General features: G+C 38.8%; 4 protein-coding genes across 12 annotated transcripts; 1 reads left to right on the forward strand and 3 right to left on the reverse strand.

Annotated features, from left to right (window-relative positions):
* Positions 1-2,055: 2,055 nt before the first annotated feature.
* sntg1 (syntrophin, gamma 1) lies at positions 2,056-30,200 on the forward strand. The gene is made up of 19 exons (XM_079347455.1): positions 2,056-2,619; positions 10,634-10,890; positions 11,522-11,571; positions 14,065-14,199; positions 15,432-15,488; positions 15,683-15,740; positions 15,817-15,860; positions 16,877-16,918; positions 17,253-17,355; positions 17,926-18,008; positions 18,341-18,471; positions 20,107-20,236; positions 24,531-24,569; positions 25,813-25,929; positions 26,704-26,775; positions 27,362-27,514; positions 27,686-27,778; positions 29,179-29,289; positions 29,428-30,200. The coding sequence occupies exons 3-19, from the start codon at positions 11,545-11,547 to the stop codon at positions 29,608-29,610; spliced, it is 1,578 nt and encodes a 525-aa protein (XP_079203581.1). The 5' UTR covers positions 2,056-2,619; positions 10,634-10,890; positions 11,522-11,544; the 3' UTR covers positions 29,611-30,200.
* Positions 30,201-33,389: 3,189 nt separating this feature from the next.
* On the reverse strand, positions 33,390-48,944 carry pcmtd1 (protein-L-isoaspartate (D-aspartate) O-methyltransferase domain containing 1). Its single transcript, XM_079347443.1, has 6 exons — positions 48,698-48,944; positions 40,277-40,741; positions 39,731-39,833; positions 39,205-39,376; positions 36,465-36,588; positions 33,390-36,114 (listed from the first exon to the last, which is right to left on the reverse strand). Exons 2-6 carry the CDS (start codon positions 40,581-40,583, stop codon positions 35,741-35,743), a joined length of 1,080 nt encoding a protein of 359 aa, XP_079203569.1. The 5' UTR covers positions 40,584-40,741; positions 48,698-48,944; the 3' UTR covers positions 33,390-35,740.
* Positions 48,945-54,982: 6,038 nt separating this feature from the next.
* Positions 54,983-97,750, reverse strand: st18 (ST18 C2H2C-type zinc finger transcription factor). Of its 9 annotated transcripts, none has more exons than XM_079347864.1 (23): positions 97,667-97,750; positions 94,660-94,840; positions 76,158-76,273; positions 73,605-73,656; positions 72,794-72,824; positions 72,396-72,583; positions 68,186-68,893; positions 67,315-67,449; positions 66,390-66,480; positions 66,185-66,277; positions 65,383-65,591; positions 65,036-65,235; positions 62,896-63,135; positions 61,498-61,607; positions 60,820-60,882; positions 60,426-60,494; positions 60,084-60,146; positions 59,581-59,661; positions 58,014-58,235; positions 57,763-57,851; positions 57,545-57,648; positions 57,298-57,444; positions 54,983-57,165 (listed from the first exon to the last, which is right to left on the reverse strand). In XM_079347864.1, the coding sequence occupies exons 1-23, from the start codon at positions 97,667-97,669 to the stop codon at positions 57,025-57,027; spliced, it is 3,336 nt and encodes a 1,111-aa protein (XP_079203990.1). In that variant the 5' UTR covers positions 97,670-97,750; the 3' UTR covers positions 54,983-57,024. The 9 variants fall into 9 exon arrangements, with proteins under 9 accessions (XP_079203990.1, XP_079203989.1, XP_079203991.1 ...); XM_079347863.1 differs by lacking the exon at positions 97,667-97,750 and adding an exon at positions 96,936-96,980; XM_079347865.1 differs by lacking the exon at positions 97,667-97,750 and adding an exon at positions 96,901-96,970.
* A 4,930-nt stretch (positions 97,751-102,680) lies between these two features.
* Positions 102,681-117,089, reverse strand: rb1cc1 (RB1-inducible coiled-coil 1). Its single transcript, XM_079347678.1, has 23 exons — positions 116,522-117,089; positions 115,157-115,289; positions 114,950-115,076; positions 114,678-114,848; positions 114,278-114,480; positions 113,627-114,041; positions 113,351-113,521; positions 113,074-113,258; positions 112,741-112,927; positions 111,976-112,057; positions 111,792-111,856; positions 111,543-111,646; positions 110,680-110,806; positions 108,578-110,502; positions 108,174-108,360; positions 106,857-106,965; positions 106,407-106,698; positions 105,222-105,273; positions 105,077-105,124; positions 104,563-104,621; positions 104,198-104,325; positions 103,847-103,917; positions 102,681-103,588 (listed from the first exon to the last, which is right to left on the reverse strand). Exons 2-23 carry the CDS (start codon positions 115,225-115,227, stop codon positions 103,511-103,513), a joined length of 4,857 nt encoding a protein of 1,618 aa, XP_079203804.1. The 5' UTR covers positions 115,228-115,289; positions 116,522-117,089; the 3' UTR covers positions 102,681-103,510.
* Between the last annotated feature and the right edge of the window lie 4,157 nt (positions 117,090-121,246).

The following is a 121,246-nucleotide window of genomic DNA, read 5'->3' on the forward strand; positions in this document are numbered from 1 at the left end:
AACCACATCGGGAGAGGAGCATGAAGAGCATGTATGGCCAGGTGTAAAAATGCCTTCCTGCAGTTTTTATGCTTCAGTGCTGTTTGTCTGCATTCAGAGCATGTGGGTGCTATTCCACTGACAGCAATGAAGCACGGTGAGAAGACCTAATTCGTATCACTTCTTCTGAAAAGCAGAGCCTGGAGTTTACGAGCTTGAAATTAATTAAAAGAGAAAAAGCAGAGTATCCCTGGCCGCACATTGTGTCAAAGCAGCATGGTGTTACAGCAGCACAAATGTGCTCTCTTAAAACAGGTACAGTACATGTTTTTGATTTCTGGTTAAGCACAGGCAAAATGATCATAGTTTTTTTTTAGAAGAGGCAGCTTTTTGATACAACATCCAGGTGTTGGCAAAACAAAATCCTTATCTTCTTCCTTTTTATTTTTACAGCGGTGTGTTGACATTTTTCACCCAGTGTTTGATTTCATTAATCTCTTATGATCTCCTGAAAAAGACATCTAAAACAAACATTGGTAACATTATTAAAGTGACAACAGATCAAGAATGAGCAGCAATTGTTATATAAATGTTTTTTTTTCCTGTTTGCCTTTGTCTTTTTTAATTGCGTTTCCATCCCTCGTTTTTTTTTTATTTAAAGTAATCCTGCTTATCTTTTCTTTTGTTGGCTTTTAGCTTCCCACCTTCCTCATTTGCTTTTGTTTACTTTTAATCCACACAAGTAAGTTGCGTGTAATAATGCCATTAATGCTGTCAGTGTTGACAGGTTGTTGGTGTTGGCCCATTTTTTGATTGGGACATGGGAGTTGTTCATTTTAATCTTTAAAAAAATATGACTATGATGACGCCTGCCAACATTCCCTAGGTGAAAAAAAAGTCTTATCAAAAAGGAAATAGGCTACCTGATGTCACCTTTCCCTGATGGAGTTCCAACCATTTTAAACTAACAAGACATCCTCAAACATAACCAAAGAAGCATCTCAGGCAAAAAATGCTGATCCCACTGTGGGAGATCATTTTTGCAACATTGAACTCATTTGTCATAGAAAAAGGCTGAAAAAAGAATGGGGAGAAATATGTCATTGTGGTCAGCAGTGACATTGCATTTAGAGTGGATTTGCCACTTTATGCCTGACAATTGTTCCATTTAAAAGGATCAAATCTCCTGATCCAGTGTATTATCATCCAATATACTTGACTAGGCAGTTTGAGTGGTTAAAGGTTGTCAAATGTAGCACTTGTACCAGGCCTGAAGTGACACCTGAAGGCTTCGCAGGAGCCATAATCTCGGTGTGAATTAGCCTTGGTTTGCTAATGGATCACAGTTAAGCCATTAAAGGGACAAGGATGAGGAGCAGAGCAGTGGAGACAATGGTTAGTGTTGTAAAGTAGGAAGTCTCTCAGCAGATAACCGTGAGAGCAACTGCAGGATCATCATGATTCATTTAACTTTAATTAACAACCCTTTCAGAATAAGAGTCTTGACCTGAGTTGTAGTCATACACTTCACACGTGCTCTTCAGTTTATGATAAGGAGCTGTCTAGGACGCGAGAGGCGGACAACACGAGACGTCGGAGTAGTCAACTTGCATCATGTTGGGGGAAACAGCGGGAGTCTTCAGCTGGCATGATGACAGCATGGAAAATGAGGTGCACCTGGTCAGCATCGCGCAGCTGCTACTCACGCGAGGGCCTCGGGGAAGGAGTCTACCGAGACTGAACTCATACAGCATGTGTGAAGAGATGCAAGTGTGTTCATTCATTCATTGACAACACCAACTGAGTCATGACGGTCTGACTGAGACTATCCACCCATGCTTTTATTGTGTAGCCTATCTATCTATAGATGTGCCATGTTGGTGAGGAAAGTTGTAACACACATACATATACAGTGATGCGAAAATAAATATGGAACAAATCCTACATTGTATCTCAATGTGATGCAGATCTCAAACCTTAAATCTATTAATATTTGCACGCACGCGCACACACACATACACACGTAAACGCACACACACCCGCAGTGCACGAAAACATAAGAGCTTGGGGGGGTTGAATCGCTTTGTGAGATCTTCAAACGTCTTTAGCAGTGCTGTGATGTTGAAAACACGAACAAACGTCCCCTGTAACAGTCACAAAAGTAGAATCATGTAATATTTATGGAAGTGGAGTTGTGTGGCTGCTTTAGGTATTCCTACTGTATAAAACGAAGTGGATTGACGCGCGCGCTAAAGCAGCCTGCATGTGATTTCCAGCCTCAGTCATCTTGGCAGCACGATGCGAGGCAGAGCCCGACTCGGAGATATGAAACTGGACCCTCTGCCAGAGATGTCGACGGAGAGGTATCCCTGAAACCGCCCGCTTTTTTTCCAGGAAATATGTACAAATGTGGTTTTGTATGCGAGTGCGTGCTGTTTTTTTTTTTTGGTGTAATTTCTTGCATAAAGTGATAGTGGACCAGGATGCCGTGTGGGCGATGCTGCCACAAGGGATACATTGTGATTTCGCAGGGATGTTTTAGCAACCATTGCATAAATTAGAATAAGACGAGCCATCACAGAAGGGATTTGAGTCTAAAGGGATCTAATAAGACTTCACCACCTGTTACCAAAAGATCAGGTAAGCCACACAGACCTTTTATTACCTCTTTACATTTACACCACCTCATAATACGGAGCATGGCGAACGCAGGTAGTTCATAATTACGCCAAACAGCCATTAAACGTAACATTAATCCTGTTACAATGTACTTTTTAGAGATCCAGTTGCTTTAATGTTGTGCATGCACCCAAATTAAAGCCCCTATGTATATGATCCTATGAATGATAAAGCGCCACATGTTCTTATATACATAATGGTGTTCTGCACACAGTTCACTTCTGATGGACCGCATTACAAAAAAGGGTTTCATTATGGTCTGATTTGCAAGGAATATGTGGCAGAGAGCTTCACATTGCCTCAGTGCAGGTACACGAGCTGCACCCGCATTTCCTCCAGCCAGTGCAGAGGCAGCAGACCTCTTTTTATCCACAGTGCTGCTATTCAGCTGCGTTAAAGTACTCTCTCCCCCTCTACATATACCATGCCATTAATCCTCAGGATATACTTTAATAAAAAAAATAGGCTATTTTCACATCTCAATATACCAGTGTCTTCTTCAAGAAAGCTTCCTGGAAACGTCCAACTAAGATTCACCACAGGAATGTTTCAGCTCAGCCCTCTGATGCTGCTTGCCCTGTCAGTGTTTTATTAGCCTGGCACAAAGCTCCTGATTCCTCCTGTGTGTCACTAAATTTACACAGCTTCTTTAACTACAAACTGCTGCAGCCCTCATGCTCTGCAAAGTGACATACAATCAGAGAGGTTAGTACCCATGAATCCCACTGAAGTACACAGCAGTGATTTCTGGTTTTTGTCAATGTTTGAAACATTGTCAGGCTCACACACGCATGCTTAAATGAGCTGAGAGGAGCCAAGGCGAGCTGAGCCAGTCCAGTCCTTTGGTCAGAGGTCAGGAGCAATCTGTTTGATGTAGTGGAGGTCTCAGTTCCTACACAGGGGAAGACGCTGACATGTCGTTGACGATTTTATGCCCAGGCACACGCCCCCCCCCCCCCCCCCCCCATTTCAGCTTATGTCCTAAATCAAAGGGCAGTTTTTGGCCGAGTGACAGAGGTGGACGGGTAAGAAAATCCGGCGAGAGTAAAATGGTGTTAGGCCCGTCTGGTCAATATGTCAGAGAGAGAGAGAGAGAGGGGCAACTTGTTTGAATCCTCCATTCTGCATCAGCCTTTGACAGGAAAAGAGAATGTCACAAAGTTTTGCCCTATGTAATCCTGATCGGAAACATCGATCACGATCCAGAATAGGACATACGAGTTCCTCCTCACTTTGTCCCGTTTTTCTTTCAATCAATAACCTGCTTTTTCTCCTGCAACTCAATCCCATTGGGTCGTGTAACAATCTGAACTAGCTAAACGTCTTGAAAACGCACAAGTGGGACAGCTTGTCTTAAGGCATTACTAGAAGCAGTGAATGTACACATTGGCATTAATTATTTATGTAACATATTCAAAGTGTTATACTCCCCCAGCAGCCTGCATGCAGTGACTCTACATGTAATAGTTGTTGTGAATATTCAAGGGTTACACTTTCGCTGCACTCTGTGAAGCATCAGTTCCTCTTTTTGAATGCAGTGTGGCTTTATTCAGTGACCTATTTTGACCGTTAAGAAAGGAGTGCTGTCCTGGAAATAAGAAACACGACAAGGAGCCAGACATTAACGGAGAAGTAGCAACAGGAGTTTACCGATTTTTGAGCATCCAAATCAGAGAGTTTGGTATCTTGAAGCGGCGAAAGGTAGATTTCCCAGCAGAGGTTGTTAAAGGGCAGCTGAATTGGAGAGCATATACAATTTGTCACCATAAGGCCGGACATCTTCATTACAATCCAGCCCTACAGCTCAGCGACAGAGAGAGAAATGCATCACGCCCGCTCTGTCTTGTGGGGCTTTTATAGCAACTGTTTGGTCGACCATCCATACAAACAGCTCCAGATGTTGAAACCGCAGAGGAAAACAGGCCATATGCTTTTATTGTGGTGTGATGTATTGCACCAGCAACACCGATAAAATAAACTGCCTCAGAGTATAGAGAAGGAATATTAGAAGTCTGTGCCACAAAGACACTGTCATGCAACCAGAAAAGCATTAGTGTGGTTTAGTAGAGACCGATGGTTAATGAAGCGAGTGCACACCGAACTCTCGTGGTGGGGAAGACAGAAGACACAACTCATTTATATGCGCCTCATCTACCAGCCCATCTGATTTAGAGGTTCAGGACTGCAACACAGGCTATGCACTGAGAGCTACACTAAGTAAGGAGATCAGGGGTTAGATCATATATAATGATGCATGATAATAGAATGCTGCTTTCCATACTAGTGATACAACCCCTACAGATAACGTGTTTAAGAAGTCTTTCGTCTTTACTTTACAATGTGTAAGTACTGCACAGGCTGGACAATTTTAGGTCACATTTGATTAATGTGGTGACTCTGCTTATTTTTTAAGCACGGCTGCTTTGACAGCCACAGCACAGCAGCAGCTCAGCCTTGATGGAAAGAAGTCTTGTTCACTGTAAATTGCATGATTCTGCTTCCCTGGTACATTTACAATTCGTTCAACCTGTTTTTAGTTAAATAGCCCAGAGCAGCAATTAAAAAAAACAAAAAAAACAACACTTAACGATTTTTGCTTATGAAGGCAGAATAGACTGGAAGGACATCACTGTTTGTGTTTACTTACATAGTTGGGTAATTGTCCTTAACTGAAGTCTTTTTAAAGCATTTATTTAAGTGGAAAACAATTAGTCAATTGACAGAAACATAATTGCTGTGTATGATGATAATTGATTAGTCGTCAGGTAATTTAAGCCAAGCATTCAAGCGTTAAATAATGGCTTTTCACATTTAAATACAACATGTCTATTTGTTTTGAACCTGAGTTCCACCAAAAAGTGGATTTTTTAAAGACATAACTTCAGGCATTTTTCTTGCATTCCTTAGTCATCACAGCATAGTGAATAAGGATAGACTCATTACTTGTAGCTCTGCATGTATGTAGTCATATTCTGCATGCAGTTTCAAATGATTGGGCTATATTCTGCAGCTGGAAATGACTCAAAAGGAATCATGCAAATCTTCCAGGAAAGAGCTTCAACAAACATTGATCTAAACATCTTGATTTATCTCCCTAAAAATAGTAATTGGCGACATGTCACACATTTTGAATTCATAAATAATTTGGCAGAGCGTTTGAGAAATAGTTCTATATTTCCCTACTTTATATTTAGCAAGTGAGCAGATGTGTCCCTCGACTGTGCAGCGTCATTTAAATGTAGCCTTGCCTTCAGCAATATGCTGAGCTTTCTAATCCTTTCATGTACTCGACACACAGCGTGGTGCCATTTCCAGGCCTCCGAGCCATCCCCTGCAAGGCCTTAAATACAAAAATGTCTATATGCATGTGTATTTAGACATAAATAAAATAAAGAGAATGAATTATATTAATCAATTACGAGAGTGCATTGCATTATTCAGTGTGATATAAAGACTGAGTGCTCATCTGTTGAGCCTAATTAGGAGCCTCATGTAAGATATCATGCTTCACTAGCCCAATCCATTTGTCCACAGGCGTTGCATCATCATATCATATGCTAAAGCACAAAAAAAGATTACAGTGTCATTATGGAGCCTATCATAGCAACAATGCTGCAGGATCCCTTTCTCCCAGCCACAGTTTATTTTTCTGTGTATGTCTATTTCTGCTTCCTGATATCACACCATGTAACACGCAACCAGTTTGTGAAATGAATCCTGCTGATTTAAGTTGGCACCTATCAGATATCTGGTGGCTCCCTGATGCCAAAAACATAGATCATTGTCAGGAAGGTCAAGAGCTCAGTCTATAAATGTGTCCATCACTAATTTACTCCTGTGCCTATCAGTCATGTGCATCTGGCATTCAGAGCTCCGCTGGCTCTATCTCGCGCTCAGGTATTGACTTAAAAGGTAATGATAGACTTTTTCGTGACAAATGCTTCAAAAGGAATTGAAAACACGATGCGATACTGTTTCCGCCTTGCCTCAGTGATCCTTCTTAAACACAACAAGAAAGACGAGGAGGAGCAGCACCTCCAGCTACACACAAACAGGTCGTGTTCATCGCAAGATGTTCTATGTAGAAACAAAACTGTTCAAGCAGCTGCATCATGGCAACAGACTGAAGGCAGAGTTTATTAATGTGTCAGGGATTGTCAGGTGAGAATGAACCAGCACATCACACACATTTAAACACCTTTCAAACCATTCACACCTGAAATGATTTTTTTTGTACAGACTTGAATTTATAAGAATCAAAAGGGAAAGATTTATTGATTCAAAATCTTGGTTACTCTATGGACACTTCAGTGTCATTCTAAACAGACACAAAACATTGAGTCCCCCCCCCCTTTTTAAAGTTTGAGGTTCAGTTACCTCAATAAATGTTCAAAAACACTGTAATAGTGGATTTTTCACAACATGTCCCTTTTAAAAAGTGTCTTTTAAGCATCACTCTTAAAAGACCTTAGTGATCGGGTAAGTCTCAATACATTGACTAAAGACCGCACTTGACCACTTGTATGCACAATAAGAACTTGTTCAATAATATGATTAACTATCTTTGTGCACTTTGATCGCTGTATTTCTCTACACAAAATTTGCATTCCAGGAATGCTGGTAGCATAGTGGTTAACCACTTCTTCTTTCAGCTTTTTCCTATTATTCTTAGCTGCTATACACTGACAGTAATCCTCAGCAGTCCAGCACCAAGCAGGGTTTTGTTAAAAAAAAAAAAAGTGAAAACATGAAGTAAAAGACATTTAAGGAATTTCACCAAAAAGTATACATAAACTACATCATGTATCTTTGAAACCAAAAAAGTTCAACAAAGTTCACCAGAATTAGACACATTAAAAGGTTCTTATATCTCAAAATGTCCCACAGTTCTCTCTTTCGCAGGTTAATGTCTCTAGATGAAAATGGTATATATGATCAAGTACACTGTTAGTATTATTATAAGGAAGTTGTGAATTGCTGGAAGCGTGCAACCGGAAAAAAAAAGTGTCCAAACATGAACAGTGCCAATCCTGTAAAACCAGCCAGTGTAGTGCTACTGATGCCGAGCACCTCGCTTTAGGGATACCATAATATTTAAGCAACATAATATCCACTATCATCACTCTGCAAATTAAAAAAAAAAAAGCTGCACTCTCAGGCACCATATGTTCCAGGTCGCAGAACAAGTGCACATGCAGTAAGTGAAGCTGATATCAATTTTCAGGGAGTAAAACTATATTTGCTGGAGTGCTCTGCAGCCAGCTGCTGCACCTGCACGCACAAACGGCTATCCATCATCCTGTATGGGGCCCCAGCTGTCCTCAGCTTTAAGAGATGGAGATGTCACTTTACAATCTCCACATCATCCAGCCAATCTAACTCTGCTCCTCTCTCTCTGTTCTCTCTGCCATTGTGTCAAAGACAAGAGCTTTATTTGAAAAACACTGCTCGGCAAATTGGTGGGACCTGAAATATCTGATGGTCGTAAAAGAAAGGTATGCTGAGTCGGCTTAAATGCCACAAAAGGTTCTGCTTATTTAATCTTTTTGAGGAAAAAAACGGGATGTGCATGTGTCTGAAAGGATGTACAGGAGGGCATCTATTAGTGCTCGTCTCTGAGCTGCAGAAGCATCTTTTTTAGATTCTGACCACATGGAGAAATTAGTTTTTAAAGCAGCTCCACAGATGATGTCAGGAGTTCCCTCTTAGATACTGTATAAGAGAGCTGGCTCGTCTCTAACATAGACAGCTTCTCGTGAAGCGTGTAGGAGGCAGGTTGAAGACATAAACTGAGATATTGTATTTCAGATTGATTTTCTAAAGTCAAGGAAATTTACACACGTCAGTGAAAGAAATATATTTGAAAAACAATACCACCCTGGATTAGCAATACATCAGAGACTGATTTAATGATATGAATGAAAATACAGTATGACCGTGCATCATCTGTTTTTACTGTACATCTAAATACATAATTTATTCACTAAATAATAAAACGACAATTCCATTTACAATGTTTGGCTTAAGTGCCAGTTAATGATCTTTTCCTCATTTTGGAAAATGAAAAAAACATGTTGATTTGTTTGTTTTGTCTGCCACAAACGATAAATCAAGGCCAATGAGCAGTAGTCAGAGAGTTGGTCACGAGTGTAATATGACATTCCTCACTACATTGCTACTCATATTAAATGTACTTAAGTTAATGCAGTACATCTAAGCTCACCTATATGGATGAGTTGACGTGAAAAAGGTTAACAGCACCTTCCCCACAGTAGAAGTGCCTTATTATCTGCAGGTGCAACTCCACTGGTTGTGAAAAGTACTCAGAAAGTCTCAGAGAAAACGACTTAACCTCCCAAAACATTTTAATGATAAGCAAAGAATCTCACATATCTCTACATAAGTAAATTATTGTTTCATTTAGATTAATCTAGATGATAAAATAGGGAATTCTTTTGTGCCTAGCTAGCTTGTAATCGATCAGTTGCTATAAAAAGAGAGAAGATCGGAGCGCTTTATATTCCCTTTCATTAAAATATGGTGAAATGTGCTAATTGTTAGGAAGTAGTCCACAATTCAATGAGTGGCATAAAAATGGCGTTGCAAAGTATTTTTTATGCAGACTGTGACTTGTACCTCATACTTCTTTTGAATTCTAAGCAGGCCTATGTGTACCATGTTTTTTAACATGTCCGATCCACATTAAGATCTTCACTTAAATTAAGTGAAACTCAGTTGACAGTATGGTAAATTATTTACCAATCCTGTTTAATCTGACAGATATTCAAGACAACCCCAAAAAAGCAAATAAAAGCCACTACATTCTGTGTAGAAAGTGCAAAAAGTTTCACTTTAAAAGATACAAAACCACCTCTTTAAAACCCCCAACTTAAAAACAAGGGCGTCTGGGGCTAATAGAAGTTTGGGGGTTCAAACCCCATCCTGCTGCTGTCACATGTCCAATGTGTCCTTGGGTAAGATACTTAACCCCAAGTTTCTTATGCTGCTTCAAGGGTAGCGTAAAAATGTGTATGAATGGTATTAGTTTGTGCTGATGGACACTTTATAAACAGGTGTGTAATGTGTATGGGTAGGCGAGACCTGCGGTGTAAAAGCGCTTTGTGTTGATGATTTGAAAAGCGCTACTGTATACAAGCTCAAGTCCATTTACAGTTACCAATTTGAAGTCGCACATCAAAGAACAAACTTTTGTTGTGTTCAGGATATCTTTCTTTAAAGAAAAGCAAAGCTAACTATTTCATCTCATACAACCCCACAGACTTCTCCAGCTCTTCCATTGACTGTTTAACAAAAACAATAAATCATCGTCTCTCTTCCATCTCAGCGCTCAAACAAATTTGCACGTTTCACAATAGCTGCTCTTACTGCATAATCAGGAGACGATGATTTATGACTGAAACGTAACTTGGAATGCAGATACCATACATTTCTTTTCAACCCACAGAACAATGATCACAGTGGCAACGCTGCGTCTCAACAAAAAAGTGGCACAAAGCCAACAATGCATACTAACGAGGAGGGTTTCTCGAGGATTTGCTATTGGAACTTAATAAATCGTTTGAAAATCGTTTGTACAAAGATTCAAGAAAATGGAAGAATATGAGTTAATTGCATTTTGGCATTGATGCAAATGAAGCTACAGGTTTTTTTTTTTTTTTTAACAAGTGATGTCTTTTTAGAGGATCCTTCATCACAGACTTAGGAGTGATACTCAGTGTTTGCTTTTGAATAGATTGTGTTTATTTAGGAAATAAAAGCTTCCGATTCATATTCCCACATAAATGCAGACGATGTTTTGCTCTTATCTTTGTCGCTGCCAACTTAGAATGACATCTTTTTAGTCATTGTCAGAAGCTTTTAATCAACAATATCCAGCTCTGTCAATGAATCGAAGCTATCAGCTGTATGTACATTGATTTTTTTATCCGTGAACCACATCTTTCTGTTCCTGCAGCACGCAGACATCACCTGAAGTGAGCAGCCTCCCTACTCGGTAGCCTCATTCTGCTGTTCAGCGTCACCTCCTCCGGGAATAATCGTGAAACACCTACAACCAGCCAAGAGAGGTGACAGCATTTGCTCTCCCACCACCCCCAGTCTGACAGCCATGATTCGGGGAGGCCTTCTTCTACGACTGCTTGGATCAGGGGTCAAGTCACTGCTCGATGGCTAGATCTCACCGTACAAAGAGCTGGGGGCCTTTCTACTGAAGTAAGTCCCTCTGCAGCTCTGGTTCTGTTATTCAAGTATGCACCGTTTCTGTGATGCTCTCGTTTGTCGAGTCAAGTGGCAGTCATGTCTGATTAAAACTGAGTGGAACTGGTTTATGTAAATGAAGCTCTACTTGTTTGTCTACCTGCATTAAAGTCACATGATTTTAAAGCATGTGGAAGTCAATGGTAGTGTAAAATATACCACTCAGGTTGTGTTGTGGCATTTTCTCCTGCTGGGTTTCTTCCTGACAAGACATCAGATATGGTAACCGAGTCCATTCCTGGGAGCCCTGGATTGGATTTTGAAACATTTATTAGGATACCTGGGCTCTCACCTCTGCTAATGAATTATTCATTAAAGCTTAATGGTCTCTGGTTTTCTCCCCAGATTGCTCAGCGGGGATTTTTTTTTCACCATGCACAGTTGGGTTTAGATGAGGCACATTTCAATGAAAAATCTATTTCTCTCTATTGTCTATAACAGAAAAGGACAAACTATAATGGAAATATGTTTCCTGCTAACAATGCTATAGTGTGAGTCTGCTGTGCATGTTTTTGCTGCAGCGAGTCAGTCACATCATTAAGCGACGTTTTTCCTCCACAGTCTAACTGGCTGTTCTCTGTTGCAGTATCCCTCACTGCGTAGTAGCACATGGATTTCAAGACTTCAAATGAAGAGGTTGGTAGGATTCAATCAATGCAACGTTTTGACAGTGAATTGATTTTTATTGTGGAAACACCCTATGCATTTCTGAGCTCCTGAAAGCATGCAGCTAGAACAGCAGCACAAAGCACATCAATCTGCAGCCTCAGTGCCCCCCGCTCCCCCCCCCCCCCCCCCCCCACACACACACAAGCATATACCTTTCATGTTTGTGTAAACTGCAGCACATGAAACAATCCAAGGAAAAAAAAAACTTTCTGCCTCTGCTAAGCCCCTCCCACACTATAATGCACCGACCACGCATGCCAACTGTTGTCACTAAAAACCGTATCAATAAGCTGGATATGTTGAACTCAAAGGACTGACTTATTGACAGCCAGTGAATATACATCAAAATACAAGTTAGAAAGTAGCAGCATATGTGGAGCACAGCTGTGGCGCGCACCCCACCACTGAAGCGAGGAGAGAGCGAGACGAAGGCACATTTAGCCAGTTATGTGCAAGCTAATCCTGATTGGTTGTTACATTCAGACAAGATGATTTTGTTAAACTAAATTCATGCTCACAGACACAGATCAGACACACAGCCGTTTAAAGGTTCAATTAAAAAATATATTTCTTGCAAAGATCAGCATTTTTAATTTTAACCTAACAATCCTATGAATATTGTTTTATACTGTGGCTTTAAAATGACTTGTAGAATCCACTTTATGATCCTAACCTGTGTCATGTACTCAATACAACATGAAGATGGTGATGATGGATCTCCAGATAGAAACATAGAGACTGGAGTATGTAGATAAAGGATATGAATCGTCCGCAGGTTAGATCACATCCTGGGGACATAAAAAAAACTTCCCCTAATGCTACAATATTTGGTCTTTTTCTTTCTGTTGCCCCTTAACGTGCAGGTGCTGAAGTCATCAACAGAGAAAAGTGATCAGGAATTCCTTTTCATAATTAAAAGTAGCCTAATACTACTACCTTATAAATCATCAGATACTGTATGTTGTCTCTCTTCCATGGAAGCACATTAGCAGCTTTTACCACTAAATGTGTGAACCTGGCCTTTGTATTTTGTGTTATACGCTCAAAGCTAAATTTTGTGGTACCTCCCACCACTACTTCAAAGTTAACCCGAAGTCCTCAGCATGAGCTCAATAACTGTGCTTCTGTCCAATATTGGGCAGAAGTGGACTAAACCATTATCACTTTTTTTACGGGGGAATACAAGAAATAATCAACACAATTTAGTTCACGGTGAGAGTATACTTTTAATGCTTAAAACATAGAGTGCATTTTCATTTTAGAAGTTTTACATTTTCTTTATTAGTTTGAGGGCCCTCTTAATGTTGGGCTCCTTGTTCTTAGTTTCACTCCTCCCATTACTATAACACTGTTGGGTTAGAAAGAGATGTCCTTGTTGCATATCTGCTCTGATCATGATTTCAGATAATAATAGAGTGCTGATTGCAAGGGGGAGTAATAGAGAAACAGAATGAGACAGAAGGCTAATTATGTACAATGTGAGCACTACAACATGCCAAACAATACCCAACCGAGTGAGACACTGTGTGACCCATCTACGCACACTTCAGGCCCAACTGCCCTCATTCTGCTCGGCTAATGACTCTCACACACACACACACATTACTTCAAATAATGTGAATTAATATGTCGCCCATTTCATTTTTCATGCTGCAGCTGCCGGCAGGGGAACGCTTCTCCACGTTCCTCATTATGTGTGAAAGATAATATGCTCCACACTGACTTTGGTTCAAGTTTGACCTGCAGTTTAGAAACCCCTCTAAGAGCATCAACAGTGCTCGGCGAGCGTGTTAACTGTCAGGCAATGTATCTCCCGTGACGAAGATGCTGACATCAACGTCTGTTTTCTATTAGCAGTCTTGTCAGGTGAAGGTGGTTCTTTTATTTAGACCTTTTTAAGTCAAGGACAAGACAGGCATCGCAATTAGCCAGGAAGGAGGAGGGATACGCGGAATGCAAATTTATGCGGATTAGCATGTTTTAAACGGATCATTGGAAGCAGACGCAGTCCTCACAGCCGCTTGTGGAAATTTCAAATGTGGAGGGCGAGTTGGTTCCAGACTCTTAATTTCACAGGTTCCTAATTGTCATCATCACCATCAGCAGCAGAGAGAGAGTAAATGAGATGCTATCATGAATGGTGTTTTATCTCCTGGCATTGATGTAAACAAAGTATCTAGCAAGCATGTAAAAATCCTCACTGCACATAAACGCTGCTCTTCAAACTATTAATCAAAATGTTCTATTTATATTTGTGTGTGTATTAAATCCTGCTCCAACATTAGCATCAACAGTGAAATAAGATTAGGAAAAAAAAAGATTTTGACAAGGCTAAAGCTCTGAATCATAATTTCTATGTTCTATTCTGCATTGAGTAGTCTCAATAACTTTCAATTTCATGGCCAGTTAATTTAGTCATGGAGGCATGATGAATGATTTTATATTTCTGACTGTTCGCAGACAAAGACTGGGATTTATTTGATGCAGGAAGGTAATGAAGAGCCATTCAATATTCGACTACACTTGGCCAAAGATATTCTGACAATTCAAGAACAAGACGTCATCTGCGTGTCAGGAGAGCCTTTTTATTCAAGTGTAAGTAACACAGTCCCTTTACTCGATAATGACACTGCACTCGAAAATCTCCTGTGTTAATTTAAGGAACGTGAACTCCACAATAAATTAAGGTTACAGTGCTAAGATACAGAGAACACTCAGTCTTATAATCTGCACCTCATAAATCAAATGAAGCTGTGAAAAAGTATTTCACCGTCCGTTTTTACAGTTTTTCACTTTTTCTCATGAATACTCTTCACTGAGGCCAAGTCCCATAACCAAACAGGCATTATTATAAGGATAACATTTTGCAGGTGAACTTTTAAGAGACAAATACAAATCAGAATCAGAAATACTTTATTAGTCCCAGGGGGAAATTCAGTTGTTACCGTTGCTCAAAAACACAGAACAGAAGTAAAGAAATAATTTAAACTGTAAAAGAAAATGGAACAGAGATACTAAAATAAGCAATAATATAGCAATAAGTAAGGTCCTTTACCTGCTTTTTGTAAACATAACGATGAGCAGGGTCTTGTTACCTGCTCTTTTGTTAATGTTAACAGACAAAGAGTAAGGTCCTTTACCTGAGTCTCGAGATAACACCTGTTATGAATTCATGCTATACAAATAAAGATTGAAAAAAGCAACATAAAGATAATAACAGAGAGGATGACGGGGAAGAGTGAATGCTAATTCAACTTCAGCATGTCAGAAAGTCCTTGTGCAGACTAGTTTGCCTCAGTTATCTATCTATCTATCTATCTATCTATCTATCTATCTATCTATCTATCTATCTATCTATCTATCTATCTATCTATCTATCTATCTATCTATCTATCTATCTATCTATCTATCTATCTATCTATCTATCTATCTATCTATCTATCTATCTATCTATCTATTTATCTATCTATCTATCTATCTATCTATCTATCAATACATTTGAATCAAATTTACTTTAGCTATGTTCTTACAACATAAGCCATGCAAATTGTTCTCCAAGGGCTGAACATATGGCATCAACATATCTATTTAAGTCCTCGACACACATTAAAAAAATGTGCATTCAAAGTTTTCTCTTAAATATATCCACCCCCCCCCCCACACACACACACACACACACACATACACACACACACACACACTCCTCAGATTCTTCTTAGTTCTGAACAAAAGCAACCCCTCTCTTTGTTTCCTTGTGAATCAAGAGCTCCCTCATGTTCCTCATCAGTCTGAACTCGTTTCTTGTTTTTCAACTGAATCTTTTGCAGGAGAGGACTGTAACGATCAGGAGGCAGACTATTGGAGGGTTCGGCCTGAGCATCAAGGTAATTTAGATCCCCGCTGATTAGACTGCTCCTCCCAAATACTTTAAATTAACTGAAAAATTGATCGTTTCCCTCCAGAAACAGTGTTAGCTGTGGGACTTACAGAAAATTCTGTGTCTTTTTGAGTGCCGTTTGATTCACTCTGTGTTTGTGATACATTTCCTTATTCAACTGAACTTGATTTATCTCCTCAGGGTGGAGCTGAGCATAAAATCCCTGTTGTGATTTCAAAAATATCAAAGGAACAAAAAGGTAGTTATTTCTGGTAAAGATGTACATCTCATTCTATTTTACTCTTCAAGTAACTGCAGTGATGTTGTGTTTGCAGCTGAACTCTCCGGGCTTCTTTTCATTGGAGACGGCATCCTTCAGGTGAAATGCAAAAAAAAATATACCTTTCATGTTTGTGTAAACTGCAGCACATGAAACAATCCAAGGAAAAAAAAAACTTTCTGCCTCTGCTAAGCCCCTCCCACACTATAATGCACCGACCACGCATGCCAACTGTTGTCACTAAAAACCGTATCAATAAGCTGGATATGTTGAACTCAAAGGACTGACTTATTGACAGCCAGTGAATATACATCAAAATACAAGTTAGAAAGTAGCAGCATATGTGGAGCACAGCTGTGGCGCGCACCCCACCACTGAAGCGAGGAGAGAGCGAGACGAAGGCACATTTAGCCAGTTATGTGCAAGCTAATCCTGATTGGTTGTTACATTCAGACAAGATGATTTTGTTAAACTAAATTCATGCTCACAGACACAGATCAGACACACAGCCGTTTAAAGGTTCAATTAAAAAATATATTTCTTGCAAAGATCAGCATTTTTAATTTTAACCTAACAATCCTATGAATATTGTTTTATACTGTGGCTTTAAAATGACTTGTAGAATCCACTTTATGATCCTGCAAATGCAAAAATGCAAAAAAAAAAAATGCAAAAAAAAAAAAAAATGCAAAAAAAAAAAAAAAAAAAGAATCACATTGAGTCTGTTTACATACCTTATCCTTCTGCAAAAGAACCTGCAATGTATCTTTAATAATTCATGTTACATGTCCACAAAACTGCAAAAAAGTAAGCAACCCCTGTGTATGAATGCTACATCTGGGGTTCTTTATTTGCTTGAGTACTGATGGAAAAAAGAAGTCTTCCCAATCTCATTTCTCTCAGCTCATATGATGCAGAGGCAACATTTACAAGCCAGCCAAAGGCACTCTGTATTCATGGCAACTGTGGATGAGATTTGCTTGTTTACAGACTTCAGCACAGATGCCGTAACAGTTATTGTTGCTTGCCTCATTAATCATGTTGAAGATAGAGCTGGAGTAATATGATAGCAGCGGTGTTGTTTAGACTAACCCTTTTACTGCTGTTGTTTCTAGATAAATGGAATAAACGTTAGAAGTTATCGCCACGAGGAAGTGGTAAGCTGTCAGCTCATATCTCATCTTTTTTCATACACTGTAACAGCACTCTCAGCAGCTTATCTTGTCTCATTTTATGATTTCTATCTTTTTGACATGATGTTTCTTTCTCATCCTTCTTTTTTTTTAATGTAGTTGCAAAAATAAGCATGAAAGCAGGATAACTTCTGTGTCAGTGGAAATGTATCATGCTCTTCTTTTTTTATTGTTACTTAGACATTTGCACTCCCTGTTTTATCACAGCAAGCTATCTGCTAAAAAAATGATAATAATAATAATAAAAAAAGTTTACAGCTCCTTCTAAAGAAAAGTTTTCTGCATTTTGACCTCACAGGTCCAGGTTTTAAGAAATGCAGGTGAAGAGGTGACTCTTACTGTCTCTTTCCTGAAGAAGACTCCAGCCTTTCTGAAACTGCCCCTGTGTGAGGACTGCACTTGTAAGAAAACTCTTAAATTCAAGTATATACCGACCACAACAGCAGGGCAAAGTAATTAAGTGAGAGTATTTATAGCTGCTATTATTTTCTGTCAAGGATTGGTTGTCCTGGTGACGATTAACTTGAGCCTGAAGAGCCACTTAGAGTAAAAAAAAAAAAAGAATTCCGTCGCTTCACATTTTGGAGTCTTGACAAGCACTAAAATAAGCAGCTCAGTTAAAGGGAAGGGAGGAATAAAGGAAAAGGACACGTCCCAAGCTCCTCTAAGATGCTCGACTGAAAGAATTGACGTTTTTCATTGTGATTCAATTGATTGCTCTTGCATGGGAACGCTTGAGCCCGTCATCAGACATGAAAGCTTTTTATCAAATCCTTTCATACAGGTATATAGGCCAGGTTGACTGGCCATGAAACCACTAGGCTGAATACAAATTGGCACAGAGAGCAAACAATGTTAGAGAACAAAGTAACACACTTTTGTTGAAAGCGGTGATTCACTACTGTTGGAAACCTTGAAATAGATGGAGGTGTTACTTAATCTTATTGGCTTTTTTGTGTGTGCACTTTCAGGCATCCCAAGCGACCAGAGTAGTGGGACTTCCTCTCCTCTGTGTGATAGCGGCCTGCACTTGAACTACCATCCAAACAACACGGTACTTTTCTCATCAAACTTCTTTGACTTGCTGATTCTATTACTGTCAATCTGTAACTATGCAGCAGCTCGTTTCCTGGTGCCACAGAGTTGTTTCCATGCAACTGTCACTGCTGGCTGATAACCTGGATGCTCTATCTTTATCTTTTGAGGCGAGTGAATCAGCTTTTCCCTGCAGCTCTTGCTCGCTCAGCTTGCCTATGCACCTGCGGCAAAAAACATCAGCGGCGGCAGTGGCAGAAGCAGGACTGGAGCTCTTCACATGTCAACTGGTTGAAATGTGCAAGGTGTGAAACGACAAGCCTTTTTAAATTGTGTTTCACACTTCTACAGGACACGCTGTCCTGCTCGTCTTGGCCCACGTCCCCCGGGCTGCGCTGGGAGAAGAGATGGGTGGACCTGCGCCTTATTCCGCTTCTTCACTCGCATCTGTCGCAGTACATGCCAGGCTCTGACGCCTGTAGGTGAGCTGCGGGACCTCGTGGGGACGGTTCAGGTCGGTGGCAGTTCTCAGCTGCAGAGCTGCAAATCATCCTCTAATGCAATACAGGACAGGTGTGCTCAGATTGTACCCAATTCTTCAAAAAGGAGCAGATTGCCTTCATCCGTTCAAACACTGTTTTTATCTGCTATTGAGTATATATCCCTTTTACACACTTTATAATATATAAGCAAAACAGGCATGTGGCTCAGACATAGGGTAGACCTTCCGGAAAATTTGCAAAGTAATACATGATTTCTTGTTCAGAACATTGAACGTCATCGTTATTACCCCTGTGTTAGTCCATTAACTGTAAAGTTGCAAAAGAATAGCAATTGCCTGTGGCCTGCTTTGCTGTGTTAGCAGGCTAATGTGTTGCAGGCTAACGTGTTGTGTTAGCAGGCTAATGTTAGCTAATGTTAGCACTCGTAGCTTTATATTGCACATAAATAGACATGGAATGACAAAGATCTAAAGACACTTACGTGGCGTCCAAATAAGCAGTGAGTATGTTGTTCTTCTTTTCTTTAGCCTGAGACTAAAACAGCTTTTATACACAAGGCCGACCTGTCCACGTAAACATGATATAAACACAGCTCCAACAACATTACAGCTGGTGGGACTCACACTTCTCACTCATTGTAGACCGCCATTACTCAGAGACATTTACAGAGGTATACTCTCACTGTATTTATGTGTAACATGTTGCACATTCTTCCTTAAAGAAATTAAGATTAACTTGGTCAGTACAACACAATTTCTAAAATGGTGTCAATAATCTGCACTTCAAATACACAAATATATATTCAGAGGGCTACAAAAAAACCATTTTTATAATACCTATATCTCTAACAATAAATGACAGTGGAAAGGGTTTCCTGAAAGTGAAAAGGTTCAGACAATTATCTGGGCCATCTTCCAGCGACTCTCAGCTTCATGAAGCTTTACAATGAATTTAAGCATGCCATGGTTTTGTTTCACTCAGCTGTCCTAGAGTCATCATGTTAAGATGAATACCTGTTCAGCATAAAACAGCAGGCAGTTAGCAATGAGCTGGTAAACAAAGTGAGGCATTTGATGGCAGACGAGCCGGATGCTTTCTCAGGAGTTAGCAGAGACCAAACACAGAGCGGTATATTTAATTGCGTTCATCAGCTGAACACTAACATGATTATGTTTTCCAGGAACTGCTAGATGTGCAAACAGGCATTTTGTTTGTTAGAATTCTTGCCATATCAACTCAAAAGGTGTATATTGATGTACACAGCTTATTTCTGTTTCCCCAAAGTTGTTGTAGATGTAAAGGAATTGTTTTGAAATATGTGGCTTTTATTCAGCAGAGTTGAGTGAGAAGTGTTGCGTGTAAATTGTCTGGATGGAAATGAAAAACCTGCCTGGAGTGTTGCATGCTGGGTTAAAATGAAATGGGATACGTTGAGGACATATTGAGAGAAATGTTCTGGTCCTTACCAGTTTTTCATCTCCTACTTAGAATAAAAAAAACCAAAAAGCTTCCTTGAATGTTTTAAATCGATCTGAAGAATTATGGACTGAGTGTAAGTTGTGGTTAATAGGCTGGAAATTAATAATAGCCTTGTGTTCTTTTTGCGTCTCTCAGGAAAAATGCTTTCCAGGTCATAGCTGTGGATGGAGTTTGCAGTGGAGTTATCCAGTTTCCCATTTCTGAAGACTGCTTGGACTGGCTTCAGGCAATAGCAGGCAACATATCCGGACTCACCAAGCACAATGTGAGTATGAAACAATAACACTTGTTAGCTCTGCCCCCTCTCATAATCCCCTTTGTAAACCTGAAAGATATTGGGGAAAAGACTTTTCAATTTGTGGATAGTTCCTTTGCAAATGTCACGGCTTTAACTCCTACTACTAATGTCTTTTTTCACTCTGTGAGTAGAGTGCAAACTTTTTTTTTTTTTTTTAAAGCCTAAGGTCACAATAACAGCAACTGTGCTGTTCTTCATTTACTGCCCTTAGCGAAACCCATACACTTATCTATTATTTAGCATAATACATTATTTAATAATAACAAGAGGCAAAATGAAAAACAACAATAACAATGCTGTATACTTCTCTTATTGTGTCCATATTTTTCCAGCAGTAAAAAAAGCAAAGTGTGTTTCTGTCTTTTGAGGTTTGATTTTATACTCAGTGGGGGGGAGCAAATACAAATACAACTAACAAGCCCTGTGACTCATACAGGCATTTGTGTCTAATTTTAAACATTTATCAACATATGAAGGTGTGTTTGAACACCTTAAACTAAAAAGTAGATTTCCACAGTCTGCTTTCAGAAAATAGAAGCAGACAAACAGTGATTGCTGGGTCTTAACGCGACATGAGAGCGAGCAGCAGGGAAAAACAGGGTTTTTCTAATTATCCTGTGTCCATTGGCGTGGCTCAGTGTGTGTGTGTGTGTGTGTGTGTGTGTGTGTGTGTGTGTGTGTGTGTGTGTGTGTGTGTGTGTGTGTGTGTGTGTTGAGTGATGGCTGCCTGTGTGAGAGTCTCTGGGTAATAATAGAGTCCCGGTTAATTGGAGTGGACTAAGTGAGGGACATATTAAACATAACACTGATCACTCCCTGCCTGAATGCCCTCAACAGGAGAGAGTGTGTTTCTCGCTCGAGCATACGGAGAGAAGTGTGTGAATGTGATTAATGAAGGATACAAAGATTTGTGCTGAAGGAGTAGAAGTGTATGCTGGTTGTTAAGTGCATTGTGGTACACTACAAAAGAGAAAGTTCTGAGGTAGTCATTGTTGGCGGTAAGACGAGAACAGCATTGCATTGGGTAACAAGCTGCACAAGCTTGTATCGAACAACCTCATCCCTCGAAATCAATTCAAATCTCTTTTGGCTGACATAGAGCAGTGTGAATGCATGTTTTTTTTTAATTGATGTTTTCCCTCGTGTCTCGTGCTTGCTTTTTTTACACTCTAAAGTATTACTGAAACCTTTGTAAGAGGACTTGCTCTCGAGTCCCTTCTTGATTTAAAGGATGTTTTTTTTTTTTTTTATATTTAAAAAACAATTTTCAGATTAAAATTCTTAATTCTTTCAGTGATAGAAATCAACTGGAAACATCAAATGAAACATGAAGTTCCGGCCATGCTAGAAGCTTTGGGAGGCAACACTCAATGGTGCTTTGAGCTTAATGCTGATAACAAGCCCACAATGACTCATTGTGTTTAGCAGGTATAATGTCTACAGTACCAGGTTCATCATCTTTGTTTAGCTTTTGCTGTCTGGCACCAAACCCAAAGTAATGCTGAGGCTTAAAGTGATGTATTTAGATTTAGTGTAAAGTATTAAGCAAAAGACTAAATTATTAATCAGACATCCCAATCTTCTAATTGGTTTACACGAATAGTGAAAGTATCACTAAAGCAATTAGAAAGGATGAAAGGATATAATTGTCCAATACAGTACTGGGGTAATCCAGACTAAAGTTCCTCAAAAAGACGTTCTAGAGACAAGTGTTTCAAATTAGCATCCCCTATAAATACTATACTTGGATTAGATTGCTGCTTTCAGTTTGTCTATTTGTATATTGTATCTGTCATATCAAATGGAAAGTAAATAAACGTAAATACATTCAAAATGGCATTTAAAGAAAAATCTGAGAACATTGATGATCAGTGATCATTGATACAACAAGATCAAAAGGAAGACCGTTTTAAATAATAAGATATGAAACAAAACATTTTGCTTGTTTCTTTATAGTTCGACTTATTTTAGTCTTATGATTATATGTTTTCAGTTTCCATTTTGCTGTTGCACAGCTGGCTGCCCTTCAGGGACCAATAATGTGATTTATTGATTGTTAATCATGCTGAGGATCAGCTACAGTCCCACAAAAACCTTAACACAAACGATAAACGTCGAGGCTGGAGGATAGAAGCGCTTGTGTTACTGTATGAAATATTCTGTTGTTGAAAGTCAAAGTGAATATTCAAATAGAGCCTGACGAAGGCCACGATAATAAAGTTTATCTTCTTAGTGTTGCTGGAGCATTTTGACATCCATTCGAAGCCTTTCACTCTTTATGCACCTTGTGAGTTGGTGACGATTGGGCCAGAAAATCCTCTGCTTCTTCAAGAGCTTGTGTTGTAAAATATTCTGGTTTTGAAAGTCAAAATAAATATTCAAACAGAGACCTTTTTAAAGTAATGTAAATTGCAGGGCCCCACTTATTAAGACGGGAAACTTTGCAAATGAGAAGTACAAGCTGTCAAAAATAGCACAAACACCTAAAAATATATGAATATGAACAATCTAGTTCAGAGTAGGGTCACCTTTTACTTTCAGAGCAGCCTCAGCTCGTCACGGATCCCTGTGATACAAACGGTGCTTTATGTAGTCCAATATGAGGAATAATGCCTCCAATTCTCTGACTGATAATGCAGGAGGAAATCTGCTCGGCTTTGTGCAGTCAACTAAATATAAAATCAATAGATAAAATAAGGAATGTTCAGTATACCATGAAATAAAACTAATTATATATATTTATATGGGGCCTGCCTGGGCAAAAAGGTGCTAAAAAATACAACAGAAATGTGGAGTATATGAAGAGTTGCACAGATGAAAAACATGTAAATTTACTTTTTCACCTGGGAAAAAAAACCTTCATGCTTTTAAATCTTGCTTTGAGTAAAATGAAGTCTGTTTTCTAACCTTTTTAAAAACATATTGATAAATTACTTCATGTTCTATTTTGCATGTTTTTAAATTTCCATTGTCCCTCATCCTCTTGCAAGATTGAGAAGATGATCACGATGGGAAGAAAGATTCAATAACATGTGCATCCAGTGCAATTAGCAGATCTGATGGAATGCTAAATGAGGTGCTGCAGTGCATTACGTGCCATTTAGTCAAACAGCTATGACAGTGTGGATGGAGCTATAAATTGTTACAATAAGCTGCAGTTATCACTGATGTAGACGAGTGGAGGAAAGTTCACACACAAAACAATATGATAACTTTAAAGATCATTGGCACGGAAACACTGACAGCCAATCAAAATCTTCTTCTTCTAAAAAACGCGTACAGTTATGAAACACTAACTTCATGGAGGTCTACACTATGATTACTCAGCCCACAAAGGTTAACTTACATTTTTCCTCTGATTTAAATCCATGTAGACTTTGACTGGATGCATTTCAGAAGTTGTTATGGTCCTTCCTGATGTTCAATTTGGCAATTGCTACAACAACATGACATTGATGTTGAGTCATACCAAAGCATGAATAGATTATTATTATTTTTATTTTTTTTAATCTATTTTAATCTATATTAATGAAAAGTATGTACAGTGTGTATGCTTCAGTTTAGGCAGAGTTAGGTAGTTTTGCACTATATACCAGGTAAATAAAAAACCTCATCTGGATCCACACATGTTGTCCAAGGCAGGTTAGAGCCTCTGTCACTGCCTGCAGCCAGCTCACATCCTGACAGTTATCTGGTATTTTCCTCTCAGCCTCTGCTCTGAGAGAACATTGTGTTCTCTCCATCTGAAACAAACTCCAGTAACATTTCAAAGTAAACAGTTGTGACTTGTATTGCAGAGGATCAGGTCCAGACAGTTTAATTTGGGAATTCTTTTTCTAAGAACAACTTATTTTGATGGTATAGTGTGGATTAGGAGCCAGCGATACCTTGTGACGTGAGCACAATGTTTTAATTTAAAGCCTGGCTGCTCTCTCTGTAGTTTCCATTTGCTTTTATTATCACACACGCAGAATGGAGTCCTTTAAATGGATTTTTTAAAAGAAGAGCCCCAGGTCTTTGTTGAAAATGAGTCTATCCATCTCATTTTCTAATTTGCAGGCATTGAATGAAGTAACAATATTCCTTCTGTGCTGTGGTTAACGTGTTCGCGTGGATACTGGGATTCAGTTTATTCGTCCCTTGATGGATTGTCAGTGATTACCTACTGGATCAAACAATGATCGTAAAGTCTACAGTAATTATGTCATTGTTAGCAGGAGAAACTTTAACGAGGTATTGATGTTCTCGTTAAATTTAACAGGTTAAGAAGATTAACCGGAACTTCCCAGTTAACCAGCAGGTAATTTTCTTTTTACTTTGACTATTATTCTTGAATCTTGTGGCTATCTTAAAAATCAAAAGGTAAGTGCAACCAGGTCAGTCAGTCAGAGAAAGGACACGTAAATGTCTTACCAACTATTGCAACACGAGTATGATTTTTTGCATCATTAAAGTCCACTGAGAAATGATCAGAAAAATAACTTCAGTCATTAAACTGGCTGTGTCATCTTTCAGTCTAAACATGTGAAGCTAATGTGACTGCAGGGTTTCCTTTTTTCTTACATATTTATCTGGGTTTCTACTTGCCCCGAATCTTTCACTTGCTATTTTTTGCCGTCAGTCAAAAAACTGAAAAACAAGTGAACATTTTAGTTTGGCTACAATCACCCCTGAGTTTAATGAGAGCTGATGTTGAGATTCAGTTGATGTCTTAAATCTCAGAGCATTTGAAGTTGACGCTTTCCCTTCTTTCTATTCACCTCCCTGCTGGCTTAGTCTCTTTTTTCCTCCTGAATACTGAACAGCCAAAATGTTAATACAGTGTGACTTTGTGTAGGGGATGGAAACATTTCTATAATTATTGGGAAACAACAAGATTTTGCATGATGTTTTTTCTACATGTAACTCTGTTTACAGGAGACCATCATGGGCAATTTTACAAATCAATGAACAGAGCTGACTGATAAAACTGGATTTTTGCATCGGTGTAATAATCTAGCATAGTTGGTGAACCCAAAACAGACTCACATGCATACTTAACCTTTAAAACCTCCTCACTGCTTATTTTACATTTCAAAAATGTAGTCTGGACTAAATAGGCAACCATTAAACTTCATATCGGGGAAAAGAAAAACTTGGACGTTTTTTGGTTAAACTGGGCTGACGTGCTTTGGAATGTAAGCTAACAACCCCGAACATTTAGCACAACTTCTTTATACAGAGACTATTTTTCACTTTTTCCAAATGAGCATTGCCAAGAAAAAAATGCAGAAAAACAGGATGGTAAATATTGCAAAATCTGGTTTCAATGTCGTGCAGACGAGTAAGAGCGCTAGAATCCTCGATACACAGCCTTTACTGTTGACTTCCCAGCTGTTATAGAGTCACTTCACAATTCACCAGTCAATCACAGGGAAATAGCCCAACATTGACTGAATATCACATTTTTCAATATCTATCCCCACTGTCTCCCATGATCCCTGCTCTCTGCTCTTACGGACCACATGCCTCATGTTTACATCTGTCTGTCCGCTCTTCGATAGATTATCTATATGGGCTGGGTCGATGAGAAGGAGCAGGACTCCGTTCAGGACCGAATGTATTCACCAAAGTTCCTCGCTTTGAGGGGTTCATCACTCTTCAAGTTTTCAGCACCTCCTGTAAGTTTGGATTCAGTTTTCGTACTTCTCTGAACCATTGAACTTCTGTGTTTGAGCTGTCATTCAACTCCGCGGGAGATTTTTCATCTGATGTTAATGTTTTATCTCGGGATAAAATGCTTTCCTGTTGGAAAAAAAAAGGACGCAGCTCACTCATAATCATTTGTGCTGCATTGATCTTCCTCTTGATTGATGATGATCATTAAATCTGTTTACATTCTGCCAGCCACTTAAGTGATTATGACTAGAGGGATATGCTGTCGATGGTACTTGGGATGAGAAAAGATTGATAGATAACTGAAATTGCCCGCTCAACTTGAATATGCTGATATAAATGGAATATGCTAATTAGAGTGGATGGTGTAATATCGCAGCCTGCTTGTTCAGACGACGTGACAAACCTCTTCATCACTGAAGACTACAGTTCCCTACAAGACATATTCTTTCTCATGCGGCAAGACGACAGTTTTGAACTCAACAGCCATTCATCAATACTTGACTGTGAGCTAAACCTCAAACTATTGTCCACTTACAGCGTCGCAAAAGTTGCTATTAATGACAAGCACTGGAATTTGATTTTTCCATATGCTGATTCGATTCAATTCATAAAACTTTATTTGTCCCCCGGGGGGGGAATTCAACTATCATGTGTTAGCACAATTGTATATAGTGTATTTTTTATTTCCTTTTATAGCCTGAAAACAACCTGAGAATCAAAGTTTGAAGACAATATCAGCGTTTTTATCTGCACTAAAAACAATGAAACATTTTCAGGTGACAACATGGGACTGGACCAGGGCAGAGAAAAGCTTTACTGTGTATGAGATAATGTGCAAGATCTTAAAGGTAAGGCAGCCTTTCCTATATCAATACCTTCTTACATTTGAATAAGAAACCCTCACTCTGGCTACATGGGGAGAATATAAAGAGAAAAACAACTAAGGGAATATACTTAATCTATATAAATCACTGATTCGTTTGAATTGGTTCTCCTTTATTCCCACTGACATACTCAGGGTTCAGATTGTGTTGTTGCCGTTTCTGCAGGGTCGAGATCACTTGGAATTGGATGATGGGAATCTATCTGCAATTCATTATCTTGAAACTCATTTTGTTGAACTTATTCATACAGATTCATGTACTGAATTAGACATAAGCTGACCTGCACTGCCATACCTATTACACAGGTTCCATAAAGCGAGATAAAAAAAACATCAGGGCTTTGGGGTTCAGCTAATGTAAAGGTTGAGGAAACACAGAAGAAGAATTCAGAATGCTCTTAAAGCCGCAGTAATCAGTCTTGGCTAGATGTCAAAGTAAGTAAAGCTTGCTTTAGCTTCAAGAAAGTGCATTGCTGTTGCTTCTTGTTATCTCTCTGTCACTCTGCCAATCTGTACCTGATCGGCATGCCAGCGTCACTGTCTTATCTTAGGATAATGACCTTCTGGACAAGAGAAAGCACTGCTTCAGCGTCCAGACGGAGACAGGGGAGGACCTGTTCTTCAGCGTGGAACTGGACAGCGAGCTGTTGACCTGGGAAAAGGCTTTTCAGATGGCTACGTTCCTGGAGGTGGAGCGGATACAGGTCTGCGTCTTAACAATGTGCAGGAAAACAGTGACGATTCTAATCTAGCACACTGTTCCGGCTCAGTTGTTTCAGTACAGAGATTGATAATGCTCATATGACTTTTCCAGCTGAGCAAAAGTGGCTTTTGTGTCCTTGGGGGGGGTAACATCTTGTTCTCACATTCTGCAGTGTAAAACATACGCCTGTATCATGGAGAGCCACCTCATGGGACTTACCGTTGACTTCAGTATGGGCTTTGTGTGCTTTGATGCAGCTTCAAAGGTGAGTGTGCGACTTCCTCATCAATATGAGTATGGAAAAACCGTCCTCTCAGTGGGAGATTTCAGACAATTCCTTTGCACATAGTGAGAGGACTTCAATCACAATGCCTCAGCCTCACTTATTCTATTTTCTGCTGCTGCTAACTTATTCTGCACTGTATGCATTTTGAGAGAATGAGCACATTTGTTTTGACGGCTCCCCCCCCCCCCCCCCCCCAGTACAAACCTCTCACTCCGGCCTGCAGTACATTTTGGCCTTTCCCCAAGTCTGCGAGCCATGCAGACAACTCCGCTGGTGCACATTATGTGGATGAGCAGGACACAAGCGCTGCCATATTGTTCTCTAAGATTTTGGCCCTAATTCCTGCAATGTGAAGCAGCAATGTCCCACAAGGACGGTAAAAATGTTGCCAGCGTATTGTTTACAGAACAAGATCCATATGTACACTGAAATCAAACACAATACACTGGGCAGGATAACTCTGTAATTAAAATCTGCTATTGGGAAATAAAAAAAACAAACAAAAAAAACGTGTTGATACCACAATGCACAACTCGTATGAATATGAATAATGTAAGATTTTATTATGTGCATTTTGCTAAAGTCTTAATCCTGTATCTGCATGGAGGGAATCTAACTAGTTTATGAATGCCATTTTTAAATGAATTATAAGTTGCAAAGTAATTATATCTCCGTTAAATTATCATACAATTATCACGTTCAAATTTAACCTCACAAAGAAGCAAAATTGACTTTTAACTTTTTTTCCCCCATTAAGTTTAAATAACCTTTCTGAAATGAGGTGCTTATGATTGACAGGAGAGCGATTGTGATGTCATCACCTCTATAATGAGGAACAGAGTCTGATAAGAGAGGCTGACACTCGTGAATATCGACTTTACTATTTGTCTCCCATATCACCATGAGATGTCATATGCATGGTATGTTGAACATGACTTCCTGAGGTATTATTAATGAGACTGCTGTTGGCGTAATGATTACAGGTACAGTATTGCAGCATATCAAACAGATCCATATTCATGGCGGCCAGCTGTCTACCTGAGGAGTCCGTCTGGAAGCTGGCTGTCGTTTGGCTCAGCATGCAGCTTTTGTTTATTCACTTCGACACTAATTGAATCACTGAAGCTCTGCTATTTCTGGTGAAATTGCTGTGGCTTGTTAAATTTCCCATAACATGTTCACATCTCAGAAGGACTGCTATCTGCTGACGTTCTCCATTTCTCACTGGATCCATGTGGACGTAGACATGATTTATTCATGGGAAAAATGACAAAAAGGAATTCACATATTAGATTAAAGTAAATAAAGATTCATAGTTGCACTGTGGTGTTTCACAGTTCAAATTCAGCCTCACAATATCTGTTATTTCTACATTTCAGGCGGTGCTGTGGAGATACAAGTTCTCCCAGCTGAAAGGATCGTCGGATGATGGAAAAAGCAAGATCAAGTTTTTATTCCAAAACCAAGACTCCAAATCAATTGAAGCAAAGGTAAAGCACTTTGAGGGATATGTAATGCTGGATGTCAAGAGAAAAGTTACTCAACAAGAATTTCAAAGCAGCAAGGTCAAAGAAAATGAATTGCTCATGTATGACTTGCGTATTGATTTCTCTCTCTCTTTCTTTCAGGAGCTGGAGTTTTCAAACCTCTTTGCCGTCCTTCATTGTATTCACGCTTTCTTTGCTGCCAAAGTTGCGTGCCTGGACCCCATGTTTGTGGAAAGCCAAGGCACTGCGACTACCACTGGGTTTCCTTCTCTTTCCACTATCTCATGTAATTCACAGACACCTAAACTCAAATACGCCACTTGACAAGCACTGCTCTACCCCCTCTGATGGGATGCTGCACTTAGCCGAGACTGTGGCCTAAAATGGGTGGACAGGAGAAGTGGAAAATGTTCAAAATATGACACTGTGGAGGACAACTGTAGACCATAGTGAAATAAGAGAGCTCCCTCGGAGCGACATACTTGATATCTTAAGATTCCTTGAATAACTGTGGACCTAAAGAAGTACCTCGACTTGGAGAAACTTCCTGAAAAAGACTGTATGGACACAAAATGTGCCAATCAGCAAATGTTTTTAAGTGATTTTGTTCTTCTCTTGATCCTCAGACATCCCTATAACCAACACAACTCAAAGAAACGTGAAGCTCTTGTCCCTTTTTAAGAAATTCTAGTCAAGACTTTCAACAGAGCAGATTTTCACCTTTTTGTGCCACATCAACAGTTTATCACTTGAACATCTGCAAAGACTTATCCAGACGCTGGTTATGACGACGAGATGTGAGGAGGCTTTCTATATTTCCAGTTTTATGTGTGTTCATAAGGTGGAATTTTTAACTACGTTCAAATAGTATTGAATTAATTCTTTTTCACTTTAGTCAAACTTAAAAGAAATGTCAACACCACATGGGTGGACGGTTAAACAGAGTGACCTCATATTTTTCTCAATATATTCTTAACACCCATGTCATAGGAACTATTTATTGTTACTGGACAGAAAAGCTGAATGAAAGTGTCGTTTTAACTGTATGATGGGAAGAGAGGGACACTTTAATAATCAGTTTCACCACACGATTAGAAAACACCTTCATCATGTTTATAGCATTTTCTCCCAAACTTGATTATGTAAATAAACAGTGACATTCAAATGAACTCAAAGAAGGATTAATTATGGCGATTACTTGAGGGATTACTTGTAGGGATTATTGCATTTGTTAATTTGAAGTGCAACAGAGATGACTAGCTAGATAGCTCATAACCTTGTGCTCTTTTCAACATTTACTATATGGACCAATTTAGAAGGAAACAAAATAAATCTATTATGGTGTATCGTTTGGAATATTTTATTTGTTTTGACTTCAACTTGTAAATATGGAGAATATCTTTTCATTGATGGGGAAAAAACAAACCATGAGGAGGGAATAGAAATATGTAGCGTCATGTCCTCTTAAAGTTTGAGGTGACTCTTTAAAATGCACTCTCTGTTAAATAGTTGGCATATGCAGCGGGGTGACAACTAAACTATCATTTTCAAATAGAGTTCAGGTCAATTAGTGTAATTAGTCATGCTCTTACCTTCCATTTACATAGTAGAATCCAAACACAAGTGGCCCATGGGTAAGTAAACTCCAGAGGACAGTAAATTAAATGAGGCCAGTTTCGTTCTTGGTACTGTGTGGGGCTTGTTGAGCTGATGTGTGTGTCTGGGAGAGACTAATGGTGGTGCAGTCTATGCAAAGAGGGTCTGAGTGAAGCTTTTGTGATTTAAAATGATCACGATTCCATACCCTTGTAACACAGGATCTAAAGAGTGAGGTTTATTTTATTTTTAGCAGATGTTTTATTAACAATATGCTGTGTCATAAATTAATAAATGAGACCTTTTATAACATGGCTCACTTGTGGTCAGTTGTATTTTTTATGTGTGGGCACTGAATGTTCTGAAAATGATTCTTGGTAAGCCTGCATTCAAAGTGTGTAATGTTTCTGCACTGAAAGTTGCATAAAATGAACTGAGCTGGAAATTGCTTTTGCCAACATTTAAAAGAACTGTTTTTTTTCTGATAAATACTCATTGCTTTCTAATTTAGGGTTATAGTAGATGAGGAGAAGTCACTCTTATGTTTGTGCCTTGAATATGAAGCTGGAACCAGGAATGACCTTAACTAAACACAATGATACTGGGGGAAAGTAAGCTCTGCACCAAAAAAAACATCTTCAAGCTCCCATTAGAAGAATTCCTTGAAATGCATCAAATACACCGAGGTGTACCTTTTTTAAAACACCATTTAAATATACAAATATGTTTGTGGCAACAAACAATTCCGAACATATGAGTATCCTTCGTATCACTGTATTGGCTTACCATGTCATTAGCCATAATGTAGGATTAATTCTGTACAATGTTAGCAATTTAAATATGTACAAAAGTATTAAATACAGAAAGCAATTCAATATAAAAGTCAACAAGTTAAAACTTTATCTCAGACAACAAAACAAGTGTAGGCTAGTAAAAACTATATTAGATGGAAACGGAACAACTCCTGGGAGGCTAGCAAAAGCTAACGTTTGCCGAAAGCAAAGAAGAAGTTAAAAAAGTTTTAAACTCATGACGCTGTAACTTACATTATTAATGCAGCGTGGTCTGAAAGTCCTTTGATCCTCCTCGCGGTCCTCGTTATCCCTCATCTGGGGAAACACCCTAAACCGTAAATAATTATACAGTCTATGGGAAACATCAACAAGTCTCCAGTACGGTATTGCATCCTTATTGTTCAACTCTTCACCCGTCTCTTAAATTAAACTGAAGTAACGCAGCCCACAACTACCAGCAGCTTATTGTATTTTACCCAACTGAGGGTTTATGTTGTCACACATGCAAACAGGCAAGTACAGAAATGTACCCACAATTCAAACTGCCGAGACAGGTCACATTTACTTGCGTCACTAAAACGTCATGCAAGCTTTATTTTCTTAGTTTACTAAATGCATCACAAAAGTTTTAACTAAGACTTTGTATGAGTGGTAAAATCCATAATTATTCCAAAAAAGTGTTTTGTGGTGCAAGTTATGGTTTTATAATAGTATAGTTAAATCTGGTGAAGTATATCTTTCGTGAGTTTCATTATATATCATTCTAGATTTTGTAATGAATGCACGGTTCACAAAACCCATCAAACATTTTTCAGCCATTACCTCTGTTTTCTGTCGGCAAAGCAGGGGGAGTTTTACATCAGTAATATCCTCTTTACAAGCAGTGGTTGAATGGCCGGTCACTCATTACAAACTCATTCTGTGTAGTCAAATAAAGTTTAAACTCTCAAGACCATACTTCAACTAGAACCACTGATTCCTTGCTTAATTTAGGGAATATTCGAGTCAAATGGTAGACAGAGCAGCAAAAATAATTTTACCAGATTAAATGCTGAAATAAAGTCAGAATAAAAGAGTGTTGGACTGGAATAGTTCACTCTTTAAAGTGTTTAAAATGATGGACATAATATCCAACTATAAAAATATGGTCAACCTGTTTCTGGTGGTCGAACACATGCAACATCTAATTGCTGTGTCTTAGGTGGTTGACCTGCTATTTCTTGCCACAAATTCTTGTTGTATCTTTTTATGGGATGTATCAACACAAGCTCAAAGTTTTGTCAATTCCTTTTGACAAAGTTTAGCTTCAACATTTCATATTTTCTCAAAAAGTCAGGTTGAGCAGTTAGTGTTAAAAGTAAAATTCACAGCAGCTTCTGTTTCCATCAAAGGATGTTTATATTTCCTTCCTGTTTGATGAGCATCTAAGTGCTGGAAAGAAACATGTAAGTAATGTGCTTTTAAGCATTACGCTCACATTGCCTGTCGATATATTTATTCATTGATTGATATTAACTTTAAAAAAGGCTCCAGGCATATAAAAAATGGGCTTCTCTGTGTGATCAATATAAAACACAGGTGACAAAAACAAGAAAGGTCATTGCAAGCCTTGCAGAGATAGCAGAGTGGCACTTCATGTGACACTTGGGCCACATCAGACCTACTCTGGGAACCAAATAAAATATTACACATAGCAGTTACAAAGAAAAGGCATAATGTGATTGTGACCTTTATTTTTGTGCCAAACATTTATGAAGAACAACACATTTTCAAAATGAACAGCACACTATGAGAAATGAACCTATAAGCCTGATAAACAGTGACAGATCTGTTCATGCTCTTGACAAATAACCTAATATAAAGCCGAGATTGGATATGACTTGGTCTGTGCTGGGTGCCAATTTTTTTTGGAGTTGACTCTTGTGCGCATTATAACGCAATCACAGCAGTCCCGCTAACTTTGGTGCAAGGAAAGACCTGAGAGTCCAGGTGGCTGACCCCTTGCTTTCAAGGCTTCATGTGCTCTCTAATTAGCTATTACATTTAAAGGATGGTGCACAAACTGCTGCATGCCTGTAATTGGTCATTTGAAATTTAATGGATGCTACACAAGTTAAATGGGGCTATTTTCTTATGGGTAATGACAAGAGAAATTGTTCCATTATTGCTTACTTGGAAAGCCTTTTGATGGATGTAAAAAAAAAAAGAAAGAAAATGAAACAGGACAGAAAAACATATTCACACAAAATTACTAATATAATAATCCCTCTCATTTTCAAACAAAGTATTTTTTCATTACACCAGAACAAAAAAAAAGTCTTATCTATTGAACATACAGCAGTGAAGTTTTGATCTACAGAGTTCCCAGTGTCAAAATACAGTACAAGAGGGCGCTACAACAAACCAAATGCAACTTAAACAGTATGCAGAATCATACGACAACAATACATCTATATCATCACTTCTTATATTGAATAGAATTAATATCAACAACATTCAACTCAGCTTTTGGAATACTAAAATATGCATTCAAAGTAAGATGAAGGAAATTTCCAAGTCTGTGATGTTAACGCACGAAGAAAAAAGTGTGTCATCTATCGTTGATGTGCTATTTTCTTTCTCAATGTGGAATGTTTTCTTTCTTTTTGTACATAATTTTTAGGAAGGTACATGTACTGTGCCAGGGAACTCACAGAAGTCCTAAAGTGATGGGGTTTGTTGGCACTTAAAGGCCATCACTATCAGGGAAGTTGTGCAAGCAAATTGAACTTTGATTTAACAGCATGAACATGACAAGAAGTCCAGTCCACAATAAAAATAAAATAAAAAAAGAGCCAAAATGGCACCTATTTTCTTTTGTCTTTTTTCACTTGAGGACTGCATGATAAGGTGCTTTATCGGACACTTCTTCAGTCCAGGATACAAAAAGGCTTCAAAATCCTCAGTGATTCTGATTTGCATTGTTGTCTAATAGAAAACGGATGCAGTACTATACACAATTATAGATGTGTCTCGAGACCTTCAAATTGATAAGATTTTTTTTCCTCATCCTTTTTTTTTTTTTTTTTTTTCCAAAGCATTTTCAAACTTGATCACCTGGGACATCACCTCCAGTGACCAATCATATAAAGTGAAGCAAAGTCAGGAACACCCAACACATACACAGTATATTCATGCATGGACTCATTATAGACGAACATCTCCTCTTCAGACAGAATCCCCTCAAAAGAAAAGACCCTCATTGACTATCAATTCCTTGAACCTCCGGCACAATTTATTTTCCCATTTTACAATTTGAATCAACACTGGAAAGAGAAGAGGGTTTAAAATACCGTATCATATATCGACCAGGATATCAGTTAGTCATATTCAAAGTGTGAAAACACAATACGTCAGCACCCTGTAGAAAAAGTGACTTTGAAAGGTGCCCTGTAGAAAAAATGATGAACCACTCTGGTCTCTGATTTTTTTCTTTTTTTTTTTTTGTAAGAGGAAGGTACAAACGTTTTCTACTGAAAGTGAAGTATCAAGATAAGTGATGACCTAAGAGTCCCAGTCATGACAGATGCAAGACCATCTTACTTTAAAACTCAAGATGGGACGACTGGTCCAAATTTGCCTCTCGGTGTCTCTTGCTCTTTAGTAACTTAAAGCTTTTTTTCCTTTTTCTTTTTTAGAAGCCGCAATAAAAGTCTTTATCTTAGCATGATCATATTTTAACAAATATAGTAAGATCTTTATTTTTGTACATTTTTTTTTTATCTGCACACTTCTGCAGAAAACCTGACATTGGGAAAAAAAGCTGATTTGCGAAACAGATTTCCGAAGCGAAGAGAATACTTCTTTACAGTTTTCTGATGTACAAATCAAAAGAAAAAAAGTCAACAAAATCAAAGAACTCATAACAACCATAACATTATAATCCAATATCTATGACATATTTTTCCATTACAGATTTGAACATTAAGATTTAATGGAAATAATGCAACATTTGTACTGAAAAGGGTGAAAAAAACATTTCAGCCGAAGCTGCACCCATTAAGAGTGTATATTAAGCGACTCAGTCATTTCTCTCTGAAGTACAGCAAATATGCTTTCAATGACTCAGGCAGCGGCAGAGCCATTATTTGGTCTCTCAACATGTTCACTTGCTTGAGGATTTCAATATCGCCAATGTCTCTTTCCTCCTCCTCCTCCACTTCCTTGTGCTCTTCCTCATTGTGCTCCTCCTCCTCGCTCTCCACCATTTGGGGGATCAGCTGATTACCTACGAATACATAGGTGTTGATGCGTCGTCGCCGGCAGCGCCTGCGTTTGCGCTTCTGGGGAACCCGTTGTACCGTCTCCTTCCCCTGACTGTCCTCGTTGGCCAGGTTCCTGAGCGTGCGGCGGATGTAGATCCGAGACAGATCCTGAAGGCTGCGGACAGTCACCGGCGCTGAGGACAAAGAGAGATGACACAGTCCTTCAGGGAGATGCGCCACAAAAACAAAAAAAATAATCCATGCAACTGCGCCGCTTCTTAAACTAGGTCAGCATAAACAAGTGAGACTGTTCAAGAGAAGAGTGGCTCTCGGTTTTTCATACAAACAAAAGATGTGGCTCTATGAGGCCACTTCAAGGTGAGCTTCTTATTTCAGACTAAATATTGCTTCAGGAAACATCTCCACACGTCACATTAAATGTACTGTGTGACTGTAAAATATTGCCTGCTCTATACTTGCAGGCCCCTTGAAACAATAAAACACAACAGAAGCCTTTCGTTGAGAACAGAGGCTGGAAACTTACGCAGCTGCACAGTGTCGGGCTTCTCTCCATCCGCTCTGCTCTGCTGGACCAAAGGGGCAAAGGACACGGCCAAGATGTTTTTGCTCTCCCATGTGCACTGCCCAGTCCTGGTTATCTGGGTCAGCTGGATTAAGAGACAAAACCTGAACTCAGCACTGAGCACTTATAAATATAGAAGACAGTATAACAGCACCGTTTTGTTTTTTTTATTGTACATTGCGTTTTACTTTTTAGCATTGTGGACTGAAATCTTGGTCATGTGTATATTTTACCCATCTGTTATTTTCTGATGTATTTCTATTTCATTCAGCACAGTTACCAGTGACATGCTGTTTGAGCAGACTATTTGCTAGTTCATTCATTCAAGACTTGTGATCATCCTGTTAGATATGAAAGGTGCTCATTAGGGCCGGCAGATAAACATACTGTGTAACCAGAGACATATGAACCCCTGGAGGAGGAATGGGGCCTCCTTGACATTTGCATATATACTCTGCTATATCAAATAGGTGCATGAAATATTAACTCCATTTCTACACTTGCCTTTCTGTGAGAATAAATTACTGCCAATGGCCATGGTGTACAACAAAAATATCCAGACTCCAGGGAGGGTAAAACTCCTTTATCAAAGCTCTTTAAAATGAATATTTCAGAACTGTGATGCCTAATCATTGCTTTAAATCTGGAAATCAATAGATACATGGTCGCAAGTTTAGAAATCTGTTTTCTTATCTGGTCAGTCTGAATAGAGCAAATGTGATACTATGAGGTCAAATGTTCACAAAAGAGAGTTCAGAGGAAACCAGAACTAGGGTAACACATACAAAACACACACGTTCATTATCTCCGTGATGACAAAGAATTAGTAAAGTTTATTATCACTTCGATTTCATTTAACTCTAAAGATATTCAATCCTCTGCAGTTCAGCTCATAATTATAGAATAAAAAAAAAAATATGTGCAATAATTTCCATCAAGTTAATAGATCAGTAAATCTCTGAATGGTAACAAAAACTCTTGATTAATTTCATACTTTTTTGATCGTTCAAAAAAAAAAAAAGTAGGTTTATAGGAAAAAGTTTCTGGGTTACTATGGTTACAGAAAAGTTGTGTGCTCAATGGCCTGGGACCAAGTAATGTTTGTCTTGAGCAAAGACTTATTTGTTTATTTACAGGACAGGCAATCAATTTTGTGGATTGTCTCAGGAATGATTCAGCCAGTCGTTGCAGTGATATTACACAGATCACACACCACTAGCAGACACATGCTCTACATATCTGCTGGTGTGAGGAGTCAGATATGTCACAAATGGTTTTCAGGGTATGTGAGTGATAACTGGGTGCTCCGGCCATAACATGTAATTATCCTTCCAAAGTCATCAAAACACAAATAAAGCACATAAGGCTTGTGACTCACCATGTGTGTAATATGGTGTGTGTAAATCTAGTAGGGGGAGGGTTAATGGTTTAGGGTCATTGAAGTGGCACACAACAGGTCCATTAATACCAGCAGGGACTGAATCTTTTTCTTTTACAGCTCAATAGGTCAGTACTGCCTGAATTTTAAATGTTTGTTTAGTAAAAATGTCATAGTGGTGTTAAAAGTAGAATATATCTCTCTGAAAATGCAGTGGAGTAGAGATGCAAAGTGACAGGAAATGGAAAAACTACTTGATATTTCTTAATGTTGCAGCTTCACATTTATGAAAAGCTCAGTCTTCGAGGATCGCCAATTACACAGCATGTCAGCGTTTTCAAGAGTCTGTCTTCTCCCGACACAACATTGGTATTTTGCATGCAATTCCACTCCTGGAAGACATTTCAAAAAGCCTTTTTGGTTTTTGTTGTTCTGGTAAACACAGGCTTGGTGCCGATGAAATGCCACAACAAAGAGACTAAAAAGATGTGGTTTGGAAATCGCTCACTTTGGTGTTTCCATGAGCTGAGTGGATATGGGATGTGTTGTTTTGACACAAATAAAATTATCTGATGGAGATGATATTAATTATCTGCTTGATCATGATTCATTAGTTTACAGACCGTTTTGTTCTTACTAATGACTTTTACTGTCTTTAGAAACACAGCTGAACTTCCCCTAATAAGAAGGATGACAGTGAGGAACCCTCACAGCATTGCCAACTTGAACAGACCCAAGCTCTGTACATGCAGGATTTAAACGTGCAGTTTAATTTTAAGGTAAAATTGTCAGAAAGTTATGGTTCTAGTTCTCTTGAGACATCACTTTGGTTAATAGCTTTCACGATCCCCAACCTAGTATCTCAATCTTCTTTATTTACCTCAACTTCTATCGCCTTCTTAGATTATTTTAGGATTATCTAGGTTTGAAATGCTTTTTGTGCCAGTGTGAAGCACTTTGAATTGCCAGCTGTCTGAAAGGTGTTATATGAATAAACTTGCCTAGCCTAGTTGCTGGTTAAGCTTCCTGTCAACCATTTTCCCCACCAACTCCCCAGAATATTCTAGATGCCCTTTGCATGCCCAGTGGCCAACTCACATTCACAAATCTACATTTTTAAATAACAAATGTATTTCTACAGCCCTGTGTTCTCCTTACACGGCCCCTTAAATCCAGGGCCAGTCGTGTCTTAATAATGCATGTGACAGTTGCATAACCAGTCAAAGTTTGGTTTTTTGTCACGTTTTCCCTCATGTGTTAGCATCTCGAGTAGCAGTCAAGATGTGTTTAATTCGTAGTCTTGTGGCTACTTGTAGCACTTACCTGATCCTCTATGGGCATCACCAGAATGCCTCCGATCTTGAGCAGCACTTTCATGTAATTTTCGTGGTCTTTCTGCACTCCTGCGCCGCAATAAATGCGATCGTATTGATGACTGTCTGTTGAGATTTCAAGGCAATTCCCCACCACAAAGACGGGTTCACAGAACTCAAACCTGTGAAAACATCATGAATGAATGATACAGTACATTAAACAATGAGGGAAAAGATGTTTGTGCCTCTGAATTGAAGGCGTCACGTTTGTGTCAAAGAAAAGGTGATCTTACTTAAAAGCTGGCTTTAAAACCTGAAACTTAGCATAGCTAACACCTAGCTATGTTGTGATAATGAAAAGACTGAGCGTCTTAAACGTGAATGGTGGCAGCTATTGTTTATGTCCCTAAGCTAACCAGCTGCAGGTTCATTTGTAAAAGATACATTTGGAGGCGGTATCAAGGCTGTTCTTCTAAGTCTCAACAATTAAATGAAAGTAGCATCTTTTCTAAAATTCCTCACAAGCGTGTACTTACTTATCAAAGGTTTCACTGTTCTTAATAAAATCATCCAGTTTCTCTCTGGCATACTCAATTACATCCTTATGAAGTTCAACTCCATGGTTCACACCAAACGGTCCTAAAAAAAAAAAAAAAAAAAAAAAAATGTTTACAGCATCACTTAATACCTGATTGGGTTTCATAAGAGCTGAAATAGCCGAGTGTCAAATGATAGATTTGATTTGCTTCATGAATTTGTTCTTTGAATGTTTAGTGAAACGGGCAAACAAAAAAAAAGCTATTTGCAGATGGTCCCCTGAGCTTTAGGAAATTGAGATGGGCATCTTTCACTAAATATTTTCTTAAATTATATTGACCAAAAAAGTATCAAGACATTAATCAGCAATCAATTGAAAAATGTGTATTTATATTTACATTTGCATTGAAAAGATTGAGGGTTCTGAATTGTTGTGACAAATGGTGCACTTCTGTGTTCAGACTGGATTTTATGATGTTACTGTGAACTTCTGACAACTAAAAAAAAAATCAAAGCCGAGTCAAAAGATTGTCATGCATGCTTACCTATGATGAGCCCAACCATTGTGCTCAGGTAGCCAGTCCCACTGCCCAGGTTGAGGAAAGACAGTCCTGGCTGCAGTCTGAGGGCCTCCATCACCTCCGAGTATATACACGGAGCAGACAGGTGTATGTTGCCATGCTTCCAGGCCAAGTCTTTGTAGGCACTGTCCCGATAGCCGTCCAGGTAGTAGTCGCCGCGGTCTATGGCCCGAAAAGCCTGTTCAACTTTCTCTGTGCGGATATACTGAGCCTCCTTCAGGTTATCAATGAGGTCGTCATTGTCCTCCCCGGCGCTCACCGCTCCCCCCATGGCCAAAAGAGAAGACTAACACAAGGACAGAACTTTTACTCAGGATGAGTGATTCCTCGTCCTCCTCAGAGTGGCATGGAGATGAACGGGTGGCTGAAGGATGCTGTGACTCCTCGAGTGTCAGCTCAGATAACCGTCATGTCCAGGTAGGGAGTAACCTGTGAAAAATTATAGAGGTTACGTCAATGCAATATGGCTGCAAAGGAACATAATGGACTTTGTAAAAGTCAAATGCAAAGTTTCTATTCTGATTGAAGCAGAGTTTTATGTATCTTTAACAAACCCTTTGTATTGAATGTACAATATAAAATTTTTTGGGGGTTTTGCAACGCCATTGTTGAGAACTGCTTTTTTGTTTAATACTTTCTACTTAATAACACTGTATATCTATCATAATGGCATCTTTGACTACATAATACATGGCCTCATTTAGACAAAGAACAAATGACGCTTTCTATTCCAGTTGTTGGTGTTTATTTTGAACTTTTTTCATCCCAGACATTTTGACATTGTAATGCAGAACGAGCACAGCTGTAATTAATAACCTTGATGATGGGGGACATTCATTTAATGTGCAAAGGCCTTGATTTAATACATGCAAGCTCACGAGCTGCATGGATCAGAGCTTTCACTGATGTCATTTATTACACCTCGGATTTTCCTGTAAACATATTAAAAACCGTCCGTTGTGAAGAAGCTCTCTATTCCTCGTGTTTTAGAGGTGAAATGAAGTATGAGTCACAACAGAGCTAACAGAGACCGATGGCCTTCACGTGTAGTTCCCCGGGCTGTATATTTAGAGCTGAATCAATTACCTTATTGAATTCGTCACAAGACAGAACATTAATCCACTACTTCAAGAAAACTGACAGCAACTCAATGCTTCCAGCTTTTTAAAAGTCAAAGTTATTTGTTTCTATATTAGTGGACTAAGTGTCTACATATTTAAGTTAAGACTGTTGGAAGGACAATCCAGGGGATTTGAAAGGTCAACAGGCCCTCCAGGACATTTTTTCAACTACTATGACGACAGCCCTTTTTTTTGTTTTTTTGTTTTTTGCGCAAATTACTTTAGAAGAGAATTTAATTCACTTATTCGAGTCTTGCTCGTAGTGTCGCAACATAAACCTGGAGTAAGCCATCTGTGGCTGACACTGTGCTTACGTCTGTACAGTCTCCTCTGTCCAGAGGGAGGGTTCCAGGTTAGCTGATAAATATCTGACATTAGGAGAGGCCAATAATTGGAACATTTAAAAAAATAAAAATAATAAATAAAAAAAAAAGGTTAAGAAAACCCGATCATGGCACAATTATTGTTTTAGTACACAATCAGTGTTAATTATCGAATGATCAAGCGTCTGGAAAACCATACAGTGTTCTTAAAAATTCACTTCACTTATTGATTGACCACAATACGAATAAACTAACAAAACAGGTCACTTACATGAATAGTAAAGAACCAGCTACAACAGAAGGTTTTAGCGTACGGAACAACTTTGCTTTCTTGCAACCTCACTCCAGAAAATAGAGGAACACCTTCAAAACCCCAGCTCTATGCACGGGCCGTGCTTTGGACAAAGTCAAAGACTTTTTCTGATCATCATTTACATTTAAACACAGGAGGTTTTTTTCTCTTTTCTGAAAATGACTACTTTTGGCATTTTAATTATTTTCCATTATGATGGATAATTGTTGAGGTATACATAAGACCGCCACCAAATAAAATGTGGAATTAAATGTCTTGTCTCATATTCCAGAGCACAAGGTGATGTCATGTGTACGGGTAAAAGTCTGAAACGCCAAAATATTAGGGCCCGACCGATATGGGATGTTTGGGGCTAATACCGATGTTTCTGATAAGGATCTATCGAGCAATATCTGTCTGAGCTCTTTGTTGGGTCTTTAACGATAAATAGATTTAGATGTACACATTTACTGCGCTGATCCATCAAATGCTGTTATCAAATATGATGAAGACAAGATGGTCACTCAACGGGAAAGTAACTGTGCACGTACGTGAATCAGCGCTTAATGCTGTGGATGGTGACGATGCTTATTGTAATCTATACAGCACACTGTGCTGGTGAAGGCATCTAGCTATACCTGCCGTAAAATTAACCGATAGTGACTGGATACGTCAATATTGGCTGATATTGTCGGCTGGCCTATTAATTGGTCAGTCTCTACTACATATATTATTGAAATAAAGGAAGTTAGTCCATCTGTTTGGGGACCTGGAAGGTGAAGATGTGTCTTTTTGTTTGGAAAAAATGACTTCAATGCTAATTAGTTCACTTGTTTTTTCGACGTTTTCTTTCAAAAGTCGTAACCATTAAAACTCTTTTTCCTGAGAATGACACAGTCTGAATACGTACAGAAATATGCTTTAAGCTGCTCACCACTAAGTTCCACTCTGAAGCTTTTTAGGTCTTTGATTTTTGGTTTTTAGGGCGGCAGATGCTGAAAGGCTGAGAACACTTCTGGGCAAGGTTAATGGAAGAGATCAATCTAAAGATGCACTGATCTCTGGTGCTTTGAAACCTTCTCTTTAAGCACTGAGCTACTGACTTCACTGTGTAATACTATGCTCAGAAGTACCAACGTGCAGCAATAAAGAGGAACTTTCTGACACATGCTGTTCTTTAAACATTTCACAGATGCTTTGATAACTAAAACACCCCACAGTGAATAGATACAGCAGCTGAGGGAGTCAGGTCTTGAATTCCCTCTGTGCCTATTCAGCATCTCCACACCTGACTCAGCTAATAGAGATTGTGTTCAGAGGTGACTCTGTAGTAGGTCATTTTTCCATCTGATTTTTCTCACATGAAAAATAATAATAATACAAAAAGAATTATTGATTCGCTCCCCATCCATGATTGTACAGCAGTGAACTTTTATCATCCTAGTTTTTCCCTCTACCCTCTCTGTAATGCACAGTCGTTTGAAATAGTGGAAATTCAAATCCGGAAAATGGGTCAGGAGGGGTATCCTTCAGGTAAATTACTTTCAAAGATAGCGTGTCAAACGGGGGGGGGGAGTTTCATAAGGCCTGCTGAAATACAATCTTATCTCCCCTTCACATACATTTGTATTCGTTGAGCTGCACACAGCAGGGTTGTTGAAAATAAACTCCATATTGGTCAAATTCAAATAACACTGATACCCGTTAACTTCAACACAAATAGAAGTCCTACGCACCTAATACTTTATATTTTTCTTGTTTTTAATGAAGTTTTAAGCAAACTCATCGGAATTTTGAATGTTCCCGTTCACCTTTTTTTGGTTTTGTTTCATTGGAAACACAAAACAAGATCCGCACACTAAGAAGCTCCTGTTTTAAGGACTTGTTGATAAGTGGCGTCTCGAGCCAACGTGCTCTGCCTCAGACTTGAGGCTTGTTTTAAAAAAAAAAATCGACACAATGTCTATTCTCACACTGACAGCCCAGTGAAACCTTGTCAAATTGCTTGCATGCGTGAACACATACCTGGCCAATAAGACACATTCTGACTTCAAGACACTCATATCATGACAGCCATTTCCAGGAGGATGCACATTACTTGTCAGTCAGTTGCTTGTCAGAGATTTTCTTTAAAAGCTCTGTGCCAATCAGCATAAAAAGGTGAGGTGAAAAAGAAACATACTTTTTGAGGTAACTGCTCAGCTACATTTTACTGCTCCTGCTTATCAAGCTGGCGCCGTAAGAAAATTAATAATGAATAAAATTACATGTTTTGCCAGAATGAAACCAGCCTGAAAACTGCAAACAGCACAAATGTGGGCCTTTGGTTATCAACTATGAGGATGTATTCAAAAATTGAACTCTGCCTTTTCTTCTTTTTTTTTTTTGCCTTCTTGATTCTGCGTTGACTCTCTTCAAAGTTTCAAAGCTCTTTCAACCTTAACCATCAAAAATAAAAATGAAAATAATTTTAAAAAACTGTGACATTGTGTTGCTAATTCTTGAACAGAAATCAAAAAGGACCAGGCAAGTAATGAAAAGTATTGCTCGAGGGGAAACTATGCCTAGAATTTGATCATCTAAACACAACCGTTGGCCTTCATTGACCCAACATCTCAGGTCACGGCGTGCCGTCATGACCCGGTGAGGGATAACCCTCTGAACCATGCAGGGTGACCGAACATGCAACTCAATATCAAGTGTGCTGCTGTAACTCAGTGGAACTTCCTGCATGGGCAGCACACACACACACACACACCGATGTGTCCACACACTGCTGATCAGCACGCAGCGTGAGGTAAGGAAGATAACCACAGTGCTTTACCCCTGTGTGAATGAGAAACCTTATCAGCTTAATTAAACCTCTGTAAGCAAAATTAATTATTTCCAGACCACTGTGGCAAAAATACCTGAGAGATGGAACTGGATGGGCGGAAAATTATACATCATTCTCGTGATAAATCTTTAAAGTCTGACACATGCTATCAGGAGAAAACAGAATTAATATGTGATGTTGTTTTGACAGATGACAGCTTTTTTTTAATAAGCAACGCGTTCCACCTTTAGCGACGACGGCCATGAAAAATACATAGCCGATGAACAATTTCCGCGAGTGTACAAATCCTGCAAGTGATTTCCCGTTTCTTCAGGCCAACGTGTTTTGTCCCGGATTCACTGCGGCATAAATGTGAGCATGTGCACATCCAAGGAGGAGACACTCGATGACATGCTCGAGAGGTGTAATTACTGAGATCTGCCTTTGTAGGAAACACATGGAGCTACAGTCTTCTCTGTGCTGGAGAACGTTTTGTTGTCAGCAAACATATTTGGCAATATGCTCGATGAACGCAGATGTTTTATTCCCAGGTGCACGGGAGTCAGTATAGTTCAGTCAGGTAGTCATCAGTTTGTGATACTTTTTTTTTTTTTTTTTTTTTTTCACACAGGCCGGTATGAAAACTTGTGTCACAGAACAGGTATTACAGGAAACAAAGCTTTGAGTGATTAATAATCCGTGTGTAATGGCGTTGTTTGTCTATGAGGGTTTAATATGAACACATTGTGACACTGCTCGCTGCACTTTCTGCAGTACCACAAAGGATCACAGCAGGGAAACGTCTGCGAAAGAAGTGGATTTATTATAAAGTCCAATGACCTTTCATTAAGACAGAGGGAGCTATCATGAAAAGTTGTATCTGTGCACTAGCCACGTAAAATCTGGCTCTATAAATGTACGACTTCCAAACAACATTAGAAATATGTTCTTTCTTTACGGTCTACATCAGAAACTCCTCACAGGTCAAACACCAAATGAAGTGTAGGTTAATCACTCTACATCAGAGAGCGGAGTTTTCTCCATGGCTCTTCAGAAAAGAAGCACAGAATTCACTTCTTACTGGTAAATATATGTTATATTATACTGTTACTAATATATGTACTCATGCAGCTTGTCTAATGGTGTGGCTCTGGGGAAGTTGGTTTGTTTGGTCAGGCAGTCTGCTGAGCCTTGAGCTGATGTACTGCCACCAGCAGGTTCACTGGTTCAACACTATTTCATGAGCCTGTTCTGTGTTCAGCCATAGCACGAAAAAAAAAGACAAATAACTCTGCTTTTGGTCACCGTATGACCGCTTTTTTTTTTTTTTTTGTCTTGCTCCATCGTTACACTCAGTCGTCAGGTTTGACATATTGCTTGCAGATGTGAAAAGTGGAAGAGCATCAGATTTGCTGCGAGGATCCAGCAGGATACTACCTTTGGATTTAAAAAAAAAAATGTTTAAACCTCCTCTTGTGTCATCTCAATACGATCTTTCACACATAATCTCTCATTACTGATTCTGAAAGGGCAGAAGAGCATTTCTTTTCCATCATGGCTGTTTACCCACTCCCATTAAAGTTAATTGAGGAGCAAAATAGTCATCTTTACAGAAATATATGACACGGCATACATTTAATGCTTTGTTTTCTCTCCGTTTCTAGTTTATGACTGCTTAGGATGTAGCCTGCATATTGTTGTGTATTACACTGGTGCATTATGTATACCATCCCATGGGACAGGACAGTATTTAAATTCTCCACCTAAAACAATTTTCTTCTATAAACATTCTCAATCTAATATCTTATCTTGTCATTTGAGTGGTCTGTCTTATTCTAATAAACAGTATGTGATTATGTTGATGGTTAGTCAAATAAAAAATATTAAGTTATTCTGGGGTCTAATGAACTCAATTCCATCCTCAGACCTTTGTCTCTCACTCAATCCCCGGGCTTTTTGAAAGAATCTTCAGACTCGATGAAAAAGTGGTCATCTCTCCCTGTGTGAACGCAGTTTGACTGGACTCGGTGTTAATTAGTCCCAAACAGCCGAGGGATGCGACAGTGGAGTCGAACAACAGGACAATGTAAGAATAAAATAATGAACAAGTCCATTAGCTCTCTTTCATCTGCTCCCCAGTTTGTCTATTGTTTTTGTCGCCTCAGAATGAAACGAGGTCACAGAGTTTTGTTATTAGCGTGATTTTTGTTGTCGTCTCAATTTGTGGCACTGCAGTTGAACCAGCAACTGTTTGCATCTTGCTATCGACTTTGTTTTTCCTAATCCGGTGTAAGAAATATGAACAGGGTTGTCAGCAATGCTTTAGACTTTAACTGTTGTTAATTGTTGTAACCACAGACGTGTACACTTAGACTACAGCTGCAGCTTGTTGCAGGTTTGATTAGCAGAAACAGAGAAAATAAATGTTTGGTTTTTTTAATCAGCACAAATGTATTTTTTTTGAGTTATGCTTCTAAAAGTTAAAGTTTACAGCTCTTCTTTCCATGTATATTACTGAATTATCATACTTGGATTTGGAAAGACGGTAGGGCAAAAAAAAAGACATGTTAAGGTGCCACCTTGAGGCCCAGAAAAATATTGTTGGATTGTTTTCTTTCATTTTATTGACTTTTACATTATATTGACTTTTACACTTCAGTAAGTGTTGGTTGTGGTCCTAGCAGCTCAGATTCTCTGTCATGCGGACGAGTTATAAATAATTATATGATTTGATCTGTAAGGATGTGCTGATTTTTTTTAGCTTAAAAGAAGAAAAAAAAGCACTATGACAACTTTTTCAGTGGATTTATAAAACTTGACAGGGACCTGTTGGGCGTCATCACTGTTGTTTGTGGTTGTTGTGTGTGTCTTGACTTCACTCACATTGTTCTATGTTCTTGCTCACTACCTGTTCATGCACGAGTGTTCGCAGATGTGTCTTATGTTCACGCAACTGACACCCGATGAAGCCAATCAGCGCTCTTCCTGGTCACGTGCTGCAGTTGCCACACAGACGGCAGCCTGTTAGCCAATCGGCGGCCTTGAACACTTTTCCTCGCACTGCGTGTGTGACGATGGAGCAAAACAACAACAGCAGCGCTGTCGTGAAATGTTGTCAAGCCTTATAAAACCAATAACACAGAACTCCTGCCAGTCCATTTCTGTGAGAAATTACACGGCGGGTCGAGTACTTCAACACAGCACAGCTGACAAAGACTAAGAAAAGGCCTGTGTGTGTTTTTGAACATTCACCATTCAGCTTTTGTTCCCACTTGTCGAGTTAAACGCAGCCAGCTCTCTGCAGTGCGATTAACCTCAATCTTTAGTAGCGACTGGATAAACCGGTTTGTTATTAAAGGACTGAAATATCCCAGGTTTAGAGAAAGAGCATTGGATTACACTGCAAAAAAACCAATAAATAATAATGTATATTTTGAACCTCTTCTGTATGAAGATATAGAAAAGTATCCATCTATGTGTAACATTAAACCCAGGAAGACTAGGTGCACATTGCACAGCCGTCAGTCACAGTGACTGATAAATTAACGTTTAAAAAAAAAAAAAACTAAACACAAAGTATTTCTAAGTGTCCGTGTAGTGTCAGACATCGCCATCTGCCCATGAAGCAGGCTAACGCTAGCTGTGTGGGCCTGAGTGCGCCATCATCTGAACAGAGACAAAGCAGGAGGTTAGGTAAGCTCGCCTGTTTATGCTCCAACACAGAGCAACGCGACGTGGCTTAAAGCTGCAAAAAGTACAAACTGTCTAACTACACATGAACGTATGTTAGGATGAAGAAATGTTTGTAATCAAAGAAAAAAAAATAATACTTACAATGCAGTGTCGCATTAACTCACTCGTTGTATGTGGCTGTGCACTGCGACGGTCGGTCAGTGACAGTCCTTTCAGACGCCAACAAGCCTCCTTCTGATGATAAACACTGTTTACCTACAGAACAACACAGACCTGCAGCTTGAGTGGAAAGGCAAAGAAGTGAGTGACTGTGGGCCGCTATGTCGAAGTGGAAGAAGAAAGAAACAGCTGAGGAGGATGTAAACACACGTCACGTGACTGAAAGTGATGACGACAGAGGGAAGCGCTCTATCTATCTATCTATCTATCTATCTATCTATCTATCTATCTATCTATCTATCTATCTATCTATCTATCTATCTATCTATCTATCTATCTATCTATCTATCTATCTACGTGTGTGATAAGACTTTCAACTTCAGATCGGAGTCTTGACAGAAGTTATACTAGCCTACTTGTACTACCCTGATTAATCAATCTATTGATCCAACTGTACATTCATGCAATTTTAAATGACTTTTTATATAGTATGGTATTTACATTTTAAACCACTTCTTCCAGTTCTTTTAATTTAACAATTAAATATTGCACTATTCACTCCACATTAACAGATTAACAGAACTAATTTCCTGAAAGACAATTGTTTTAATACACAATATTAAGTATAATTATAGCTAAAGCTAATCCACAGTATAAATAGAAGTTATAATAATCCCACATCAGCTGCAACATAAAACTCATAAAGAAATATGATTCTGTGAGTAATTGTTATCCTGTGAAATACACAAATGAGCCATTTGACATTGTAAATACTAATGTTTCTACATAAAGATAATGTGTATTTTTTATTATTATTTTAGAGTTGTTAGGTGTCAATTCTGCTTTTAAAGAGGTGTTGCTACAACAGTCTGATTCACATAAAGAGTAAGAAAAAGTTCAGGAGCTTTGTGTCTGGCCCAATTTGACAAGACTGTCATTATGATTCCCTCTAATAACAAGAGAGTATAAATTTGGAAAGATCGTGGAAAGCTTCACCCACCTTGTAACCTCACACAGTTCCCTTTAGGAAAGGCCTAATTTTAGCCTGCAGCTGGTTTGTTGCCTGTTCTGGAAGTGTGGGAAAGGATGATGATCAGGTTTAATAAGGACACAGACGTGCTCAGCAGACACACTCAGATCTGGAATGGTCAGCTTTCACTGTATAGTTCCTCTTAACAGACAGGCTAGGCCTCAGTTCACCTCATCTCTTGATCATGCTGTTCTTTTTTTAGTAACTCTAGTGTGCAAAATCTGGGTTCACGTCAGGATACAATTTAAAACTATATTCACAATGTATTTACTAATGTAAATATCTATGTTAGTTATGTTAGCTACTTAAAGTCTGCTGTCTGAGGACTTCCAGAAACAATGTACATTTGAACAATAAAGATATTAAATATTAATTTTCTGGATTCTCCTCAGTATTCTCTATGCTCAGGACTGCTTTTTTGAAAGATGAGATTTTTTTTTCTCCTTCAGTTCCTCCTAGCTAAATCATTTGTCTACCTCAGTGTTCCTGTTTTTATTGTATAACAGTGAGGTATTGCACCCTGGGTGTATGACAACAAAACAGACTATGGTGTAGACTTCAGGCAATCATTTAGTAATTGAAAACCGTCGGCAGCAACTCATTCAGGGACATTACTCAAGTCACTCACGGCCATAATAGCTTCTCAGCATCTCCATTCCAGGTATGGCCTCATTTTACCCTCATAATTAGCTATTATGCATCAAATCAGGGCTGTTAACGGGGCATAAGAAATAATGGGGAAAGAGTTTAAACCACTTGCAGAAAGACTGGAACTACCACCCAAAAAGCCTGAACATTTGAAGTTTGTACCATGTTTTCTTCACCACTCTGTCAGGAAAACAATGTGAAACACAAGACTCCTTGTTTTGTTAATATTTTTTTAAAAGATGATAACTTAAAAATATCACTTTGAAAACACATGTGCTACTTGTGTAATCCAGAGTGTAAACCCCTCCCCAGGTCCCTATGGCACCTGCATCAGGACACGACCTCAGTGTCCTTAATAGAATCTATAGCCTTTTTAAAGGTGAATATTTCTTTAAAAAGCGATTGCAGCACACAACAGCATGATTTTAAATGTGCCCACACGTGCTTGTTCCATTAAAGTAAAAACCTTGTAACCTGTTGGTTCATTAGATAAATGAAAACAGACTTTGTTTACTACAGCAGGGTGAGCTGAGGTCAGACCCCAGGAGTGTATGTCACTGTCAAGGTACTTTATATATCCTCACCCCTCCAGGAACACACACTGCAGAATATACATTACGGCCAGTCCCTGTGGGGCATAGAGGAAAATATGTTGGTGGTGTTGGGTGTGAGCCAGCTGCCTTGTATTTTGCATTCTGAGTTGTTCCCACACCACAAATTAAACTGTGGTTTATTATCTGGGTTACTATATACAGTATCTTTGCTTTAGTTGCACTGCATGTGCATATGCTGACTTTTGTTTCTCACGAGAGTGAAGGTCAAAAGATACATCAAAAATTCTGAGATTTATATTGCAAGACAGTATTTGCATAACTTTTACCACTAGAACAGCAGAATTACTGTTGGGGAAAGAGACAGGATTAAGAGTCTGTCAGAACAGCAGCTCCTAAAAAATGGTGTTATTTCTGCTATAGGAAATAGAGAGGGGGGCTTATAGTGGTTATCCAATGTCCACATTTCTAAATTCTAATTTTGGTTATCTGCATAGGTGTAAGTAAGGGTCTTTAAAGCGTATATAAAAAAACAAAAAAAACATACACAATGAAATGACTTTGGTTCCATTGAAGCAGACAAACTATGATGAAGATATGATATGGTGAATGATTGTTGCCGAGATTTTAATTGTTTAACTTAAACTTGTATAAGGGACCATGTACAATGTAAGTGTTGCCATTTAATGTATTGCATCAGAGTTAGCTTAGAGCTAGTTTACATCTGCAGTTCCTCGGCAGTTTGCGATTAGAACATCATATAGTAATACAGCATATAAAACGTGTCTGTAACAAACAGATTATTTACACACACACACACACACACACACTGAAATGTATGAATCAAGATCAGTGGTTACAGAATAAAGCGTCTTTCAGCAGATTTTTCAGTTTGTTTTTAAAGCTGCTGATTGAGTGACAGTTCTTCATATCGTCTGGCAGAGCGTTCCACTGAGTCGATGCTTTCACACAGAAAGCTGATTGCCCAAACGCAGAGCGACGGAAGGTTACAAGACAAACTCTTGTCGAAAATATTCTTGTAGATTTTATTGACTCCACTGAGCGGAAGTTGATTAATTGACGTAAAGGCAGTCATTTACAATTTTATACACAAGACTCAAATTTGGAAAAAAAAGCTTTTCCATATCCTGCAGTGAGGATGTTTCATGAGTTTTTTTTGTCAAAATCTTCCCCAGCTTGCCCCCAACATGTAATACAATATGACATGTAGGAGAGAATCATAGTGTGCGTGAACGCCTTGACAGCTTCATTTGAGAGACAGCCTCTAATGTGTCTCAAATTTGACAGGTTGTATTTAATGATTTTAATAATTTTTTGCACGATTTAAAATTTAGATTTGAATCCAGCATTACATCAAGATCTTTAAACTTGTTAACTAGTTCAATGTTCTCGGCATCAACGTGCTGTTTGGTTTGAGAGAAGAACACTTACCTTTTGCTTTGCTTATGTTAAGGCTAAGACATGACTGGTCAAGCTACTCTGTGATCCTTTTCATGGCAACTGTCAACTGTTTTAGATGCTAGCGCTGCTGTTTTTTTTCCATGACACACTTTTGGGAGATCATTAATATAAAGGGGAAACTTACACAGAACCTTGAGGCACACCCATTACACACTTTAGATGTTTAACAATCTGCGACCTATTAGACAAATATGAAGACATCCATGCCAGTGGATTAAATCTGGACAGTTTTGAGATGAGAACATTGTGACTCACTGTATCAAAGGCTTTGCGCAGATCTAAGAATAAAGCACCAACAACCCCTCCTTTGTCTAGCTGAGATTTTATTTGCTCTATCAGATGTAATGTAGCTGTCTCAGTGGAGGGATTGGGTTGAAAGCCAAACTGCATTGGGTGTATTGCTTGTATTGAGATATGCTGTTAGTTGTTTGATTGCAACCCTCTTAGCCACCTTTTAAAATACTGGCAGTATGCTAATAGGTCTGTAATTGCTGGCTTCATGAAGGCCTCCAGACTCCAGACCAGGAGTCACTATGGCTTATTTCCAGGCACTAGGGAAAATTTTCTGTTGTGTGAAGTTTTTTATGGAGCTCATGATTATATTAACTTCTGTGACATCTGTTAAACCATATCAAAAACCTGATGGGCCATATTTATAGGAACAATTTGAAGTTCCCTTTCTGTGAAGTTCGCTTACAGATTCAAGAAAATAATTGTTAAAAGTGGCAGCAACAGAATTCTTGTCTAAAACTAAAATTCCTTCCTTCCTGATAAGTTTATTAAGATTTTGCCAGATTAATTTATTATTACCTTTTGCTTCATACACTATATCAAGACAAAAACGGGATTTGGGTAATCTTAGTTCCTGTGTAACCTTGTTTCTTAGGCCTTTAAAAATCAAAATGTGGGGGCGCTGGTGGCGCCCGTGTTCGCGTCCGGCCTGTGACTCCCTTCCCGCATGTCTCTCCCTGATTTCCGCCTCTATCCACCTTCCTGTCTCTATAAAAAAGGCCAAAAATAAATCTTTAAAAAAAAAATAAAAATCAAAATGTCAGTGTTCCTGTTAGATTTCATTGCCTTTTTTAGTGCCAAATCTCTGCTCCTCACAAGTTTCCATAGGTTTGTGTTTAACCAGGGTAGATTATATTTTCGTTTAGATCTTTTGTTGACCCTTATCGTAAAAGTTGACCTTACAGAGTTAATTTTATCTGTCAATATGTTAGTTTACGGTATGTCACAACTTAATATTATCCATGTCCTATAAACACTCAACCATACCAGCTGACCAGTTACACCACTATCGATTATCTCCACCTAGTGTTAAAATTAGGTAAATCAATAAAGAAGATTTACAGGGTTCCAACAGGTTCAGGTTTGTTGAATGGCACACATGGTGTAATTACTTGTTTCTTGAGACATATGTTGTTCTTCTTCTTTTTATTTTGGTTGTCACTTTTATAGTTACTGCCTTCAGGGGTCGGGTGAAGATTAGAAAAGCCCTTTTATTTATTGTTTCAGTTATTTATTTTTACACCTAAGATAAACATTTGGTCAGCTTAGTACTGTCTTAGTAAGGATGAGTTGTGTGTATTAAAGTAAGATAAAATAAATGACTGATTGAATCAACAAGTAAATCATATTTTGATTTATTCTTCAAGCAAACATTTTGGTTATTGATTAAACATTTATCTTGCTGTAGGTCAAAGGAATTAACATTTGTTCTAAAATGCAATGAAGTAAGAAATTTCCGGTGAGGTTAAAATTTACAACGTATTGAAATGGAGTCTGCCTTAATTAAACTACAAGACATTATGCAATTTAGCAAGGTCTATCTCTCATCCATGCTACATGTGCCCAGCATTATTTTGCATACTTTGTTGCCCCAGCCACAATTATACACCTTAAAAAGCCTTATTGTGGTCTAAAATGAATGTGGAGTCAAAGTGTGGTCACAACCCAGAAAAGGTTGGGAACCATGGGGTTAAAGTCATGCACTGAAAATGTTACCCTAATTAAAGTATGTAAATGTTACACAGAAAATGTATGTGATGCTCTAAAGTTTCCACTTCCCCCCTCTAACACTTCTATTTTAAATCAAAATACTTGTATTACTCCTATGAACTTACTTATCATGGCAGACGAACCAGTATAAAGAGTTATGTTTTATCTGACTTTGCATGAATCTTACATTTCAAATAACTTGGTGTCAGATAATTGAAGTGAAATAAATCCATTTCCTCTCTAGCATAGCAGTGGATGAACGTTCAAAGTGGCATCAAAATTAAAGAAGAGGGTAATATCCATTAATGTCATATTCTGTCTTTTGTCACTTTTCTTCGTTCTATCTTGCACTTTTTGAAAACCTTAAGGTCAAAGATGTAGCCTTTTATTTTGATGTCTAACCTTGCTTTGGACTTCATTGACCACTCCCCAATGTGATACCATGAACTAACCACATGGGGGTGCTAGTACCAAAGCAAATTTCAAACTTTCCTTTATATTTAAGAGATGACTGGGTTTGTGGTTCACCAACAGAAGAAACTTAAAGAGCACACGAGCATTTGAAAAGTTTATTTCTACCATACACAAACTGTACAACACAGCGCATATCTGTTTATTATGAAATAGTAAAAGTAATAGGAAGTTTCAATTTACAAACTACTTCAACTGAAAAAAAGAAAGAAAATACAATACAATTTCATATCATACTATCGTTCCACAAAAAAAGCATTTCACATTACAAAACATCAAATACTAAGGGAAAAATAAATATTATTCACAAAACTTCCTGAGCAAACAATGTGTGGTAGAGGAATTAAATAGAAGAAATCATCAATAAATAAAAGATTGTTAGGTTTAAAGAATGTGATTCAAATTTTTCCAAGATTAAAATTCTTTAAAACATTTTGGGTATTTGGATATAATAGGGTCCTTTTTTTGTAATTTGGCTCTTTTGCTGTTACATTGTTTTGTTTTTCTTTGAAGTGTCCTAGGCTACATGTGTTTGACTTCTTTCTCTTTATTTAAAGAAATAAAACGTGTATGGCTCAAATAAATTCAATTTATTTTCTTTTGAAATAAAACATAATGTATGATGACATGACTTCAGCGTTTCTTTCCCCTTGTTCTGTTAAAGTCAAGGGCAGTGTGGTGAACAAAACATTTCAAATAACCCAAATACAAAAGTGCAATTGATGCAAACAAACAACTGATTAGCCAACAACTATCATTTGTCTATGTTTTCATTGTGTTTTTTTTTTCTTTTGTATTTTTTTTCTTTTGCATTTATTGACTGAAACTAAAATGTTCAGGTAGTAGTGAGCTCGGTTTTCAAACGGCTACTACTCAAATCTGCTTCAAGCATTACACTAATATTCAAAGTGTACGAACTGTTGAGATGTTAAGGCTTGTAAGCAGTACAACAGAAAAAAAAAAAAAGTAGATATTTGTTTCAAAGTTCACTCTTTTCCTTTTCCCCTCTTGATGCTAGCAAAGGTTGAAATAAACACCAGATTTTTTTTGTGTTTTATCTCAGTCGTGATTTTTCAAAACCTGACTCTGAGATTACAGCTACTGAGACAACAGTATTTCAAACAGTCATCAGAAACGTTTCCTCCTATGAAAATAATTGTACTGTATAATAAATTAGACACCATCCACATAATACTGTCCTACCACAAAACAGATTACTCGTATATTTTTATGGATTCATATACATTTAGGCACATACTATATGCACACTCCAAAGTGTGTGCACAGAAGGCAGTTTAATATCTATATTTTAAAAAAAGACATCTTGACAAAGTGGACTTTTTGATTTTTGTTGCACTCTTCTTGTGGCACGTTATCTGACATTCAGGTCACTAAATGATGTTGCATTTTTGCTCACTGTCACGTTCGTGTTGCATTAAGCTGCTATTGTTTGAGAAGGAATAGGTACAGTACATTTGCATTGCATTTTCTGAATCCCAGTGGTCACTTTGTCTTACATTCAGTTTCCAATAAACAAAGCAAAAGCAATGCTTACAAATATTGAAGCTTCTATATTTTGGTCGTTTTTTTCTTTTTACTCTGAAGGGAGATCAAACTTAGGGTCTAATAATAATAATCATAATTAATAATAATAATATACGTTCTCAACACTAGATGGCGTAAGTATGCCATGAAATTGGAATGTGCTTCTATGTAATTTACAATGTGCAGAAACAGATTTCTTAAATATTAATCATTTACAATTCTAGAAATAAATAAAAATCAAGGAAATAAATACATTGATGAACAAATATAATAATAAATAGCAATAATATAAGAATGACATGAACACATACAGATTAAAATCAAGCAAACCATACAAAATAATTAAGTGCAAGAGGGGGTAAAAATCTCACCAGGATAAACATATCAAGTGAATGCAGAAACAGAGAAAGCATTACAAATCCGGCTGGTCATTTTCTCTGCAGTGTATTTACCGGGGAAATGCCAAACACATTTCCAAAAGCCTCGTCTTACACATGCAGCCAAGCCAGCACTCTTCAGTAAAATAGAGCTATCTAGTGCCATTATCCCAAGTCAAAGAAACCTCTTGGTAGCTCTGCAGCTTAAACATGGATGCCCTTAATAGCTTGTTTGATATTATCCAAGAGGGCCTTGCACTCTGGAGAGTATTCGTGCTCCGAGTTGTTGTACATATCAGTTAATGTGTTCACATAGGCTTCAAAATTATGCTCACTGATGGGTCCCTGCAACAAAAACATGTGTGACTATTAGTGAAAACAGCAGAGCAGAAAAGACAATTTATAGAATAGAATATTTTGCAGGACAGGTTAGATATAATGAGTGGCAGTGTAGTCTGTGGTCAGGGTTTACTGTACCATTTGAGGCAGCTGAATGTCAGTTAGACTGTTAATGAGAGCTTGGCTAAGGCGAGCGAGCTCCTTCAGGAGGCTGTCGTTGTGCTGTTCGATCATCTTGTTCTCCTCTTCAATTGTCTTCAGGTTACATTCCATAGACGAGATCTGCTTTCGGGTACAAAAAAACAAGACAGGAGTGTAAAATTGAGATCTCCAACTTTTCTCCTACGTCCCTTAAACAAGGAAACTTGTCAGAGTAAATATTTACCTGGGTTTGAAGATGCATCATATCTGATTCTATTTTCATGTTGGATTCATTCAGTTCATTAATTTCATGATCCAAATACTGAATATCTTCTTTGTTTTCAACACCTGAGTAAAAAAAGCACAACATTACATTTTTCATGTTCAAACCAAAAACACAGATGCCAACGCCGGTATGTATTTGGATCTTTTAATCCCACAAGGAACGTCAGAGTAACTTACCACTGCTTGTTTTCAGTTTGATCGTCATCATCTCCTCCTCTGAGTGCTTTTTCTTGATACTCTGTGCATTCAGTGGACAGCCCGACAAGCTAGTTGAGCAGGTCATAAAAGACAATATTTTAGGCCGGAGGATATCACAAAAGTCAAGCATCAATAGAGACCGTTAATGAGAGTGAAGCTGCCATTGAAAGAAAGCAACATGTCGACCGGCTGTATTGTTTTAAGATAAAATGGAGGACAGGCGACCTCACCTTCTGTGAGTGGCAAACACATTATTGGCATGTCCAAGGCCATTGCAGCCAGGCAAGGGACAATGGGGCAGTTCCTGTTTATTGGCCTTCCAGGCAAAGGGCAGCCCATTGACGGACGACTCCTTCTGTCTTTTGGCAGCGAGTGGACAACTGCCTGCGCTGCGATGAGATGTGTATTTTCCCGATATATGGCCCTGCCCGTCACATCCGATTACTGGACACCTACCAGAGAAAGACACACAAAGAGCGATGCATGCTGTAAACCTGCAAACGCAGCTGATTCACACTGGGGTGGGGGGGGGGGGGGGAAATATGACTAACTTGCATTTTAATAATATTTTTTCGAGGCTGCAGACAAAAACAAGAACATTTAACTGCTCAGACAAAAATCACCACATCATTAAAAAACAAATCTCTCTTTCAATAACTGGACCGGAAGATTTGTTAACCATTAAGTTGATTAATCCAGCCAAATGCTGATTAAAAATAAAGTCGCCAAAACTAGAAATAATCGCATTAACTATAAGTTACTAATCCACTAAAACTTGGGGTGGAACACGCGCTCTGTTCAGTGCGTATATTTGGAGGTTGCTGATATTTGTGCTTGAAAACATAACTCTGAATATCATTAAGAGTTTGTCAGTTGGAATCCAGGCCTGTTTTCTGCAGGTCAGTAATGGAGTGACATGAATTACAGATAATTGTCATGGATCCCCTCATGCGAAAGAACATAATTTAGGGGGTGGCTAACCCTTTCCCTTATTGATAAAGGTGAGAGGTCACCTGAGATGATACAAATAGCACACATGCTGCAGAGTGCTGCTGCAAAAAGCCTGTTTCAGCATTTTGTTACTCGACAGCAGCGCAGCACTTAGAGGACAAAACAACGGCAGTCCCATTACTTCCAACCAGCACAGGTAGGTAGCTTGATGCAAGGCACCAGGACAATGGAGCCATGCCATATGGCCCACTATTTACAATAATCTAGGGACATTTGCTTCCCTCCCCCTTTCTCTCCCTTTCTCTCTTAGTGTGTATGAGATCTATTCCAGTCTAATTCCTAAGCTTGTGGCCTTGCATTAGTAATTAAAAAGAAAAATCTGTGTCCAGATGTATAAGTAAACAAGGGCTCATATATCTGACTTTGGATTTAACTGCAAATCAATTACATTATTTCTTTTTTCAATAACACTTTCCTAGACAGTGATTAAGCTGCAAATGAGAGCGATGCCATCAGAGCGGGCAATTCAACATTTTCTTAATATAGTATAATTACAAAAAAAGCACTCAGGGAGGAGTAATAAGCAAGATAGTCCATTCAGAAAATAGAAAAAATAGAAAAAACCCTGGGGAAAAAAATCCCACAAAAACACACTGCTAATCCTCAGAAAATAATTCACTAATGTTACAGCAAGAGAAGAATTATTTTCTTTGTTTAACTTAATGGCCTCCAGGTATAAAGCCACAGGCACAAACACATGACGCATTTTCACAATGTTTTTCTTGTTTTATTTTCCAAACAAAAAAACATGACAGCATGGGATGAGGGGGGGGAAAAATCTCTTACTTAAGCTCTTGCTCATCTTTGTCATCCTTGTTTGGTGTGAGCTTCAAACCTCCCTTTCTGGCACGTGGACATCCTGACAAGCTAAAGACGATTGGAGACAGTACGGGTTAATGTGAGGAAAAATATAGCAGCTGAATTGTTACTGGCAGCTTTGAAAGTATGTCAGGTTTTGAGTTGAACATGTTTGAGCAAATCTAAATTGATCAAAAATGTAAAAAAATAAATAAAAAAACAAAAGTTGAATCATTAAGTCAATGTGTTAGCCAAAAGAAACCTGTTCTTTAATGATTAAGTTTAAAATCGGAGCGCACTTTCAGAAAACCATGTACAGAGAAATTCATCAGAAGGATGTATGGAAGAGACAGCCAAGTAAATCAATAAGCACAAGAAACCAAAAAGTGCAGCATGTTTGCAGCATAAAGTGAGACTTTCACCATCTGTTTGAATGTCATGCATCTGATAAATGTATTTCATGCTCAGTTGCGACGATTTCTCTGTGCTACCTTCTGTGCGAAGCATAGTTCCCAGTCACATGTCCAGATCCATCACAACCAGGTGTTGGGCACCTGCAGGTTGAGAGACACAGAGACCAGGTGCTTTTTACAGCAAAAGACTGCGAGCAGAGCGCTGGATTCATGCTAATATGCAGAAAGAGAGTAGAAAAAGCAAAAACAACTTCATGTGGAGTTCATGGAAATTGGCGCATAATAGTTAGTAGAAAAGGAAAGGAAAGAGTCAAAAAGGAATGCATTGACCCAAAGCTGAGGTTAAAAAAAAAAAAAACAAGCTGCCTAGTTTAACGTGATAAATCCTTTAGCAACAATAACAGTTTTCAAAACACATACTTTAGTTCCTGAGAGTTGGCTGCCATCAGTGACTTGAGTGTTTTGTCAGCCAGGGGACATCCAGACACACTAGAGAGGATAAAGAGCTAACAGTCATTTTAATGCACTCTTTGATCACACTTGAATTGAGTAATCTTAATACAATGTCCCAATGCATATTTATACTACATTATATGAAAACACAATTCCACTTCCTTGTCAGGAGAAAGCTTTTTCTTGTCAGCATGTTTTTAAAAGTGACGTTTGATATTAAACTCTGCGAGCTCTGTGACAAGTTTGCGACTGTAATAATCAACAGCACTTCAACAGTCTGCACTGTTTCCCCCCCTCCTCCCCCTCTCTTGTCTTTATATCTGCTGGCTTGTTCTAATGAGAAAGTAATTAATTACGGTACCTCCGATGTGATGCATAATTCCCCGTCACATGGCCGCTGCCGTCACAGCCTGGGGTCGGACAGCTGCAGAAGAACACAAAGCATTTAATGCACAGATTACTCCACTTCCCACAGACTTTGTCAAGCTTGAACTGTTTTTTTTTTTTTTTGTGTGTGTTTTTTTTCCACACTGACAACCTTTTCATTGGTATTACAGACAAATATTAGAGTTAGTACAGCGGGAAGTTTAGTAGAAAAATGATTCTGCTCAACATTTAACGTTGAATGTTTTTGAAGGTGACTGAAGAGATCTGAGGGGGTTGCTGTGCTGCAGAAACTACAGGATCCTACTTTTTCTTGTAGTGTGATTCTCAAGAGGCGACCCAGGAGAGCATGCACTCTAACTACAAGAGTGAAGAGTTGTAAGCTTTTACAGGACATACAGGGAGGAAACTCACTTCAAATAGATACATTTCTGCTCCACAAGAACCTGCAGAAACCAGTTATAACCATGTGTGAGTTTCACTGTGTTTTCACTCACTTTATCAAACTATCCTATTGAAACAAAGGTATGTTTTTTTTTTCTCTTTGGCTTAAACTCCTTTGGTAAATGCGGACCATCTGCCAACTAGAAGGGAGGCTCACATTATACACAGCTGACTGGATAAAGATGCCTCTAGATGTTTCCATTCTTCATACCTCAAAAGCTCTTTCTTTGAATCTCGTAACAGCAGCTTGGCTTTGGGACTCAGCATGCTGCCGTCTCCTTGATAGTGCTGGTCCTCCAAAGAGACGTGATCGTAATCCTCCTGCGGAGAAAGAAACAAGTAAAAACATGGCTTTAACTGTCTATCAGGGGCCTGACCACAATCTGCAATGACCTAAAAGTGAATAATTAATGAAAAGCCCTGAATAATACTCTTAAAACACAAACCCTGAGGTTAGAGTGCAAAGCGGAGAGATTATGCTTAAGGATACTTATACTGTAGTAAACCATACATCCATTTAAAGTCACATTTAATCCACATAGTATTTATCATGTATAGCCATGACGTATGGATTTCCTTTTTTTTTTTTTTTTTTTAACAGCCAAGATTGTGCAGTCACCAGATGTTGTCTATGTTTTGAAAGCAGGTCAAATGTAGTGTGATAACTCATGATATAAACCCCAGATGAAGACCCACTGAGGAGAAATCATGACATAAAGAATATTAGGAGATCTTCAGACCAAGAGTGATTTCTGGAGACCCGATCAACACCTGTACTCAAAATAAAATTAAAATAAATAAAATATTTAAAGAATTAAAATTAATGTCATAAATATTCTCCATGTATTTTTTTTTCAGGGTAAAACCTTTAATTTCCCACATGTGTATTTGGTCTAGACGTTTGTTGATTCCAAAACCTAAGGGGGTTTACATATGTCACTAAACTATGAGGAAAATTCTGGTATATTTATGATAAAGAGACATACAGCGGACACTTCTGAATCAATTCTATTTTCACTGAGTTCCTTTATTCGATGGTTTTTGAACTAAAACTCTAAAATCTACTGTTAAGGAGACAGTGGATTGTTTTTAGTGTTTGTAAGACAACTTTTAGGCCATAAACTAGTTAATAACAAGAGGAGAGTTTTTTTTTTTTTTTTTACCTCCTAAAAAACCACGATAGGGCTTTAAAACAGTGTTTGGTGACAAATGAACTCAGATAACTTTTGTATATATACATAAAATTTTTTATCTGATATTACAATAACCTCACATAAGATGTCTGGTTTGATCAGTTTGATTTTAAAATCTGAGAAATCCAGGGGGAGGTCGGGGACTAAGGTAATGATTATTCCTGATTTACTGTTTCCAGGATTGCTCACCAGAAACAGGGCTCTACTGTCCATCTGTCATTTGTCTATCAGTGAGCAGCTCTGGTTTATTTTTGCTTTGTAAAAAAAAAGGAAATTTCTTTGTTTGGTCACACTGGAAATGAACCTTCTTAAATGTTCATTCTTCATCATTCACATTTCCCAGCACGTGGTGCATATTTGACATTTGTATTAAAAACATCTTATGTGGCAGTTGTTTAGTTTTTTTCCCCCCTTACCTCTGGGTCCTGTAAAACGTGTGCTTTGCTAAAGTTGACAGGGACGGGGCTCTCCCAGCTGTCTCTCTCACACAGTGGCTGGTAGAAGGCGGGGCTGATGAGCATGCTCCCCCCTTTGGCCACAGAGGGCTCGGACGGGGACAGCGGGTCTTCCAGAGGTGTTTTTGCTTTGACATGTTCTTTGCACTTCTTCATGCTCAAGTCCAGAGTTCCGTTTTCATCCACCTCTATGAGCATGTCCTGAGGACAAAGACGCTAAATTCTTAATGTCAAATTGATGATTACACAGCACACTGTAAACGTGTCCAATAGATAGAGAACGCTTTGTGTGTGCTGCCATATAAAAACAAATGAATTAGGGGATAGAAATAGAACCTATCTTCTCATTACACTTAAAGCAATGTAAATAAAACAGCATGATGTATCATTTATATGACAGGCGCGATATGTTAAACTTGAACCAGACAACGTTTCTCTGTAAACATGCAAAAAAAAGGTCTTGAAACGCAGTACAAACAAACAATGCATTTAAATAATACATACAGCGGTTATCTCACACCAGACAAAGTACCAAACTAAGCCAGCGTTAATTCTGCTGAACACAAAAAAATAATCACTGGTGTGTAGTTTTTCAGTGACAGCTGTGTCATCTGTTTTCTAGGACACACAACCAAGATGGCAGCTGGGGGGGTTGGGAGGGGGGGTTGGTGGCTGGTTTTAGGTCATCGTTATTATAGGAAAAATTAAAAAGCTTAATGTGGCATAAGTTTCCCCGCTGACAGATGTGTTTATCGTTTCTGCGCTGAAACGCAATCGCATGATGACTTATGGCTGTTTTATGGTATTAAAAGTTTTACCTCATTAAATGCTGGAATCCCTTTTCCATAAACGAAACCAATTATTCAACGCATATGTTTCATTAAACCCTATACATCATTATTTTTTGGTAACAAAGGGGAGTTTTTCAAATTAATTAAAGGGGATCATTTACATGGACGTTGGATGTGGCTGTCCACTTTAATTATCCAGCCATTTGATGATGTGTGTGCACATAGTTAAAATTAAACCAGGGCAAAACTGAACGACTTTTTGTCATTTATTTTAATTTGATTTTTTCAACTGCATCCAAAAACAAAAACTCAGGATAAAGTTGTTTACTTTTGCTACGATTCAGTACCCAACGATGTATTGGAAGCGCCGGATAAATAAAATGAGCTTGAATTTACACTCTAAAGGCGAGCTATGTGGCCCTCTCAGCGTGATATTTCAACATGCCATATACATATGCAGATAAGTTAAAGCATCCGACGACATATAACACTCTAAATATGGCCCCTCTTTTTTCAGACCTGAAAGCTGTTCTTTATTTTGTACGTCTCTCCATGACAACTAAGCTGCAAACGAGAACAGATGATTAACTTGCTAACACTGTTTTATTCATTCAGTGGGCTGGTACCTGGTACAAGGCCACATTCTCAGCTCAACAAGCTGGGAGACAAGGATCTGTGCTGTGTAGGTGTGGAAACCTTGAATCATCTACAGTACAGTATGCATGTATGTAACCCACAGAATGCAATCAATATTAATTATAAAGAGAGTTAAGAGAAATACGAACACAATGCCACATCGTCCGAGATAATGACAGCAGACGAGTTTGGATTTAGTGTGAATTAAACTTTTCAGATGTTAACTCCTTTAGCTGATTGATTTAATCCATTAAAAGGCTTTTAAAGACGTTCGTGTGTAGACACACAGCCTATGCTGGATCATATAACTAAGCAAAATATCCTCTGCCATCTGCAGTGGGCAAGATGCAGTTTCAGACAACAGTTCAGGGTTTTTACATGCCAGCTGATGTCGAACAAAATACACTACCACATGTTTAATAAAAAAATATTCAAGTAGTTGTAATTGGGAAAGAAGGCTGGTTGTTTTTTCTTCTTTTCGTGTGATTACACAAATTTTCATTTGTGTACATTAAAGCTTTATAGAGTGGAACCCTCCTTGTTTTTCTGCCACCAGAGCGCCCAGCTCCCTTTGCCAAATTCTATCTTTTGATGTCTTCCCTTTTTATACACAAATCAGAGTTCCTTTAAAATGACCACATTAAATACCTTTCCAAGTGGTCTAATTTGATTACCTTTGTGGAGGTTGCCAAGGGCCGGCCGGCGACAGCCTCCATGTTCTTCCGGTAGCGAGTGGAGAGGTTAAGGATGGCAGCAGTCGCTGCTGCCGCTTGGAGACCATCTTCTTTTTTGAATTGACTCGGGGGGCTGTGCTGACCAGAGGTGGGCAGACGGCCACCTGGAGCTCCAAGGAAGCCAGGATACTGCTGTGGTGCTAAAGACAAATAATTAGTGAATAATTTAGTTTCTGAGACACCAGGTGTTACTCAAACTTAGTAGTGCAAAACACATCAAACAGATGCATCCTTGAAGCTCAACAAAAGCCATGATATAGTAGTAAAATAAAATACACAACACTTACAGTCAGGGAAATGTGACATTTCTGGGTCCTGGTTGGTCCCCATTAAAGGCTGTTTCCCGAAGACCTGTGCATCAAAGCTGGCATAATCAAAGCGGATTCTGCTGTACTTGTCCATGTCTTTTGTCAGGCTCGTTTGCAAGGCTGCTACTGGGTGAGAGAGCCTATAGTTCAATTGGTTCATCTCAAACTTCTTTATCAGGCCCATGGCTCTACAAGGAGACAAATACAAAAATAAAAAAACAAATAAATATATATTTTATTGTCAAAAACTGGTGCCCTGCAATAAAAAAAGCAATAACAAGTGCCCAACAGGCTCATATTAAGCACTTAAGCATAGACATTGTTTTAAAGCATTCAGGGATGCCAGTGCTTTTGTACACATAGAGTCTGGGATCTGATGTGTGTTGTAGATCCACAGCCAGGTTGCCAGACTAATTAATATAGTAGGAGTGGGCAAGCTGCCCATGATATATCCACAGGGAACAAAGAGTTCTGCTCTTTTATCATCTCTAATAGAGAGGAACTCACAGGACCAGCAACCGTTGCTTATGTCTGCTTGGAAAGCTGGAAATAGACTGTGTGTGTTCTGCTGGGATCAGGGAATACAAATATCCCACACTCTCCTCAACAATAATAGTGTTTATCACTTCTTTTTTTTCCCCATAACCTCAGTTCTGCTTTTACAACTGAAGTCCACAACGGAGCTAAAAACTATTTCTGGATTCTTTGTGTAATTAGTTTCCAACACATGTGACCACATTGAAAGCAGTGAAAATCCTCAATGTTATCTGGCAGTGTGTACCTGGGTGAGCGGTCAGGTGTTTGTCTGCATTTCAGGCTCTCGTCCTGAGGTTTGGAGACTTTCACTGCAGCAGCGATGGGGCAGCCTGAGAGACTGGTTGGAGGGGGAGATCAAACACGTTAGCCTTTTACCGTAATTCTTAATTAGTTCTCATCTGTGAATATTTTGCAGATTTTTTTTTAACGATGATCTCCTGTAGATTTACCTTCGATGGGTGCTACGGTTGCTGTTGACATGGCCTCTTCCTGTGCACCCAGGGGTGGGGCACTTGAGGACGTTCTCATGCATCGCCAAGACTGAGGGGACGCGGAGAGACAAAGGAGATTAGGAGAATGTAATAAGTAATCAAGCTTAAGCACATATACTGAGCATTCTGGAAATAAAACAAACACATTTTCATGTACTAAATGATGATTTATGTTGGTGCCTGCTGCATTAGAGCCTATAGAGCAGAGATCCTACAGAGACAGAAACAGGAGAAAAAAGCAAAAGGCTTCCTCATTGTGAGGGATTCTGTAATGTGGCTGAAATGTAAATAGCTTAGTGCAAAGAGGAGCGTAACAAGACAGCTGATTATATTCTTCAAAACAAACGCGTCGTTAAAGGTCCGCTCTGTATCCTTAGAAACTTCTTTTCTGTGCACATTCTCCAATTAGTTTGTTGGAGTTGTCTATTTATTTTTGAATGCAGCGTTAGCTAGCCCTTTGATTTGCAAATACTGCCTCCAGACTAAGAGCACGCGCTTTTTTGAAAAAGTTAATTACTTTTTCTGTTCCTTTTGTAACATTACTGTTTAATGTCGAATGTTTGTTGAGTTATATTGAAATGACTTAACAATCGCCAACGTGAGGAGGGGTGGGGGGGGTGGGGGGGGTGGGGGGGGGGGGAGAATTCAACATTCATATATTACAACGCATTATGAGAAAATGAGAGGGAGAGAAAATCCTTTAAATGTATTTGAAAAGTTTGTTGTACATCTTTGAATTGAAGTGATGTGAATGTGTATGCAGGTCTTTTTTGTCTTTGGGTTTGTGCTAAAGAGGATTTCAATGAATGTGATAGTAAGTCCTAAAACTGACAGCATTATAAGTATAAATGACTTTCTGTTACACAAACTGCGTGTGACTTACTCTCCGGTGGAACTCGGACTTTATGGGGACACCCAGACAAACTCCTGTGATGTGGGTACAGGCCGGTAACATGGCCAGTGCCGTCGCAGCCTGGAGTGGGACACTTTATATCTTTTTTGTCTGTCCGTGGAGAGTCTGTGGACACAGTAAGACAAGATCTCACAATACATAAAAAATAATAATACAAACACTAAGCTGCTTCCAAAGCTCTTTTGTGTTTACATGTATTCATTAAAGAAATGTACAAAAAAAAAAGGAGGAAAATTTCTTATAATGCACTTTCCTTTATACATATTGTACAGAGGTCAACAGATTGAAATATCATGCAAAGCCAGAGACTTTTTTCTCTCACAAAACGCATCTCTTAATCTGTCATTTTAGTTAAGGCTGCAGTTCAACACAGAGCATCCACTTCTTAATGCCCATCCATCGAAAGATTACATCTCGGATTACACATTTAGCTGCAGTCATTTGAAGAATCAGAGGGAAACATGAGAGGTACTTTAGGAGGATTTAAGACTTATGGTCACGGTTAAATATCCAGTTGATTCCTATCAAAATCCAATATTCTGAGTAGGAGCAATTCCATCAGACAATTTTTGTTCTTCTTTATTTTAGTCTGTTAATTTATTACTTCACTTGTTGCCAAAATGTTTTTAGTACTTAAGAGGATTTCCCCCCTCTGTTTTGCTCCCCCCTTCACATGCGTATGCTTCTTTTATTCCTTTTAATGTTTTTGGAGCGCCTAATCACAATGGGTTCATCTGATTTACGCTGCAGGAAGGTACATTATCGAAACAATAGTAATAATATGATAACTTTTGATTCTTCGCATTGCGTCTGTCTCTAGATAAACTCTATTTTTCATTACCTTTCCCTCCATGATAGTTGAGTCTGCCGTCCATGTCCATCATCCGGTGGTGCCTTCTCTCATTACTCATCTGCTCCAGGAGGAAGCGGTCCATCTCCCTGTAGGCGTGGTGCAGGACCTGTCTTTGCTCCGTCTGCAGCGCTATGGCCTGCTCCAACAGGCTGAAGTTCACCCTCCCTTGACTCATTTCGAGGCCTCTCTCGTGGAGGCCCAGAGCCCAGCCATCCAGCCGAGGAGGCCTCTCTGCCTCCGCCTCCCCCTCACTGTCCTCCTCCGTCTGAAGCGGCCTGTATCTTAGAGCTTCGGCCTGAAAGAGGTTAGCTCTCGCCAGCAATCCGCCAAATTCTGGGTGAGACTTTTCTTTCATGAGGCCACTCCGATCTTCAGAGGCTCCGGAGGGGCTGTAGCCGGGGTCGTTCACCTTGGCAGACAGAGAGAGCGGCTCCCATTCAGCCTCTCTCATGTCTTCTTCGTAAGGACTCCGCGGGGACGACGTACGGCTCATCCTGTCGTGACTTTGGTCTTCTAGATTACTTTTAAGGAGCTCCTCATCATCCTCATCCAGCAGACGCTCAGATGTGTCCGGCTCACACTGTGGCGAGCCGTCAGATGTAACTTCTGACCATCCGATAGAATCGCTAGACTTTGCTGCTGCATCATAGCAGCCATTTTCGTGGTCAACTCCATTGATTGCAGTCACGTTTTCATCTAAAACAACAGGAAAGGACTTATTGTATTTTTGTATATTCAAGACATAACAGTTATTGTTTATGACCCTTCAGTCACATCCGGGATAAGATTGAATGTCCTCTTTAATCTTTCCATAAATCCCTTAAAGGTTTTAGTTCTTCTGTTACTTTTTCACAAATAAAATCTTGAGAAAAACATGTTTTTTTCATAACCTTCGAGAGGATTAGTATAAACACATGTTGCAATGTGATCATAAGGTTCCAATATTTCAAGAATCTTTTGGATAACATTTTTGACTCTTCTTTGCGCTAGTTGAACATGAACCACGGGGATGAGAAACACAATTGTTTTCTTCTTCTTCTGCGTCTCCAATTGGAGCAACAACTCAAAATAGATTTTAAGGACAAGATTATGGAGGGATTTACTGTACGCTGGACCCTGAACATCACTGTTTGATTTAGTTATGTGTATTTTTAAGTGCAAAGCAAAGCAGCAACATGTTGTCATCTGCAAAAAAAAATAAAAAATTAAAAACACATAATTGCTTTTTTGGGGGGTGAGAACAAGGAAAAAGAAGAGGATTCCTTAAGACACGGATGGAAGAAAAAGCATAAACATGAAGATGAAGGAGAGAAATCTCTGAGCTGCTGCTGCTGCTGTCCTGTGTGGAAGAACTTGTTTACATACCTCCATTAGAAAAAAAAAAAGAAAAAAAGATTGAGCCACAAAAGAGGAGATCACAGTAGGGTTCAAAGAAACAGTTTTAGTTTGCTTAGTGAGTAAAAAAAAAAAAATCAATTAAACATAGAAATACATAGTTCAAGAAAAGGACAAGAGTGTTTGTAAAACTGTTGATGTATAAAAAAACAGAAATGGTGTAAATATGAAATATGATTTAAAAAGTCACTTGGCTATCAATGCACCTCACAAGATCAATTTCAATGTTTGTCATCTGATAATATTAAACACTCATCATTGCAAGGTGAGAAGATGCTTTCCCACAAAGAAATATATACTTTTCTCATGACGCGCTACATTTATGTGGTTTTCACATTCTTCAGGGTGTGATATGACACCATAAATGAAAAATGCAGTAGTAAAACTGAAAATTAATAAAATGTGTACACATCATTCCTGACATTTCTGCACTAATTTCTTCCAAATCTCTTTCCTCCAGCTTATTCTTCCAAGTGCTCTAAATAATTGAATTTGTGTTGACCCGGAGCCGTCCATCTTTTTCAAATAAATCCAGAAATCCTGCGCTACATGTACAGAAAGCCAGAAGATATCGCAAAGCCTTCCATACAAAAAGTCTGATCAGTGGACAAAGAGGGTTAATGTTATCCCTTAAAAAGCATCTGAGACAAGTCTTTATTAACACCACTGATTATATAGTAAGTCATGGTCAGTGATTAACAATGGAAAGCTATCATCTGGATTGATTCAACAAAATCTCTCTTGATCCTCCAAAACCATTCAAACTTATGCTCGATTAAGGCTCTTTGCACATGAGGATTTTTACTTTCTGTGGAACTAGATCCTCTTAAGTGGCTAGACACCCGAATCCCAAAAGTGGGATTCGATGTGTTGAGGAGATAGATAGCGATGGATTGTGAGAATCAGATCACACACAGAAAGAGACATTATCAGACAGCTACTACTTATTCATAAGAGAAGCCCCAAACTTAATCCCCACTAAAAGAGCTTTAACATCAATTATGTGGCACTAATAAAAAGACAAACTGTTGTTTGCTCGTGTGTCCTTTTTTACAGTATCAAATGCAGTAGAAGATAGAGTTTCAAATATATTTTAAACGATATGAAGGTGTGTTAAGACAAACCTTTTTGAATGAAAAAAAAAGAAAGGCACTTTACATTTATGAGGGAAGCAACAAGGGTTTTGTCTTTCATCCAGATGGACTCCCGGCCTGACACAGCGGCATACAGTCAGACAGGCACACAGACGTATACACACACACACACACACACACACACACACACACACACACACACACACACACACACACACAAACACACTCACACAAACACACATAGAAACCCAGAGACACAGAAGTGCAGTAAAAAAAAAAGGGAAAGAGATGGAGGAAAAAAACTTGGATCCCTCCGGTGGTTTGTGTGTTGGAACAGGTGAACAGTTTGTACTCCAGAATAGCCATTACCAGCACTCTGCAGCAGGGCTGCAGTTGGCTGGAGTTGAACACAGTGTGGCCCAACCAAACGAGAGGCTTATTTTTCTCCCTTTTTGTTAAAATGCAGATATGACCAGCTTCCCACAGCAAAAAATCTTATTGCTTCCAGTCCACTTTTCCAATTTTTGTTGTTTTTTTTAACACAGAAAATATCCCCCCCAAAACTGACAATAACAGGAAAATATGCTCGGAAATTGTTTATCAATATCCACGATGATTTAACACTCTGATTTTTTTTTTTTTTTTTTTTTTTTTATTTCATTCTGGCAGCATTTTGTTTTGTTTTAAAGCTGCGCCGCTGAATATCAGGTTCAAATCAGAAAAATATACAGCAGTCAATCACTGTTGGATGATAAAAAGGAAAAGTATTTAAAATACACATCAACAAAAGGAAAAACTGATGATGCAGAGTGAATTACTTGGATAATTGTAATGTAATATGAACCTAGGAAACAAATAAATTCCATTTCCAATGAATCCACACAATTCAGTGAGCTACTCTCCTGGTCCATTTAACTACACACATGTGTACTATAATGAGCCGTAGACATTATGCCTAATTATGTATTAGACTGTGTTAGAGGGCCTAACAAAAGCTTTTGAAAGGGACAATTACGTTTGTTGCTTAGTTACATCGTTAAAAATATACCAAATCAGCGCAGATTATAGTGGGCGAGAATGCACATGTACACCACGAGCATTGTTGCCAAAATGCACCAAATTCAATTCATTGGGAAAAAAGAAAAACATTTTTGCTTGTAAAAAAGGCCAGTGGCACAAGTGAAAATAAATAATTTCTAACTGTTGTCGATGAAATGTTCCTGTGCTGTTGTCTTTGTAAAAATGTAACAGTCAAACATCAGAGCATCAGCCAAGCGACGCTGAAGCTTGTTTGTATTTCACAGAAGAGGACTTCAATAAAAATTCAGTTAAAAGGGATGTAAGAAGTTTAATTTAAATCAAAGTGAACTGGTGCTCCCTTTCTTTCTCAGTGTTTCATTCTATGGATTCAATGGGTTTGGACGGGCTATTGAAAAAGGACAGATGAGGGGGTCTAAAATCTGGCCCCATCAAGAGACGGTAAAGCCACGCCAGAAATATCATGGCAGATCAGCTGTCAAAACTTCAATTTGTGGACGTGAGACACAACTAATGTGGACCCAGCAGTGTAGTCTTTCACTTCCACTGCACAATGACTGCGGCTGCTGGCTGATGGCAGAGGGAGGGAAATATGAATGCAACAGATGGGATTTTAAAATTCAGCGTCAATTGTTCATCAAAACAGACAAAACAACAGGACATCTGTTTACCTGCTGGAGTGTCAATGTTCCTCAGCTCTTCTTTGTCCTTTGGCGGTGCCAGGTCCTCGCTCTCCTCTTCACATGCCTCACTGGGGCTGTAGTGGCGGGGCTTCATCAGCAGGGACTTTCTCTTGTTGACGGGGGCGCCCTGCACCCCTTCCTGAGCACTCCTCTTCCTCGCCATGGACCCATATGGGCTGGAGGGAAGAGGGGAAGGGACAAAAAGCCCAGCAGGGTCAACAAAGGCCTCAGTTGGCTTTTTTTCCCCAAGCTCTAACTGGTTAAATTAAAATGGCTTTTTTATAATATTAAACCGCTCTAAATTACTATTATAATCGAGGAAAAACTGTAATTTATTTTTGACAGAAAGAAAAACATAAAAAGACGAGATATTTCAAAGTGTTTACCTGTGAGAATCAGAGATGCAGTCAGCAAGCACTATGAAAAAAAAAAAAACAGAACAGAAAAAGAGCATATAAAAAGTTATGTTTACATTTCCACTACTGTAGTACAACATCTGCCTACCTAGTTTTCATCAAAGGTTCAAAGCAGCTCACTACTTTTAGATTGTATGTTATGTGTAAATATTGATGTTGAAGATAACATCGCCTGGGCTTCTATCGTTCTGTGCAGCTTTTTAATCATAGATTTTTTTTTTTTTATTGTCTTGTCCAATGCCATCAGGTGTAATCAGTATAAGGATGGAGAAGAGGGCTCTTCATTGATCTGAAAAGCTTTTCATTCAGTCTGACACAAACAGTCGCTCATCCTTTGACAGCATTGACAACATGATCTAAAAGGCTAAATCAATTTTTCCTAGAGGCTCGGCGTACATCTCATTCACAAGTTCTACCCCTACTCGCATGAAGCACGACCAATAATAATAACACTTTCCATGAATTTCCACACGTGTAGTAATAGCTGCAGCGTGGATAGTGAAAGGCCTCGGAGGCCCTGAACACTCACATAATGACATATCCAGTCTAGAGGTTTTCAATCACACAATATAGACACACTCCTTAACTAATTTGAGCCAGTGTTTCAATTTAATGAAGTTATTCCCCTCTGAATAATGAAATGGCAGTGCAGTGCTCTTCAGACCGGTAAGATAATACATAAAATTGACAGTTATAAAGTTGGATTGTTGAACTGATACCCCGAGCCCATGGCGGTGAGTGGAATATGCGTGTGTGCATTTAGTTAAATAGCTGTACTCACCTGCGCTACCGTTACACACTTTCAATGTTTGCTCTTCGCCTTCAGAATCCATCTGTAAAGGAAATATACAAATGATCCTCTAACCGCACAGATTTCCCGTTTTTAAATGTTGTTTCTTTATTTGATATGAAACAAGTATCAACATTTAAAAGATTAGCGGGGATTTTTTTTATTTTTTTTTATTTGTTTGTCTATCAATTATAGATTGTGAGCTTCAGAATCAGGTTTGCGTTCAAAAACACAAAGCTCTCAAAAAATGCAAAACATGTTAAGTATAATTTTAGGATTAAAAAAAAAAAAAAAAAAAAAAAAGAACTTTTAAGGTGAGCAAAATGTAATGACACCAAAAAATGACATGAAAGTACGGACAAAAGCGCCCTGCGTGTTTTTAGACAGAAATAGTTGCTAAAATCCATCCACTCCGGCGGGCTGTTGCTTGTGTGTCCCAAATAAAACCTATTAAACATAATTATTCCAGGCTGATGGTGGCGTATAGTGGTCACAGGCCAGTGAAATCTGTGAGTCATAGGATATGCTGTTACTTTTCCCTGGTAATGGGAAACATGACTCCTCTCTCTCGTTTGCTGTTGTGATTGAAGGCACTGACCTGTCATACATTTATAATAGGGGAGCAGGTGTGGCAGTGATGGACCTTAATTTCCTTTAATAAACCTTTTATGTGCCACACTCTTAATGCCACGCCGGGCCCTCAGAGGTCCTGCTCATAATAGGTTCATTACTTTTGATTACTACAGCCTATTGAGACAAACAACTCACAAACACTATAGATTACGTTCTGTAAAAACCAATGTACCTCATTAGTTTGTTGCACTTTTCCACACACACACACACGCTTCAACATTTCCTATAAATTTGTTGTTCTGAAAACAAAATGTTGCTCTTACTTTTTTCCAACCTGAGATTGTAGCACGGACATTAATCAAAGTTCAAATGATGTTATCAGTGCACTAAAATATCACCAGTGACTCACACACATTTGTTACCAGGGCGTTTTTTTTTTTTTTATTCTTGACATTTGTGAAGCGCCCTTTTCATGTATAACAGATCGTAAATACTTTATACTTTGTCTTGTTTATGTATTTATCTGGATTTATAAATGAATATGTTGGTAATATGTGATAGACTAAGAACACTCAATGCTACAGGACTCAACAAGTAATTCATAATTGCTGACAAATTGTTCATGAATTAATCTTCAAAACTGATGATGGCTTCATATTTCTTTCTTTTTTAAAGCTGCATTCCCAGTTTCCCATTTTAAAGAAGTCTGAGTCTGACAAGCAAACCCAAACCTTTGTTGTGTTAGCACCACTCATCAAGTCTGTTATATGTGCTCTCCTGACACAACAGTGACTAACCTGATCTTTACAAAGCACAGGCTACTGTAAATCTAATTCACATACGAAGTGACAAGTAACAAGACATCAGTGGAGGCCTCGCCGGATACTCTGGCGTACGAACAGGTAATCCTGGCATGGCAACAACATGGACAAACATGTGACGCTGAGTGTTTACAAAAGCAGAACAAATAGATACATTCAGGGTTTAAACAGGAGATTTTAGATGACTTCCATATACACTCTGTCTATGGAAGTACCCAAACTACTATTATGGTATGACATTTCTACTGCTCAGAGGGACATTTCTTATGCAGCGTGCTGAGAAAATCGGTGTAATACACTGGTCACACATGTATGAAAGATGAACGCTATAACTTTCATTTGAACTCCTGTTATCAGTCTAACAATTTGAATTATTAACATGTGAATGCAACCATGTAATTATCTTAATATACTTGCTTGCACACATTTCATATTATCAATTAAGTTTCTTAACTAAAAGTAATGTCAGGGGGTGTTAAAAGGACGTTTCCCATTTACAGTGTGTTGCCCCCTGCCCTCCCAGCCTGTTCGCTGACATTACATTTCTGTGTAAAAGCCAACTACTCATGACAGTGTTATAAGAACATTGTTGGGATTGTTGAAGGATAACTTTTTTTAAAGTAAACACACAGGTTGACTTCACTGAGTACGCTTTTTAGGGTTGATAAAAGCATTACTCACTATAACTACTACCAACTGTATTTAAGCAGTGATTTATTTCCAGGTGAGACCTGACATGAAGAAACCGATCCCTGTAAACATTAACATAGTTCAAACACTAGTTTTATCCTTTACACATAAAGACCTCATTACACGTCTCACAAAATGTTGTAATGAGGAAGTTTTATCAGGTACAAACCCAAGTGAGAAAACCCAGCAACTACAGGCAACATTTACTTTGGAAAAGGCTGACTCAGCTGTGCCTTTTAAAGAGTGTATAATCTGCCAACCACCCACAGCTCTACATAAGTAAAAAACAATCTCTGCTTATGTTCACTGTGGTCAAAGGAGCAGTGACACTCCAGCACTTAGTGTGCTACTTATCCAAAACACCGTTGCACAATCATTCATCACAACATACTTTTTGTCCCCTACAAAAAGTAACTGTCACTTTAAATAAAAAAAATCTACGAGCTGATGGTGTGTTTACCTTTGATCGTAGGTTTCCGGGCACTCTGTAGGATAAGACGCCCGATCCGCACTGTCCCGTCTGGTTGATGCTCTCACACTTGTTTTTTCTCAGGAGGTGATAGTGTAATTCATCATCTGGAACAAAAAAAAAAAAAAACACAACATATATATGAAATAGAGTCACTTATTAACTTCTGTTGCATCTTTCTGGAGAGTTTGTGTGTTGTACTTTCATAACACAGAGCCATGCAGTCAGAAAAAGATTGTAAGAGAGCATTAATACTCTCACATGGACTCAGAAGCACAATGCAAATTGATTGCTTGACAGAGATCAAATTGCTTGCTTCTAATTAATACAAAACATCCAAGAGGGAAAACAAGGATGAACACAATGAGTACATTAAGCCTCTTCACTTCACAGATCTTATTATGGAATTATTTATTTCTGTTAGCTTTGAAAAAAAAAAAGAAAGAAAAGAAAACAACATCTTCTTAATTATAGCTCACAGAGCACTTCCCCAGAAAAAAAAAAAAAAAAAACTGAGGGGGAAACGATGGGGAGGGAAGGGGGGTTATTCACCCAGTTTCATTAGCATATGAAAAAAGACTCCACTATTTGAGCTGGTTCGTCATCTGCTGAATCATATTTATGCGCCCCCCCCCACTTCTCCTCTGGTGCACACACCCCAACACAAATAATGCTTTAGAGAGGACGGTTTCCCTGCGTCTAGGGCAGATTTCTCAGGGGGGAAAGGAGGCAGCCTGATGCTTGGGGTCTATGAGATTTTCTATGTGTTAATCTGGATGCTCGCTGTCCTTGAGCCCAGCCCATTCCCCCCTAACCCCATCTGCTAGCATTCCCACCACAGAGGAAGAGAATGGGCTGCGACTGGGGGTAAAAAAAAAAAAAAAAAAAAGGGAGACCTTCCCAGTCCAGCAGTCATGAATAACCAATGCCTCGCACCATTCTCTGAAAGGCTGGATCCAAGCTGAGACGGTGGAGAGGAAATATCTGTAAAACACCCCGATGCACTCGTGCATTTTGTTGTAAGTGATGCTATTATGATTATTTTTCATATAATGCCTTATTAATACCATGCAGCTGCTGTGGAGATTCATCACTGACCTTGAGTCTTTGTGTCCCCTTGTTCCCAGCTTATCCGTGCACTTGGGACGCTCTCATGTAATTAACACAGACATTATTGTGGTGGAGTTTGAAAAAAAAAAAAAAAAAGAAAAAAACAACAACACAGTGCTGATACCTCATCTTGAAGCCAATAAAAAGGGGCCGGAGTAGCAAAGTAAGATTCTGGAGAGCATAAAATTAATTACATTATTTACATTTCCTTTCAGATAGAGGGGTACAGGCGAGATGATAGAGGCAAATGAGATTACACCAAATAAGATTTCAAAATGTCAGTGCTGCACACTCAACCAAGCAACTGTTATGATTAGATTACTTGTTTAATATAATTACTGTGTAAGGCTGTGTATGGAAACAATGCACATATGATACAAAAAAAAAAAGAAGAAGCCAGGTCTTAACTGATTCTCATCCTTTTCTGCACAAGCCTTCTCTTAACCTTTCTTCAACAGTATCATTTTGAATTATAGAGAACGGATGGGTGCTCTGTGCAAGGTCACTGTCTGGTGTGTACTTACCCCCCCACCCCCCCTCACACACACACACACACACACACCACCCCACCCCCCCCTCTCCCCTTGTTTTTGTTTCCTCTTCCAGAAGCACACAGAGCGAAGGGTTAAAACTGGAATGGATTTAATTATGGAATGAATGGAATTATAATGCGCCTGCAGCAAGTTTTCCTCCTTATTTATTAAAGCAGCTGATGGGCCAGGTTTGATGAGCCACTTCTGGCATAATTGAGTCATCACACAAAGAGGGTTCCTCGCATTCAGAGTGGTTTTATCAGCAGCAAACAGACCTGATTACTGGCAATTACACTCTGATCTAGGGGAAGGAGAAAAAAAAGGGTAAATGTGCGGGGTAACTTCTGTGTTTATAGTTTACCCCGGGAATAATTTTCACATTAATTTTACATGCTAAGTGTTTTCTGTTTATGTAGAATAAAGAGCAAACGGCAGGAGATAGCACCTTGTACTTTCATTTTCCCTTGTAATGGATGTCTCAGGATAAAGTGAACTGATCATAATTTATATTTACCCCATGGGGAGTTTTAGTCACTGCGAAGAACTGGCTGAACATAAAAATAGTCAAAGTTCAAGCGAAAGGTGAGCTGGCAGGAATATACCTGCTTGGAAACGCCTCTGTCGCTGGAAAGCAGGTTAAATTTTGTACCAACAACAACAACAACCCAAAAAAAAGCAGGCGATTGCTTTTTCTATTTTCATTGACATGCAAATGTGTTTGTGGGGACTAAATTAAGCTCTGCACAGAGATTAAAATCAACTTCTGTTCAGAGAGTATTTAGATAAACAACTTTTTCTTTTTGCGAGGTGGCCAGGGAGCCATCAGACGCCCTGTGCCTAAATACCAGCTGGACATTAGAATAATAGCGGAGATATATTTTGGATGGGGGGAGGGGGAAAGAGGGTTTAAGGTGAAAACTTGGTCCTTTTTTTTTTTATTACTGTTTGACTATCGGTCAATGTTTGTCAGTCTATCGACCCTAAACTTTTTTTTTTTTGATTACTGTTCTCTCATATAGGTCTAAATAAAATGATTGGATGAATTTATTTGGTTTAATCAAAATATCTGTGATATAAAACTTTGGGCAGACTATGTTTCCCTTTCAAATAAAGTACCCTTTCAAATCAAACCGAGAACAAATTGTGAATCTGAAAGTAAATTATTCTGCCGGCAATTCATGAGCATTCCTCCGCCTTATAGGGGTTTCTGGATTCAAGCATACACAGTAAAAAATCTTGAAGTCAACTGCGATTTCAGATATAACAGCCTCACAGCTACCCTGACGGCCAAGCAAAGTGTTTGTGCCTTTTGCCAAAGAGTACTTTTATAGAGGAGCGTATTGGCATCTTATCACTTCTCCAAGACAGAGATGCTTCAATAAAAGAACACAGCTCACAGAATTCTTAACAGACAATTAGGAGCCTGGCTAGCCACTATCGCTTCAATGATTTGTTATGATGGCATAACTACAGGGGAAACTTGTTATTGGATGCAGTTAGCAAGAGTCCCATAAAAGAGTCAGATGGTGACACCTTTGCCGAGGTGATTTATGAATCTTGTAATCGCTTTCCAAAGTCATCCCAAAGCCTTCCCTCTAAATTGAGTTCATCTGGAGCCGGACCACACGGAGGCACCAAGTCCAGATTGTTTCTTCTGACATCAAAGAGCCAATTTCTGTTTTTGACCAAATTTCTCGTGCTTTTTAGTTCCCTCATCGTATGAAAGGGGCCTAGATGATATGCTATTTTATTTGTGAATTTCAATCCAATTAAGAACACCAAAATATCGGGACAAATAAAATTAGTATCTTCTTACACAACACTGTGAATCAATAGCATAATAAACAGAGTGGCAGACAATTCAGCCATTGGCAAGCCTCCAGACGGCCGAACCACTCTCATGTTAGTTTGAATCTTTGAATTCTGTCATGAACATGGTTTTTCAAACCTGTCTAATTTAGGGACAGGTGTTTGGGGAAATAGAAGTTCCAGCCCTGGTGTAACAATGAGCAGAGTAATCCTGCTCATTGTTCCTGCCCAAGGAGGCCCTTTCATGGAGGAGGTGGCATGAATGCTACCAGGTGGTCTGCAATTTGGAGAAACGTAGTAACCGCTCCAGCTAATCCCCCCGTCACAAAAGGCAGGTCTCCAGTGCTCCGGGGCTCTCAGGGGCAAAGAGGAAAAGTTTACCTAGAAACACAGCATCTGAAAGGAGTCAGGGACTCGAGCAGTGATTCCTAATCAGATTGCGCTGAAGTGAACAGCTCGCATGGCAGCTGTAGTTTTCCCAGGGTTAATTACCTTTCACTGCTCTCTCTAAATGAGTCAGCTGTTCCTGTCATTAAACAACCCCACTCTATCTGTGCTCCTCTGTCCTCCACACACATGTGCACATGGGCGCGCACGTTCACTCAAACACGTCCTCACCCATTCACTTAGAAAGACGCACCTTTGTTTGCCTTCTGCTTTTTTCTGTACTGGATATCAAGAAGAGACTTTAAAATGTTGATCATTTGAATATTAGAGCCACTTTGATCACTTTACTCATCAGTCAGAGGCCGTTGAAATGGGGGGTTGGTGTCTTTGTATTTATGCTACTGATGTTTATGCAGATAGAAGGCAGTATTCCCCAAACACCTCCCCTACCCTGTTGAAGCAGAATAATACCAATCTGTCAAGGTCTAATTCTAAACAACCCCTTTAGCACTAATTGAGTATATATAGGAAGCAAACATGCTCACATATGCGCACACATGAGCGTACACGGGGTGTACGTAGAGACGCACAATCACACGCACACAGATTCTGAGTCCAGCTCTGATATAGTTGTGCTGTCATCAATTCTGAACAATCTGTCTGCTCACTGAGCTCAGTGGCTTAGGATGTTGGGGGGAGTTTTAAGTGATTTTTGCCACTGTATGGTAAAATCCCTTGGCCACCTGGATTACAAACTCTAGTCCTTTAACTCATGCCAGTATAAATCCGTGTTAACTCGGATTTACCTCTGGCATATGAATTCTCAATCTGCGTAAGCTTTGTTTGGAATGAGTTGAACATAAGTATTTCATGCAGTAAGGATGCCCGATGAGTGAATTCCTTTTTTCTGTTGAAACGCACACTGCGAGATAGTTCAGGGTGAAATCAGTCATCAGGATAACTAGGATCGCCTTAAGCAGCGTTTTTACGACACTCGAGAGGTGAGGCCCGCACGGAAGCTCAACAAACCAGGTGGGAAGTGTGCAAGGCTGCACGAAGAAATCTGCGTAACCATGGCGACAGATATCAACTCCGAGATGTACGCCGTGGTCAAGAGTTTAATCAGATTCCTAACAGCAAGATTCTGATTTGCTTATTGTCAGACAAACATTATTTGCTCAGTTGTTCAAACACGAGCGCTGGTCTGCCACCAAAGCGATCATGATAAAATAAAATATGGCATGAGCAGCCGGGAGGATCTAAATTAAGTATTATCCAATATCCATACAATCTCTCACACTGGTGCGCACACACTTCTGGGCTAGCAGAGTTAAGCCAGACTATTTTGTACTTAAGAGGTTAGCAGAGCTGTTTTGTGAGTTTGATCCATGCTTGCCAAATCAGCAGATGGTCCATGAATATGATTATGTGCATCAATAAAAGGAGTAATCTTTAACAAAATGTAAATTTGACTTAAGTCCAGGGTTTAATATACACGATGGACTTTAACACACTTTTCCAGCCTGACAGTGGAGCATGATAAGCTAATGCACTTACAATTTTAGTATTACAACAATCAGTAACGATGCTCCGATGCTACAACACAGAGATCAGAGAGAAGAGGAGTCCGATGGATGGTAACAGATATCTGCACAGCATTCGAAATGTGTCAAAAATAACCTCTATTCACTTTGAAACTAGTACATAACTGTTCAGCAGCAATCCAAATAAAGTCTGGAGGCTTTAAAAAAAAAAAGATCCTCTCATGCTTTTTTCCCCCTCCTAACAGTTCAGTGATCTTTCAATTAATCTTTGAACAACACTTAATCAACCACTTCTCAAGGGTCAACAACATTAAACTACGTCTCAGACGTAACAAAGAAACCTTTACACTTTAGAGAATAAAAACCCAGTCATAGCTCTGACATACAGTTCCCATAACATAAAGTGAAGATGAGAGAAACGCACGCAAAAAAAGACAAGAAAAGTTTTTGCGGCAATCCAGAAGTTAAGAATGGTCAAAAAAGAAAAGAAAAAAAAAAAAAACCTGGAGGTTCTTCTGAGTCACATAAACCAGCATCACTGTTATTGACCCTTCAATGAATGCACTTATCTGAGCCTGAGGCTTACACAGCACAGCACATCCTCGCACAGACAAACAGCATCACTTGTCTCCTACATCTACACTCACTCATGTTAACATGTCCGACAGGGCAGAACGGCGAGCTCGACTTACCATGCCCCTTTTAGCCTTTGTTTTGCCTCTCATACTGACGTCGGGGAGGAGACGGAGCAGAAGGATATCGAGGTGGGGTACGGGGTACAGTCCAGAGCCTTGCTGCCTGATGAGAGAGTGTGTTTGGTTTGTGTGTGTGAGTGTGAGTGTGAGTGTGTGTGTGCAGGGATACTGTGATATTCACCCGAAACGCTAAGCTTTTCTTTTCTTTTTTCTTTTTTTTTGGTAGCCTTTGTGTCATTCACTTAACAACCAATCTCATTAGCTGCCGGGCTACAATAGGCTGAATTATTTTCTGTGTAAATACACCACGTGGAGATCCTCAAGGTAAGACCTCTGAAGGTCTTTTTAATCACATAAAAGATAGATTCACCCCGGAAAGAAAAAAAAAACACTGATTACAGAAAGGAACGGGCTACTTCTAAGAAAACAATTGAATAAGACAGTAGAGTGATTTCAATTAAGGAATTACATTTATACTCCTCAGGGTCCAAAGAGAAGAGAGAGTAAATGCATTATTATGGGACTGTAATTAATACCACTGGTGATATAGACATGTAGCTGTGACTTGAAAATATACCCTTAGCATATATGTGAGGGTTAATATATGAAGAGTGCCACTGCTCTGCTCTTTTAAATTTTGAGGTAAATCAAAACAATAGGTATTAAAACAGGTTGTTTTTTTAAATAGCATGCTTTTCTTCGTTTTTAGCAAATCTCTACTTGCAGTGCTTAGTGGTGCAGAAACATGAATTTGTGTAAAATGGAACTATTGTGAGCACTTGAAGTCATGACAGCTGTCTATAAGCATCAGGGACATGTCTATTGGCCAACTTGACCCTTGTTAGAAAACAAAACAAATAGAAAAAGAGAATACTGCAGCCTGGGACTGCCGAGCCGGGTCACTGGAGATTTTCCAGACAAACGCCGCACAGGGGAGGGGAGGGGAGGAAGAATAAAAAGGACAGGCTCAGAATCTCATTTTAACAGACCGCACACAATCTGGGCTCCCACAGAACTATCTCTGCCTGACCGCTTTCTATTTATCCCTTATCAGTGTTTACCAACCGCTAGTTTTCTTTCATTCACACTGTGAGGCAGTTCTCTTACTATCAGTCAACAGCTGACACCGTGGAACAGCCTCAAAGGCAAGAGGAAGGGATCAAAACTAAACCAAAGCTGTTTAAACAATACAACAGAGGAAATAAATTCATAAATCCTAATTCTTCCCAACCCACAAGGGTATAAGCAGATCCTTTATAGTTAGGCCAACAAACAAAACCACAGCCAATGAGGTACATTACTATCAAGGTAAATGCTGAAATATATATTTTTTAAAGAAAAGGCGTAAAAAGAAATCCCATGTAATATTAATTGGGAACATTTCATAGTCCTGCCCTGTCAAGCAAAAATAACTATTGACTGATAGAGGTATTTTTAGGTGTTTTTTTTTCCATCTATCTTTCAAAAAAAAAAAAAAAAACCTTTTCAACATTTTTAGATACATTTGCCTTATAGGAGACCTAAGCTACAACGTATAACTGCTTTTATAGAACAAATAATATTTTGTGAATATTTAATGTTGTGATGTTCATTAATGGCTAGTTTCAGAGTGTCTTGATAGGATCAATCCATTACTAAAGAAGCTACCAGAAAAAAAAATCAATTACAATGACAGTCTACGTCTATAGAATGTATAAGCTACTTGATTAATTATATAACACTAAATATTTAATTTACTATAGGCCTAACTCTGATTTATATAATATAATGGATTATATTTTTATAAGTAATATATTATATCTGAAAATATACTAATTATACACTCCCACAAGACCAAGTTTAAACTTAGAGGTTTTCCGTAAGTGACTACTTTAAATACACAGTGTGAGAGAAAAATGTGAATTTAAGGTACATAAATAAACTCTCGCCTTACTATTTTTCTCCATCAGGTCAAACACAAACAGCTCTGTATTTTCTGGAATAGTGTTCAAAAGTTAAGTAATTAATTACATTTATCCTTTGACCAGCTGCTCAACAGCAGATGGATCATTTCTGAGACCTTGTTGATTTAAATCCACATAATTCATTTTCCTGGATTAACTAACTGAAGTTTCAGTCTGGTCCAGAACAGGTAACACAATATTTATCAGACTCACGTGTATGCCAAGCTTTTTTCGTGCGGTTTTGTCGTCGACAACGTGTGCATGCTGCGGCAGCTGACTAATAAATCAGCTAAGCTACCTGAAATTAAAGGCCTGAATAACTTTCTTTTTAATTATTTCTTCACAACACGGACATGTTCCTTTTTCCATTACAGAAGTTCGGGTAGTAGCAACTATGTGGATAAGTTTGAGAGTGCAGTTTGGCTGGGCAGCAGATACCATGGACAGTTCCTGCAGGCGACCACAGGTTACATTTATGTGTTGTGTAGCAACTAACATCCTGCTTTGAAGCCGAGGGTGGGGAGCACACAGGAATAATGACTCCTACTTTTCACTGCTTTCCATCACATCCCTGCTAAAGCCTGGGCTGCTCTTCTAATTAATGGAGAAAAAAAAGGAGACGTGAAACTTTATAACCTTACTCGCAGGTTCTGTCTTATACCTTATTGTGAAATACCTTGAGAAGGTTCATACTAATATGACTCTGTTTCATAACACTGTGTTATCTAATGTCGTTTGTTGCTCTTTTTTCTTGTTTGTTGAGAGATGCGAGCTGTTTGAAACAAGCAGATGGGAGTTTTGATTTGAATAGTGGCTACCAGGCAGAATTACAACCAGCATTTAAATGAATTTCACCCCTGAAGATTCTCCCAATTTTTCTACTAAAATTCTCTAAACCTAAAACAAAAAAATAAGTTAACACAGCGCTTACAGAGTACATTGTCTCTTAAAGACAAGGGAATAGACATGAGTGACAGACAGAGCAGATGTTGGCAGTTATCATGAATATGTTTGACTCTAGGCAATATAATTCATTTTCAGTTGTTCAAGGGAACAAAAGGCAAAATCTAAAAAAAAATGACTTTACATTTTTTTTTTTTTTTAAATCAAGAGAACGCCCGAACGCTGCTCATGTGCAAAGAAAAAAAAATCCCACTTTGGTTTAACAGTGATCAACTCAAAGTTGGGTAATGGAGTAGAATCTCAGCCGTAACTTACTAGTCAATGATGAACTTTTCTAAGCAGCATCCGTCCTCCTGAATCAATAGTTGCTCTGGAGACCTTGGAGTGCTTTGACCCCTCTGCGTTTGTTCAACGCTTACACTTAGCCGCATTTAAAACAAAAGTTCACTTGGACACTGTTACGATCAAACTACTTTAAGGATTAACATTTCGCTTTTTTCAACTTTGCCACATAGTAGCAACATTTCCAACACTAACAATTCTGATCAGAATGTAATGCTTTATCCCAGCTGAATTAAAACTTATTTAAATATCTTCCATAAACACAAATAGAAGATTTCAAAAATAATAATAATTTAACAAGCATGTTATATTTGACTCCAGTGATTTGTTTTCAAACTTTAGAAGATGTACAACATGAATCACAGGAGAAAAAAAAAAAACAGTACAGGATGCAATAAAATACTTCAGTGACTGTTCAAATATGTTATTGGAACACAGAGTCAATGTTTAAGTGCATTAGGCTCAGTGGTCTTGTATGTACAGCTGTCACTGTCAAAGCCACAGGCAACCTGACAATGCTTTGTCTCTACACACAATACCAACATGTGCTCCTCTAAGACAAGCTTAAACTCCACACAAATGCTGTGAATTTAATCTCGATAGACAGTATCTCATGCTATCTGCATGATCAAAAATAGGTCATGCATCTCAAAAAACAGTTTGAGCCATTTAATCTCCTCTCAAACTGTCTGTAACCTAGACTGAAGCTGCGCTCACTTTCCAGCAAAGATTTTAAGAATACTGATTTGTAACCACCAAACAATGCTCATCACCGCTGCGATATTTTCTAAATACTCGCTGACACAGCTCAGGATGATTGCCAGTATAGTGCTATTTCACGTAATATTGTAAAATCCACAAACACAAGCTTAGCTGCTCAGTAAATCGCAGAGTAAATCTGAATAAGTTTCTAACACTTCTCAATTTCAGCTCCTCTTTTACGTTTTCCTGACAGCACAAAAGCTGAAGGACTTGTCCTTCACAAACACCATACAGAGTATCGGTGTTGATAAACGCTGACCAAACTGACATTATAATAAATAAAAAGAACTTTGACACCAACCTAGTGCTGTGATCCAAAAAGTTTGATTTTCTCCCAGTCTCTTGATAGCTGAGCTGGTGCTGTGGCTTTGAAAGGTAGTCCCCAGGAATATGACATACTGTGCCTTTGACAGCCTCGAGATAAGCACCTGCGTTCGGGTCCCTTTTTACGTCACACCTCCCCATTCACAGCCCTTCAACATGATGCACATTTGCACATCAACAGCCACCAACCCCCCTCCTCCTCTCTCTACTCCCACATCCGCAAAACACACAAACAGGCACACAAGAAGGCAGATGCGCGCACTAGCCTCTACTCCTGCGCGTGTATGCTCGCACAGACACACACACACACAGACACACACGCAACACGCGCACAGATTTGTGTGCGCTTAGTGAAGATACATCATACATGCAGAGAGAAAAAAAAAAAAAAAAAAAACACTCACAGGTGATTTTTCCTTTTTTTCATACTCCTTGATCCAGCCTTCTTCATATATTGATCCTTATTTTCCGTCTTTAAAAAAAAAAAAAAAAAAAAAAGAGAAAAAAAACTTTCACTTGCTTTGTCATAAGACCGGGGCATATGCCCTCCCAAGCTCCTCATACATCACTCATCATGCAAATGAGAGGGAATGTCACTCCTCAGCAGCAGATGGCCAGGGATGATAACAATGGCTCAACAGACCAGTTTCAATGTCTGCGACTTTATCGCTACGGCAACAACAAAAATAGATGATATGAAATCCTTGTCTGTTAATTTGATTTCCCCCCTTTTTTTTAATGTCTGTACCTGTCAGCCTGTTTCATTTCTCCTGGCCCATTTGAATGTAAAAGCTTTGTCCGAGCTTTTTCCTGTCACAAGAAGTCTGGCTATCAGTAAAAGGCAGAGACCTGGAAATGATTTTTGGTGACTACGGAAGGCTGCTGCCTAGCAGTTATTCAAGTAATTAGGTGTAATTCCTCCCTGTAGGCCATGTTAGCCTCCTGAGTTAGCTCATGCGTTAGACAGGCCTGGATAGAGACAGAGAAGAAGAAAAAAAAAAAAAAGAAGAAGAGAGGGGCCCCGAGAAAATCACAAATGCAGTTTTTCTAAACACCCCCCCTAGCTAAAGTGATGTCACCCTGCATCCTGCTGACTCCTGTTCATACAAGCCCCCATAGCAGAGAGTAAACAGTGCAAGCGTTTAGCAAACAGGGCCAGATTACAATGACAAAGGCAACCACACTTCTGGGTGGAGCCTGGGGCGAGGGGGGCAAAAGGGAAAAAAAGAGGTGGGGGGCAGGGATGGTGTGCTTCAGGATTTAAAATAAGTGATACCCATGAGGGAGCCCCCCTCCCCTTTAAGATCTGAGCGTACCCCTTTTCCCCCAGCTGATGGTAGGGGCCACCCAAACATGCTTATCTGTCGGCAATGTCCCCGCTGCTCCCCTGGGACAGACGTGTGAACACAATATGTAATAATAATGTATTTTCAGCTCTTTTTTCTGTGATTTGTGCATTTGGTTATGCAAGGCCGGGGACTTGAGGATGGAGAATATCATTACTTAAGGTTTGGCAGTTGATCATCACCTTGTTTAATGCCTCATTTGAAAGTCTAATTTCTAACTGTCTTCAAGAGCCAATTCATGGTACACTGTGAAAGAGACATACAAAGAAGAGCAGGCCGGCGCTGCTTTGCCCTCTTTTCTCTGTTTGTGCCTGATAATCATACAAACATATGAAAGTAAAGAGCCGTCTATCTAAGCATCTTATCAAATAACATGTTTCTTTGTTAGCTGATGTGGACAATCTCGCTGTGAGGACACAGGAAGCTTGTTCTAAGGATGATTATTTCATGTCATGAGCCAGACAACAGTTCTTTTGGAAGGAAACACAAAAAAAGAATCAACTCATGTAAAGCAATCTTTACACAATTTTAAGAGAGCAACATATTGAGGAATACACTACATGCCTTTTACAAAATGGAACATTTTCTTTTGGCCCTAACATCTGTTCAAATTAGTGACAAAAAAAAACAGAAAGAGAGAGAGAGAGAGAGAGAGAGAGAGAGAGAGAGAGAGAGAGAGAGAGAGAGAGACCTCATTCAGAGCAACATAAACTACTGTTTTGTCAAGCTATTTCATCAACTGAAAATGTGGGCATAACTGGAGAGAGCTGATGGAGAAATGAAAGAGGAGTGGGTTGGACAAAATTACATGTCAAACAAGGGTTCACATTTAAAAAGTCCTGCTCATATTTGTAGAAAGTGTTTGATTGCATTTAGAAGGGTATTACAATGGGTCACATCTGTGTCTAAAAGCTTTTTGCATTCTGCTGCAAATTATGTAAGCAAAGTGAAGGGTCGCAGCACCCTGTTGTTTTGAGCACTATACCTTACTCCTGTAAACCTACACAAATATGTTTAACTGAATTCTTCTAATGCAGCGCAGGATCATAATGTCAGCAGTATAACTTCAACAAACCCCCTCACTCAACACCCCGCCCCGTAATTTCAACAAAGCACGGCGACTAATTTCGCATGGCAGCCCGTACAGCCAAACAACAATGCATATTCACAACGTGCCATTGAATATGATAGACGTGTACAAATCTATATTAAACTGTGGTTATAATGCTTTAAGCTTGGTCTAAAATGACACAAACGCTTCTTCTTGGTGGTTCTGAACCCTCATTGTGCAACCACTTGATGCCGCTTGTTCATCACAGAAAGTCACATAAAAGGACTGAATTAAAATAAAATAAGAAACATTTGCATATGCAAATACAAGGAACCACACATAAGTGCATGTTGTTGATATGGCTCCAGGATGTAGAACTATCTTTATGTTAATGTCAACAGACAGGGAATATTCTTTTGAAAATACAGTACATTTTTCATGGGGATCATTATCTACACTGCATGTCACTGTGTCTCAGTTAAAAGAAATGATTAGATTACTTCCCAGCAATCCCCTTTGGGGCGATTTGTGTGTGACCGTGGGCAACCTTACAATATGTATATTCAGTGTCCTTTGAAGACACTTCAATAACATCTCAAATGTTTTATGGACAAATATAGGAGCTTTTCTTTCTCTGCCTTGAACTGATGCCTTTGGAAGTGAGGCTCCGTTATATTGGAGTTCCTTCTCCAAACTCACAAAGTGCTCCTCTGAGAGGGTAACACATACTCACGTTGAACATAAAAGATAAAATTAGAATTTTGATAAGGATACGGATTGACTTGATGTGACAGGTGGCCAAACATGGACTGTTGTGTAGAAATCCAAATGAAGGGTTGTATTTTAAATGCATTTGGAGAGGCTATAGTTGATTCCTAAAATGTAAACTACTCTGAAAGCCAGTGACTAACATGCTTCTATTTCCTCTTTACTTATATAAGCGTAGGTATGAATTACAAACCTTATCAGCTACAATGAGAACTTTCAGTCACTTCTTCTTCCCTGCATTTTCGCTAAATTAGAGCATATAATTGAGACACACAGGCCAAAACTCCAGTTAGACATTGGTAGTGTAAAAGTCAAAATGATGCTATTTGTGGCCTTCATGCGAATTAAAGGCTACTAACAGTGACTTCGTCCTGACTGAGAAAGGATAGAGATTAAAATGGTTGTATTTTTTAGACATTATTTGCATAAACGATCTACCTTATTATTAACACTAATGAAAATAATCAGTCACTGTTAGTCACTACTTCGTTTTTGTACTCCCTGGCTCAGAATAAAAGCATATGATTGAGGCTATGTTGCTAAAGATTTAGTATTACCTGATGTGACAACTGACCAAACACTGATTTTTCAGGAATACAAATATCTCCTGTAATTTGTAAATCTGCTTCGATCAGGCAAAAAAAAGGTTCAAATGGTTCAGATATTCTTTATATTGTTACTTTTTTTTTACCTGCTACATTTTATTATTGTCTTATATGCTGCTGGGAACCTAAATTTCCCTGAGGGAGTCATCCCAAAAGGATCAATAAAGTTCAGTCTAAGTCTAAGATATTTGTGGTTATACCAAGTGTTTAAATCATCAATTCAATCAATAACAACTATAAAGGCATCTGTCATTAATGGTCACTGCTGGTTTCTTGCATTTACTGCCATCAAATGACAGTATCTGATACCTCACATCTAAGAAATCAATGCCTGACTGGTCACTCAATGTGTGCCTTTTGTAGTTCAGAGGCCGTGGACCCATTGTGTTGTGTCATTGAGAGGTTAGGTCCAGATCTGGGCGTCTCTGGGGGTCCCTGCCCATCTTTTCCACTCAGGCAGGCAGACAATGAAGCAGACACGCCTATAAGTGGCCAGATAGGAGCTTGGATGTTCAGCCAAAAAGCAAGCATCTAAACAATGGTAACAGGTGTGTATAATGCGCGCTTTGATAATGACCTTGGTGGCCGTAATAGTATGTCTAGACACAGATAACAGGAGGCATTTCAGTCTGGTCTCAAAAGTCCTGAGGGTGCTCATATGCAACATCTTAAGAAGATTGGTGGATTCGGGTTATTAATACTAAAAGAACAAAAAAAATCACTTTGATACTGAAAACACAAGACTCCTCAGAAAAGTTAAGCCTGCCACTCAACAGACTTTTTTTTTTTGTCTTTTGAAAATATTTGTAGGGTAGTTTGCATAATAAGCTAAAATCATCTTGAGTATTCAGAGATATGCACTTGAATAAATAGGAAGAAAAAAAAAAACTCCATTAATGTGGATGGCTTGCAATTTTTGATTGCGCCAGATACAGGAAGCTTGCTGACATGAACTAAAATGCAAATGCCCTTCGAGCAAAACAAAGAAATTGATTATGAAGTAAGTTTCTTCAGCACAAGTAGCTGGCTTTGAGTGATTAATGGGGGTGGGTCATTGATTTCCTTTTGTTTAGATCTTGGTTAACTTTGTTGAGACACAATTATAATTTGTTTCCAAACAATAAATCCAATCTAGCTCTGGCAAATTAAATTTCCCTATTGCCTCTTCTGCGTCATTTTAGATTTGAAATGGATTGCTTTCAAAAGGGATTGCATGTAAATGTCTGTTTTTGTGTTTATATTGGGTGTACTTCTGATTAGATATTGTTTTGTCTCTGTTAAATAGAAGGTGAACACCTATTCTTCTCTTTACAGACTTGACCAGTCAGCCACAGTGCAAACATTTTGACATTTTGTCTTCCACATCTCACACCAACAATAGCGTGTCACACATCAGCCTTTCTGATTAAACATCTATCTGTAATTTAAAAACACAGTCGACATGATTTCTGAAGCACTACTTGTTGTGTATTTGTTGAATGCGCACATATTGTTTATCTGTATAAGCCGTGCTAAAGGTTGCAGAAACGTGCTGAAGTTATCAGGGCACAATGTATTTTATTTTTCTCTACATTTGCAAGTCAAATAGCAGTGTTACAGACGACTTTATTGAGAGGCTTTTGCCATATTCTTCAGCTTTACAACTTTGAAAACTTCCCCAGATCCAGACATTTATACTTCCTGATTTCTCGCATCATCTCTCCAAGATAGTGATAATACGATTTCTGTGTTTTTCGCTGTTGAGAAACAAACTGGATTATGAACAGATCACTACATAAACAGCTTTCTAAAAGGAGGCAGCTATTTTAAAAAAGGCTGAAGAAATGCAAAGAGGGATTTAAATTTTAATTTGAATTTATTCCAGCAAGTGAAAGGTTCTTTTGAGAGGGGATTTCAGCAAAGATGATGGTATTTAAAAGTGATAAACAAGCATCTAAACCTCCAGTGGAAAACAGTCATTTTGCTTCTTTCTAGTGTAGGGGAGGAATTGGACTTGCTATGGTCACATCCAAAAAATAAGAATAAGTAATAGTAGTAATTAAAATGTAAATATGCAAGATCCGTGGAGATATTTCAAAAGATTTCTGTCATAAATTGTGTAATTAACATTTTGTCTTGACATACCTTGTGACTTTGGATGTATAGCTATATGTCCTCAGGTGCAAATTCATGTTCACTGTGTACTTGGCATAGCGTACTTTATACTGTACATGGTTGCTTAAAAACATCTTTCACACTTATCACTTGCAATTTAAATCCTGCGCCTCAACACTGGAGAGGAACATCAGGCTAAGTTCAAAATTAAATGCCGAACAAATTAGGACTTGTGTTAATTAAGGAATGTTGTTGCGCAGTTTTAAGCAGAATCTGGAAAAAAAATCTAGTGGGTTTTTTTTGGGGGGGGGGGATGAGTGAATCACTCTGGGCAGTCACATGTCACATAAGGATGACTAACCAGGGCTGTCATCTATTATATTCACAATTTATGGATTATAATGATGTGACTGGATTTCAAATGTGTCTATTCTCTGCTGGATGACCACTAAACTTAAGCATAGAAACCTATGCCACACAAGAAAGACAAAGAGTTACATCATTTTGTTGAACAGTTAATCCGATCATGGACAGTGTTTGTGCATTTGCTATCTTCGGAAAATGCCAGCAAAGGCGCTAAGTAAACCTATTTTACAAGACTCCCTCACAAGGATACAGTGCCAGTATCGGGATAAAATTTCACACAGCGGCATGGCTCAGTCACATAACCTAAGCAGGCTTAGGAAACTGGAACACTACAAAGTATTGCACTTCCTTCCTGTATGATGTCTGTTGCAGCATACAAAATGCTCGGATGACTGATGTGAGTTTTAGCATGAAAGCCAGAGTGAACTAATGGCTGAATAGCATGTAGATACTGTTGTTAATGCTCTGAGTTGTTTAAAATGGTAGATTATGGAAGTGTGCACCTGGCATTCTGCGGGCTAGCCTGGCAACACTCCTCCCTTATAATTATAATGAACACACAGTAATTCAGGGTTGAGGCTGAAATACGAATGATGTCCTCTGAGACAGCTTGTTTTAATGGCTATGCAGAAGAGTTCCTAGAAGTGCAGATGGCAGATGCAATGCCTTTATGCTATTTACAGATTGTACTCTACAAGGTATAGAAAGACCCATTGCGTGAGGCCATATTGCTCTTCTCTGTGCTACTGGATTAGACATGAGGCTGCCACATGAACCACTAATGAGAGCTTAAGATATACATTTTGAGTGTTTTGACTGCAATTTTAATGGAATATTACACTAACAAGAAGGTGACCTGATAAATACTGCATGGCCTGTCTGTTTCATCTAAATACCCCACTGTTCTTACTTTGTCCACATAGGGGTGCATTTGTTCAGATCTCAGGATCTCGTGCAGTCTTTCATTAAAAAGTCAGAAGCCTGACTTCTTTGTTTATATTGTATGGTAGTCCGCATCTAAAATTGTGTGAAACATAAAAGGCAGCAAATTTGATTAGAGTCAGAAAATACATATTACAAAAAATAATATGGAGCATAGATTTGAAGTCATACGTCCTTTTTGATAGAAGGTTTTGCCTTGTCACTTACCATTCCCTACATAACAATCCGGACAGGCTGCTCGAAATATTCATTGTCAATTTCAATGTCAATGCAGATGCTTAAACTGCACAAAAAGCCTCAAATTATAACCCTAACCCTTCTCATTTTCAGGATAGAAAAAGACAGATTTGCACAGAAAATATTCCACTGACATAAAACCTTTACATACATACAGCCTATGCCATCCCTGGCACAGCCCCAACCCCATATTAAAGAGAATTTTGCCTTTGAATCAGCTCACCGCTGTGATACAGTAGCAGGTATCGCAACAACAAAAGTGTTAACTCCAAGAAAAAGTTTTGCCGCATTAAAGTCACATAGGAGCCACATTAGCATGTGAAAAGAATAAACAGAGGCATTCTCAGTTACACACTCCACCTGGCTGCTAACCAACGTCCTTGTCAGAAGTCCACCCACCGCACTGGCTAACACTGAAAGACCTCCTGGGGACCGCAGTGACCATTCACTCGCTTCTCTCTTTTTCCCATGCACCTGTGACTGTTTTTGTGTTTGCTATTTTTTGCTTTGTCTTTTTCTGGCAACACTATATCATCGGAGACACACTTTCCCTCAAAAGGAATTCTCCTGCCCAACAATGTGGTTTGTTTGTTCACCGGATATGGCAGGCCACAGAGTCAGACGTAAAAGAAAGAAAAAAAAGTCACCACAGTAATAATTAACATTGCCACAAGAAAAATAAGCCAAGACACAGAGCCGTATGAATGTAATCGAAATAAGGAAATATGTTACTTTTACCAACTGGTTTCTTGCCGAGTTGGGGGGCTTCACAGGTGCAGTTGGAAAGGCTCTCCTCCTTACTCTCCTCGGACGGCTCATCCGGCTTCTCCATGGTCCTGGACCTTAGAGAGCTGCTTTTCCATTTTCCAAAGGACTTTGCCACAATCGCTTTGTCCGCTCCTTTCATTGTTTTCTGTAAAACACATTTACAGCATGACTTCCCAGGTTTATCCCTCTTGTGAGCCATCTGCCCCCTTTTTTGGCTCTCAATAAACCTGGGCTCATCTTTCCCAAACCCAAAGTAAGGGAGAATTAGGGCATTGTGTGCATATGCATTCTCTTAAGCATTCCAGAAAATTTCCTGATTGCCCTGGCATCTTTTTTAGAGAGCGTTTGGACATTGTTTTTCTCCTGACATTTTGCAATCCTGTCTGGAGAGTGCTGCTGATTGAAACAGTATAAAACAATACTTTGCGAAGTACCCACACAGTAAACAGTGGAGGAGAACGGAAAAAAACAAACATGTTTTCACATTTAATCCAACTTAAAGGAAATAAAAATAGCACATTATGCCCTAATTGAGTGCTGTACAGTCCGCAAATACTATTACAAGGCCGATCAGGATTAGCAGTGGAACATACCTAGTTATCTATTTCTGAGTGCCAAGACTGCTAGCAGTGGGCAACTAAATTTCAAAAGCTGGCAAATCCAGTTGTCTCCTAAATACAGAAAGTACTTAAATCCAGAGCTAACAGAAGAAAAAGACGGATAAAGGGTGCTCTGCATATCACCGAAAAGCTTGTGCACTTTTCAGAATCACTGGCTAGGTTAAACAAATATGCTAAGTAGAGATCAAAACAATCCTTTGATCTGCAGCCTAGTTTCCAGAGGAATGGCTTGGCTGTTGTTGTAAATAACTTGTATAAATCTATATACCATTTGCCTTCAGGTAATATCAAAAGTGCCAGGGATTCACAGGCAAATACCTTGTGGTTAGGAAATAGATCAGATAAAAGCATATAAATATTTTAGCAATACTGCACTCTGTAATTTTGTGTATTACAGCTGAGTTTTTTTACCCCATCCGAGCCTTTTACTGCTTTACTTCAACAGTACACACATGAATGAGTAGTTTTGAATATCAAAAATACATTCTAACCCTTTCTATTTTGTAGTCGGGTAAAAAACAATTCCTACCTCCAGCATGCCATTCAGGTCACACACTGTGTAAAACATTGTGCTAAACTTCATACAAAAGAGGCTTGAAGAATCAGAATGCAGAAGCTATGCAACTTGCTGACTAACTTTGCCCTCTGTTTTGATCGAGCACACAAAGAAAAACGCTGTCCATTCAAAACAGACAGCATAACTCTTTTCAGAGAGAGGGGACCGTGAACAAACGAGGCCATGTCCTGAGCTGCGGTCAGTTTCCCGTCAGGACTGCACAGTGCACGGTGAGGGCCGCAGTGACTGGGACCGGCTGACACCACACTCAAGGCCTACAAAACTACTTTTGTGCACACTATCTTCCTCTAGAGCTTCCCCCATTTCTACCCAAATTAGACAAGTGTACTTTCTGGTTTGAAGCTTGTTTTTGCTTCAGCACATTTGGTCCTGCTTATACAGGGTGGCAACTTGACAAACTTTCAGCAAACTAAATCATAACAAAGTAATCACACTCTTGAAACAGTCCTATTTCTTTATCATCACTGTATCATGAGCATTGTTGCTTGTCTTGTGAGTTTTTGACTCAACATTTAACTTGTTTTCTCGGAAGTCATTACACAATTAAAGACAAATACATGGCTTTGGCTACAAAAACTGACTCTTATTAGCTTTCTTCCTTTCTAGCGCTTGCTGACTCATCTTACTTTAACTAAACTAAGGCAGGTCAACTGTTTTAACCAAAGGTCACCAATTTGTTAAACAAAACGTTACAGAAAGACTAATAGAGGCTAAACAATAAAATCTTTAAGAATAAAAAGCAGCATGACTTCTGCAAAAAACTAGCTACAATTGCACAATGTACTTTGTTAAATGGCCTATTGATCTACAGTTTTATTTTTTATACAATTTATTATGGATAACACCATGAAGGACAGGCTAAACATATGTACAAAGCTAACCTAGCTTTCAGAGCAAATATAGATATTAGCTAAATAAGCTATTCTTAAAAAGTTGTATTGACTACATTTTCCCCCCACTTTTTTTTTCTTCATGTATTTCATCAACAATGTCATCTTGTTAAAATACCGCACACAGCCAGGTCTTTACTTAATCTTACTCACTTCAACTGTGAAGACAATGCTAGCTAACATAGCAATATATTAGCTAGCACTGTCTTCACATTTTATGAGTTAAAAGATAGAAATACTTTTCCTGTTATGTTTATCAGAAGTTGTTCAAGCACAAACTGAGCTACATGTGTGAAGATTGATAATATTATTACAGTTTTGAAATGCTGATGCATGATGGTGATTTAAAAAAATAAAATAAATGAACAAGTGAAATGAAGTTGCCAGCTATGCTTAGCTGTAGCATTCCTTAAAACTTCATGTCCTACTTTTTGCACCCTGGACTTGAAATAATTAACAAATAATTGTTTTTGTTTTTTTATAAAAATAAAAGCCTGACTTTTTTCAGAACCATAAAAAGGAGACTACAACGATTGTTAAAAGTTAAGAATTTCAATTAATTACTGATATCCCATTAAACAAGAATGCAACAAAATGATAGAGATAAAAACACATTTAAGGGTTAAGTTAACATGTTATCTTTTAACCATTTTGTAGAGATTTGAGAGATTAACAGGTGAAATCCAAACTGCTGAGAATAAGTTAAAGAAATTTGCAAAGTAGGCTGTTCTGGGTCTTTAAAAATAAGATACTGTATAATTTCATTAATACAAACACTATCAAGTGCTAAAAACTCATCTTAGGTGTTTAAAGGATATCATTGGAGCTTTTTCCAGCGTCTTTAGAGTCCTGGAAAAGCATTTTTGAGAGAGAACAGAATGTACCATATTCTTGACCCGTCTGCCTCAGATGCTTGCTGTATATGGAACTGAATACTGGACGTGAATTGTATCATTCTCTGTGTCAACTTGTTAGATGGCAGTTGCTGTAGTGGAGTGGTGAGAGCGGCACATATGCATTATAGGAGAAAATTGTGAAATGACAGATTCCGGGTGTGATACTGAGGGAATGACTAACTAATAGGAGGGGTGCTCCAGGCTGTTAGCTTTGAAAAGCAGTTTGCACATTACTTTATCTTGTCAATCAGATTCCTGGAATGGAAGAGGTGACTGATAACTTGAATTAATTATTTTCTTATTGCATGCATGTGTTAATTCATGTTAATTTATGTCCCTTACAGGCCCAAGCCAGAATATCCAGAGTAAAGCGCCACCTCTGGCACCCAGATCACCACACCACTCTCTTTGCATATATTTATATCAAATGAAAGACTTTTTTTTTTTTAATCCTGTTGGAACAAGGACTGACTGCCAAATTTGATTTTTAAATGTACTTTTAAGCTGTTCATGGTTTACGTTCGCTTTTTTTCTTAACAACTGAACAGCATGGAGCAGTATTCACAGCTATGATGGGATTTGAAAGTTACAGATTATTCTTTATAAGTAAATCCTCCCCTTAAAAACACACCCAGTTTCTTAAAAAAAAACAAAAAACCACAGTAAAATATTGTGACACAAGGTCAAGGCATAGCTTTTAAATTCTCATATCATGTGTCTGCTTTTTTCATGTTTTTGTTCATCATCCAAAAGCAGGGTTTGCATTCAGAGATACAGCTTTTGTTAATCTGTTTGTATCAAAATCAGGAGCAGCAGCAATTGTGTAGAATGCACAGAGCATACTTTAAACAATTGCATTTCTGTAAACATCTTTAAACATTTTGACAAATTTAACTTCCCCTGAACACAGAGGATAAGAGGAAAAACATTTCTCTGATGAGAACAGAAACAGCAAGAAGTTCTAACAAGGAAAAGCCTGCCAGGTGGCGAACTGGCTGCACCAACAGAACGCACAATCTGTCTGCTTCTCCTTCCAAACCATTGACAGCTGCCATCACCAGCCTTGCACACTCGCACTCAGTGGCTCCTCAGCTCCCTGCCCATCCCTCTTTAGTGTTTCCTGCTAACCTCAGAGACAGGGTCACCTGGCCCCCTAGTTCCCCGTCTGTGGGGCCCTGCTGGCCCCCTGGAGACCTGCCTGCATGGGGATGCATGGCTAACAGAGGTCTAGCAAATCCTCTTTAATATGCAAACCAAGGGTCTATTCCTTTGACCTGAGACCATAGCTTTTCTAACAGTGAAATCCAAAAAAAATCAAGTGATGTAGCACAAGGAGATTTGATGAGCAGTTTTTGATCTGCTGGTTATTTGATACTGAATATTATCAGAAACAGACAGTAGCATATTCAGGGATTTTCTTCAAACACATTTTGTCAGTTTAATTAAAGTAATGTGAAGCACGAGTGAATCAGGTTATGCTCTCTTCAGCCTATCTGGAAAAAAATATAATCCAAAGTTGAAACATTTTTGTAAATTTGGAACAACATTTCTCCTCTGAGTAAAACCTAAGCACACAGATGCACAGAGGCTAAACTGAAAGAGTGTTCCACAAAGCTAGCATTGCAACTGGGCTAAAAATAAAACCTGGCAAAGTTATTCTGATCCCTTATTGGTCCCATAGTTTGATTTCACATTTAGCATTTGCATTCCCCTCCGCATAAACATTTCATTCTTCCCCTCCTGCAGTACAATGAGACTTGAGTGACTTTGGCAGCAGATTTTGGATCGGTGCTCCTGAATCCACCAGTGTATGTTATCAGCAGGTAAACAAGCTTTCGAACAAAGCCATAATGGAACTGCAAGCGGCATAAAGAGGCTCATCTCAAAAGCTATACAACCCATCAAAGCTGGTGTCATTTCCTCAATACTGCACTGCAGCTGGAAAATGCATGGCTGTTAGTTACAGTTTAAATCGCCCGTCTATTTTCAGACACTTCAGAACTATTTGTATTGATTATTTACTTGTCTGTAAGCAGCCAGATTACCAAAATAAGACAACAGATTTTAATGTTTACTGGATTCTTCTCAGCTTTGTCTTGTGGTAGGAAATCAAAAACTGTGTCATGCACTAAATTAATGGGATTTGCACTATAGGGTGTTTGAATAATTATTTTCTCCTGCAAATGAAATAGTTCTGTCTATATTTGGAAGGATTACTGACGGCATTGACCTTAATGTGAAAATAATTTGCCCTTTAAATACGGAGTTAAGTGATATCCTACACTTTCTGCTTGGCAGATGCAATCTTGTTAACCACACGCCTGGATGCTTGTCACCAAACTTTCCACATATTTGCCTTTTGGGAAGAGCTCAGATGCACAAGTAAACCTACGCACTCTCCTCCCAGAGAGTGGAGAAGCCTCAAAGCTTTCCTTTCATATGCTGCATTATCTCTATGGCGGTAATTATCCATAAAACTATGCCATCAGATCGTGATGATTTCCAATATGAACCCAATAAATGTGTTTAAATTTTGAATTATCATATTTATGTGGATATGTGTTACTAATAGTGATTATGTTCGTCATGTGGGTAGAAAATCAAGCATCCTTATATTGCGCATCCTCACATATTTCTCAGACATTTCATCACTCATTTAATCTGCCCCTGTCTAAGATTTTCTACTGAACCTGTACTCAAGGCAGAGAGAGGACAATGCAGGATGAGATTATGAAGCATGTCTGTTAAAGCATGTCTGTTTGATCATCATTCTGTTTAGGTGAAGTTCTCTTCTTGGTGTCTTCAGTGCCTGACAGCAGATATATAACCTAATCTCTTTCCCTAACCCTTTTCTTAGGCATGAATAGGGTGGAAATGTGATGGCATTAAGTCGATTTACTCCTTGGTTTGCAGTTTCAGCCTTAATGCCTCTTGGCTCTTCTTCAACACACTCGTTCCATTTAGATTTTCGAAAATATAAATGTTATGTTAAGGCTTTCCTATTTATTTTCATTTATCCATCATTTGAAGTTCATGCATATATTAACTCCACAAATAATGCTTGTTTATTTGCAGCTCCGTCTATCTCGCGCAGTGTCAGAGATATTGGAAAATCAAATACAACTTGTGTATTATCTTCAAATACAGAGGATATCAGTGACAAAGGGCGAGATCTGAGACTGTGTGACATTCTTTGTGAGTTGTCTCTGACATCATTTTGATTTTTCACATTTACTCATCTAAACCTTAATTTAGTGCCTGCAGCACATGTTGACACGCAAAGAAAGGCTGTTATAATGTGTCTTTGAATTTCAGCTGATAGCATTTGAAAGCTGCATTAATAAACCTGTCCTCACACAATGATTGTGCTGTGTGATGAATTTATGCTTTAAGACGTAAAAGAGTTCAGGTTGCTTTTGAACTTTTGGCACATTTGCAATAAACGTGATGAATTTGAATAAACGCGCAAATAAATATCGTCTTAAAGGCAGAATGAAGTTGTGCTCAAATGTAAAGTTATTTCCTATTAAAAAAGGCGATAAAGGATTCAGTAATAGAAAAAACTATGGTGTTGTTTATGAGAACATTAATAAATAGATGCGTATTTTATCAATTCCAAACTAAGAATATTGTGTGCTTATTATGTAAAAACTGAGATGTTTAAAAAACAATTATCCTCTTTTAAATTATTCTTACCTACAGGTGTCAGAAAATGTACATTGCACGGTTATGCATTTATGGATCTATGTAAGTTGGTATATTTGTTTATTTGGGTTTTTTGATCATCCACATTTGTTAAACTTATTTTTTCTTCTTTTTTAATGTCCTTTAAGTCCCCATCTTTGAGATGAGCTGCAAAGCTTACTATTCTTTATGTATTCTAAAACATAATAAATATAAGTTTGTATTTCAAAAAAATTAATTTAATGAAATTGTACATTCCTGCTCATCAACATATAAACCATCCAAAAAAAAAGACATGTTGTGTTGATTGTAGGTAACAACACATAAAGCCCCAAACCAGCCAATTTCATGAAACAGTCCTGAGGATAAGTAGTCGAGTGTTATAGAAAGAAGTTTGATGGCACGTCAAAGGCAGTTTTAATGGTGGATGTAGCTAGAGACTACACATGGCAATGTTAAATCCCATTCAGCCTGATGAGAGTGACTCCCAGCAGCACTGAGCTCAGTGGGGGGTTGTAAACATTTACACTAAGAGCCTGTCCAGTGCACATGGTTGGTGCTTGCCAGCCACCTCGGTATCGAATGTTGTGTTGCATATTTTGTCATTCAGGCCTGTCCCGAAATTGTAGGAATCACACCATCAATTTATGAAGGAGCCATCCAAATGTGACAACAGGCTTATGCTAAATGGAGAAAATAGAGCTAAACATTGTTAAAACACCCCTAGACCCACATGGTAGAGAGTGCTCGGCAGCGAGCTGCTATGCTCCCCGCTGTGAACTGGGAAAGTGATGTTGGTGGGCTTCCTTCTCCATGAGGGCCGCATCGTTCTTGGGCCCCGATTTGAAGCCTTTTTGAAGTCTGTTTCCTGCAGCAGCGTGCCAACATTAATGTTTCCACAAAAGCAAAAATGCTAAATCAAATGAAAACACTATACTGTGCTATTCCACATCGACTTCTGAATCCCCCAGAAAATTTTAAAGAATCATTATAAAAATAAATAAATAAATTAAAAAAAAGCCATATACATCCTAAAAGGTAGTGGGTTTTTTTTGTGTAATATAAGCAGGCTTTTATAATTAAAAAAAAAAAAAGAGAAAAAATAAAAGGTTTCTCATTAGTTAAAAAAATCTCAGCAGGTGAAAGAGACCGAGTGAGAAAAAAGTTATCTACTGTTGTGGTACATTTTTGTTATTATTGTCCAATCCTTATTTGGTAAACTTCTGATAAATATGTTACGGTTTGGTCTTAATGCATCAGGAAGCTCCATAAATAATCTCATATTAGGAACAATAAGTGGCCATCATTAACAGCAGAATACGTTTTGGGATCAATCCTTTATTGTTTCAAAACTCTATCTTTTACAATACAGTCATTTCTTGTTACATGTGTGATTTGATGGGTAATGTACAATGTCCTCTGATAATGAAACACAGTCACAAATATTCCTTTCTACATATCAATATTCTATGATAGTGAGAAGTTTGTGCAGATATATTTACTTAGTTCTGACAGCTCAATTAACTTCCCTTTTCAAATCAACAAAAGCATTGTTTTTGAAAGTGCATTTCAAGGATTGCAAAAACGACTGTTTTTTTCATTAGTCAGCCATAATGTACATCTCATTATTGACAGAGGGCCACACTGCTTTGTGAGTAACAAACAGCATTAACTACATTTCCAACTACAACATTTATCTGGATAAGTAAATCAAAGAAAATATATCAATATGCATGCCATGAACATTCCTCCATAAACATTTAGAATAAATGTATATTTGTATTTTATTATGTTGATAATGACACAGTATTTCCCACAAAAGGACAAATGCTGATAATGAGAACTAATATTTAACATCCAAATTTTGTTCAATTTTACACACAGGTCAGATGGCATAATGCCACAGTGTATAGGGCAATGCCCTAAGAAAGTTAATAGCATTTGGTCCACGATAACAAATCTGGGTTGAAAGAAAACCAAAGATGTGGTAGCAGGTGGGATTTTGAATTGAAACTGAAAAGAGCATGATGACGAAGGTAATTCTTTCAGTTTTTAAGGTCTTTCAATATTCAAGTTATGAATGATGACGTGAAGTTCCTGTTCAAAAATTAAGCAATATAAATATACATTTAGCTCATTACTTGGCTATTATACTTTTCTGTTCCATGGAACAGCTTTCACTCTGTAGAACTTGGTTCCTAAAGGAACCTTGAACCTGTTCTGGGCCTAGAGGAGGAGAAGACAGAAGAAAGAAGGTTCAGACTGCACATTCATGAGCAGAAAGCATGACACTGATCAAGTGCAGACATTCATGTATTCATCTAAAGATGGATTTTTACCCAAAAAAAAAAAAAAAAAAAGGATTACATGAAATCAATTTTGTAGGGTTCTTGAATATGTAATCATAAAATAAGTTTAAAAAAAATTGTTTAACACTTGGGGTTTAACGTGTAAAGACGTAAAAAGTTCAGCTTTATTAAATACCTTTTTTGCCTGGCAATATTCCTTCTCCATCACCTTTCCGAGGACCCACGGTCGTCTTGAGGTCCCTGATGCTGAACATAAAGAACACTTGTTGAACAAAGACATCCTGTAAACCCTAAATAAATGTACACATGCATCAAGTTTGAAAAGTAAATTCAAGATTACAGAAACCAAAGGATAAACTGCCCATTTTTAATAACACATACGTAACGGTACCATTATTAAAAAATATTTTCCTGTAATGTGAAATCTAATTACAAAGACCAGTGTCACATTTATTTCATGAGTAAATGTAAAAATGTCCACAGCACAGCTCTGATTACGGTCACAAAAGGTGTGTGTGGAGCTGACCTGGTTTGAGGTCCAGTGCAGTGAGAGACTCTGAGTGGAGGAAGTACAGGGTGGGACCGACTGTGAACAGCACGTAGTTGTCATGCCTTTCATCCAGGATGATTAGAACCAAATCGCCTACCTGGAAACTGCAGCACACAAAGATGGACAGAAAGATAAAGGGATGATGACACAGAGTACTGCTAACTAATAACAAAAAGGACAACACATTAATGGCAATTATACAATAATGTGTATAATTATACTGCATTAAAATTGTGGTCAGAGTTTCAGCTAAAAGCAAAAAAAAAAAAAAAAGCTAAAACAAAAAAAATCACATCAACAAGCACACGTTTAGGCCGTGTGTTATTTCTCCTTTCACTTACTCTCTGATGGCGATTTTGTCTGAATGCCGTGAAGACACAGACGACATGCTTTGAGACATCTACAAAGGAAAGGATTAGGGCAACGTTACACGTGTTACACAGGGGGACTCACAATGTTGGCTGAAATGGTGATAGATACATTTCAAACGTTTCTTTTGTTTTTTTAAAAGATCAGGGAAAGTATTTGCACTTGTAACCTATACTAATTACAATACTCAAATCTATATTCAGCTATTCCATCCTTTAAAATAAATGAGATCTTATTTACTTTTTTCTTTTTTTTTTTTTACAAAAACCTGTATTGTAATTATTTTAACGTATGCATTTCAGTTTCAAGCATTTAAAATCTTTTAAATCCAGAATTGTAAATATTCTGATGACACTCAGCCTAAAAAAAAAACATTTTTCTTCACTTTGGTCTTTGGCCTCCTAATTCAGGATTTTACTCTTTGATGCTACTGCCACCTAGTGGAGTAGGCACCACACAGCCCTCAGACACAACAAAGACACTGACCAGTCTTTGACTGAGGCGCTTGTTTTCTTCTTCCTTCATGTGTAAAGTCTGAAACATAAATCAGGTCGATTAATCAAACAGATATTCAGAAACACACGGTCGGATGCTCTCTTGTTGCGAAATGAAAAACACACTGTGTATTTACCCTCTCAAGTAAGAGTATCCGCTGCTTCTCCTCCGACATCAAGATGTTATCACTATGAAGGAGAACAATTACATTATTGACAAATGCTCTTTAAAAAGCACGAGCAAAACTCAAAATGACTGATACATTCATTGATTGTTTTTTTTTGTCTTGTAACTTCTTTTTGTTAATACCGGTAATCTAAAAATTGTCAAAAATATTTATACAACAAAAGAGCAAACTTACACTCTCTGCTCCTAGCCTGCCTCTCTTCCTTCCTCTGTCAAATGTCCTCTCAGTCCATCCATATTTAAACCAATGAATGGTCTTTTGAAATCTTTCTTCCATACGTCCTGTTTCCATGTCCTCTTAATAAAAGACTGTACTGAATATAGATGCAGCCTATTTCCAGGTCGACATTAGCTTGCTATATTTCATGTTATGATTGATGAAGGAAAAATGTCAATCTTTTTCAAGAAGCGAAGTCCTAATAAGCTTTTATCACTTTTAGAAACGAGTAAAAGCTAGTAACTGTAACTCATACATTTTGAACAATTTCATGTTTAACTTTCAGTTTCATATTTGTTTACACACTAAAATGCTTTTAAATGAAACTTGGAATGAACAAAGAACGTCTACAATAATGTTTTATAACTGATTATATAAGTATGTCAATGCAGAAATCCCTGGTCTATAAAACAGAGTCAAAGTGAAGACTGAGTGCAAAGAGAATTCAGCCTGAACAGGAAATAGAAATCGGTTCACACTTAAAGAACAAAAGTTCATCTGGTGTACCAAAGTTAGACTGCTTCTTATAAAAACTGCTTTCTTGGTTATGTGCACAGGATGTGTGCAAAAGTTTTTATTTTTTATTTATTTATGTATTCAACAAAACTTAAGGAACTGGGAAGGTACTGCAGGAAGGGCAGTATATCATCACAATCAAACCCAAAGAGAATCCTTTTTGGATTCAGCGACACATCAAACTAATCAAGGATCTCATTTTATAACAAAGATTACCGGTAGGTGTCGGAGGAACACAGACGTGTCAGCAAAGACCTGTATCACGTAAAGATCAGAAATCAAGCTTTGCCTCAACCTCGTTTGTTCCTGATGACCCTTTTTTGTGTGCATGTAAACTACACATCACTACAATGTATCTCAAGCTGTGGACAACACCATGTTTATTGGGGAGAAGCCGCTTACTGGACTGTCACCATGCTGGCCTCCACCGCTGAATCAACGTTTTCGTCATCTCTGATGGCTGCCACAGAGGCCAGTCTGTCAGTATCAGCCACGGGCTCCGGGGCACAAGCGCCGGCAAAAGGCAGAGCTCGAGCTGCTGCTCCGGCCTCTGTGACCTCCTGAGCTGCGGGGTTGGATGTGAAGAAGGTGGAGGAGATCAGAGCAGCGCTGCGAAGGCGGTTGAGCTCCTCTTCCAGGTGCTTCTTCTCCTGCATGACGCTCGCTCGGTCCTCGGAGAGCGTCTCGATCAGACCTGGTCAAATCGAGATAATTATTCAAATTAGATGACACAATGTCCAAAAAAAAAAATATATACATATATAATAGCCTCAATCCCTTCAAAGACACAACAGATACGAGCAGCTTTTCTCAGCAGTCATTAAAACGTGGTAGGCTGTGAACAGCACTCACCTTTGTCTTTCTCCTGCTGTTGGGTGACTTTTTGCAACTTCTCCGAGAGCTCCTTGATAATCTGCTCCTTCTTCAGCTTCTCTCGAGTCAGAACAGTGTTGAAATTAGTCTACAGAAGGACAAGAAAAAGACGCTTCAGAGAGGTGACATGACATCATCTATACCAAGGTATAAATGAGACAAAGTTCTGCCAATGCAGACCAGCTGGCTGCCCTGAGAGGTCCAGCTGTTCAGTTCAGTGATCTGTTAGCCCAACCTCACTGTAGGATTGTCAGCATAGGAGCATGTTAAACTCTGATCTGGTAGAAGTACAATTCAATAGACACTGATACCAGCTTTGATTGCATGGTAACAAGTCCTAGACACCCAACATTTGGTCATAAGTAGTTTATTAAACGACCAATAAACGCTGACAAGTTCCTGCAAACTGTCGATATTGAACCAATACAGTGGCAATGTTAAGTGTGCAGTTTAAACAGTGTCACCAACAGACCTCTCTGTAAGTGTGTAAGGACATCAATGTAACTTTAAACGCCATAAGGACTTAAAAAAACATCGCCTTTGTGGAACTGTGAATTTGAATGGACCAAATAAAAGATTTGAGTTTATTTATAGGAAAAGCTTTTTTTTTTTTAAAGCTTCTGTGCTTTTTGATGCCACTGATCGTAAAAATTGAGATTGAATTGTTTTTTTGGGGTTTTTAACAACAACTTAAACAAAAGGAAACTGAAAGGTAACGGATGGAATAAATGGGGCTCCTATGTTTTCAGAACAGCAATCTATAGAAATGTGGCGATCAGTGAAGTGACAGCATTGCAAAGTTCTTGCTCGTTGTGGTGGCGAGTGAGCCATCTGTAAAGATGGAAAAGATCTTTGTCATCTGTCTGTATGACGCCATCAGAAGAGTAAACGAGAATGTGTCTAATTCCCGAGTGTGACACTGATTTGCTGGTACGTAAAGCGGTGGGTTGACATAAATGGCTGAAAGTGACAATTTGAATATTTAGAACTATTCCAAACAATGAAAATATTTCCAGAAATGTTTTTTGTTTTTTTTACGACACAGTATATTACCATTCATGCAAATTGGCCTTTTTCACCTGATGTTATAAATGGGAGGATAAAGTCTTTAGTTAAAAAAAAAAAAAGCGGGGGAACAAAGCTAGTACCTAAATCTGATATCTGTTTCTACTTCAGCAATTATTTCAACCATTACTGTTACATTTGTTGCAATAAAATAAAGATACATTATCACTACATGTAAGCGTTGGAAGACACTTGTATTTGTCCCATCTATTGACGACCAAACGCACGGACCTGCTGCTCAGCGATGAGTGATGTCTTAAGGTTCTGTATCTCCTCATTCTTCTTCTTCTCCAGGAGCTCCATCTGGGACTGCAGGGAGGCCCTTTCCTGCTGCAGCCGCTCTTGTAGTGCCGAGTCCAGAGACAGAGGTGCTCCAACATCTGCATGGCCCACAGCACGCAGCGGCATCCCTTCCTCGCTGAAACGCAAACACCGACATTAATTCTGACATCTGGGCTGACAAGCGAACACGAAGACGAGACGAGAACGGAAGACTGTTGATTCTAAATATCCAGTTTTAAAGACTATTGACTTATCGAACCGCAGACTGTCTTTAAGTGTCGTTTCAAATACAAGCAGGTTAGATTTAAATCAATATTCACAACAGTCAGGTTCTACTGCAATTAAATATTTACCTTTTAGAGGATTGACTCTCATGAAGCTCATTCTCAAGTTGTCTAATTTTGTCTGAAAGTCTCTTCTCCATCTCCTCCTTCTGCTGCTCTAATTCTTTTAGAGCATCATGTGACGCAACCTTAGACGCCTCCTGTCGCTCGAAATCTTTCTCAGCTGCTCGTCTGTCTCTGTCCTGCTCTAGCTTGTTTGATAGCAGGTCATTTTCAGCCTGCAAATTGCTGACAACAGTCCTCAGCTCTTGCTCCACTTCTTGGAAACTCCTGTGCTGCTTTTCCTTTTCTTCGCTCAGAGCGGCCACGCGCTGCTCCAACTCCTGCTGCAGACTTTGGTGCCGCTCAGCGTGCTTCCTCTCAGCGTCTTGGGCTTGCTGCTGCAGGGAGGAGAGCTCGGTGCGCAACAAAATCGTCTCCTCCTCATGTCGCTCCACCAACTCTGAGATGCAGTGGTCCTTCTCGATCCTCATGAGAGTCCTGAGCTCCGCTAGGTCCACCTCGTACTCCTCGTTCTTCACCTGAAGCTGCTTTCTGAGGCCGTTCAGCTCCTCGCCGAGGACTTTGGTCTCGGCCTCTACCTGGGACTTCAGCACCTCAGCCTGTTGAGTCTTGGCCTCCTCCAGTAAGAGCTTCATCTCCTCTGTCTCCGACTCTTTGAGGGCTAGCTCCACCTCCAGTTTGCAGCGGAGTTCTGCGAGCTCGGTGACACGAGCCTCCAAGTCCTTCATTTGGTTGTCCTTCTCTCGAAGCGCAGAGGCGTGGCGCTCAGCTGCCTCGCTTAACTTTGCGCTACTTTCAGAAGCCAGGCGTTCCAGGGCTTCCTGGTTGTTCTTGGTAAATGCCTCCAGTTCCACCCTGTGCTCCTGCTTCATTCTGTCCTCCAGCTCCTTTAAGTGCAACTGCTCCACAACCTCCGACTCCTGCCTGACCGTCTGCTGGCAGCGTTCAATCTCAAAATACAGATTTTCAATCTGGCTGGTCAGAGTGTCCTTTGAGACTGAAAGTGACTCGACCTCTTCAGCTTGATCCCGAATCACCTGGTCCAGGTGTTTGATCCGCTCCGTCTGTTCACTCTCCGTCTCAGCCCACTGCTCTCTCTCGTGCTCCAGCTGAGTAAGTTCTTTCTCTTTGCGCTCCATTCGCCCCTCGAGCTCCAGCGTCGCACGCTGCACATCTCGGACGATATTCTGGTTGACTTGATTTTCCTCGGTGAGCGCGTGAACTTGCGTCTCCAGCTCTTGTCGCAGGGTGAGAAGCTCACTTTGATGCTGTTCTTTTAATTTTAGCTCCTGGGTCTGGGAAATGTTGTCCACCGTGTGTTGCACCTCTGTGCTCATACTCTTCAAAACAAAGCAGAAGTCATGTTGTTCTTTTAAAACCAGGCTTTTTAAGTGACACAGGTCGTCCTTAACACTCTGCAAGTTTGAATGGGACTCCTCTGCAGCCGATCGATACTTATCAACAGCTTGTTTGAGGACGGCGATCCGTGAGTTCTCCCGCTCTAGTATTGTGGTGTCCTGCATACGCCTGCTATCAATAGCATTGATGACTGAAGAGTACAGTGACTCGACCATCATCTCAGGGCTGATCGGGTCACTGATGGGGTTTGGAGAGGTTAGGTTCTCTTCAATTACAAACTCATTCACAGCAGACATGAAGTCCGATTCAGGGCTCTCTGCGAGAGAATCCAAGTCCAGGGAGCCCTGCTGCAGGACTGGATCCATGTTGGGATGGCCAATGGTTTCAAAGTCAAATGTTTGTGCGTCGATACTGTCTGGGGATAAGTCCTCCAGAGGAGCTGGGACAGGAACAGCTCCTTGAAGGTTAAGGGAGGACGGGGTTTTGAAGGACGTCTGTGTTGAGGTCCCGGGTGTGGTCTCAGACTGTGGGGTCAACACAGTGGATCTCTGAGCGCTCTGACAGCAGGACGACTGCAAAGAGGTGAAGGAAAAAAAAGAAAAAAGAATCGATATATCAAACATAAAGAATAAATTAAAACCATACAGTGCAAAGAAAACAGAATTCGTCCTATGCTCTGGAACAGAAGCATTTTTGATTCAAACCTACCAAATAAACACATAAAAGGTTAGCAGTGACATCATCATTACCCTTTGTTCACTGAGCAGGTCAGTTATGGTTCGGGACATCTCGTCTACGCTCTGTGCCGCTTGGACCAGCTGCTGAAGCGTCTCAATGTGTCGATTTAAGGGCTCAAAGTCACACATTGTGGGTACCCTGCAGAAAGATAGAAAAGGAAGGGAGATAAAACTTTACTCTCTTTATCTTTAACATTCTAAGCATCGTTCTGCAAGTTAGGGCATGTTGAGGCAAGTTTGTCAAATCAATTTAATCTTGTCAATATACAACTTCATTTCGGGTTAGGGTAATACATGACATTTTCTATTCTAATGTTTGATATTCCATTTATTTACATTTAAAAAAAAAAAAAAAAGTTTTTTATCCTTTCAATTTGTACCGTGATGAGCTGCAGGTACTTTACTTTACTTCCTGTTTGGAAACAAAGACTGCTTTTATTTTAAAAGAACATAAGGAACTTGTGGTTGCGGGGACACTGGAAAGATTTGCTTCATATTGTTAATATGGAACAAAAAACTGGAATTAAACATGATTAACTATTGAGTCAGCAATAAAAAAATAAAAATCAATTGACAGTCCTTATTTTTTACATAGTAAGTATAAGTAAGCATTTTAAAGTCATTAAAAAAACCCTCTTCTGCCACAAGAGTTTATTTCTGTTTAATCTGAGACCTCGACAACAATCAGAATTATTTTCAATCACACAAACAAATGAAATGTTGTTCCATAAAGAAAAGTCTTGTATTTTGTAGCAATGGCCCTAATGATCTATCCATCTTATCTTATATTGTATATTTTCATTTGACATTTAAAATAACGACAACAGACAAGGTGACACCTTGAACCATGAGAAAACCTGAGGAGAGAGACTTACATGAGAAAAGGCTGCACCTCTAGGGGGCAACAAGATTTCAAGTACTGCAGGTCGTCAACTGAGATGTCTGGAAGTTCATCATCAAACCTTCTGGGCTTTCGTGTCTATAAAAAAAAAAAAATAAACAAAAGTTTGTGTGTGTGTGTGTGTGTGTGTGTGTGTGTGTGTGTGTGTGTGTGTGTGTGTCAGGTTAATGAACAGCTAGAGATAGCATGGGCTTGTTAAACATAGTGTGACATTTCAACTTACACAAAAGGATGTAGGAGGCCATGAATCGAGCCCTCGAAACAAACGATTTCTGAGGAAAGATTTCCCTGAGAGGAAATACAGAGATAAATGAAACGTCTCGTTCCTGAATGGGTGGTTTGTGACTTCTTTCAAAGGGACATTGTGCTCAACAGCGTCTACTCTAATGTCTACAAGAAATACTTACTAAAGAGTTTCCCAAAGGACTCCCTTTTGAACTTTTCTGCCTCATACAGTAGTTTTCCGTCCTTCACGAGTGCATAAGCCCACTGGAAAAAAAAAAAAGATTAAGATTTAGTAAAGCCAGCATAACAACAGAGCTTTAATTATGTTTCTTGCAATGTGAGAAAAACATGAAAAAGAAAATATGAACAAAGGATAAAAACACAAAATCCACCAACAATAAAAAAAAAAGAACAATGAGTTACATGATACTATTATTTGCATCAAACAATTCCCATTCTATTCGTGCATTTTAGACAACAATTCATGAGTCAGCAGTGATTATAGGTTAAGCTATATTTATAGGCAGGGACTGTCAGCTAAGAATCAAAGTGCTAATTCAGTTTCTAGCCTTATGCTAGTGCAACTGCAGCACACCAAACTTACAAACTCAGTCCTTATCCTTCTAGCTAGCAAGATGTCTAACATGAAACAACCTTGAGGCCGGTTCCATGTTTGAGGAAGGTACAAGACAGTGGAAGCACAGGCCACCACTAACCCACAAAGGCCGACCTTACTGAACAACCTCTCAATGATAGCCTGCTGTTATTTCTGAGAAACAGCCACACGTTTAAGCCTTGTTCACACTTGCACAAAACTCCTGGTGAGCTGCATGCGTGAACACAAACAGCCAAAATGTTCACCCCAGAGTTTCTCCTGCCTGCCCCCTTTGTAAACTTTGTGTGCAAAGAAGAAGATGGTTCGCCCAATAAGGACACTTAGCACTGACCTCTCTGTAGTGACGCATAAACATTTTTCTTCTGACAACTTCCACCACTGACAAGCAGTACATCTGGGGCACCGTGCTGAGGGCGTCCACCACCCTCACTCTTTCGATCAGCTCTGTCAGCAGTCTGAGTAGAGCCTGGAGCTTCTCTCCATCCTGGTCTGCGTGCAGCATCACGTAGCAGCACCATCTAAAACACAATCATCAGTGTTAAACTTGTAAAAATAATTGTCTTGAGTTTGACAAAACCCATGAAGTATACAAAGTAGTGGTTTATTTAAAAAAAACAGAGTAGGCAGTAAATATTTGAGAACATGTGGTTTTTTTTAGAGTTACTTGAGTCGGACTTGAAGGTTGTTTGCAAGTTCTTGTTTGGCTGTGGTGCACTTCTTCTTGATGTCTAGCAGCTTCCTGTGGTTGTTCAGCATGATCATCAGCTGGTTTGTGTGACTCAGACATAGATCAGGCAGAACAGATGTATCCTTCAGGTTTTCAGCCCTCTTCTGATTGGCCAAAAATCCCTGCAGCGGATAGCGTGCGTGTACAAATGGATTAAAAAACACAGGACACAAAGAGGGCCATTGAGGAATGTTTCTCCTCGTAGCCTACCCACCTGAGCTAGTTCTTTCTGTTCATTCACCAACTTCTTACAGCTTGCAATCATTTGGTCGAGAGCGTACAACCTGTCCTCAAGCCCCTTGATGGCTTTCATGTTTTGATTATCTAGCTTGGAAATGGTGTCACGACAATCTGCCAAGAATGGCTGAATGATCCGCGGGTCAAGCTGAAAGAAACGACAATTAAGTTATATTTAGATGAACTTCAACGTCCAAAATGACAACACGAAACGACAAGATTTCCCATGTGGATTCAAACATCTCGGACTCACCCTGTTGATGGAGTCAAAACACTTCCTCACCACAGACTCCACATCGTTGGGTCTGTCTTGCACATTGATCCAGTCTAATAGTGTAACGTTGAAGGAGGACGGGTTTGCAAACTCTGGAGTGTCATCGTCTAAGAGCGCAGCTCTCAGACCGCCACTGTCAGTCATCGTGTTTGTTTCATGGTCTCCAGGTTGCTCGCATGTCGGCGTCCCAGAAGCCGAGAGGGAGGCTGAAAACTTGGAGGGCTTTTGTGCACCAGCAGTGTAGAGAACAGAGTCGGTGGATTTCTCTTCTTCCGTCTCATCCGAATCCTTCCCTGGAGTTGAGCTGGACTTCTCCATGCTCTCTCTGTAGCTGTGTCTTGTTAAACACTCAAGCAGCGGTATCCTGGCCATGACAGCAACTGCTGTCCCTAACCTGCAATCATAACAACACGTTCAGCATTTTCTTTTTATTCTACAATAAAGGTAACACTGGTTTTGTTTACTCACATCAATACCGTTATCTAATCAATTAATCAAAATTACTACAATATAATAAAAATAAAACAATATGCACATATTAATTACCAATAATGTCATATTACTTTTAATTAAAAACAATTAGAAAAGACTACAAGAGTAAAAAAAAAGTTCTTTTTTCCCATTACTTACTTTGTAAGTTTCACCTTAATTTCCTCCAAATCATGTTGATAATTCATGTATGAAGTGTCAAATTTCATAAGCAACTTCTGATATGACAGAGTGCAGTCGTCCAGATTGGCCATAATCGCAGCCCATCCTTGATGTTGAAGGTGTTCATCATGAACCAAACGTTCACAGAAAGAACTAAGTTTATTGGCAACTTCAAACATTTCCTGGAGAGGCAAAGACATGAAAGTGTTACGACAAGTAAGCCAATTTCTTCATGATTAGGCTGTTTTGTTATATTGAGCTATAGTTCATTTATTTAAAAAAAAAAGTGTTAAATAAATCTTACATAAACAAGTAGTACCAGAGACCAGAGTAGTACTTAAGACAGAAAGATGTCATAAAAAGAAAAACTGTTAACTACCAGAGCAAGTTGTGTCCGTGAGGCAACAGTGTGAAAGACAGCTGGCATCAGAAGAGACTCCTCCACTTTAACCTGAATCTCACTCTCTATCGAGAAGGTGGTTTTGGGGATCGTTGGATCCCGGTCACTCAAGATCATCTCTTTGTTGAACAAAAATATGGGGTTGGTTTCCTAAAAGTGAGGCAGTACGAATAAGACAGTGAGACATCTGAAATCCAAACATCACATTGTATTTTCAGAACACTTAACAACACATGATGATGATCACTCACAGTGCCAGCACTGTAGCTGCAGACCCGCCTCTCTGCAGCCATACATTCCCCTCCATTGACAACAAGGACTTGATGTTGAATTGCAATCTTGTATTTGGCTTGGATGGCATGTTTGAGCTCCAGTACACTGAGACAGATGAAGAACGTAATTAGGTCACAACAGAAGAGATGTACTGATCTCTATTTATGAATAATCCAATATCTTACGTCTGGACAGCAAGATCTGTATCAAATGTCAATGTGCTGCCATTGTTGACCTGGAACACATATAACTTCATGTTGAATCTCCCAGAGTTCTTCGCTCGTGCTTATCTTGCTCATTTAGTCATTCAAGGCCACTCTGCGGAAAAAAAACAACTTAAACATTAGAAAACAATTTAACTCTTTTCACACTTTGTTTTTCTTTAAATGAGCGTGTGATGTTTCCATTAACTTAAACCACTACACAAAACATTAGTAAAAGATGTTCTCTTACTACACTATTTCTAGAGTATACATACACAATGTACTTCCTTATGAATCTTCTTACAGCTTCATCCTCTCCGCCTCAAGCTAAGTTGCCTGGGTTCCTGTGCTGCCTGAATTATCATCACAAGTTATTATGTTGCCTGAATTTTGGTGTTGGTTGTGTTCTGGTGTTGGTTGGGTTTCTGTTTGGATTCTATTACTGTTTTTGTTTGCACTGTTGTCATGGTTTTTGGGTGTTATTTGGGTTCTTTTGCTTTGTTATATTTACTTCTGCACGTGTCTAAGTACTTTGTAAACTCATTTTTTAAAACTGTAATTATTACTAATATTATTATATTATTATCAAGTGTTAACAATCATTAAAATCTCATCCTCTTCCACCTAAACTTGTAAAGCCCGTGAAATGTCCTGTTCACCAAATAACTCTTATGTTGTCTGACTCACTGTCTTTGTGGTTACAGACGAGTGATTAATATGAATGAGGTCATCTAATATGTTGGTTTACTGTCAGACAAGTTGAACTTCAAAACGCTCTTAAGTAAAGAGTTAACATTTCTTGATGTTCATCTGGGTGGACTGATGAGATACCAAGATGAATCCAAACATATGTAGCCTTAACTTAATACTACAAACTGTAATCTGTCAGCGTGGTAATAAAAACAGCACAAACACCTTTTAAAAGCTCTTAATGACCGAGTTGGGTTTCCGCTGATTATCGCTTATTACAGTCTCTCGCTGTCCGCCTCTAATTATTCAGGGTGCGTGAACACAATGTTGACTTGTGTGTGTATGACGATAACAGGGACATTTTAACGTTGATAAAACCCAAGAGGCCTTCAGTAAGTCTTGGTTTCTGTGCCTGAGAAGGGGCCACCAGCAGCTGCTGGTAAGCTAGCTGGTCAATAATAACCCACTGACTGCGCTAACTGGCTATTAGCTAACACAGCTGTCAGGCTAGCGCAAGATAGAGAAGTCTAAGGTCGATGAATTTGACTAAATGTAACAGGCTTCTTCAAGATAGCCCCCATCGCCAGCTGAGATGCACTTGGTACAATTACGATAATCCACACATTGTTTTTTAACACATTATTCCGTTGGTCTTACCTCACTTAGCTCGCATCTCCCCGTTCTTGATATCCACCTTGTCTAGGCGACTTGGCTAGCTTTACAAGCTAGCGACTAAGCTAGCTAGCTAACCTGTTTTAGCTTGGCATACATAGAGCTAGCCTAGCAAGCTCGTCAGCTAACGTTAGCGAGGCTAAACTAGAAAAGAGTACGTAACAACCATGTTTAGTTGCACTAACAAACCATATTGTTTTTAAATAGTGTTGCCATTTGGTAATCACCAGCTGAGTTAGTGTTACACGCGTGATAAAACACCAGTTGTTTATCTCAGGTAAGCTAACTGTTATACCCTCTGTCTGTTTTGTTGTTGTCATCTGCTGGTGTGGAGTCCGTGGACGATCAGTTCATAAGGACTCAACATGCAGCTAGCCTATAGCGTTTGTTTTCTAAAGAGGCGTTAATATAACAAAGTTATTTAAAGACGGGACACATTTTCATAACGTTTTTTTTTAAAATAATACTTATATATTATAAAAACAGATATTTAGTCAATATTTAATACTGAAATAAATTTGTTGTGAATATTCATATTGTTATTTAAATCGTCAACGTTTCATAGCACTTACTTTATACTTCATACTTTAACTTACATTATTAAAAGACTATCAGGTTTGTTGTAAAATACATTTGAATGAAGCTGTCATTTCTTACTAAATAACTGCTTTTATTTGTTCTGCTTTAAAAGATTCTTCCAATATTTTATGAGCAGACATTATCAGGTTATATTCTTATTTTATTTTTTAATCCGTTCAGGTTTACTCTGTTCTGGAACAATTTTCTTCGCTTCTTAAACCTATCTTTTCTTCTTTTTTGTGTATGTGTTGCTTGTAAAAGGCTGGTTAAAGCTTGTATTTACAGTCTCTGGGTTACATGCATACAACTCGGTCCTATATGGAAATAAACCGAAGCAAGAAAAAGAAGTTATGCTTGGACATTTGCTCAATGCCACGCAAAACACTTTCTTGTATGACAACCGTGATACCAGAGGTCTACTTCAGGCATTATATAACCCATTTGATATGATCACCAGGTTGAAACGTTGTGTTGCTTATTAAGTAAAATAACGGAGTTGTTCAAAGTTAGTTGCCTGATGAAGCTGTGGATGCTAATAATATAGACAAAAAGGTAGATTCTTGAAAGTGTGTCGAATTTCCCCTTCGGTATGCGTGTTCGTCACTGCACTTCTGCAGATGTATTCTGGGAAAATAACAGGGGAAAAAAACGACGTCGAGTGTTTTGCTGCAACATGAGAAGGGGTGTGGTTAATGAGAGGCTGCGATGAGTGGATGAACGATGAAGTAGCTGCAGAGAGAAAGTAGTTATTGGGTTTTCGACTTTTATAGTGATTTTTATATTAAACGTTCAACAGTTTTAGAGTCATGTATAATATTATTGAACACAAAAAGACAGGGATTAAGTCAAGATTTAAAAAACACCTGGTAAATTGCAAGGCAGGACTTTAATAATTGAAATCTTTGATTTAGATCCCTACAAATGTCAATAGTCTACATGTTTATTTTCTGACGTGCCCTTAGTTTCACAGACCAGAATCAATGCACAAATGCACTGCTGTCATTCATTCAACTTTTTAATCCAGTGTATTTTTGTATTGTTGACAGACAAAACATCAATTAAATGTCTTAAAGATGAAAGTAGTTAAATATCAGTGTCTCAATTGTGCTGAAATTAGTGTTTTGAGGAATTATAAGGTTAGACTTTTGTCCCAAATATAATAACTGTTTATTTAGGGTTTGTGTTTCAACTGTTAACAAATTACCATGGAGCAATTTGCAATTTATTTTATTTATTGAAACTAAAATGTCTCTTACATCCTTGTATTGGTCTATAAGTACGGATCCCTAGAGGTCACAGAATCAGATCTACTGGTTTAACCCACACAACCAACACATGGAATGAAAATATGTGCATGTTTTCTTTCTCTTTCTTTTCTCATCACTCATGATAGCTCACTTTAGTCCAAGTTATAGCCTCTTTACAAAAAGTCAAGTTTGCTAAATCAATGAGCATGTGTACAGAACACAACATCACTGTGGTAATGGCCTCTCTCATGCTGCCATCTGCCGTTTACTAAGGAAGATTTTTTTGTGTGGTTCAAGTAGCTGTGCAGGGTGACCTCACAGCACACTTATTGAGCCTAACAGAACCATGTAACCCACAGAAACTGAGTTTGCACAAAACAGTGCCATTTAATTGTTCTTACTCTAAGGAACTTTGTCATACATAACATTTTTAATACAATATAAAATATGTAAACCTGTTTGCTGAAAAGTAGGCTACAACATTGTTACTCACAGTACACATTTTTAAGGGTCAGTCTTGTGAGGGTATACTTCTTCAAAATGTTATAAAAACAACCTCAACACTATACACAATTAACTTTAATAACTAAAATAAATTAAAAGAGGTAAAAGCATGCTAATCAGAATCAGCTTTATGGAGGAAATATATAAATAGTGTAGATGTACTGTATAAGAAAGCCAATTGTGACTGAATTATATTAAAAAAGGTCATGTTGTAGTGGATTTGGAGGAATGGATTGCACACAGTGAAACAGCTGGATGTTTGTGACTCGTCTTGTTGTGTTTGGTCCTCCACAGCTCCAGGATGACCCTGATGAAGGCCACAAGCTGAAAAAATGTTGATCTAACGAGTTAATTAAGTTGACCTGAAAAAGTACAAGTGTTGCTGGAGCTTGCTCTTCAAGCCTTTTACTGTCCATGCACCGTCCATGAAGTTGTGCCAGAAAATCTCTGCTCTATAGCTCCTACCAGAGCCAGACAATGTTTAATACGCACTTTGTTGACAAAAAAAGGGCAGGTTGTCTAGTATTCTGGTTACATTAGCTTATTGTTTTCTGCTTGTATTATTCAACTTTTCCACAGTCAAATCAATCTGTATGTTAAGTTGTGATTGCATATCAGGTTTTTTTTATAAATCAAATGCTTCTAAGTTCATATGTTAAAATGAACCACAACTGTTTTGAATGTCAAGGTGAGGCGAGCTAATAATCAGTCATTCTTGTGAACTTAATCAAGTAATTGCAGAGTCAAACACCAAACAGCAATGGTGATTAGTGACTCATGCTGAATGCTATCAATGGGAATAATGTGGACACAAAAGCAATTTATAACAGGTAAAGCCAGTTTCCTTGCTGAAGATAAACTCCTTTAAAGTGCTTTTATAACGATGACCTTGTTTCATTGGACTTTTGTTCAGTTGGTATCAAATGCCTTAATACTTTGAACCTGAGGAATAGAGAGAGAGGGACTGCAATAACAAAGCAAGGTCACTGATCCTGAAACAGCTATCAGAAATCTCCGAGAGGCCTGTACTTATGAAGTCAGATGACTCTTTGCACTGCACTGCTTACATCCTTACATGGTCATAAACCTGATGTATCTTGATGCCACCCTAAAGAGAATCCATGGAGATGCATCTGTTTCAGAAACTATGCTGACGTGCATGTAAGAAAACCTGATTTTACCTTGAGACATCTGCATGTTTTACCTTTATGCTTCAGATTCTCTATATTTCATATATTTTGAAAGTTTTTTTGCAGGACATCTGCAATGCATATATGTGACTATTATTTTACTGAAACTGTCTTTACGGGTGTACTGTCAATAAAGCCTGTGTAAGAGTTTCACAAGAAAGGAGACACAGGGCTTATTCAGGAGCATGTCCATGGGAAACAAGCCACGTCATGTGTGTGACTACATCTGACTGAAAAATAACTGCTTTTGTATTCTTCTGTAAAAACTGAGGTTTAAAAGAGGGACTAATGCTGTAAATGTTGGTTTTGCAGTCTGCAGTAAAACTAAATGGAATGACATCAACAGCAGCTATTAACCCTTAACAATACTGGATGTGTATTTTTGTGTGTGAATCAAACCACATGTTGTGCAGCATACATCAAGTCATGTAAAACCCTTTAAAACCAAATCAATCAAACCTAACACATATGTACTGGCTATGTAATCAAAACAATCAAGTTCAGAAAGAAAAAAGTAAAAAAATAAAACCCACAATTGCATGTATTCATTTCCACCAAGCTGTTATAAAAAAAAAAAAAACTTTATATAGACATTTTGTAACTACATTTTGAAGGTATTTTGTGTCTGGACACTGTAGGCGTGGAAAAAACCCCAACTCATAAATAATGACAAGACACCCAGTGTGATAAACGAAACAGAGCATCATTGTTTGACTTATATGTGCCTACTGTTAGTGATGACATCACTTAATTACAAAATAGAGTCAACTTATTCACTTATGGACATGTGACTGGGCCTGCACACTCAAACTGCACATTTATAGGACTTTAACCTTACTGAGAACACAACACCATCCCCTGTTCTTGGTAGTATTAACACAAGATATTAGTTTATAAGATGATGAAGTCATAGTTAGAAGTATGTGGAAGCTTCTCTGCTTTATTGTGCTGAAAAATGTTTTAACCAGAGGCCTCTGTAAAGCTTCACATGAAATGTGTGGTCAAAAGGCGTTATCAAGCCGGGAGAAAATCAGCAACAACATCTTTATAAAGTTTCCATCTCAGCAACTTGAAATGGTAATTAATTATTCAAACAGGTTTCGTGAATATTGCTCTCCAGATTTTTTATTCTCTGAGTGTGAGTGATCTCAACTGTTTGGTATTCATGGTGTCCTCTGGTGTCCCGGGGT

Source organism: Symphodus melops, assembly GCF_947650265.1.
Source record: "Symphodus melops genome assembly, chromosome: 7".
Lineage (NCBI taxonomy): Eukaryota > Metazoa > Chordata > Actinopteri > Labriformes > Labridae > Symphodus > Symphodus melops.

Bases quoted from the DNA above. Each gene is read 5' to 3' on its own strand.
- sntg1 (XM_079347455.1), top strand. From the start codon at position 11,545: ATGGATTTCAAGACTTCAAATGAAGAG. The intron at 27,779-29,178 runs GTGAGTGTGCGA...TCTACATTTCAG, and splicing joins GCTTTGATGCAGCTTCAAAG to GCGGTGCTGTGGAGATACAA. The intron at 29,290-29,427 runs GTAAAGCACTTT...TCTTTCTTTCAG, and splicing joins CCAAATCAATTGAAGCAAAG to GAGCTGGAGTTTTCAAACCT.
- pcmtd1 (XM_079347443.1), bottom strand. From the start codon at position 40,583: ATGGGGGGAGCGGTGAGCGCCGGGGAGGACAATGACGACCTCATTGAT. The intron at 36,589-39,204 runs GTAAGTGCTACA...CTCTTAATCCAG, and splicing joins TGATGCCCATAGAGGATCAG to CTGACCCAGATAACCAGGAC. The intron at 36,115-36,464 runs GTAAGTTTCCAG...CTTTGTCCTCAG, and splicing joins GCCCGACACTGTGCAGCTGC to CGCCGGTGACTGTCCGCAGC.
- st18 (XM_079347860.1), bottom strand. From the start codon at position 95,898: ATGAAGTTTAGCACAATGTTTTACACAGTGTGTGACCTGAATGGCATG. The intron at 60,883-61,497 runs GTATGAAGAATG...GTTCTTCTGCAG, and splicing joins TCAAAGAAAGAGCTTTTGAG to CTGTCCGACCCCAGGCTGTG. The intron at 57,852-58,013 runs GTGAGGTCGCCT...CTGCTCAACTAG, and splicing joins GTGTTTGCCACTCACAGAAG to CTTGTCGGGCTGTCCACTGA.
- rb1cc1 (XM_079347678.1), bottom strand. From the start codon at position 115,227: ATGAAGTTATATGTGTTCCAGGTCAACAATGGCAGCACATTGACATTT. The intron at 108,361-108,577 runs GTAAATATTTAA...TTTGCGTTTCAG, and splicing joins GAGAGTCAATCCTCTAAAAG to CGAGGAAGGGATGCCGCTGC. The intron at 104,622-105,076 runs GTCAGTGTCTTT...TTTCCTTTGTAG, and splicing joins AGCGCCTCAGTCAAAGACTG to ATGTCTCAAAGCATGTCGTC.